The 144,179-nt window shown below is 40.1% G+C and overlaps 3 protein-coding genes across 3 annotated transcripts; all 3 read right to left on the bottom strand.

Moving 5' to 3' along the window:
• Positions 1-44,395: 44,395 nt before the first annotated feature.
• slc6a5 (solute carrier family 6 member 5) lies at positions 44,396-63,666 on the bottom strand. Its single transcript, XM_029425381.1, has 15 exons — positions 63,178-63,666; positions 61,171-61,321; positions 60,439-60,570; positions 60,139-60,312; positions 58,552-58,702; positions 57,840-57,972; positions 55,798-55,932; positions 55,600-55,703; positions 54,543-54,667; positions 54,215-54,327; positions 50,148-50,279; positions 49,655-49,754; positions 47,624-47,724; positions 46,016-46,183; positions 44,396-44,551 (listed from the first exon to the last, which is right to left on the bottom strand). Exons 1-15 carry the CDS (start codon positions 63,664-63,666, stop codon positions 44,396-44,398), a joined length of 2,364 nt encoding a protein of 787 aa, XP_029281241.1.
• A 5,001-nt stretch (positions 63,667-68,667) lies between these two features.
• prmt3 (protein arginine methyltransferase 3) lies at positions 68,668-129,477 on the bottom strand. The gene is given in 18 exon segments (XM_029428729.1): positions 68,668-68,887; positions 78,292-78,379; positions 78,999-79,049; positions 89,907-89,918; positions 89,920-89,994; positions 93,282-93,469; positions 102,174-102,252; positions 118,003-118,102; positions 120,488-120,609; positions 121,960-122,025; positions 123,761-123,902; positions 124,424-124,571; positions 125,314-125,419; positions 125,600-125,649; positions 125,740-125,822; positions 126,851-126,980; positions 127,242-129,319; positions 129,414-129,477. Coding segments are annotated over 17 exon segments (1,572 nt in total). The 5' UTR covers positions 127,264-129,319; positions 129,414-129,477; the 3' UTR covers positions 68,668-68,777.
• Positions 129,478-131,118: 1,641 nt separating this feature from the next.
• Positions 131,119-135,781, bottom strand: htatip2 (HIV-1 Tat interactive protein 2). Its single transcript, XM_029454642.1, has 8 exons — positions 135,719-135,781; positions 135,395-135,588; positions 134,482-134,671; positions 134,276-134,383; positions 133,226-133,363; positions 133,045-133,106; positions 132,015-132,254; positions 131,119-131,562 (listed from the first exon to the last, which is right to left on the bottom strand). Exons 2-7 carry the CDS (start codon positions 135,517-135,519, stop codon positions 132,038-132,040), a joined length of 840 nt encoding a protein of 279 aa, XP_029310502.1. The 5' UTR covers positions 135,520-135,588; positions 135,719-135,781; the 3' UTR covers positions 131,119-131,562; positions 132,015-132,037.
• Positions 135,782-144,179: the final 8,398 nt, after the last annotated feature.

The following is a 144,179-nucleotide window of genomic DNA, read 5'->3' as shown; positions in this document are numbered from 1 at the left end:
AGCTGTCCAAACTTTTAAAATTCTGTCTGATGATCATCAACAAAAAAAGAAATAGAGACAAAAGGTGAGAAGAGAGAAGCTGGAGAGAGATAAGGGTTGTAATGGCAGGTCGCCCAGCTTGGCATCCTTTCTGTGTCCTGTTCTGATCCTCAGTCAGTTTGGAGAGAGATGCTATATGTAACCAAACTACAATGTAATTTATTCTTCAAATATTAATTTGTTTCGTCCAAAAGATCTATCATGCAGTACCCACACATAATCTAAATTAGATTCCATCTTGGTAAGTCCTACAACTCTTAAGCGCTTTATACAGCATATTATTATTGATCTCCTTCAAGGATTTACACTTACCTAAATTAATTAATGGGGCAAATGAATTGCACAAATTAAGCAGATCACTCAGTAGTTGTACGTAGGCTTTTCGTATGAAAAAGTGCAAATGTTAAAAAATCAATGTTGAAGTGCAAGATCAAATGATACACTATATGGTTAAAAATATGTGGACACACATAGACTTAGTATTAAACAGCACATATGGGTTTCACTGTGGGACCCTAGAATAGTTTCCACCTTTTCAACCTGATGACAGTCCTCAATCCTCAAAGGTCACACAGTGTTATATAGTCTTGTCTTTGACAGTACATCTCAGAGGATTAAACACCTCCCAGCCGAGGCAGAGCGCTCATCTGCTTCTTTAAATCTCTCCCCAGAACAACCGCACACATTATTGATCACAGGAGCCTTGCAGCCGCGTTAAGAGCTTCTTCATTGTTCCAAAATACAAAACAGTCCACTGCGGATTGAAGTTTAAGCCAACTGCTTCTGTCACACTCACACATTTTCAAAGACTGTTAACACATTAAAACATTTGTGTCAGGAAAACACAAAAAATAATAACAACAAAGCACATTTGTCTCCATAGGGCCGGGATGACCTTAAGGAAATAACATTTGTGTCAACATTTTTGAAGAGATGCACTTTATCTTATCAGATTGCTCCTACTGAGGACAATAAAATGAAAAGATAAAGAGGGGAAAAGACATCAGATACAATCGCTGATATTATTGATGGTCTTCTCCTGTTTTGTCAGCATTTTGTGGGAGGTAGCTAAATGGGATTCAGGCTGTTTGCTAGAATACAGAGGACGCTGATTATCAACACATTTTCATCATCATAAAACAAACGTGTGGGTTGAAACTCAAAGTTTGTCCTCTTGTCTGCTAACATCGGCTGTGATTACATTTCAGTGCTGGGGTCAAGAATCAAAAACATTTCAGTTGGAGCTTATAATGGCTCAATGGTAGGAGAATGTAGGAGGATGTTGTCGGTGGGTTTGCCACCCAGGCGAGACAGAAATAGCTCCTTAAAAAGATATTTATGCTCACCAGATAATGTATCCTAAAACCTTTGGTGATCCTCTGATCAAAATGCACTTATGTCCTAAAGCTGAGTCATAGCAGCTGCCTGGGTTTGAATCCGACCCGCGGCCCTTTTGCTTCATGTCGTCCCCTCTCTCCATCCCCCTTTCCTGTCGTCTGTCATCAGCTGTACTAATAAAGGCAAAAAAGGCAAAAATAATTATCTTTCAAAAAAACTGCAAAACTAAGGACATTCCCATCAGCCTCAGCTGCTAACACACGACAGAAAATGCTGAACAGGCTAAACCTTATACCTGAATAAAAAACACCAACTTTCGAGCCTCTGTTGGATCACAGTTTTGGTTTTACAGCACATTTACTGTATGTTTCCGTCTCATTAACCTTGTTTTCAGCAGCAGTTTTTAGAAAACTATTGCCTAACATCAAACCACAGACCGCTAAGTTTGAAGCAACCTGGTGGAGAAATTTAAATATCCAGCAGATAAACAAGCAGATATTTTTTACCAGGAATTAATGGACACCAAAATTGGACCTTTTCATCAGGTGGACACAAACACAACTCCAAATGAATACTTGTATAGGCAAGTGGGACCCCAGGAGGAATAGCTGCTGCTTCGGCTACAGCTAATGGGATCCTAATAAATTAAATTAAATGAAAGACTTATGAGTGTGAATGTGAAAAATGTGAATACCGCTTCAACAATTATTTTTTTAAGGAGTTATGGTCAAAATTGAATTCATGCATAACTTCATACAGTAGAAGTTAATCTTAAACTAATCAAGTATATACAGTATTTCTCTCCGATACCCGTTGTTATATTGAAGTGTATTAACATTATGTCAGATCTTCCAGAGACAGCAGTAAGCAAAACTCAACACAACCTTCCTTTTGAATATTTCCTCTCTTTGCATAAGGAGGTGAGTAATTCACTGAAGTGGCCTCAGCACAGGGCGGTTAATAATCAACCATTATAAAAGAACATCTCTGATTCAGTCAGTCTGAATTGAATCACCTGCTTCTTCTATAGTTATTACCAAAACTAAAAAGAAAAAAAGCATGAACATGAATATTATGAGTTCACATGCACCATAGGTAAGGTGTGAGAATGATGGCAGTGTTTTTACAGGTGAATGTTATACTTGTTTGATTCTAGTGTGTGTCCTGCCTCTGGTTATAGAAGTTTGTTTGTCGACAAAGTCTGTTTTTAATGTCATAATAACGGTGAAGTGTCCTTTTAAGACTTGAGAAAGAAAAATGTAAGCTCACAGTCTTCCAATCGCTGAGTCAAAGCATTTCTTTCAGAAAGGAAAACGAACAAGATCACTTCGCCTTAGAGGAAGCGAGCTTTGATTCACTGGGATTGATCAAAAATCCTTTCAACTCCTGTTGATGTATTGTGGTCATTTTGTGGTATAGGGCTATAAAAACTCCTTTATCGCCCAGGGTTACATTGGGATTAGTGATTGGGGGAGCCCTGATTCACACAGGCTGGTGGGAGGGCAGATGCACGCGTGCAGAGGCAGCAGCTCTGTGGCTGGAAACTGAAAAAACTTTTTATGTCAATACTTGAAAAGCCAACGTGTATTTCATTGTTTCAGCGTCAAGTACCTTGACTCTGAAAGACCTCACTGTTTAAAAGGCCAAATAACTGACTCCCCCGCCAATCATTTGAAGTCGAGCATTTCAATTTCAGATGTCAGAAACCTTCTTCAAAACAGTATTGAAGAATATATCGGTCTGGTTAATGCTTTTGTGGTTTACTAAATAGAATTCACAGGCCAATATTTATATTGATCATTTTTTGCTCAGGTGGGTTTTGCTAAGATGTAATGTGAATTATTAGAGAATTATTTGAAGACTTTTTACTTGTATATAAACGACCAATGCCCAGTTTGGCATTCCCACTATAAAACATGTGAATATTAGAATTTAAAAAAGGTTTAATAGGAACTGGCTGTCTTTGTATGTTGGGGAACGTATCCATCAAGTGCTGGATGATGATGTTGAAGAGCAGCTTGTGAAAATGTTGATACTCTGTGTATGTTATATATTATATTATCTGTTCCAGCTCTGGGAAATCTGATTGAGATGAACCATGACACTCCCAACACACAAGAGGCTTGAAGTTTACATTGTGAGCCTAAATGTTTGCTCTCTGTTCCATTTCAGCTGGCTGTGTCATTGAGGCTTGAAGCATAACAAGCAGAGTGTATAATTATCCATACAGGGAGCGATGGATTTCAAACCCACCAGCCCCAAGGGTGCCCACTGAGCAGAGCCAGAAAACAGGCTGTCTGCAGTAACGATGAACAACACAACAAGCTTCAACACAATGCAACCATAGGGGCACAAAGTATGCTTATTACACTGTAATAAGCATACTTTGTGACATACCTGTGACAGTTTTGTAAAAAGAGCAATGGTTGTTTTGATACCGTTTACTCTTATTTCAATAGAAGTATATTGTACCCGTTCCACCATCAGTACATGCACAAGTGATCTATAGCACTGTTACATAAAAGTTTGAAATTATGTAATGTACGTATAGGAATAACAAGTGGCTTTTCTCCAGGTCAGAATGACCTGTCCAATGGAGCAACCTCTAGAAACAATTTGCTGAAGCACCTGATCTGAAAATATGCTGGTGTTAAGCCGGTGACAAGAAAACCTTGTAATGAGAATGTCTCAACCTCTCCGAAAGAGACTGCAGTAACACAAGATCCGGACACACCAAGCTGACCACATAGAACTAGCGCAGACGCAGGCTGACACTTTCAATTGCAGCACGTCTTCTGTTAGAAGTTGCACTTGAGCTGATTGCAAAGCCTACAGCAAATGCCTGCCGACTGCTGAAATGTTCGTACGTATGTTCTGCATTTGTGTGAGAAGTAATATCTAGTCTGCAGTCTGTTTTCATTAACATAAAAAGCATCACAGAGGGGCAAACAAAACAAACTAGCCAACCATTTTCTGTCAATATGTTTTAACTGTCTTGTTATATGCTTTGAATACAAATTGAGATTTTAAAAAGTTGCAGTTGGCACTGAAACGTTTTGTTTTGCTCATTAACTCTGGGCGTTTCTGGCTATTCAGCTTAACTTTCACCCAGAGTGTCAGGACCCTCACAGCCACTCTGATGTTTGTCTTTTGGTCTGCGTGTGCTTTTGTTAGTATATCTGTATCAGAAGCATTGATAAATATCACCAGTTTTTGGAAACGTGCACCTGACAACTGGTCACATCTGTAGCATTTAGCATTTAGTCTGACTGATTTAAAAGTGCATCAAATTACTTTTGTTTATGTTTTTGGGGGGGCAGCCCAACAAGCTGTAAATATAGTATTGTCCGACAAATGTCTAATATTCATTAGTTTTTTTGGTCTCAGCCAACTCCTAAACTCAACAAGTTAATAAATGCTTCACTATTTTCACTAGCTAGTCACTTACTTTGTCTGTCTGCGGTTTGCTGCTAGGACGGTTTCATACGATGGGTTTTCATCCGTCTGCTGCAACTATAAGTGACACTGATGAGAGCCATGAGAATTAATCAATACAATAAATTTATGGACCATAAAACTTAAAACAGCTCCATATAATTAACTTCAGAACTTCAGAGCCAGGTGATAATTCTCCATCATTACAAGCGTCCCCTTTCACATTGCAGTCATTTAAACTATTGTTGATTATTAGAGCAGCTTCAATGTACTACTCTTCTTTGATCTAGCGCCACCTACAGAAACTTCATCAATAGAAAATCCAAGGAAAAACAATACTGCTGTCCATGCCCACATTGTTTGACTGACAGGAAATCCCATCTTTCCAGCAGAAACACCATCCAAAGAGTTCTACACACCCAAGATTGACACACACTAAATAGAACAAGAACCTTTTGCATCTTGCAACCAAATTAGTATTGACACAATGACTTGTGAGATTTCATCAAAATGTCTTAAAACAGACAACATGTGGCATGTTCATATGATACTGTGCCAACATAAACTTCAATATTTTTGCAAGTGTTGCGAGTAATGAGAGCACAAGTTTATTATAAATGCAAGAAGTCAAGCCGGCAGACTCTTGAGACACTGACATTTTACAGCCCCAGGCAGCACAGTGACAGTGGTGCTGTGTGGAAATCAATACAAGTCATTACCATTACACTAAAGACGCCTCCAAATGATGCAGTGAGTTTGTATTTTAATACCCACGAACTGTGATAATGCATGTGCCATCTTGTCTGTAGTATTATATATCTTGGTACTAAATTAATGTTAGAGGGAAAAAAACACAAACGTTAACCGATATATCTGTAATTCAATTACACAACATCTATACCCTTATGAAGAAAAATTATGAAAATAAAAGGGTTTAAGCTGTTTTCATTCCAGCCCCTTGCTGATAAGAAGAAAAAAAAACACATTTGAAAAATACATCTATAGAATTGCATAAGATATTTTTTTCAAAGTGCAATGACCAAAACTGCAATGTGTTGAGGGGTTAATATGACAAAACAATTGCACGCCCACCAGGAGGTTTCTGAGATATTACCTCTCTCTCTTCAAATAGTAACTGAGGGACATTTTACATGCCAAACAATTGCCAGAAGCAAAGAACCAATGTCTTCTCAATACATTAAGCACACATCAATCCCACGCCACATGGCTGACAATTTCCAGTGCTGTGCACAGGGCATGTTGTTCTTGTTCAACCGTAAAAGAAAAATGGCAACATTCTGGCTTTGCAATCTAACTGCAGATGTTAGTTAGATCGACGGTCCATCTCTCCATTGTGATGAACACTGTCCATTTAGCACTGGCTCTTCATAAAAAATACATTTAGCCCTTTAACTGACCTTCAATATGTTTGAAAAGTCAGATCGAGGGCAGGGACAGATTTTAAATGAATGACATTTCTCATTGGCAGATGCAAAAGACGCATTAAGGACAGACTGAGGACAGCCAGTAATGGCCCTTAGGACCAGCCAGTTCCTCCAAATGGTCCCAGAAGAACATTTCTATACTTGGACCCCGTGCTGAAAAAGGCCACAGTCATAACCATTTCCTATTTTAGCCATCAGCAATGCTCTTGCAGATAAGCAGTGGTGATCCAGGTCGGATCTTGAGGTGGAATTCAATCAAATCTCAGTGGTAAACATCTTGCTACAATCCTACAGTTTGATATTAGCATTTGCATTGTGCAGCTCTGTTGTTGACCAAAGCTGCTGTGCCTTATCTGTCAATGCAGGCTTGTCAGGTCTGCACCTCGCAGCGGTGGCTGCTGGTGCTTCCCATTCAGGGCTGCAGCGCTGGGAGCACATACGGCCGGGTTGGGAGCTCAAATCTCAGAGCAAAAATTAATAAAAGCATCCGCTCTACTCTTCCATCACAGCACAAACAAACACAGAGTCACCTTCAACTGCTGCGAGAAATACACAAAGAAACACATTTCCCTCTAAGCTAGTGAAGCCAGCGAACATTGCTACACCCTTCGGCTACAGTAAGAGGAAGTTCAGCTCCTACACTACACAGTCCTGTACATTTCTTGGTTGTTCCTTGACTTAATGTTGTTTAATACACTGGATGTGGTAATGCTTTTAAATTATGATGGCATCAATTTTTGCTTGTAGAAAATAAGGCAGTCTCCACACACCAAGCTGGTCGGCCGTCGGTAAGCATCTGTCGGCCGTGTTTATACGGTGAGTCCCACATTGTTGGCAATAGTCTGCGTTTTTTCGATAGCTTTACGGCCGCCTTTTAAAATGTGCTAATGTCCATAGACTGAACAAAAGATGTCACACACATAAGACAGCAACCCCCCATGTCAATGTTAGGGCGGACCTAGATGTCAATATATACCCAGTAATAGAAATGTTGCTCCATTGAGTTGCCAGTCCAGTTAGAAAGACTGAGGGGAAATGACACAAAGTTTAATGTATTTTAAAAACCTGAAAGATTCAAGGCATTGGAGAAAACATTTGAGGTTGGAGGCCCCAGAAGCAAACCCCTATTATTTCTGTCCATAGGGTTATTGCAGAAAGAAAGTTTGTAAATACTGAAGATGAGCAAATCAATTATCTTTGGTGCAATTCAAACCCAAATACTGCAAGAGAGCTTTTGTAACTGGAAACTCTTATCAAGAAAGTGAAACAGCTGTTAAAATAATGAATCGCTTCAGATGAAACAGTGAGGAAATGTTTGTGGGAACTGTGACCCTAAGATTAGATTTCAACGCTACAGAACCTGCCTCCTTAAAGAATACATCGTACGGCTTTCACTATCACAAATGTAGATGGATATCTCAGGAATAATCTTCACCCAAGTTATTCTTTCAGGTTCTGTCCACGGGAGGGGAATTTAATAAAGCATGACAAAGGCCATGATTCAGACTGGGAATATTCGGAATGTCAACAAAACCTGTTTAATGACAGAACAAATCAGGCTCAGCACAACCTTGAATGACAGCACTATAAAACAAGCCATTGAGCAGGGCCGACGGAATAGGTAATAGCCCCATACGACCTGGCAGCTGGAGCTTCTGATTAAAAGCAACGTCCACAGATGATCTGCTGCAGTTTAGGATAGTGATGCGAGTGAAAGTCTACCTCTCCATACTTGTATTTAATTAAAAGCGGAACATAAAAGCTGCAGCGGGGAAAAAAAAACGTAAAGGCTGAATGCAAGAAGTTACCAGCATTTCAGATGAGAGTCTGCAAACTGATGCAAATTGAGCGTAATCTTCTGCCAAAAAATGTCTGCAATTGCCTCAATTTTACTTTACAGCATGACACTAATTAATCATCTGTGTTATTAATCAAGGTGTTCAAAATTAGGCCAAGAAAATACACAGAAGTTTATAAAAAAATAATAATACATTGTTAGCGCTGATGGCCCTCTCTCTGTGCACTGCTGCACACTGCAGAAATTACAGGCGGAATGATTACAAATTACAGTAATCAACCATCTAAATTAATAGTTGGATCCTTCTCAATCACTTAGAAGCCAAATGAACACACACAAACTTGAGGGCTCCCATACTGCGGTTGAACGAGGATGATAGCAGCTCCCCGACATGTATGAGCCATGGCAGGTAATTCCAAAGGGCCATTGTTTGTTTGACAGCAGCATGCTCCCTCCAACTGCTCCTCTGATAATGGTGTTTATGTACTTTGGCTCCACAAGGCGAGGCAAAATGGCCACACTAACAATAGAGGCAGTGGACAGAAGCAGCTAGCGAAAGGGCACTGAATCAAAGAAATCATTCACCACACTGCCAATCACTTATCTAAATTATGAGCAACCTAAAGACAGCCGCACAATTAGATACTGCTATAGATTATTAAACATGAGTAAGAGGTTTAATTAGGTTTTGTATCAATAACTTCACATCAATATATTATCAGTTTATCCGCAGAAAATGATTACAATTTAGTGCAATGATTTTGACATGTAATTAATAACTATGAGCAGCAGTTTATATAGACAGAAGCTGTAGACAGAGAGGACTCGGATAATTTAAACCCCATTTGAGGGCAGAACAACACCAATAACACCAATCTTTGGGTAGGTTATGAGTTTATGATGTTAAAATTAGCACTAAAAGCTTTTGGACCACAAATATAGGAGTTATAATAAATTATATAATACATTTCCTGACCGGGAGACTCAAATAAGACTAAACAGCACTGGTTCCCTCGAGACAATACATTGTTCACCACAAATCAAAGCTCTATACAAGATATTTTTTTCAAAAGTTAGGATTTTGTGGTTTACAGTTTCTTATTGTGATTACATGAGATCACCAAATGAGTCTAATAAGGATGATGAAAGTATACAGTTTAAACGGATATTGTCAAACCAAACATGAATAAGGGGGAGATGGTGATTCAACAGTCTTTCAAGATCCACAAAGTCCTGTGAAGTGGTCCAATCAGGCCAAAATAATGAATACATTTTTATGTAGGCACATTTTATTTGCCACATAAATGTCAAATTGCAGATTTGAGATATCATATCCTACCGTACATTCATGATTTTTGGCCATTGATATTGTATAAGATATGTTCAGGCCTAATTATCCGTTGCCATATTAATAGCCTAAATCAATCTGTCTGAAAACACTGTAAAGAGTATGTTTAGTGATGTTGTAACATGTTCCCCAAAAGACGTTTAACTGAGTGAGTATATTAGCACGGTTTATGGGGTTCGAAATGGATTCAGGTTTAATGTTCCTTTCACTCCATTAATCAGCAACTTTGTTCAACCTTGTAATCATTTTCTCTGTACAAGACGAGCTTGTGATGTTGCAAGAAAAGGTCTTACAATTGTGAAAAAGAATCTAACCCTTCATTTGATGAGTTTGTTCAAAACGAATGCACCCTTTGTGTCCAGAATGTGTTAGATTTCTAGTAAAGTTGCCACATAAAAGTAAAGTTATCAAAATGTTGTTGAAGCAAATTATGTAACCTGGTTTCATTCAGACATCAAAATCCCCCAAACAGTTTTAAAACTAATGAACTTTCTAATAAGACTATGAACTTTACTGAATAGATTGCCACAGCAAACCAAAGCTCTGTAGCTACTGTAGCTCTTTGTTATATGTTTAGACATGTTAATTAACAGGTAGGTAGTGAGGGAGCGTATCTTTGTTTCCAGGGCCCTATGTTCGCCAGCTTTATATCCTTGTAATTTGACACATTAACAAAACCTGTCAAAGGGTTTTATATTGTCAGCAATGTATGTTTCTCTGGGTCATTGCTTCTCTGGGTCAAAACGTTGAAATTACCCAACTGTTTATAACGTACTAATGTTATACTCATCAATATATATCAGTATCTCCACAGTGGCTGAATGGTTTACCATTCAAACTGCATTTTAACCCTGAGAACATAAGACACTGGGAACAAAGGGACGAGGCCCTTTAGGGGCTGTCCCACTGTGGTTGCTAAGAGGTTTGTAACACAGCTGTGAAGCTGCCTAACAGGAAGAGTTGAAAAGTCGGCATAGTAGATTTAGGGAAAATATTGGCCGATATGAGAAGTGCTGCTCGATACGCTGTCATGACTCTGGATTTGTGTTCCTGTTTTATTTTGTAGAGTTCACCTCCCTTGTGTCATGTCTTGTGTTTACGCCCTGTCTTTGTGTGGCCCCACCCCTGATTGTTTCCACCTGTTCCCACTCACCTCTTGTATAAATTGTCCTGTCTCCCCTTGTCGTGTGTCAGTTCGTCTGGTCATATCATGTACAGGTACCAGTGTTCCAAGAAGTGTGTTTTTCCAGTGAAGTTTGTATATCCTCCTAGTGAGTGCTTTGAGTTAATATTCTGTTTTACTGAAGTAAAGTATTGTGTTTACACTTTACATTTGTGTCCGGAGTCTTCCTTTAGTGAGTGGCCCTGTCCCATATTTAAGGGAGGCTGGAGGATAAGGAGCTCTCTCCCAGACAAAGCAGACCTTCAGTTTTTATAGTTTGGGGGGGGCTCTTGGTATGATAAGTGAAGCCATTACAGAAGTACCTTAAACTTGCATTCTCTCTAATAGCACTGGTTGCAAGGAGAAGTCCGATTGTATAAAAGTCTATGAAAATGACATTACTTCTCACTTGATTTATTACCTTAGCAAACATTTTCCTAATGAGTTTATGGTCTCAATCGCTGGTTTAAAGTCTTCTTCAATACAGCTTGATGTTCTTTTTGTAAATTATGGTCCCATTTAGAGCAAAATAGACAATAAACCAGCATATGCTTTATGGGGTGGCTACCTTGCGATTAACAGGTTGCCAAAATGCCAAAATGCCAAACTTGAGGCTACAAAACAGTAGTCCACAAACCAATGGATGTCTTCACTGCAACTACTTTTTTATTTCTTCAAATATACAGTCTATGGGTGTGGCTCGCCTAGGGTTTCTGGCCAGGCCTCTAGACTCACTTAATTTTGGTTAAACTCAATATATTGTAAATACAAAAGAAATGCCTTTAAAAACTGATCTTCAAGTATGGTGTCCTCGTTATATCTTACTGGTCACCAGGTTGAGGTAAATGTTTCTTTTGCTGTGGCCTGTAGCACCACTTTAATCAATGCATACAGTAACTTCACAAAAGCAGGACTTCTGGTCTTCATGTGTCCAGACTATTGCTGTTGCTGAACCAACAGGCGGGCAGTAGCTCTTGTCAGAGGCCTTTGAAGCCACTGCTTTCTACCAGTTTTCTTCCAAGATAACAAAGTTTTTCCACGCCAAGTGGAGCAGTTTCTTTCTCATCACCATACGTATGAGAGGATACAGTACACTGAGAGAGATCTTTTCTAAAAGGCACAATTTGCTTTGTACTTAAACAGAAAGGGTAGACAAAGCTCATCTAATTGATTAGCAGCGATGCCCAGGTGTTGGCATCAGTACTGAAGCATATTATTATATTGTATATGTTTATTGTATTTCACTAGTATTGAAATGTTTAAACAATGTCACACAAAACAACTGCATATGGCTTAGTTGCTGCAGCAAGGCAACAAGCAGGTTAACCATGGTGGACGGCAGAGCAGGTTACAGAGAACGCGTACTGTGTGATGGAGCTAGGAATTGAGCCAGCTGTACATTAGGTTCACCAAATTGATTCACTAACAACCTATTCAATGGCCTTTATTTCATTGTCTGTATGTTAACTGATGCCAACATGCTGTTTAACATTATACATCCACACAAAGCTATGCTATAAAAATAAAATACATCTAGTTGTTCAGTCCATTTCACAGTGACATATATTAGCACTGCCAGTTCACACTTCATTTAGAGAAACTCATCTGCACAAAGTGCCAACCATGGATCTGCCATATCACCTCCTGTAGCACTAGCTCTTGTTCAGGAAGCCCAATCGGTTTGATTCCGGGCTATAATACATAATTACGTTGTAAAAATAGGCTCTATGTAACGCTACAGGAGGTTGGCAAGTCGCCATTCTCTAAAATCTATCCAGCAAATGAATTACCCTGTCATTCACACACCAAAAGCAACTCACAGGAGCAGCAATGATTCATATGGAAATTGAACACTGATAAAAACAATTCTTAACCGTTTCCAGATTTGAATAGAACATTATAATGAAAGAACAGCAATGAACAGTTGTTGATGACATTTCTAAATGTTCATGGGAAGGCCACATCACAATTAATACCTATTTATATAAAAGAAATGTTTTAAAAGTCTTTCAAACAGCTCACACAGGATTTGTTGGTGCCACAATGTGTAATATATTAAAGGAAATCATCTATGAAAGTGCCTTGATGTCAAGCAGTACAAGGTCTGGACTAAATGAGGACAAGAGATTGTCTGAAAGTTCCAAATAAACTTTCATGTGAGAGTTAAATTAGAGGGATTACCGCCTGAGCTGTGGGCACTTTTAGTTTATTAAATTCAGTATTCTCATCCTTCTCCTCCATAAGGGTAAGTCTAAAATACAATCAAAACATTTTGTGACAGCTCGACTTTCAGAACACGCACTTAGAATGCTCTTAACATTCATAAATGTGCACTCACAGTGGACAATCCATCATAATCACAGGGGCTTACTGTACATAGCTCAGTGGGCACAGCAGTCTCTTTCTATCTCAGCTGCTGACATTCAAACAAAGCGCTGGCTCCTCCACTCCTCTGCAAGATCCCAATGAAAAACAACAACAAATGAATCACAGGCAACAGCAGCCCACTTTGCTCCCTTCACAGCATATAAAATGTCAATGCGCCCAACAATCCCTTACAGTGATGGATGGGCTGGAGTCACTGCTGTGTTCAGAACACAAAGCACCGACTCCACCTTACACTACCTACACATTTCACGCTTCTTTGTAAATGTCACACACAGGTTTCATAAACAGATGTCGTTTCATTGTTTGAAAGATGACCCAAGCTGAAAAGGTAACTGCACTGCAGTTTTCCAGCTAACGCGCACACAGAGAGCCCCTCTCTGAACGATGCTGAAAGTTCCCATGTAATTTTCTATACATGTACTTTTCTCAGCTTTTTAATTTTTTCTATACATTTAGAGTTTTACAAGTTGATGTAAGTTGCCTACGTTTTTAAAATGGGATATTTAGTTGTTGGTCATCAAAAGCCAGTTATAATGCCATGCTATGTTTCCCCATTTTCAAGAGGGATTTTACAAATAACATGGCCTTTCAATTTCGAATAAAGGGCCACTTTCACACAGAAATGTGAAAAAGCTCAACTTAATAGACTTTGAGTTATCCGAAAGAAAACTCAGCCTCAGTCAAACAGATAACCACACTTGTAGAAAAACAATTACAAGATGGGTCCCAATGTCCAAAAATGTGCCTTGTTGTTTTATGCAGTTCCATGTACACTTTGCTAACTGACCCGGTCACAAACACTAGAAAGTAGAGTCCTCTCAACTTAAACGGACAACATTACAAAGACACATACCAGGTTGTGCACTGAAAATCTACTTCTGCATCTGTCCGATTTACAGAATGTATGATACTTTGGTTGATATAGCCTATAGTCTAATGTATTATTATTATTATTATATGTTTCGCTATGACTCTGGTAAATTGTTAACTGCTTTGAACAAGCTATGATGCCTCATGTGACAGGATTCTACAGTTACAGTATCCTTTAATAAATCCACATAAATGTTTTTAAGAATTTCTTGAAGTGGTGTGTCAAATATGTCATGAATTTTCAATAGACATGATTACCAGAAATAGAAAATGAGGCAACCGGTAGAAAATCCTGATTTTCTTTTTCAAAGGGTGGATGATTGTGGAGATTGTAGTCATGGGTTTGGCATGTGACGCTCTCTTCTGCTTCAGGGATACGATGTTCACTTTGGGGGAGGAATAATTAGGGAGTGAAGGGACAGAGGAACATTCAAAATTCACTGGGAGAGAAGCTTGTTTGATTTTGATCCATGGTCATCAATCCCTTTCTCTCCCGTGCCAGTCCTGACTCTCTACACTACAACAGGTGCTCCAAACTGAAGGGTAAAATGGGTTGTTTGTCATTACTTTCCAAAGTGATCGATATGACCGTTTTCTGATCTGACGCCCCATTCAGCAGGACAACATCCTTTTCAAAGCCTTCCCAATCAGTCACAAATGAAAGTTACAAAAATCTTGAGGTTAAGGTCAATATTTGGTTAAGTCTATGCATAAAAACGATTTTGTTAATGTTAGGGAAGATTCAATTTCAGAAACAGTCAAAGCTGATTTATTTCACAAACAGACGTCTCCTGCGTGTTTTCTTATTCAGGGCAGTCTCTTAGTATTCTGTACTTCCTACTGTCCAATAATGGGATTCCGTTTATTAGTGAGTGAAAATTTGGGGAACTTTAACACATGGATTTGTTTACATCACGCAACAGAAAACACTCTTAACAGAGCTACTTTAAGGGGCCACAAAGTCACAAAGTCCAAAATCAATGGAGGTGTCATTTTACCCAGGTAGCTGTCCAACTCGGGCCGTCTGCAGCCGAGCGGTCCGCTCCATGAATGGAAAAGAGAACTGGATATCAAGCGCATTAGATTTTCCTCTGGCCTGAATGGCATGAAAATAGCTCTCCAGATCAAATTCAAATCATTTCAGGGTCTTTTTGAATGACTGTGGCCATGATGTCAAACCCTCTAGTGCTGTTCCTCAGGGCTTGGTCTGCAGGTAAAACTGTGTGCTGGTACCAGAAGACCAAGTGAACAGAGTTGTACACATATGTAATTTAAATATGTTGTGGACACGGGCTGATTTCAGCTCCGGTTAGCAGCCCTAAAGCTCGACCCTAAAAAAAATCCAGTTTTGCCAATTGTGCTCTTCACAAGTCTGGCATTACTCTAGGTTATGCCGGTTTAAGGCCAAGCAGGCCTTTAATAAATTGATTAGCAGGGTCCTAACCTGCAAATGGTCAGATGATGACGAGACTACAACTTGAAATTGTCTTGTGGCGTCTTGTTTTTTTAATCAGCAGGAAATTAGATGACATGTAGCGGGGCAGCAGGGCATCAGCCATCATTCTGTAGGAAATGAAAAAAGAATAAAGCACAAGCCCTTGAAAGCCGTTAAAACTAATTTACACAAAACAAGCATCGTCTGCGGGCATGTTACTGCCAAAATAAAAATTGAGGGTCTTGTATCAGTCACATATGGCCGGGAATGAATGATGACCCGAGGTTACTTTCACACATTGATAGTCTGAGCAGCGATACTTGTCTTCACTAGAGGCTATGGGGCTTTCTAAAGTCTAAAACATGCACACACACAAACATATTCAGGGCTACCCATTATGTTCAAGATGTAGGGGACCAAAAAGGCACACAAAAAGGTAAAAGTTGGAGGCAATACCTCCATGCAAGTCCTTTGCAAATGTGTGATGAATTAAAATGAGTAAAGACAAAAGGTGGACCCGACCTTTATAAAATGTATGGACACACTCCTAATGCATTTATCATTTTCTAATTAAGTTATGTGGCAAAGGCATATCTTGTGCACCCAAAGTGTGTGCCGAAATGGCTCTCTATCAGTATGAAATTATTACAAAGCCATGTTTAATTAATGAAAATATGACCCAGGTGTCAGAGCTAATATATCAAAAAGAACATGTCCCAGACTATTCTGTGGCAAAGGAGGACGCAGTAGCTTGGAAATAATATAAGGGAGAAAAAAAGCTACATTTTCTTCTGCCGTGTCTTTGCACTGATTCTAGAATCTGAAACACTCACTTAAAATTCAATTTAAAAGCTCTTGAGATTTTCCTTTGTTTAAAAAATAAAGATAGAGTGAAAATAGGAAGAGCAAAAATCCAGTGCACTCGACCATGTTAAACTGAAATAACTTAAATATTGCTCTCCAAGCCAATTCTACCCACATGGACTGTTTTTTTTTTGTTGTTTAGACAAAAATGAAAGAATCTGAAAAAAGATAAATGTTATTGACACAAGAACAGCTTCCTAAAAAAATCATTTTGAGTTTGTTTCGGCTTTGAGCATTTCTCTGCAAGACGTGTGGTGTCCACTGAGGGTGATGGAGAACGCAGTCACTGGATATATCAGAATTAATGATGACATTTATTTGTATGCTGTTGTTGAAGGTGTTGTGTCTGATCAGCCGTGTTGTCCACAACATCTTTTCAATTCAACAGCAATGCCTGCATGTAAATAACACCCACACCATGTATATACCCACTCCTGTCAAGAGACTCATGATGCCATTCTTCCCGAGTCTGAGCAATAAATCCCTCCTTTCAGTGGATTCGGAATCAAAGTACTGACTGTTGTTTGAACAAACAATTAACCTCCATGGCTTAGACACAACAAGATTATAATACTCATTACATGACAGACGTTTGAAAGCAGATTCTGTAAAAATGATGTTGCTGATGAGTGAACATGCAGAGACCGTAACAAAAAACATCTAGTAACTTTTCTGAGACAAATCCTCAATAACATAGTCAGCTTTCAACTATTGTTTTGATTCAACTATAGCTTCTTTTATTGATTGCAAGTGTGCTCATTTGTAGGGGTTGTTTCCATTTTATGATTTATTTCTAATGGTAGTTTGCTAAGAAACCCCAGAGAATGTCTGAGTTTTTTTTTGTGAATATACAAAACACGCAGGCCATACTGGCAGCACACACTGGCAGCTTCTATGTGAAAACACCTGCACAACATTATTATAATAATAAATAATAATAATACATTAGACTTGTATAGCGCTTGCTTGACAAAGTGAGTGACACAAAAATGTAGCCATCTGCAATCACTGTAAATCTAAAGCATGCAAAGAATTATTTAGCCATTAAAAAAAAAAAAAAAAAAAAAAAATGATAGATTCATACAGACAGAGGAGGTACAAAAGAAAACAAAATGTGAGAAGAATATCTGATCATCTAACAGGGTGTAATGCAGGTGATAAAAAGCAAAGGTCCGACTGGAAGTAATTTTGATTAAAGAACATGTCAAAGTGCAGACAGTTTTTTATATCCTTTTTTGTCGTTTTATGTAGTTTGAGTCCTGTTTTTTGTTCACTGTGCATGTGTTCCCATAGTGTGACAGCGTTAAGTACTACTACACACAATTCATTTCCAGCATGGAGCTTAATAGCAGGAAATGTAGCAAACTAATCATTTATTATTAACAATAGAGCAATGTTTATAGTACAGCCATTTCCCGCTGACTTTCAGCAATCAAATGGAAGAAAACCATTGTTGGGCTACTTTAAGTATAAGTGCCATGACTTTCATATTTGTAAAAGCTTGCTCTCTTGCTCTTACAACGCTATCGTCATTGCTCTTTCCAAATACACACAAAAACCATTGTCTAACGATGAATGGATTGCTCTTGAATTCTGTACAAATTACTGATGTTTTACTGGAGGACACTTTAAATTAGCGAGCACTAAATTTGTTTTCTAAGAAGAAAAAAAACAAAAAACATTGTTCCCCTAATGTGTTTGCCTTTTTGTCCCAAAGGTTTTCATACTTTCATACTACTTTTTACTTTCATTAGAATCTCTTAAAAACAATATTCTTAATAGATTCCATTTCAATGTGTAATTGAAGCCTAAAGTGTCACAAAGGAATGGAGTCATCTTACTCTCCTGAAGCTTATTCTGTTCAAAAGATATGGACTGTCAAATATATCTTGTGCACTCGGGACAACCGTCCTCATTATTGGGCTGGTAGTGACACACAATGGGGTTGGTTGTCCCCATGTCCTTTTAAATGGGGAAAAATTCATTTGTTTACTAGCAACTAAGCTAACAACCATATGTTGTAGCCAAGCTAAGAAAGTAACATCAAGCATTATCTTAAACAAGGGCATGCTCAGATCAATAAATCAGATCAATCAACTGGTGAGGTTATTTTTTATTCAATAACACATTTATCAACATTGATGTATGGAATGAGGATAACAAAGATATAGGTCAAACATTTTGTCCATAGCCTTTAAGTTTTCACCAGCGGGAAAATGTCAACTGTCGGCATTAGGGAACGTTGTTGTGTACAGAAGCAAACAAGAAAACAAACAAAAAAGTCTGGTTTTGGTGTCTAATAGGTCACTCAGGGTGAATAAATACAAAATAAATGAAATGTTAAATAAAATGTTTGCCTTGACAAAAAGAAGGTATCTTCAGTGGGTTGAAAATGCTTTTCATGCATTCTTTGCTAAGAAGAGAGGATGTTATATTTTGACATAAAAAACACTAAAAGTCCTCTCTTCTTTATGTTAGGCATCTCACTCCTGAAATGACCCTGTAGCTGATCTTTGACCCCAGCCTGATGTGAGTTTCGTATCCTGTGTGTGTTTTCGTGCGTCACTGTTTCTGCATGCATGGGCATACTAGCAGTGTGCATCCGTGTGTGGAGACTATGAACCTGAGAAGCTCTGCTGCTGGTTTCAATGTGGGTTCTGTGATTTACTTTCCTCACTGCTGCATTCCAGCTCACAGCCAGGCTTTCTGCCTTGGAAAGCAGGGCTAAAACCGTGCCAATTAGGCTGGTAATCTAGCTGATATTTGTGTTCACTGAAAAACAACAACACCATACAGAATGGATTTCTTGTTTTCCCCACTTGTTTTCTGCATAATGAGACAAACACCAAAGGTAGAAGAGTAAAAGCTTCAAGGAATATTCTGATATTTTGGGGAAATAAGCATGACATGAGACTTGGACGAGAAGATCAATATAAATTCTGTAATATCATCTCTGTCAAATAGATGTCAAATTAAGTACATTTTTATTTATATAGCACTAAATCATAACAGAAGTCATCTCAAGACTCTTTCCATTTAGAGCGCGTCTACATCGTACTCTATAATTTACAGAGACCAAACATGGCATTACCCCATGACCCCATGGCAAGAAACAAAAAACAGGAAGAAAGCTCGAGCAGAATGTGGCTCAGGGTGGACGGCCTCAAACAGTTGTGTATCTTAAGCTTCTATGATGGTGCCTCATTCATTCCTATAAAAGTTGGAAAAAACCTCTGTTGGACACAAATATACATTTAATTGATGAATAGGTTCAAAGGTTAATTGGTTGTCATTGTACAACACAAGGTTGTGCAATGAAATGCAGTTTTAGTCCCTTTGTGCTATATAAAGAAAATTATAAACAAAACTATTAAAGGGTGGAGTGTCAAGGATGAGAGGTTGAATGATTATCAATTGTGCGCTAGTCCTTGGTTTTTAAAAAAGTAAGTTTATTAAATAACTTACCCATATTATTACAGGTCATTTAGCAGACGCTCTTATCCAGAGTGACTTACAGTGAACGAACTACAGGGACAGTCTCCCTGGAGCAGCTCAGGGTTCAGTGCCTTGCTCAGGGTTACAATGGTGGAAGCCCTGGTATTGAACTCACAGCCTTCTGGTTTGGAAGGCCACTAGGCCATCACCATATGGCAGATAGAAAGTATTTAGTCTTTTCAGTTAATAATATAGGATGGAAAGGTTTTCATAAAGTCTTATCAGCGAGCAGAGCATCCTGGGAAATATGCAACTAGATGTATTTCAAGCTCTTGCATACTTACCAATGTTCTTGGAGCATCTCCAATGATGACTATTACATAGCTTACCAACTGGAAATCCAACATTTCTCATATTTTGATTACTGAAGTACTGCAGATCAGGAAATGTATCTTTGTAGCTAACTAGTGTGGTAGGTTGTGTTCCATAATTATGTATGGTTGAATTCTTAATTCTGAGTAGGGATGACATACCTCAATCACTGAGGGGGAAAACCCTTTTTCAGATGTGCAGAAGAAGAACAAAACACAGGAAATGTTTCTGAGATGTGTCCAAAAGTCAAAAGAGGAAACAAAAAGAGGCAAACAGAAGTAAAAAGTGATGAATATTTCAGAGCAATGAAGCGAAAACTCATCAAACAGGAGACAAGCATCAGAAACAAGTGATACAAGCGGAAAAGGAAATGAAGATCTTCGCTGAAGCAAAGCCACGACAGACACTTTGAAACATGACAATGGCCCACACGAGCAATGGCACTAATCAACCTTCAGAGGAAAAGACACCAAATGGATTCACATGTCTCCATCCAAGCCTGATAATGCATCAGCAGATCTCATGAATAAAATAATAAAGTCCTAGAATGGGATTCAGAGGATCATCTGCATCGGAATAAAGAGTGCTGCCCTGCACACTGAAAGTTCAAATGCACATAATACTGGATGATTTTGATCATAACGATAATTCATTATTTAATCTGACGGAATAATTTAGATAACAGGCGGGAGAGATAGGGATTTTATGTTTTGACGAAGCTGTGTGCATGCATGAGTAAATCAATTTTAGACGGCAACATGCTCTCCCTACCTGAAAAGTGGTGTCCTTTTTGATATATCTTATCTCATATCTTACACATTGCACCTTTAACCAAAACCACAATCATTCTCTAACATTTGCCAAAATGTATTTGGTTGCCCAAACCACCACCAAACTACACAAAAGGACTCACAGGATGGTGCCAACCCTCGTCTCTAGAGTCAAAGTCCTGTACTTTATACACCCAACCATACTCTGTAAAAGGTCAAAAAAGTACAATATTTCACTATTAGAAGTAGAAAGCATGAGCATTAAACGGAAATACTCAAATAAGGTATGAATAAAGAAACTTTGTACTTAAGTACAGTCTTTGTCAATGGTGGAATGTAACAAAGTACATTTACTCCCTTACGTTTATCAAATCCTATTCAATCTTGAATAGTAATCACGGATGAATCATAGTATTGTATGGACCACATATCTAGATATATGTTCAATTATTGGGGATGACGGGCGTTCACATTCTGTGGGACAGGGTCAGAGCTCCCTCAAAGGGAACTCCAGACCACCGTTTTGTGATGGACCCGAGACTGGACCACAACAGCTTTCACACACGCAAACGCAGTGCACCCTCAGGGAAAAGGGCCTGTGGATGCAGAAATACTCCGAGACAACATCCTTATACTCCAAAATTACTTAATTTATGTGAACAACGGGTATGAGGTAAAATCATCACTGCAAGACAAATCATTAGTGATGTTGAGATGAAGCGTCATCAAACATTGAAGCTTTCCAGCCAATTTGTTCGCATAAGGGTTCATTTCTCCAGGCTTCATGTGCACACAAAACCACCTGTTGGTGAAAGGATGTAAAACAGGCAGATATTGTCTCAACCATGTGATCTTTGATATCAGAATCAGAAATCCTTTATTCTGATATCAAAGATCACATGGTTGAGACAATATCTGATACTGTATTTTGAGCCAGTAAAGGTTTGGGAATAACTGTAAACTGAATATATTTCAATATCGTATCTATTTTCTAGTAAATATATTAGGATTGTATAACATACCTGTGTAATAAAACTAATTGTCTCATGAGTAATGTATCCAATATGTGTAAATCAATTATTTGAGCAATAATTGTATCATAATATAATAATACTGCCATTATTGTCATATAATAAATGGCAGCAGGGTAATATTAGTGTTGTAATACTGGTAAGTTGCAGTGGTTTAACCAAACTGAACCACCATCTGAAACACCCAGGTGGTATCGATCGGAAGGCGACGCTTCAGATGTCATCAATGACGTCATTTCTTCAAAAGCGATACAAGCGTCGATACGCGCTTCACAGAAAACTGCCTGGATCACCCGTCACGTGCTCCGAAGCCTCGGCACAGCACGTACCATCCCTACAAATCATCTATAGCTCCTTCAAAAGCTACAGCGTTACGTTTGAAAAGTTTTTCTTTTAGGTTCAGAATATGTACGGCATATTATCTGATTTAAATAATACTTTAAATTCAGCAATGAAAATCATTTTATTCTATAAACTACAGCAGAGATGAAAAGGTTAATCGAGTAGTTGTCAACTAAATGAATCATCGACTATTATAATACATCGCTAAATGATTTTGAAAGAAAAAGTAAAAAGTCTCTTTTTCCAGCTACTTAAACGTTAATATTTCTGGTTTCTTTACTCCTTTATGACAGTAAACTAAATCTTATTAACATTTTTGACATTTTATAGACCGAACGAATTGTCAGATTAATCGACAATGACAATCGTTAGTTGCAGCCCTAAACTAGAGAACACCTTCTGATTGGATCACACTAGCCGCGACACCAAATCATGCCAATGGCTTCTTCCCCACTTCCTACACCCCTACTTCCAGCACCCTTTTCCGCGACCACACCCATCTTCGAACTACACATCTTTACAGTTTTGAGACTGCATCTTGCAAAGTTGTGACGCTATCACTCGTAGGGACAAAATCTGTCCACAGCCATACGGACACCTGGAAACGTTCTGTGGTAGTTCCCGCTACAGTAGGTGTCTCCAGGTGCACATTTTGCCATGATGACACACACACACACACACACACACGCGCGCGCGCGCGCGTGCTGTCACAGCTTGTAATAATGATCGTTTAAAAAATAACTAGAACACTCAGTCTATCAATAACGGGCCTGCGCTTTAGTACTTTGTCATTACTCAGTACACGTTTCATTTTTTGACATTTAGAGCTTTCCTTCACCATGCTTCATAGGACAGGAGGGACAATCTAGTGCTGCAGTGACGCTGCAGCCACAGATGCCCATTCATCTGGCCTTTTGTTTGTCCTACTGAGAGTCCCCGTCATTGGATCACAGCCTGAGTCATTTGTTACTGTAGCGTTGGATGTGTGAAACCATGAAGCGTGACGGCCCATCTGGACCAGGCACAAATGAAAGAGCCCATAATGCAGCAGACAGATGTTGTCCTCTGTCCGCCCACACGCCTCTCTGTACTGATGCAGACAAATATTTGATTCAATTCACACATTTAGTCTGTGATGGCAAGAAATAATGTTCCAAGACAAGGTTACAAATTACAATGTAATTAGCACATTTCAAACAGTACACTGTGTACTCTGTGCAAAATGTTCACACACAATTTGCCTTTAGGGATACAGCAATCAAATTAAATTCATGCATATTTCAAACTCTATAGAGGGCTTTCAGGTGAAAACAAACTGCCGGGGACTTTCATTAGTGGTAAACTGCGTGTGAGCAGCAGATTCTATCTAACAGTAAAACTTGGACTAAAAATATATTATACCAGGAACTAACTACTTTTCAACTGTTGGATTGTTGTTTTGACAGATACTTTTAGAAGTTGTGCATCTCAAGCTGTACAGCGTGCTAGAGCGGAGACAAGGCAGGGACATGGTTTTCTTGTGTCACAACTTCTATCTCATTTCTGTTGTGTGCCCTCTGGCTGAAGGTACAGAGGGAAAATGTAAGAGCCACTTTTCTGTTTCCAGCAAGTGACAAAACTGTTTGAAAAGGACTGAAGTAAAACAAAGGAGACAAACAAGGAGTTGACATTTTAAACCAACTGCTATCACGGCTTTCCGCTTTAAATTCACGATAGTGTTTAAACCAGAGCAACGTGTCGGTTAAAGGCATTTCTTAACATGATGTGTATGGCTTCTGACTGATAGGGGACAGAGTTGGTCCTTGCAGTTGCTCTTTTTTTAAGCCCCGTTTTCTAGAACAGAATCAGCAGGTCCCCCCACCTCGGCTGGTGATTGGACAAAATGCTTGCCAACATATGCTGGATCATGCCACTTAAGAAACTAGTAAGTGGATTTAGACAATTACACCTCATCAGAATACTTGCCACTACTTAGAACAGTGATGCGCCGTACACTCACAACACAGTCTTATTCAGGTACAATTAGCAGTTACAACTGTACACAGTAGCTCTTTACTATAAACATTAATAAACTGATAGTCAAGTTATTTTTACTGATAACAAACAAAAGGAATAGTAATTAATGTTTAGTTTTTTAATGTCATTTATGTTTATCATCACTTGATCAGTTTGTGTAATATCAAATCATTTGTTTTTAAATTATAAATTGCATCAAAGCTGATAAGAGACGATAACATAAGTATATTACATTAGTAAACTATTTATTAACAATTTATTGTAGCACACGTTATACATTTTTATATAGGTCTACTATAAATGATTATTAAATTATTTGTAAACCTTCACGAAATCGTTTGGAAACCCATTGACCCGCGCCCCCAGAAATCCAAGTTTTTTGTTTTTTTCTTGCCTTGTGCATTCACCACTGTTTCGCTCCCGCACACACACCTAAAGTCAGAGACAGAGCGGAGAAAAGGAGAGGAGTGGAGTGAACCGCACTAGGAAGTTAAAGCCCCTTTGGCAGCCAGGAAACAAAGAATGAATAAATTGAAAGCAGCACATAAACTGACAAATGATTCATTCAGGATCGTCTCCTTTTTCTACAAACAAAAGCTCATGCCATCAGAATCATTGGAAAGATGCCATAATGATAATGCCTTTGCAGTTTAACATGTATTATTAGATTTGAATTGAAAAGTTTATAATCAAAGAAATCATGCGTGTCCATTTTTATTAAAATAAAATGTAAAAGAAACGACTATCACATAGATTGTGCGGTGATAATTACATTATCCGAGCTCTCACCGTAAAGCTCATGCTGTCTGAATAGAGTATCAGGGTGACACAAAAGGATACAGACTATGAGGTCCAAAGGTCTGCTGCGTCCTAACCACGCCTCATAGACGCCCCCAGGGTTTGGAGCCACAGCTGTAATTCCCCATGATCCACCTCTGTGATCCGATGAATGACCTCTCTCACCCACATCTTTCACGAGGGCATTGATTTCTCCTGCTCCGTTGTTGACGCTCAGTACCAGAGCGTAATATACGGCCGCTAATTCTAAGGAAAGGCATACACACTTCAGTAAAGCCCCTGGCCTGAGGGAATTGGATATTGGATGTTATCTCCCTCAGTCCTGGACCACACTGTGAGAAATGAAGGCTTTCACTCAGCTGTAACCTTAAAGCTGAGTGCTATGTAGCTTCAATCAACAAGTGTAAATCATATTGACTCAAACGTGCATCTGTAACCACTTCGCCAACAGACCCCTTTTCTGTTAGTGAACATAATGAGCTACTTTGCTGGAGACAGAATAATTATCTGAACACGTTAGCTAACGCTGACTAGTTTTGTTGTTTTTTGTAACAAAGGCTGAAGAAAATACGAGTATCTCTGAATATGTACAGTCACTCGTTCTCCGGGACCGTGAGTGTTACTTGAGAAAGGTAAAATAACCAACATGACCAGATATGCTGACCCCCAAATACACGCTAATGCGCTAACAGATTTACAAGAAATCACAGACACCTAATGTTATTACTCCCAGTTCCTCAATTTCTGATTAAGTGAGCATGGCAAAACTTTCACACACATGCATACCTACAGACAATACTTTATTTACCTTATCTGATATGAAGTGTGCGCTAAACATAAGCATTTTGGATGAACGCCTCAGTCCAATCCTTGCATCCTATTGTTGCATTTGACCATAGTTCTCTTGGATTTTAAAAGCTGGTATGCGGAAAACAAAATATTTGGAGCCATACTCCTTCAATTCTGGCAACCTACAAAACATTAAGATGACATTTTCGATGTCTACTACTCTGGGGTGGTTCGTGTTTGCCTCCAGTCTCTCTTTTGTTTTGCCTCCAGCTAACACCATGACATAATCATGACTTTGGCAGGGTCTATAATGAACTGGGGTAAACATAGTAACTCAACTGTATCTCTCAGCAAATAGCTATTAAGCATCAATTTCACAGGTTGGACACTTTATCCTGGTACATGTGAGGCTACAGGAAAATTGATTAAGAAGTCTAGTAAAAAAGAAGAAAAGCTGATACAAACAGAAAACAACTTTGTTTTCAAGTGATTTTGTGAGAGAGGTTAATGATGTAAAGCACAAAGTGAAGTGATGACCTAGTCTCGGCTAATTACTTTCCTACACGCCTTCCTAAGACTTATTCAGCTCATCTGTCACTGAAGCCTTTCATTGACTGCTGTAGAAACACTACAGTATCACGACAGATGCACACGCACGTACACGCACGGTCTGCACTATACATCTGTCAACACTTACATGGGATTACTTTTCTCACCTTCAGGTTATTATTAAACTGTGGTTTGCATACAGTGCACATAAGCACATGTTCATTTACTCAGATCAAATCTAGAATTGGTGTGTAAGGGTATTCACTTGATTCTTACATTTACATTACATTACATTACATGTTATTTATCAGACGCTCTTATCCAGAGCGACTTACAGTGAACTAACTACAGGGACAGTCTCCCTGGAGCAGCTCAGGGTTCAGTACCTTGCTCAGGGGCACAATGGTGGCCATACCACTAGACCATTAGGCCATCACCACCCCATTTGTTACGCATAGTTCTTGTTTACTTTCACTTTTGAGTGGTGCAACCTATGCATTACTTTGCTCACACTTAGTGAGGGGTAACCCCATTTTTGTCCCCCAATCATTTTTACACCTTTCAGTGCTGTCAAATTCCTGTCTGGTATATTGTCACCACTCCTCTACATCCTGGTCTAACAATCATTATCATCTCAAGTACATAATGTTGTGGTATGTCTGCACCATATTATTATAAATACCATATTATTTCTTTAAATTGCTTAAAAGGATATAAAGTGGCCCCCCTGGTACAAGTCTTATAAAACACACCAGCCACCATGTTTTCGAGACCAAAGCTCTCTCATTCCTAGTTTTACACAGTTGTTTCCTGTTTATACGCACAGCTTTATACTGCCAGATAAAGGAGGTTATAATCAAGTCTAATTTCTTTGAATAGCTTTGTGGTCTGCATTACCGGATGGACTGAAAGAGTAATAAAAGAATGTGGGAGAACCAGCATCTTAACAGCGGTTACTCTTCCTAGCCAGTGACAATCAGTGAGTGAAATCTAATCAAAACTGTTTTTTGGTGACAGCTACCCAGGAAATTAAACTTATCCATGTTAATTTTAAAGGGTACAGAGTTGAGTTATTTATGGTTCAAGTACAATGGCATTCATTTGCTTTTATCCCAATTATTTTGAAACACTAAAAAAGAGCCACAGTTGTTAAATAGCTTCATAATTGAGGGTAAGAAGTCCTATGGTGTAGATTAATCAAGCAAAACTTCATTATACACATTTTGAAATGCTGATTTGATTAAGGAAATGTCCTTATAATCAATACTGCTTTCCATTAGAAACAAAACGATAAAACTGTAAAGAAAAACAGTTGAAGAATATTAAATGGTGGTAAACAAACATAAGCAAGTAAACTAGTCTACAGGCTTTCAAATGTTTGATACGATACTGGCACTATAATACCAAAGGCTGAACGCAGAATCTTATCAAAGAATAATAATAATAATAATAATAATAAGCTTATTTGTATAGCACCTTTCATACCAGATTTGCAGCCCAAAGTGCTTGTTGTCTTGCTAGAATTGCCCTGTTGAGGCTCATTTGTTGAGGGTAAAAGGAAATTAATCTTTGATATGATTGTCAGAGCTTTTATCATTACCGTTATCATGGTTATTTTCAAAACAAAGCAACTGCCAATTAGATTTTTCCCTGTAAGTTAACTTTTGACCTGCAGTGTTAAAATGTTTGGATGACTTGTTTGCTTCAACCAATAACTCCTCCTGCAGGCTAAACATAATCAAGGCTCTGGTAACGTTGAGTCATTTCCTTCCAACGATGCAGACCATTGTGTATTAATTAACTGTTGTTTACTTTTAAATACAAGCACTCACTAGCACACTTCCCAGGCTTTTCAAGTACTGACAAAATTGCCATTTCCAGAGAGGGAACATTCTTGTTTTGCCAAGGCAATTTATTTTTGAAGGATAACATTGTTATTTTTGAGGGCATATTTATACCAAGCACCCCTGTACAACTATAAATCATAATTTGCTTGGAAGTGTGCATGGAAGAGCTTATGCATTTACAGCATACAACCTGTAATTTATCTGATCAACAAAAATTCAAGTATACAAATGATTGTGTTATTTTTTTTTGTTTTTGTTGTTTTATTCTACTTGTAGATTAAATAAATGCTTTTTAAAGGCTCAAAATCAAATGAGTTAATGATGCTTTACAATGGAATCACTCATGAAAGAAACCTTTATAAAACTTGTTTTTAAAGTGTGTCAAGCACTATTGTTGTATTTACTGGTTTCCAGCAAAGGACCTTAGGTGGTACATCTTCATTAATCTTCAGCAGCTTGTACTCTTTTACTGACAACATTTATTTATTATTAAATGTCCCATTTTGTCAGAAGCCACAGAATAAGTTCAAACTGAAACAAAATGAGACAATAAATATTGAGAGTGATCCTTTGAATGTGATGATGTAGAATTGTCCACTTTCACAGCTGCCTGTCCTCGACCTGTACCTACATACTCTATATATATCCATTATTAAAGGTAAACACACTGACAATTGTTTGGTTGTCTCTTTTCCTTAATCTTTCTATACACGATATTGTGCTACAGTCCAAATTATAGCACTAATACTTTAATCCCTCGACTCTAGTCTGGTTTCAGATGTCTCGATCACATCACATGTTTCAGCTTCTTTAATAGGTCTGGTGTTGTGCTCTGTGATGTCCAACCAAAAAACAACCAAGCAACCAAGCCACAAAAATACATTAAGTCGCCTTACAGAAATAACAACTCTTAAATGAACCTATTTCTTGGAGTGACATTATTAAATGTATTTCTCTTAGCAACCATAACCACAGCTTCTGTGTTGACTGACAATGATGCCAGTTACTACTTATTGTCTGGGGCAAAGTAACCCCCACTCCCAAACAAAATAGGGGCTGACATAAAGACAATGTCCTACTGAATAATTAAAGATCCCCTGCACTCACAAATGTGTTTTTCTTATGTTTATGTCCCTTAACCCTTTGATGCATAATATGGGTCCAAATAGACCCGAGTGAGTTTTCACTGTAAATATAATACAATAAATTACTTTAATCAAAACAAAACCTCTTAGTCTCTGGGGGACTTTACTCGAAAATACCAAAATATCTACAAACGACATACCCAAAGTATATTATAAGCTGCTCTTCAACCATTTGCACCAGATGCATGCTTTTGGTCTCATTCAAAACATAACTCTCTTATTGTTCTTGCAAAACAGTGAATAATCACTCCAAGTGCTTCTGACACTGAGTAATAGTGGTCTGAATATACTGAATTTGAAGAAAATGCACTCCGCCTGAAGTGTGTTGTTGAAAAAGATGCCTGAAGGATGGGTATAGCTGGTAGGTAAGAGCTGGAAAACACAATAAAAACATAGCACCAAGAGTTATAAAGTTCACATTCAAATTTCAGATAAAAGGGATAAAAACTTAACATATTAGACAGGTTTTTCTAAGAGAAACACCAGGCGTTCACAAGCTGTGCATTTGGAGATATTATAATATTTATTGATAAAAAGCCCATAAATAACTATTGGCCTTTACTATAAATAACTATTATATACCCTATATATTATCTCTGCCAGTAGTAATGACGCAAAGTAAGGGAAGTACAAACACATTTTTTGTAATAGTTTTGTGTTTTTTTTGTATTTTGTCATTAATAAATACAATTATGAAATAAATTATAACATTTGTAAAGATATAACTATGAGTGTCACATGTCTAATGGTCGAGCATTTCATTGGCTACACGACACGCAAGTCCCCGGGAGACTGGGCTGCTGCTGGCTCCTTCCGTAAACAAAAGAAGAGGGCTGGCACTTCCTTATCAAGTTGACACTGATTGGCTTTGATGGCTGTAGAAATCGCATGGAAGCTCCGATTGGCTCAAATGAACGCTCAATGTCTGCCCTCCACGCGGGAAGCAGCCGTTCGGCTGTGTGTGTAGCGGGAGTAACATTTTCTCCTTGTGAAAGAAAAATATCTCACAAATCGATCAGCTGATTTCAAAGATTGCAACAGCTGTTCATGGGCCTTTATCAATGTGACGATGTTCAAGATGGATATATTTTTACTGGAAACGATCGTGTGGACCTCTACAATGAACCAGGAAGTGTTTTTTTATTATTATTACTGATTACAGGACAATGATGAGACTTCATAGGTAAGTTGGCTCAAAGTTATGGGTTTGATTGTGAGTCTGCTTGCTTGTGTGAGATGCCTACTGTACTTGCTGTTGTGATTTTGATCTCAACAGTTTATCAGTTTATCTCACTAAATAGACGAGATTCGAAGCTTTCTAACGATATGCGGCATTGTGTGTCAAAGGGTTAAAATGTCTGACCTTGACTATATTAACTTGCATCTGTGCAAAGTGTGTCACTATAGGTGTTTTCACATTCCTCTAGCCATCTTGATGTGCACTGCTCTTTCACTGTTCAACCTAGTGCAAGCAGGGGGCGAGGCACAAGGCCAGTGATAATTGCATATTTTAATATACATAGATCCATAATTAATTTCATTGAAATAATTTCTCAATGAGAGAGAAAGAGTAGATGTGTTTCATTGAATACATTTAAAAAAAAAAATTAAGAAAAGATTACATTCTTCAATTATCAGGATATTGCTGGAAAATACTAATACCAAGAAGCCATGTTTCTGTAGCTGTCGCTGTCGCTTTGAGACACGGGAGACTGTCTTTATCTCTGCACAGTTAAGAAAACCAACAACAGCACGAAGCACAGCACTGACCTAATGGATCGAGTATAGCGTGAGATGGGCACATCTCCACCTCTGTCCTTGTTACTAAGGGAGATCTAATATACTATTGCCAGCAGAGCAGGTGCCGTGTGTTGAAGGGCTGTATTACGCTCAGCAGCAGACCTCGGATGTCTGTATGCTCTATAGTTGGATCAGTAGCAAACACATATTTTTAGATATCTGAGGCTTTCCTTAAGTCTCTTTAAGCAGCTCACAGGTGGAACAAAATATGAATGATGGAAGTCAGCCCTAAAGGTATTTGGAAATGTTGAACTGGCTGCCTGCATTAGTCGTCACACTATTTTTAATTCAACAGAACACAATGTAATGCGGCTTTAATACTCGTTTCAGTCTCTACAGCTCACTGTCTGCACAATTCTCCACTTCCACAACTGTCACATTGAGTGGATCTTTCAGACTCTGAAAATAAAATACATATTTCGGTTAAAACTGGAAGGTTAATCCTACAGTAGTCAGTTCCAAATGTCAGGATGCACAACAGAAGTACCAGAACGATCAAACAGGCACTACAAAACCATACTAAGTACGCTTCAAATAATTAAAAAGATTACGAAGAAAATTGTAATATCAAACTGAATCTCCAACAATGTTGGCTACCACAGAAAATGCATTACACAGTTAACGGTTCAATTTAACCAAATTACAAAAATATTCCAGGAGTATAGGATTGCCAAGCGGTAAATATACAACTCCTCTTTGTCCACTGGCCTCATCCCCTCCTCCCTCAAGCTCCAAGCTGTCACTCCCATACTGAAAAAACCTGGACTCAACCCTGATATTCCCAACAACTACCGGCCCATCTCCAAACTCTCCTTTCTGTCCAAAATCCTCGAGAATAGTCTCCCCCAGGGTTCAGTCCTTGGCCCTCTCCTCTTCATCCTGTACATCCTTCCCATGGGAAACATTCCTCACAACTGCTATGCTGACGACTCATCTTTATAGCTTGATATTAAAACATGGATGCAACAAAACTTTCTCTAACTCAACTGCAACAAATCAGAAATAATAATCATTGGTCCAATTTCCCTCACCCGCTCCATCCAGTCCTTCTCACTCATCCTTGACCCCACCCTCTCGTTTCTCCCACATGTCAACCACATCACCAAAACTGCTTTTTTCCACCTCAGGAACATTGCCCCCTCCGACCTTCCTCGTCTTTTACCGGTGCCGAAACACTCATTCATGACCTTATCACTTTCAAACTTGACTACTGCAATAGCATTCTCTACTGGCTCACCCAACAAAATCTCAAATAAACTTCAGTACATCCAAAACTAAGATGCCCGCCTACTCACCTCCACCCGCCGCCGAGACTACATCTCCCCGGTCCTCCACAACCTCCACTGGCCCCTGGTCGAACACAGGATTGACTTCAAATTACTACTCACTACCCACAAAGCCCTAAACAGCCTGGCCCCTCCCTACCTCTCTGAACTCCTCCTCTGCCACATCCCTACCAGTTGCCTCAGGTCCGGAGATGCAACCACCCTAAAGACCACCACAACCAAACTCTTGACCTGGGGTGACACGGCTTTCTCAGTTGATGCACCCTCTGGAATGCCCTCCCAAACCACATCAGACAGTCGAACATCCTCCCATTGTTCAAGCCAGCCCTTAAAATCTACCTCTTCAAGATTTATTTCCCCTGCTGAACTCCTTCCCCCCCTTCTCATGACTCAGCTAGTTTTAACTGCTCACTGTTCTGGTTTTGTCTTTTGTTCTGTTTTGTCTTTTGTTTGCATCTTGTGTGTATGAATTTATATTTATATATATATATACACCATGGTGTGGTGTGCTAACTAAAATAGCATATATATATATATGCTATTTTAGTGTGGTGTGCTAACTAAAATAGCATATATATATATATATATATATATATATATATATATATATATATATATATATATATATATATATATATATATATATATGCTATTTTAGTTAGCACACCACACTAAAATAGCATATATATATATATATATGCTATTTTAGTGTGGTGTGCTAACTAAAATAGCATATATATATATATATATATATATATATATATATATATATATATATATATATATATATATATATGCTATTTTAGTTAGCACACCACACCATGTCCAGTCTTCCCCCATAACCCACCTCACTTTGTCTGGACAAGACATACCCCTATCACCATCAGTTACTAACTTGGGTGTCAGATTTGACCCTCATCTGAAATTTGACACCCAGATCAAACATCTGTGCAAGACCTCCTTCTACCACCTCAGGAACATTGCAAAACTCCGCCCCACACTCTCCCTGTCAGATGCTGAACAACTCGTCCACGCCTTTGTCTCCTCAAGGTTGGACTACTGTAACGCTCTCCTCATCGGGATTCCAAGCGGGAGCCTTCAGAAGCTCCAATATATCCAGAACAGCGCCGCTAGGATCCTGATGAGGGTGCAAAAATATAACCACATCACACCCATTCTCCACTCCCTCCACTGGCTTCTTGTCTCATTCAAGATCAAATACAAAATCTCCCTACTCACTCATCAGTGCATACATGGAAATGCTCCTCCGTACCTCTAGGAACTCCTCCCTCAACAAACCTCCACACGCAACCTCCACTCCTCTTTGCTCCACCCCCCCAGGACCAAGCTCCGCACCATGGGCAATCGGGCCTTCTGCTCAGCCGCCCCTCACCTGTGGAATTCCCTCCCAGAACACCTGAGGGCTCCACAGGCCACCAACTCCTTCAAGAAGAACCTAAAAACCTTTCTTTTCAAAAAAGCATTTCCGTAAAATTACATGTCTGTTGTTGTTGTCCTGCATTGTAGCGCCTTGAGATTGCTTTGAGCTTGGAAAGGCGCTTTACAAATAAAATGTATTATTATTATTATTATTATTATTATTATTATTATTATTATTATTATTATTATTATTATTATTATTATTATATAGGTCTGTTTTTATGCTTGTGCAGAATGTTTCTAAATTGTAAAGTGTCTTTGTTTATCTAGAAAAGCCCTATATAAATTAAATGTGTTATTATTAAGAGTTGATTGCATTTGATTCTTATGTATGGCTTATGTACAGTTGAGTTTACAGCGAGATGATCTGGATACATTTTTGTAAAACCTCAAATAAAGATATAAATATATAATTATCAAATATGTAAAAATATGTACAGTTATCTTAAGAAATATCAAAAGGCAAAGAAGCATGGAGGAGGATCCCCACCAAGGCCAGACAGTACTGCCTAAGAAAGCCTCATGCACACATTTCCTTGCACTTAGTGTGTCACACCGTTCACTTAATTTGTCCAGATAGGGATGGATAAGTCTTGAAAAAAAAAAGTGTGAGTAAATTCTCGTCTGGTTTTAGTGACCTTTAACAACAATATTTCCCACAAGTGCAAGGCCAGCCCACCAGTTTGTCAGAATGAGGTCAGTCGAGTGGCTGTGGCAAAATATGGCTTTCACAATAATAGGGATGGCGAATAGCGACCACATTTTACAGACAGCGGAGATTATATCTACAAAGATCAAAGGACAACTTTATAAAAGACACCACAATGATGTAGTACGCATGTTTCTACACTGGACTTCATGGAGCTGTAATTTCTTTTGAATGCTCACAAAGTAATCATTGTGTAAAATCATGAAGGATTAAAATCCTGATATCAAATGCTGTAGAGACACTAATTTATCACCGAATATGTACATTTATCCCCATAAATATAACATTTCATCTTCCTGGGTACTTTCTTCTTCTGCAGCAGTAGCTCCACATGTTTTAGCTTCACAATACTGAAATATTTCATCCATAATTAGCGTAATGCACCTTCATAAACCCCACACAAACTTTAACAGTTTAATGTTGCGTTACCTCTGAATGGTGGAGATGACAACAGGTTGGATGAAGAAGATACCACGTGATTGTTTCAGATAGTTGTTCAGATCGGTTAAACCACTTCAACTTACCAGTATTACAACACTAACAAGAAAACCAAACATGGAAGAAAACTTGGCAACACTAACTGAATAACAGGAAAATTCTGCTGTTTGTTTGGTATAACACAAGATGGCTGACTCTTTACCAATTATCCAATGAGTGTTTAACATTAGTATGCTGTAATATGCTGTAATATGCTATACAGTGATTTCTATTTGCATTGTTCTGCAGCTTCTACACCTTATAAACACCGCCTCTGTCAATTCACAGATATTAGAAAACAAATCACCTGTCAGATCAAATCAAATCAAATCAAATTTATTTGTATAGCCCAATATCACAAATTATACATTTGTCTCAGTGTGCTTTACAGACTGTACATACCTTTGTCCTCAGACCCTCGCATCGCACAAGGAAAAACTTCCTAAAAGAAACCCCATAATTAAAGGAGGAAAAAGATGTTCTTACACTGTTCAGTGTGTGATGTTCACTGGATTCTAGGAGTTATTTTGTGAGTATTCTTATTTTCTGCTCTTATAACCACTTTCCCTCAATCTATTCCTACTTCAGCTGGTGATTTCTTACATGTTGCCACCAGAAACCCTGACAAACAAAAATGTATTTTTCTCATATTGTCTGCCTGAATATAGTTGTGTTCACGTTCTGTTTTGGTGCCTGTCTCTTTAAGCCCCCCTTCTGAAAAAGCCCAGTCTGTTCTGATTGGCTTGCGAGAAAAATATGATGCACCTTTGAAAAGATAGTTATCAAGCTGTGGGTGGAGATATTCAGATTGGGGAGAGGTATACCTCATATCCAGGCTCATTAGAATATATTATAATGAGCCTGGATATGACACAGGAAGAGGATCCAAATCTGATTGGTTTGTTGAATCCCATGTTTTCTGACCGAGGCAGCCCACAAAAAACTGACTGGATTGTCCACAATTTGTGGGTTAGTAGGCACACCATATACCCACAAGCACTGACAATGTGAGTTTTTTATAATGCGTGCCCTTTAACTGCAACTTTAGTTTAATTTTTGGTGTTTTTATCATGATTTAGGTTAGACTTCTTAGGTACAAAATGAAACGTTCAAGGCTACAGCAAACAATGACTTTTTGACAACAGTGTGGGGAAGGTCCATTTCTGAAGAGAAGGCTCTTAGAGTTTGGTTTTCGAAGAACTTGGCTGGCCCCGATCTCAACCCAGTCCAACAGCTTTTGCATGAGCTGCAATCAGTCCCCCGACCTCGGGACTTGTGGATAAAATCCCTGCTGCCAAATTCAAAAACCTTTTGTAAAAGCCTTCGCAGGAGGGTGGAGGGTGTTATAGGAGCATAAAGTGGGTGGTGGAGACAAAAAGGTGGGTTCAAACAGATGAGTATCTGAGAGCAACCTTACAGTGCATTCTCCCTGACATACATTTGTTCCTTTGAAAAGGCTATCGATGTTGGTCATCTCTTTTGCTTTGATTTTGCCTTTAGCCTCAAAAGTGCAAACTACCCTTTTTATCATTGTATCCAAATATCAGTAAAGCCTTGTACCCCACAGCAGGATTAACACAACTTAGGTTATCATACCTGCTTGGCTACATGTTAGATAATGTGATCATACAGTAGATTAGATGTAAACTGGAGGCTGCCATGAGAAGAAGTTAACCTTACCAAAACGATAACTATGTGTTAAGAGATAAGTGATATGTGCAGGGATAAACTCAGAGAGAATTATCGTCAACTCGTGTGAGAGGGAAAATATAAAAAATGATAATCACAAACTCATCATACAGTGTGTTTCTACACGTAGGGACTTTCATTTACATCTACACAGTATATCATGTAAATACCATGATTATTTTTAGAAAAGATGCCTGGATCTGTATGTGGTGAGGTTTTACAAGATGTCTGCTGTTCTCGGGTGTTACGTATCTAACTGAGAGTGGGACTGACTGTGTTTTGTCATTGCTTACACATTACCTCCACACCACGGAAAGTGTGAAACTCAAACAGCCAAACAAAAGAAACAAAGGGGACGAAATGTTTACGGACTGTTGAATCTGCTGAATCTGACAATAGTGCAAATGAAATCAATGTTTCTGGAGTGTCTCTTGGGAATGATGTGCTCAAGTCAAGGAGAAACAATTAACGCACCACTGGCTTTAAAGTGTGTTTAGATAAACAGGAAAGAATTCTCTAATGCATTGCTATTTAATTACTGAACTCATATGTTTCAGGAGCAGAGAGTCAAATAAATAGGCAAATAAATAAAAAGAACATGAACAGGCCTTTAATAATGAAACTTCCTCTTTTATGTTGGGTTTTGAAAATAAGCCAAAATGTTAACAATGACAGCAGGAAAACCGTTACTTTAATCATGTCATTACGTTGCATTCTTCTTCTTTGTCATCGTCACACAGTATGGGTGATTTAAAAGCGTGTAAGCATATTTTGCTGGTGTAGTCGTGATGTTTTCAGCGCCTCAAGGTCAGCTCACTCCCTGCCTTATCTCATCAGCTTTCATCAGCTGATGAGATAAATCATGAAAGATTTTCTTGTCAGCTGAATACAGGCAGGAAACTGTGAGCCGGGTCTTGTCTCTTCAAGCCGAGGGCCAGGCAACTTTTAACTGATGGTGAAGTAAACAAACAGGCTGTCGGTCAGAATGATAAATGTCTGAATGTCACCACCTGCAAAACGAGACAAAGTGTTCTTGAACACATCAAACTTTATTTTTCACTCTCGCAGAGATCTTTGATCGTGCATTAACAGGTTGAGAAAAGAAGGACAGAGCTGACAGTGCAGATGGCAGCACTTTACATCAACAAAACTTTCAGATCTAAGTGCTTGCAACAGACGGTAAATTATGCTATATCTAAAAACAAAGAGAATTTCCCCTCTGGTTTGTAATAATTGTACGGGTCTTTGGTTCTCTGAATCTGGTGTGAATATCCCCGTTAGAAAACTCCACTGCAAATTATCATCTGATAATTCTGGTCTCTTGTTTATCTGGGTAAATTTAATCATTTAGATTAATTGCGTAATTTAGGTAAATTTCTGTCATTTAGATTTGGAGCTTTTTTTTCTCACCCAAAATTCTTTCATACTCTAATTACTCATCCTTTGGATAGACTGTCACACAACTGCAGCTGAAGTTGAAGGAGCTGAAGGCATTTGGGTGTAAATTCAGAATACTAGAATGAATACTCCTTTGGAGAATAAGCAATAAATATCAACAAATAATGAGATAGATAATATACTCATACTCATTCTCAATATACTCAGTAAAAACAATAGTTCTGAGGTTCTCCTAGGGGTCTTAGAAAAGTCTCTTTTCTCCTCTAGGGGGACTGTTGGGGATTTATTAAACCAAGACAGGGAGGAGAAGGCCAAAGATAATGAGGTACATGTTCATTTTGTTCTGCTTGATGCTGGACTTATGACGCATGAAAGAACATTTGATGGATCTTAAAATTAAATGGTTGCGTGGTACGGAAACTTGAATGTCAAATGTACAGGGAAACTTTCAAGAGTGGTTAACACAGCCAGTAAAATTATAGGGAAACCACATATTCAACTAAGTCACAGGCATGTACTGCATACCAAAAAGAAAGGTATTAACATAACAAGTAATCTGTCCCATCCATTATACCCACAATTTGAATGGCTTGACTCAGTAAGGTGCTTTAGTCTGCCACAAGCCACCAAAAGTGTCTCCAAGAAATAATTTGTGTGCAGTTAAAATTATTAAATATATTGTCAATTGGCACAGGGCCTAATGTATTTTTTGCAATAGGTCTATTGAACTTCCCACACTACACCACTCCTCCGCTCCCTTCACTGGCTACCAGTGGCTGCCCAAATCTGCTTCAAGACTCTGGTGCTGGCCTACCGTGCTGTGAATGAATCAGCCCCTTCCTACATTAAGGCCATGGTCGAACCAGACACCCCAGCACGTTTACTTCGCTCTGCATCGGCCAAGCGGCTCGCTACTACCTCACTGCGAGTGGGATCCAGATACCCCTTAAATAAAACCCGCCTGTTTGCTATCCTGGCTCCAAAATGGTGGAACGACCTCCCCATTGATGTCAGGACAGCAGATAGTTTCTATTCAATCGTTTCTGAATGTAGCACTTACTTTGGTTCGGCTTATTGAAGTACTGCACTTAAAATGATTTCACTTATTTGAAGCTGTTCAGAGTTGTATCCTCATGATTGTATGCACTTATTCTAAGTCGCTTTGGTCAGCTAAATGAACTGTAATGTAAAACCTGTATTTGATTGCATTTTGAACTCAAAGCTCTCCCAATGGTTTTACTGTTTCTTACTTCTGTCTTGTTTGTCATTCATGTGGATTGTGTTGAATCCAAAGACCATTTTTTCACATTGTGGACAATAAAATTACTAAACTAACAGGGCAGTCACCCTGTTTACCATAACAGTTTGGGAGAAGGGTGAAGTGAAACTATAACTTTTAAGTGTGTTGAGTGTTGACTGGCATGTGTGTGAGGTGTGATCATTCTCTTTTTGCTGTGAATTATTCCTTTACACAGGCAGACGTTCCACAGTGGGATAAGGGTCTGCAGCTTTCTATATAAACCAAATATTAAAAGAACTATTGGATGGATTGACATGACTGTGTGTCATAGTCCCCAGAGGATGACACCTACTGGCTTTGGTGATCTTCAGATGTTTTATCTACCTTCCATCATCAGGTAAATTTGCCCAATACTTTTGTGTATCACCAGATACCCGCAAAACTAATGATGGCGAACCTGGTAAATGTACTATACTAAAACATTTACCAGCTAAACATTAGCATATTAGTATTAACCTCAAACCACCTCTCTGCCCAAGTACTGAATCACAGAGCTGATAGCGTCTTGTTTTGAATGACGCACTCTAATGTGTGTTTTGAATCAAACATTCAATTTAAAAACCTTTCTTTGCTACTAAATATCCAGTGTTTTTATTATATTGAATTATATTACCTTTACCATTATCCGTAGAATGTCTTTAGTTTTGAAATCAATTGCATTTACTTTATTTTCATCCCTTTTCACAACAAATAAATAAGCATCAATACTATTGACTTCGCAGCCTTGTTAAAATACTTTTTCTTTGTGTACATGATATACTGAACAACCGGTGCGCTCCATGCAAATAATTTAAATTGCAAATTAGTTTGACATGAAATATGCAAACTTGTCTGCCACGGTCAGTGGTGTTCAGCAGCACACAGTATGTACCAACAAACAACATGCCTGCAGGAGCGGTAAAATAGTAATTATTTTCAATCTCTTGCTCTCTGATCATGATTTTCCTCTAAACAACAAACAGTATGCAACATTTTCACACAGATGTGATTTAGTTGCATATAAATGTTGATTGACAGGTCACAGAGGGGATTTATTGTCTTAACCTAATGTCCTTGTCAATATCGATAATACTCTTTTCTAAAAGACAGTGACAACAAATAAAACAATAACATTTATTTATTGATTCATAGGTTATACATTTCATGATATAATAGCGATATATTATTATTGGTAAAGATACTATCATCCAATTGCATTTCTATACATAAATACAAAATCTGAGGTAGGGCCTCAAAAATTGATGACATTGAAAATAAATAAATGCATTTCACATATATGATATATTTCCTTTTTTCTTTCTTTTTAACATCTCACACTGATTTTAAAAGATAGTTTTTATATATCTACTCTCTATTTTCAAATCAAAAGGATGGAGGCACACATCTATATCCATAGGCAGCAGTACCTCACATAGAACATACAGAAATATATGACATTACTCAAGTAATTAGAAATTTAACCTATGCATTCATAGGTCAGACAATAAAGTGCCAAAAAGACACAACAGACATAACAATAGGAATACTTGTACCATATGAGACAGACAATAAGCTATTCTGTGGTGTTATTTTTGAAATACATACAATATTCTACCATTAGAGGACATCTATAAGGCCAATGGTTACCTGAAGATGTTTTGTAACGTATTGGCAAACATCGAGGAACACTACGTGGGATATAAATGGCAGTATCTTAACCTCCTATACGCAGATGACACATTCCTTTTTTCTTCTAAAGTTTGTTTTCTGTTTTCACTACAACCCCAGTTTAGGTATTCTTTCTTTGGTTACCTATACTGCACAAAGCGAATTGACAGTTACTTGTTCTGCTTTACTTATTCCTCCTCTGTAAGAAGGACAACCCTCTGTTTCTTAACATTATGTAGAACAAAAAGCTCCCTAACGTAAACATGCACGGACTTATACTATTGAGAGAGAAAGGAGAAGGATTAATATACATGGACATTGAGTTACAGCAACACAAACTGCACATGCAAGCTCTTCAGTGTAATATCTTATGAAGCAATGTGGTTTTAATTGAACCCTAAGCTGTTTTTTTTCTCAAACCAAAAGCAGAGAAGCTCAGTCGGAATGGAAACACATGGACACAAAACACATAATTTATAGCTTTTTAACAGCTGTGGCTCTGAAGGAAATCATTAAAATCTATCTCAGGGCATGAAAGGCTTTTAGAGCGTACTGTCCTCTAGATTCAACACATGATTTAAAATGCCAGCGTTCCTGCTCTTAAGCGAGGGTTGCCATAGGATTGATTTCTTTTTTTTAACATATCAGTGTTGACAGTTTTACCCAGCTCAAGTTCACAATTGTTGGACTAAGAAAGAAGAGCATCAGGCTGAGGCATTCTGGGAAAAGAAATCTCCTCTGGTTCTACTCTGAGACTGGTCATGCAAACATCTGATAGACAGTAAGGTGGAGTTCAGTAAAACTAATACAGGGACAAACACACACACACACACACACACACACGAGCATACACAGACATACATTATTATCACATTTGAACAAATAGAGCTTAATGCACTAAGTCTTAACAAAAGCAACACTGTGGAGCAAGCACGCTATTTAACAACAGGGTTTTTGTGCTCATTAATTGATTATGTTTTTGTATACAACCTCTTAAATCATATCTGTGCTATTTGCAGGTCAACATTATGAAAATACATGGCTTAGAGAAATGGTTAGGAAGCCCTTACACCTCTGAGTAAAGGTAACTGCCTCCATACCTGCAACTTCCACTCAACAAGTAAAAGCCTGCAGTGTTAAAAGCATAATAAAACCAATCAGGACTTGAAAATTATACCTAGTCAACGGGTGGAAAGGACTAATTGCTTCTGAGTGGATGGTGTTATAATGTGTAGGTAATTGGTTGGCAGCCCACAAATTAAAAGTTGACTGCCTGTCATGTCCTATTTAAAAAGGCTGCAATGCCAGCCGGACGCCTGCTGAAGGAGCTTTTCCTTCAGGCTGCCGTGGTGTTACATCTGGAGATGACATTTCCTCCGTCAGTTGAGTGATTCTGATGGACCACAGTGTGAGCAAGGTGACTGGAAAGTTGATAAAAGCCTTTAATTTTCTGCGTAGGTGAATGAAACTGGTCAGTGCAACGACGGTCAACAAAGTGCCAATTAAATTTCAAGTTGATTACAAGGCATTGGAAATGAGGATTTCTTATTATTATTTTTTTATTTTTTTCATCTAACTATGTTATAAAAAAGCAAGATACTTGATTCAGCACTGCACACAGTTGGTCAAAAAGTCACTTGTACATCCTGTATAATTATCAGCAAGGCGCGTTTAAGCAACAGCAAGCAAAAAAAGCGAAGTGATGCTGCATTGAGGTCATCAGGAAGTAGTATTCTGATCCTTCGCAACACACTTCCAAACTGCTTTCAACACAATTTAGCATTCGGATGGCTCTACACTCTGTTTCCTATGCACTGAATGCTATTATTCCTACAACTACCGGAGTAGTGTGATGGAATCGAGTATACCTGAGACCCTGTTTTTACAAGGACACACAGAGAAGCAAGAGGCATAAGTCTGAAAATGGCAAAGAGGTCTCCGTCAGGTTAAACACAAACAACAAGAGACAAAGTACTCTCCCAGAAAGAAGGAGGCCATTTTCTAGTCTAATCTTCATCTACTCACACTTAGCAGCTGCTCCTAACAATTGTGAGGACGCGACAACACACACGCTTACTACTTGAAGAGTTTTTTAAGGAGTGTGCACTTTGTACAAGATAGGACACAGCTAGCAAGAGAAACAGGGGTTTTTCAGAGAGACATGAACACACGCACACACTCACTTTCAATCTCTGCCTTGCTAGCTCTCTCCTCTGATGGAGGCTATACATATATTATATATATAATTATATATTGGATTTGATCTACTGATGTGATGCACATTGTAAAGATGGTTTTCACAGATGGCTTGACAAGTTTACAACACATACAGAGATAAATACACTGTCTAAAATATATGCTATCTTATATTACTATCAGGTGAGGTTTCGAGAGTTAAATTGTTAAATGGCCACGTTACTAAAGGAAGGAAAGATTACTCTAGTGGTTTCCTACGTTGGGAATGTGTTCTTTACACTCTAAGATAATACAATAGAGGAGAACAGGAATACATCTTAATAAATAGACTAAGGGAGGGGGTATCACAAATGGTCCCTTGGATTCAGTGAGAAAAAAAGACCCACGCTTCTATCATACTGCAGAGTCATCCAGGCCAAAGTGTATCTGCTGAAAGTGGTAATCCGGATGCATTCGCTACTCTACTGCGACGTAGGAGGCACAATTTTTCTTGTCATCTATTTCTGACAAAGCAAGAGCGAGTGAACAGTAGCTAGTGTGAATATACATATAATATACCGCTGGATAGAAACAAAATGTGATACCAGTGCAGTTATTATCATTTTTTTCTTCCCTAGGCTGATATTATTTGTATTGCCGTTGGAAACTTTGTACACAGATGGAATAAAACGCAGATCCCCGCCGAGCTTGTTGAACCGCTGCTTCCCTGTCGCACAATTTTATTTTTATTTTCCTGTGTCTGCTTGCACCAAGATGATTCATTATCTCTACACACACAAATGACAGCACACACACACACACACAAACCGACGTACACACACGACTCCATAGGGGGCAGCTATGGTGAGTTTAATATTGCAAGTGCAGTCTGAGTTGTGTCATTTTATGACACAATTTTCTCTTGGAATAAAGATCCCTGGGAAGGGTTCTGAAGTAATCAGTGGTCATGTGTGGGGGGGCAATGATTAACCGAGTACGAAGCAGCAGCGGAGGAGTAGACTCCACCTGGGCAGCCACTCCTCCATGAGAGAAGAGAGGAGGTGGTGATAAAGAAGAAAAGGGAGAGGAGAGGGAGCTTGTTTCAACATCCACGATACAGAGAGGAAGACAGGAAGCAAAGAGGGTGAAGTACGGGCAGGAGAAAGAGAGAGGAGGAGGAGGGAGAAGAAAAGGTGGAGGTTTCCAGGTGCCCCTGCAGGGGTTGGAGGTGGTGGGTGCGGTGCTGCCTGGGCGGCTGCTACTGGTAAGAGCCGAGCTGCAAGTCCTTGGGGGGCAGTTTGAGGCCCAGGGAGTTGGTTCCCAGAGGGTCGGTCATGTTTTTGTAGCGTTCTCCGCGGTGCTTCATCAGGAATGGACCCCAGTCGGGCTGAGGGGAGCAGACCAGCTTCAGACGCTGCAAGAGGAGAGGCAACACACAGAGGCTTTATACAGGTAGAGCAGATACATAAAAGGGATCGTTTGGATGGTTTATAGTGGGGTTTTACGATGTACTTCATGATGTACCCATAGTCAGTGTATTCCTCACAGGCGGTGCGCCTTCAGTTTGGAGAAACAGACAGGAAGCTCGGAAGTAAAGTAATCAACTGATGTGGACGGAGGCAGTAGCAACGCTCTTTTAGCCAGCTAAGAGAAAGGCCCATCTTAAAAATCAGTATCAGTTAAAGTATACGCTTTATTTAGGAATATTTTCACTGCTTTACCGTGAGACAGCCATTTCTGACAGGAAACTGAAGTCGCTATTTATGCTCTCTCCAAAGCCACCAGACTCCATTGACAAAAACTGTAATTTTACCTCATAACACGGGAGCTGCCGTTGCTTTGATCAATTAGTTTGTTTCCGTTATTGTGGGACTTTGGTCAATCCGAACTAAACCTTTAAAACACCAAAGTCACACAATAACACAAACTAACTAACCAATCGAGGCAGGGCTAGACCAGGAACTTACATGTTCTGTAAAGTAGCTCTGTGGCTTTGAAGAGAGCATATATAACAGCTTCAATTACCCGTCAGAAAGGGTTGCTTGACGACAAGGTAAAGCAGTTAAAATATTCTAAATATAGCAAACACTTAAACTGATATTGATTTTTTTAGGTGGCTAAAATCAGTTTTGCTGCTGCCCCTCCAGCACAGTATATTGTTTAGCTTTCGTGCTGTTTCTCCAAACTGAGGGCGTGCAAACTGTCATCTACTGTAGGTAATACACTGACGATGGATAAGTACTTCATATCAGGTATAGTTAAGTTGTATCAGAAGTGGGGGGTGGGGCACATCATTTTTTCCTCTAACAATAGCTTTGTTGTCACAGCTCCCGATGTAAAGACTGATTTGATGCCTTTTCTGAAAATCAATAATAACCTGAGATTAAAAAAGATAATGGAAACACGTGGGCCGTTCACCCTAATGTATGAGTAAAAACTATCATGATTATGCATTTATTACAGTCCAAGACAGAAAAGAGATTAAAATATAAAGATAGAGGATGATCTGTGATCGAAGCCGCTGTCAGAGCTGCGGAGGGAACAGAGACGTTAGGAGAGAAGGCCACGATCATCATCATTAATTAATCTGAGTATTTAAAAAGGACCTGCCGGACTCCCAGAAAAATTGGCAAATTAACAGTCAGCCAGCAGCGCGTCTCTCCCTGCTAATGAACGACAGATGAGACTATTGATTTCTCCGAGAGTGTGTGTGTGTGTGTGTGTGTGTGTGTGTGTGTGTGTGTGTGTGTGTGTGTGTGTGTGTGTGTGTGTGTGTGTGTGTGTGTGTGTGTGTGTGTGTGTGTGTGTGTGTGTGCGCGCAAAGGGGGGCAAACCAAAACAAAACATAACATGGTCACGGCTTTGTCGCAATAATTACCTCTCTGAAGGTGCCGGGTGCGAGGTACATCTTGATGAGGAACATGATGGGGATCCAGATGACGGAGCAGGTGACCATAAGCCAGCCCATAACCATAGACCAGTTGGGGTAGGTGTAGTCCTCGTACGTCATCACCTTCCACTGGTACAGACTCAGTCCCAGGATGCCCTGCACAGAATCCAGGAAATGTACGTTAAATGAAAATGCCTTCTTGGTTACCTTTAAGAACTAGTACCGCAGTGTCCTTGAGCAGCTGAGCAGTGATGCTGCTCAGTGGCCACAAGTATAAGGCTGTGGTTGTACTGCACAGGTATAAATACTGTCAAACGTAGCTGTGATTACAGATTTTCACTGAAAAATACCCACATTTCTAAATGTAATTTATCACTTGCAAAATGTGTTTCCTGTTGCAAGAGGACACTCATTTCTAGTGATAAGGTTTAGCTTCACTTATGTGTAAAACAATCTTTTTAGCTTTGAGCAAAGTCTGTGCATGTTATGCTGTAAGTTTGCAACACAACTTGAAAATGCATAATTGTATAGTTGTAGCCTTTTTTACACAAAATAGAGCCCAAGTTTACTTTTGTGAACGCCATTTAGACATCATTTGTTTCGTCCCACAGAAACAACTTGTTTTGTTTTGTGTCGGGAGGTCAAGCTGTAAAGAAGAACCAACAGCAGCCTGCAAGTTCACTCTCCTCACAACTACAAATACTATGAACTGGACACACAGTTAAATAATGGCAGAAAACACCCAGAATCCTTCGGGGAAACAAATCACAACAAACGCAACATTCATTGTTAAGAATAAAAACAACTGCAAATCTTTAAAAAATGGCCCAACTGTCCTGATGTAGTCTGCACTAAACGAGGACTGTGAGTAGATTTCTTCCCAATTAACTGTCTCAGGACACAGAGCTAACGCTGTGTGGGACTTTCCTTTTTACTATATGTGCGTATAAAAAATGGACAGAGATTTCTTTTAATCTACATCCTACCGCAAACAAATGTGGCTGAGATGGATAATAATAAGAGGAAGAAAGGGAAAACGAACAGAAAACAGGAAGGCAGACAGAAATAGATTAGCCTGGGGTTGTGCATCAATGAGTTTCCCGAAGAAATCAGATCTCCCTCGAGAGCAGCAAGATGACCAGCCGGCCCGACTGCTGCTCCATTTGTCATCGTCACCTCTGATTCAGAGCTACAATGGTTTCCACTACAATTAGTAACATGAAGGCTGGCCAGTGTCCAACACCCTCATGCTGCTGAACCCTGTGCATTAGAATTTACAGATTCTGCTACGGCAGCATGTGACACAGAAGTGGCCATTTTACAGAAAATGTGTTGTCTGCTGATAAATGTATGTGTGTGTTTGCAGCAGCTGAACTGATATCACACTAATTATTTGGCAGTTACTATTTTGAAAAGCACACAAACAACTTGAGAGTTGGTAATATGACAGGAATTGGAAGGAAGAAATACATTTCTGTTCCCTTCCAATTGTAAATCAATGAACTTGAAAGGCGGCAGTGAGCACATTTTAAGACGCACATGTGTGTCTGTGTGAGAGAGAGAATAAGAGAGAGATGAGCGAAAACAAAAACACACCGTCAGAATGGTTGGAGTCACAAAGCCCCAGCAGATTCTCCAGAATCGATTTGGCTGGAAACCAATCATCATTTCAATGTCCTCGCAAAATCTCTGCAGACCTGCAAAGACAAAAAGAAAAGAGAAATGAAATAAAAGAAGAGAGACATGGGAGCATGTCAGAGAGAGAAGACACAGAGAGTGACCTGGGTTTAATGAGGTCCCTTAAAAGTTGGGCTAGCAAATTCAATCCAACCTTGAATGAATGTGTGTGTGTGTGTGTGTGTGTGTGTGTGTGTGTGTGTGTGTGTGTGTGTGTGTGTGATGTGTGTGTGTGTGTGTGTGTGTGTGTGTGTGTGTGTGTGTGTGTGTGTGTGTGTGTGTGTGTGGTGTGTGTGTGTGTGTGTGTGTGTGTGTGTGTGCCTGCGCGCGTGCGTGCCTGCGTGCGTGTGCATGTGTGTGTGTGTGTATAAGAGAGAGAGCATTAGTTTTTGTGGTCCCTGAGAAAAAGTGCAGGAGCAGATGGCTTCATTCCTTTGGCTTTATTGACAGATAACAGTGAGTGACATGAAGAGGCAGAGTCACACAATCATTTCAATATGTCACCTGTACTGATGCTCTGACAAACTGGTGGAGAGCTTGCTCTGCTCCTTGGTAACAGCCCTCTGACACACACATGAGCTCTCTGCCTGTGTGTGTGACTTAGACATCACAACAGAGACCCCTAGTGGTCACGGCTGGAATAACATGTTGTACACCACAGACACCAACACCTTGTCGTTTTAAAGTTACGTTACAAAGTTACAAACAATTATATTCTATTACTCAACGCTTAGACTGTTTTAAATATTTTCTATGAGAAAACTACAGCAGAGACTTACCTCAAACAAAAACAGTGGCTCACATTACCCCACTGCTTAAGACACTGCTCTGGCTACCTGTATCTTTGAGAATTGAAGTCATTTGACTTGTTTATAAAGATCTAAATGAACTTGTTCCTTCATACATCAGAGATCTCCACAGATTTTCTTTTAAATGTTCCTTATGTGTCCCATAAAAGTACCGATGAGAGCGCCTTCTGTTTTCATTCCCCTAAACTGTGGATCACACTTCCTCTGGACATTAGAGCAGCAAGCTCTCTCAGCATTTTTTAAAAGGAAATTAAACACCTATCTTTTTAATCTGACTTTTAATTTGAGTAATGTTATAGCCATAAGTTATAGTCATTGGTATTCATATTATTTCTTATCCCGGGTGTTTATTTTATTTTATTGATTTATTTATTGTTTTATTGTTGGAAATGTAAGTCTTGCCAATTTATATCTATATATGTCAAGTTGAGTTGAGTTGATGAGCTGAAATTCAATTGAAAGATTTTTAGATTTTAAAAATGTTACACCGCAAAAGATAAGAATTCAGAATTTTGTCCATTTATTTTTTGTTCAGAATAGAAAAGCCTCTGAAAAAACCTCAAGGGACTTTAAAGGGACTCTCCGCTAAAACCTTGACTATTGAACTATGAAATGATTTTAGGTTTAGCAAATTGTCAAAGGGTCATTCACGTTGTACTGATGTCATGTTGAAGGCAGTTCACGAGTCATAAGAAGTCTGTGTAAACAGTTATAATATAATGTCTTCTGTGTCTCTGGAGGAGCTTTGTTAAGTCTGAGAAAACACATCAAGTGGCATCTTTAACAGAAAGCCTGCATCACAAATTGGGGATGTGGAGTTTGAAGACACAAAGATGCTATTGCGCTGCAAACAGGAAGTGTGGCTTCTAGTGTAAATGAATTCCTCTTCAAAACAGAAATGTGTTCCTTTAGCTGTGTTCAGGGAGGTTAGGATATCTGATATTTGATGAAAGAGCTGGTCTGAGGTACATTCTCTTTTCTTTTTTTGTAGACCTGCAAACAATAACGTCTGAGGATGGAGATGGAGATCAGTGGAGATATTTTGAAAAGAATTCATGTTGTAGGATGTAACATTCACATTTCAGCCTCAGCCTCCAGCTGGTGAAAGGTCATAAGATAAAACAGGATCAGCTGTACTCACCATAGAGGTAGGAAATCCCCAACAGCTCGAAGATCGCAATGATGACCAAGGAGTATGAGGCTGCGAACGTGTCCACCAACTGCAGCATGAACATCCCACTCTGTCACAAACACACAAACACACAAACTAAATATTACAACAGTTCAAGGCTTCATCTTACAATGACACCCCTCCTCCCTCTCTTCCAGCTCTGACTTGTCCATGGTCATAACTTTCACACTGACTTGTACCAGATCAAAAGGATGACATGTATGAATCCTACTTCAGGCTGGATTCTGCCTTCTGAAGCTGTCTGGGGAGATTATAGTAAGGCTCAGCCTCTCTTGTTCCACTCAGCGAGCCTGTCCTCTGAAGGCTGCGACTCCGCTTTACATGCAGAAATCTGTCAGCTTATTCAAAGAAAGAGTCTTGCAGGGCGTGGGGAGAATGCTCAAATGTCCCTTGGGGCGTTGCTGCATCAGTGTGTATATAGATGTGCGTTTTTGTGTCGTACCTCTGTGATCATGGGAAACCCCATGAAGAAGAAGAAGAAGCAGCAGACCAGGGTGAAGAACGGTTTGTTTTTCCTCAAGTATTTGGGGAACTCGTCTGAGACGGAGGTTATGATGGTCTCAATGGTGGCAAACTGGGATGGATATGAGAGGGAGGAAGAAGGGAGAGTTTAATCCATGATGATGTTTTAAGGCTAAATCTGGGAAACACATCAGATCAGAGATCCCGACTACAAAATTACTGAAAAAAATCAGCCCAATTGCAGCAGCGTTTCAACTGAAAAGCCTCCAGTCAGCACGCTTGCCTCATTTGAATTGGAGCAGCTGCTGCTGTCGGAATTCAGTAACCGGTTCGTTTTCAATTCCCCCAATAAACACATTTTTACCGTCATTTCATTTATTACCAAAACAAATAAAGAACATCATCTTAAACCTGAGGAAGAGCAGGTTTCATTAGCCAATGTAACTTGATGGTAAAATGGGCTCAGAACCCAGAGGACACCAGTGGAGGAATATGCAAACAGGCAAATTGAGAGAGGTTGGTATAGTTTGTGTATGTGTGTGTGTACTGTAGAAACCCATTGGCACCGAGCTATCTGCCTCCTCTCCGCTCCTCTACTTCCTTCTGAGCTCCCAAAACTAATTTCCCATCAACGTCCCAAGCTTATTACCGCCGAGTTGCTTTCTACAACAAAGCCACCAGCCCTCTCCTCGGAGCCGCCGCTTCCAAGGCAAAGTAACATCATCATTTACTGTTAATGTTGACTTGTGTCTTAATGCGCTGCTGTGCCCCCTGCTCCTCCGCTCGGCTCAGGAGCATCACGGTGCATTTAGAGGAGTTGGTGTTTTGTCTATAATTGTTTGCCCAGGATTGTTTCTGGGGTTCCTCTGGACTTTGAAAACATCCCGGCGACTGAAATGTTTGTTCACTGAAGTTACATCAGGAATAAATAAGTGCAGTGACTGACACAATTATTGTTTTGTAACTTAGAAGTGTAGTGGCACATGGGTAGTACTGAAAAGGAGTCCATTTAAAAGTGTATTATTAGTAGATTTGCTTGGCTACTGAAACTAAAACCACAATATTGACATGTTATAAAGTCATTATGGCAAACTAATAGCAAAAAAATGCTTTTTTACAAATCCAGCAGACAGAAAAGGAAAATGATCAATCATTTAGAGTCGCGTTTGCATCAACTCGATGAATGTAAGCAATATTATATATTCTATATATCTTTATAGTTATGTATTATGTTATTAGCTCCAATTTGGCTTTTTAGCTGCTAGATGCTCCATGTTGTTCCTTAGCTAATTGCTAACTTTGTCTGTTATATGTTGGTCCCGGTCATGTGGTGTACATTAGGTTTATTAAAGCTTTTTTGCTCATAAACCAAAACAACTGAAAGACACTAAAACGTTCCGTAGAGCCGAAGAGAACAGCACAGCTGGGTGATCATTGTCTGTGGGTTTGTCACTATGAGGGAAAACGTTCACATCAAAGGCATGTGATTTATTGTTAATATAAACATCTTGATCCATTGTTAATATATGAATCTTAAAAAGTGCATCTTATAATTTGAATAATATTTCAATATTTTTTCCATAAACAAAATAATTTAAAGAGTAAACAGTTAGCCTTTAGAATTCTTTTTATTTTGTGATAGGAAATAGAATTATTGATTGGTACATTTATTCTTATTAATGCATTAATTGATTATAATTAAATACTACTTTTCTACTTCTACATTTAAAATGTTTACCAAGCTCCACATTATTATTTGGGATTGTTCAGTCTACAAAATGTAAGAAAAATAGTGATAAAATGCTCACCTAATGTGTGTACTTTAATTTATCATAAACTTAGATTTACATCAGTGTTGTTGTTGCAAATCTTTAAGGTCAACTTAATTTCACTCAATCCAATCACACAGACCCCCCTCAGCTCAAGTACCTGTAGAGCTGGAGCACTTGAGCTGAAATCAGCCACAGTGGGTGGTGTGTATGGGTAATTATGTTAATTAGGTCAATGGGTGCAGCGTTTATACCTAGCTGGATGCCGCTACCGAAGTTGAGTGTTTATTTTGAGACTCTACTTACCAACATAAAGGTTGCTGATGTTATGAAACTTAGAGATCTTCACTAATAAAATGTTTGGTGTTGCAGCTGAAACTGAAACTATGTTTTCTCACAAACCACCACATAAAAAATTGATTTACAAATTATTTTAGAAATACAAAAAAACACTGCTTCTGATTTCTATGAATTCACTGACTATATTCATTCCCTTACTCTGATCTCAAATGTATCTTAACCCTTTAACAAAAAACCCTGTTCTTAGAGCTCCACCTTATGAATATTTGTATATTAAATCAAACACCAATGTGTCACCTGAATTTACAGTGACACCCAAAAGACAAAGACAATTAGCACCAACTGCCGCTGTAGTGAAGCTTTTAGCCTCTGTTAGAACATTGTCTTTGGTTTTAGTGAATATTTACACGTCTGGTTCAGTCTCAGCCCTATTTTTAGCTGTTTTTAGTAAAAAAAAATGTCCTGATAGACCCACTGTACAATACTTTCCCAGCAACAAACAACAAAACAAAAATAGCTGGTGAGGAAAGTGGAACACGAGCAGCTAAAGAGCCGGATATTGTTCTCAGGAGTGAGTGGAGACCAAACCACAAATAAAAAATAATAAAAAAGTGAATGCTGCACTTAAATTCCTCAGAAACTCGACTCCAACGCAATAATAGTGTCGCATCTGTGTCTGCTGGAAGTGTAAATGTGGGTTGTTGTAGGTTTGACAGTATGGTGTACTTTGAGCCCTGAAGTGGCCGATAAATGTTACTATATTAAGAAGCAGGTTTGTTTTCTTGTCTTGCACCAGATTCAGATGAGAGGAGTGATATGACTTTCATCTCTGTGTGTCCACTACAGAGGGAGGTCCAGCTGGTGTTTAGCCTAGCTTAGAACAAAGACTGAATATAAGTAATAAATACATTTGACCACATTTAAAAATATATATATATACAACTTCCAACCACTCCAATAAAGTCTTGCATTTTGTTTATTGTTTTTTTCACGTGTTAGTAGAAGACTGTGGACTTATGAACAGTTAGCGTTAGCCCAGAAGCTATTTCTTGACAAACAACCACTGGACACAGTAACTATACTGTATGCAGCATCAGTCCTGTCCTTAGACTGAGCTTCCAAGCTACCCCTAACCCAGCTGACTCTCATTTGAAAGTTGTTGAAATTAGTTTTTATTGACACAGCTAGGCTAACAGTTTCCCTCTGCTTCCAGTCTTTGTGCTAAATTAGGCTAATCATATCCTGGATTTATGTTATTTTCTTATCTTAATTTGGCTAAAATGACAAACAGGTGTATTTACAGCGGTGTTGAGTTTTTCTATGTCCTGTGTAACGACCTGGCTCGACTGGTTATAAAAGAAAAGAGAGACACACCATATGAACATAAATAAGATTCATTTAGCAACTCAGAACAAATGTCATCAATTAAATCAAATTAAATCTGAGTAAAAGTGCCAGTTGAACCTAATTAAAGAAGTGATAAATAATTAAAGTGTGAATGTTAGTGAAACTAGTGGTGTGTGTCAGGGGTTAAGTGATGGGTGTGTGTAAATGTGTGTGTGTTGGAAGCTTTGTAAAAGCAAAAGTAACTAACCAAGGCAGCTAGCAAAACTGAACTAAAGTCATCATGAAGTCATCACACCATACACACGCTTTTCATTCCTAAATGTCAGATTGTGTCGTTAAAGCTGGAACTTATAGAAGTGAAGAACCGTCAAATATCTTTACTCTGGAAGATTTGCCTCATCGCTATTATGAGGACGTATGAGCCACAGAAGTATAGACATAAGACAATGCAATGCACTCACACACACACACACTCTCTCACACACACACACACACACACACACACACACACACACACACACACACACACACACACACTCTCACACACACACACACACACACACACACACACACACACACACACACACACACACACACACACACACACATATATTGAGAGAGCAGTGGTTACCATGGTATCCAGACCAAGAGTCAGGAGCATGAGGAAGAAAATGATTGCCCAGAAAGGAGACAAGGGAAGTCTGGTCAGAGCCTCTGGATACACCACGAACGCTATGCCTGGACCTGACACCCACACCCACACCCACACACACAAACACACAAACACACACAAACAAACACACACACACACACACACAAACACACACACACACACACACACACACATGTAAACGAGGATGCACACGCACCATATCCACAGGAGATACAGTTATCAGGTGTGTTTGAGTGAGCAGCGCCGGGCCGGCCTACAGCTGCTGCCTGCTGCTTTGGTATCTTACCTTCATCTGCCACCTTCTCTATCGGCACTTTCAACTCATGTGCCATGAAACCAATGACCGAGAAGATGACAAACCCAGCAAATATACTGGTGGCACTGTTTGTACATGTCACAATAATAGTATCCCTGCAGGGGGAAAGACGAAAGAGAGAAAAAGAAGCTAAATATTTGCTTTAGTGATTGAAATAGTGCAACAATATTTAAAATATACTACCTATAACAAGTAATATAATGATAAAGCTCTTTTATTTGATACAGGACATCACTGTCTCGTGTTAACGTAGATAAGAGATACAATGGCGCCATCAGGTGGCAGGAACAAATACTGTCAGAAAGATTCATCGAGGGCTTTAAAAAGTGTACCAGAAGGTGGACAGGGAGGGTGTAGTGCTATATATTGTAAAATGTTTTGTAATGCAACCAAATGTACAGTATCTTCTTTCATATTTATGGAGGGCCTTTGCATGTATGATATTTTAATAGGTGCTTTATTGAAGGTATTTTTGTACTTTCATAATGGAATGTGTATTATATTGAATTATATAAGAAAATATTTATATATATATATATATATATATATATATATATATATATATATATATATATATATATATATATATAAATAAATAAATAAAAATTAAGTTTAGAAACAACTCAACAACAAGCGCTTGAGTTGTGTTCACGAGAAAATAAATATTTCTACAAACCACAACAAATGACACTTTTCTTTCAATGTGTTGGTTTAAGGCAATAACAAGAATCTGATTTCATCACACAAGAAATCACATTTTTTGTAGGTGTTTACAATAAAAATTACCTTTATATGTTTAGAACTGAGTGGGAGTGTGATAAATAAAATACAACAATATTTGACTTATTTCAAACACAGAGGGGGGGGGCTTCAGGTGAGAGGAAATGAAAGAAACACTGAACTACTGGCTGCACAGAGTGATGTTTATTATTGACGTTTCTATCAGACATACAGATACAGTGTTGGTGTCTACGGTGACAGTTTGAATGTGTGTGCCAGAAGCATGGTTTACCTTTTGTGTGTTTACCTGTAGCAGTTATTGTGGAACTTATTGTAGGAAGAGAGTGTGATGAGGCCTCCCCAAGCAGCCGACAGAGAGAAGAAGATCTGAGTGGCTGCGTCTTTCCACACCTGACAGAGGAGGAGAGGAAGAGCTGCAGGTAAAGAGCAGAAAAAGATGGTGCAAAACACGTCATGCTTGAATCAAACCACAGGCATCAGGCACCTTCGCATCACACAGCTTCTCCCACTTTGGTGTTATAAAGTAGAGGATGCCGTCGAAAGCACCGGGGAGGGTCACTCCTCTGATGAGCAGGATGACCAGCACCACGTAGGGAAATGTGGCTGTGAAATACACCACCTGAGGAAACAAGATGAGGCAAAGTGAGAGCGAGAAGGAGAGGGAAATGGGACAAACATTTCATAATTAAAGATAAAATTGCTTTAGAAAGCAATACTACGAAACAATCCTGTGTTTATGAGTAGAGAACAGATTATTTTTCTTTTCTCTTTAAATATTGCTGGGGACCCAAAGAAGTGCAGTGACGAATCTGGTGCTATATGTTGTTTTTGTCTGTTTTATTTCTCCCTTTCTGCAATGTACGCCATATTCATTTAACCTTTTTGTCAACTTTGGTACAGTCATAATAGCGTGACACCCAAACTTAACCTAGCTTCTACAAAATACTCTATATAAATCAAAAGTTACGTATCTTACAGCACGTGTTTGATCAGAACAAGTATAGATATAGATCATCATGATTACAAAGTAAATGTGAGATTCCCGAGCAAGTAAGAGTTATGAAAGCATTTCTGCAGCTGCCTTACAATGTAATAGGTAGCCAGATGTTTTCTATGACGAAATATGCAAATATATCGGCGCAGTCTAAATAGGTTTACGACAACTGTCGTGCCACAGTGTGTGTTGCATCTATGTCCAGTAGAGGGCAACATTACACAAGAATTCCACCTGAATAACCTCTAAAGGTGCAATCAGTAGGCTGTAAAACGTTTCCTTCTGCCGGTTGTCTCTCCTCAAACAAGGGAGGGAAACAGATCCACAAAACTAATGAGTGATGCAGGGAGAATATTGAATCCTGAATTCCCCTTTTCTCTTCCCTTCCAACTAAAGTATAAAGTTATTGTCAGGAGTGTAACTCACAATCCGCTGCAATTAAAGATATTAAAAGAATACTTCACCCGTAGAATGATCATTTGTATATCTATTACTCACCTTGTATTACCTTGAATTCTTGAAGAATTGTTTTTGTTATTTGAGGTAAATGGGGTCACATTTGACAACTATCAAAACATCCGTTTACAAACTTGTGCAGTGTAATCCAAAGCTCATTTATCCAGATGTATGCTCACTACTTTCCAAACCCATGCATTTTCTCTGAAACCTTACTGTTTAAAACACAGATGAGTAGCGCCTGCATGTCTATTCTGAAGTGTTTTAAATTGTAAGGTTTAAGCAAAGATGCATGTGTTTGGAAAATAGAGAGCATATACTGTAACTGGATAAATGTAAACCTGGATCTACATGAGTTGTGTGAGAGTTTGTAAACAGATGTTTCCTGTAGTTAAAAAGAGCCCCAATTTTACTTCAATTCATCAAGAATCTTTCTTCGCTTACTGTGAAGTCATGCGAGAAAAACGTGGTGAGTATACAAGTGGGGATTCTGTGGACAGGTTGCAGTCAGAAAGGCCTAAAGCTTTTTGAATTGTGGCTACAATAGTGTTGGGGTTTGTTTTCAATTTATTGAATCTGAATCTTCTCAAATGAACTATCAAAAATAATTAGGTGTTTGTTTGTTTTTTGAGCTTCTTAGTTTAAAAATAATTATTTTCACTCCCTTTATAATTTAATTTATATATTATTATATATTATATTATATAATTATATATTAATTTACGTAACAGAAGTTACAAACCAAAACTCAAAGCCTGATAAGTTTCTCCACATTTATTACATATAAAAGATCCAAATGAAAGATGAATGAATCCTGACGTTTTAATATCTGATTAGTAGATCCAAAACGGAAAAGGCAGTGAGAACTCGGCCCTTGGTAACAGCTCGGGCTCTTCAGTTTGAACATGAGCGCTTCCCTTGCTGAGGACCTGCAGGGCTCACTCCTTGGACAGCATGTGCCACGTTTCATCACTAGGGGGCACTTTCGTGTTTCTCCTCTACAGCTAAAACAAAAAGGCTGCAAACAGCAAAAGGAGATCAGAGGAACAGTTTGAGCAGTTTGTGTGTTCTGTTACCTTTCCTGATGACTTGATTCCTTTGGCTAAAGAAGCATAGACGATAAACCAGGCCAGAAGCAGACAGCCTGCCAGAGGCCAGCGGATGTCTCCTGGAAATTCGATTCCTTTAGAGATGTGCAACACATTGTACCTGCAGGTGTGATTCAAACAGCACAACTCAGCCTGAAATCACATCTCAAGAAACTAAAACATAATGCAATATAGATACAATAGAAATCTGTACACTGAAAATGCTTCATTGCATCAAGTCATTTATGTATAGTCCTACAAGTCTGCCAGTGTAGTTAGATTATTTCAATCTGTTGCCAAAACAAATGAACTTGATTCAAGAATTGATATTTCATGTTCTTCATTCTTTTGCAGAAGGTCGGCTTATTCTGTCTCGTTTCAAGAGACTGCTACACATTCATTACACATTCATTACATGTAACTGAAACAGATCGTATTAGTTTGGTATTGTGTTGAGTTGTAGTTGTAATGCTTGTGCTTTCAAAAGCAGCTGGGCAAGTTAAAACAGTATTATGTATTATCATTATGATCAAGCCTGGTCTGAGTGTCTGTAAACCAGATAAACATCCTAGAAAGCCAAATATCTGCATAAGAAGAGTAACTGAAAAAATATCTGATTGAATCTCTCATCTGTGAAACTATGGAAATAACACCAAACTATTACATTTATATTCTACTTGAAATGGCTGACTGCACTCACTTGAAGTACTCCTCGCTGGGGCTGACGTAGGTCTTGTTGCTGTCTATAGTCATGTTCAACAGTTTGGTCAGGTTTCCCACAGTGTTGGGGGACAGACAGAAGGTGGAGTTCTTGATGGAGGTGATGTTTCTGTCCCGCAGGATGCACGTGTCTGTTCCAATCAGAAACCAACACACGTCAACTGGGAGAGACTGGCAGAAAGCTGCTGTGGGACAGAGCTGACTGTCCGCTCAGGTTTACCCACTGAGAGCAAAGCGGGAGCGAACAGATGGATCTGATGTGTGGAGAGGAGGGCTGACAGCAAACGGCAGTGTGGATCCTCAGTGAGAGAACTGGACCCAACCGTGTTAGATTGCTTTGTTCTTTTTGATATATAGCCAGGTGTGAATAACAGAAAGGATTATACAGAATATGTGCCTCATTTCAGATACTCCAGGAAAGATAAGATAAGAAAACCTGCTTTTCTTTTGACTGCACATTTCTTCATGCAGACACATCGGAGAAAGTGAGAAGACAAAATTGCTTTTTATGGCTTACGTTATTTTTATCCTGCTTTTAATGCAGAAAACAAGCTTTGCACTCCGAGTTTTTTCAAAATTCAGGACAAAAATAAAACTGACAACTGACAAAACAATGACCCAACCACTCCAATGTTTGTGTAACTAAATGGGGTTAGAAACAATATTACAAACCCCTGGATCTAATGCTACAGCACAGCAGAATATGGCATCAGACTAGTTTCACCACAATCTTTCTTGACAGGAAAATATGAAACATTTAAATCATAGTAGAAATAGTATTTATATTTAAAAGAATGTTTGCAGGGCTATTGTATCAGATGGTTAAGATTCTCATATACGTGTGTCTACCCCAGTACATGCGATGTGAACGTATTCAGTTTTGACAGGTTGCATGATTTTCTCATATAGCAAATATTCTGTTATTTCCCTCCTTTAGCAGGTGGAGAGGCTACAGTGGTGAACATGCCTGCAACTCGTGTAGCAGCCAGCAGGGGTCAGTCTCGGGCTCACTGCAGCACTGCAGCAGCTCAGCTGTACAGTAAATTTGTCAAGCAAGCAGTTTTTTGTGCTGAATTCACAGAATAGCTAAAGGCGAATATTACACGAAATTAATGGAATTTCGATATTTATTCGACGCAGATCGACGTCAAACACCTTCGGGGCCCTGCCCGTGCATTTACTCATAGTGAAACCACGATTTCGTCTACAGTTTCATTTTAAAAAAAAAGTCTGCCCTACTAAATCTAAAATATCTGACATTATCTCACAAAAGAAGAATCAAAACTATATCAGATATTTGTTTCTAAGTTTAATCTGTCACATTGAGGCCCGGCATTACTTGTCATTAGCCTGTATTATTCAGAATAATTGGATTTAAAGTGTTTTTGAGAGTGAAAACACCGCAGAGATCACAGGTCAGGATTCATTATACTGCAGGACACCTCAGCTGAGGGAGTCGTGACGCATTGCGCATTGTGGGGAGAGAGAGGGGTGCTTTTGGTGTGTGTGGGTGTGTGTGTGTGTGTGTGTGTGTGTGTGTGTGTGTGTGTGTGTGTGTGTGTCTTACCTAACAGCAGCATGTCTTTGTCCTTACATTCCCCCGTGTTCCACTCATTCCTACAGTTAGCCCATGGCAGTGAGCCCTTCAACGAAGCGAACAGGTAGTACAGTGTCCAGCACATTATAATATTATAGTATATGGCTATCAAGACAGATATTATCAACATGGCAATCCCGCAACCTAAAATAAATAAATGAGACGAAATATATAAATTACACTTAAGAAAAGTAGAGAACTCGTGATGATAATAACAAATGAGTTTTTATTTTTGAATTGTCTTTGGGTTGGTTATTTGTGGCAGTTTACCTTGCAGAGCTGGGATACATTTCCACACTGACACGGGCCCCTGGCTGGCAAACTGGCCCAGGGACACCTCCAGCAAAAAGATTGGGATGCCGGCAATGCCCAACATTGTCAGGTAGGGGATCAAAAAAGCTCCTACAAGGAAATAAAACAGCAGGCTATACAGAGCGCAGTAGAAGAGTCAGAAAAGCATGAAACTAACATGAGCACTTTATCAGAATAAAATGGGAATTAAGGTGCTCGTGCCTGCGTCTCATCTGCTGATATTTAAACAACCCACAGTGTGAATCATTAAATTGATTGATGGATAAAAAACATAAATGATCTGTAAATGGCTTCGAGCATAGCTAAACAAATGAATAATAATAACAATGATAATAACATCATAATAACAGATATAATGGACTGGTATTGATGTTACTATTAATAATATTATTATCAACTGTGACAGTTTTCTGTCTTAACAGCGTAAATACATTATTTTTAGTGCATTATCTTTTTTTCTTTTTTTATATATATGAAAAATAATCACTGAACAAAATATCGCTTGTATAAGCAATTTTCTTTTGTATTTTTAGTGTAGTATTTTCCCCCTGGTTAAGGCCTACAATTGGAAGAAACATTTCAAAAGAAGCAATAGGAAATAATTCAAACCCTGACAAAATTGCATTTTCTGAACTGATTTTTTCGTTTGTGCCTGTCAGGAAATATAAAGCATTGACCCAGAACTCTTACCGCCACCATTTTGGAAGGCAAGATAAGGGAACCTCCACACGTTGCCCAGTCCCACCGCATAGCCAACCATGGACAGAATAAAATCCAATTTATTGGTCCAGTTTCCTCTGACCTTATTCTCATCTCCCTCCTCGTCGTCATCATCGTCAGCCTAAGAGGAAAAACACAATCATTTATTTTCCAAAGTAAAACCCCAGCCTTGTTACACTAGACTCCAAGTTAAACCATCAGAAAAATAATACTTATAAAAGCTTGGGCCTGAATTAAATAACCAAAAATATATATAAAACAACCACCAACGAAATACAATTTTTATTTACCTCTAAAAAGATATAACATCTTTTTATTTTACTAACATAAATAATCCTTGAACTATGTTCTTCATTTAAAAATACACAGGAATCCTGTCAGAGAATATAAATGTTTTTGAGTGCAGCTAGCATTTTTCTCACTAAATATTACTGGAATTTTGTTTCATGTTAATTTCGTTCACAGATGCGTTTGACTATCAGAGATCAGCACCAGCTTTCCAATGACAAGCCTGTATATAAAACTCCTCTTCAAATGCACTTATAGTCCCATTATTTCTACCAAACCGCTTGAAAGCACCTCCTAAATCTCAGATGCAAAGATGAGAGAAACTGCTAATGGTCCACTAATATAATGAGTGCAAATGGGCTACTAACAAAAATGCATAATTACAACTGCACGGCAGGATCTGAGTAGATTCATAAAAGAAATGGCATGACTATTCAGATAATAAACAACACCATGCATGGGAATGTGTGTGTGTGTGTGTGTGTGTGTGTGTGTGTGTGTGTGTGTGTGTGTGTGTGTGTGTGTGTGTGTGTGTGTGTGTGCGTGTGCGTGTGTGCGTGTGTGTGTGTGTCTGTACGTGTGTGTGTCTGTACGTGTGTGTCTGTACGTGTGAGTGTGTGTGAGGGGTGGGGGTGCCCTCGCGGGGATTGGAAACAATCCGCAGTCTCATGTAATACAGTGCTGTCTATCAACCGGATAACACCTGGGCTTCTGGGCCATACCAAGTGTGTCTGCCGGGAGCAGGGAACACCGAAAATACCGCGAGAGTATAATTGAATCCCACTTATCGGTAATCGTGTTACCATTGTAACTGTGAGCAAAAAAATGAAGCAGAACAAATCATTGGAAATCGGTTTATCCAAAAACAAATAGTCTCGCTCAGGACTAATGTTCCCTCTGCACTGACTGCTGATCTGATCATCAATCACACTTATTCATAAATAATACCTTCGTTTTCTTCCCGGATATTTAGCTGACATAAGCAGGTTTTGAAAGTTTTGATCAGATTGGTGCAGAGGGATCAGGACATGACGCTGCACAGAGCAGGGACGCCAAATAGCTCAGGGTTCACCCAAAGTAGGCTACTACTGTTCGTTACATTCAATAATTCAGCCTTAGCTTCTACTTATGTTAGTCCACTGCACCATGTATAGCCACATTATATCAGCAGGATGAACCTCTGCCTTGGGCTTTGTGGAAATCTTCATACAGCCTGAGTTACAATAAGGAAGAAAAACACTTAGGTCAATGTCTTTTCGGATTGTTAAATAACTACTATTTTCCCATCACATGGCCTCATAATGATTGCTCCTTTTTAGGCTATGGTCTGATTGCTAAACCACAATCATCCACTGATTCAGCTCGAAAGTTTTCTGCAAATTCACACTTTTTAAGCACATCTGTGCAGAGACAAAACCACAAACCACAACCTGCTGTTGTTAAGGGATACACGTTACAGCTCAGCACAGACTCTCCGTCTTTCTCTCCATCACACATCAGCAGCACTGATCTACTAAAGCTCTGCATGGCGGTAAGAGCTCCCAGGGGTTTGCACCTCCCCTGTTTGGAGGCAGCAGGTTAAATCCACTCAGCGACACACGGAAACATCCACACCGCACCTGCTTCCCGCCGCTCTGCTGTCAGACCAGCCGCTCTTCGTTAAGCAAAGGCTTCATTTAGCTGACTTACCCCCGCCACGGTGCCGGGATGAACAGACGTGTTCCCATCTGTTCCCAGTATGATGGTGGTCTGGCTCATTGCCGTCCAGTTGCCCGTGGTGTTGTTCTGCTCTGCAGTGGCCCGGAGCGGGTCGCCGTACAGGGCGGCCCCCCCGCGGGCCGAACCGGTGGAATCCTTTCTGAAGGCCGAGTTGACGGCCACGGATCCAGGGGCCGCAGGCGCGGTGTTTTTAAACGTCCCATATGCTTTATTGCTGTCCAGTTCTCCCGGATTATTTTCCGTGGTACAAAAAGTTTTGCCCTCGTTGCACGGAGGTGGCGGCTGAGGCGCCGGGTGATGGTGAGGGGCGGGCGGCTGGCACGCAGTCGTGTTGTCCGGTTTGTTTGTTGTAAGTCCCGCAGCTCCATCGGGCTGCTGCGCCGGGATGTAGCCGGTGGAAGCGCTGGAGCTGGCCGGTTGTTTGGCCATTTCTCTCTGGTCAGAGAAATCCTGGAACATGGGAGTGAGAGATCAGCGAGACAAAAGGCAGCAGAATGGCAGAAAGCATGAAGCTGTGAGGCTGCTGCAGCTCAGCTGTGCTTTGGCACTGAAAATGCTCAATTCTCAGTTCTGCAACGTTTTTCTGCAGCATGTTCTCTGGCTGCTCTATAGTTTCAGCTCACAGTCTACCGGGTGTGTTGGTGTGTGTCTATGAGTGTGTGTAAGTGTGTGTTGGAGGGAGGGGGGTTGCCTTGCTTCTCCAGTTCTCGCTTTCTGCAAGATTCTTTAATTTTACGCCCCATTTCCCCCTCATGTCATTCAGCCACACACATCCACTGATTTTTATGGGCAATAGACAAGCTGCTGTGGGTCTCTCGGTGGCTCCACTCTCCCCGGCAGGCATGCAAGATCACCGGTGTTACAGCAGTGAGCGGACCCGGGGCGGAGGAATTACAAATGACTCCCTGAAATTTAGCTTTGAGGGATAGCAACCAGAAAAGCCTCCAGTTTGTAAAAAAGAAAAAAAAAAGGTGGTGTTTCTAGTAAAAAACAACAACAACTGTTCATTGATTAATGCTTGGTTGTGTTTTAATTAGTGAGAAAAAATAACTGCACCTGGTTGTAATTGCTTAATCTTTCAAAAATTCAAAAAGATGTGGTGAAGAAAATTGTAACTAAAATGTTTCTAACATTTAAACTTTAACAATGCCACACTTCGGGATTTTACGAAAAGAAAAAAATGACTGTTGTGTGGCGATTGAATGAAGTGGAAAAAAAGTTTTTAATGTGGAGCCGCAGCTGCATTTCAGCACCATGGACAGCACAAGAACACTGCTTTAAAAAAAACATGTGTCAAATTAACACGAAAACAGCTCAGAACAAGTTCAGAAAACAGATCAAACAGCAGGTGGAAAAGTTAAACAAGTGTTTTCGAACACTTACCATGTTTGCAGATTGGGTCTGCTGGCAGGCTGGAATCAGCTGTAAAAGGACAAAGAGAGGACAGGAAGCGGACTGCTTGTAGCCGCGCCAAGCCGCGAGTGCAAAGCTTTTCTATAGCTCCGTGGGAAAGAACTGAGTTTGCGTCAGTGCAGAGCAAGGTGCCCTTCGCGTGACATTTTCTTGATAATAGGAGTTTGATAAATCATTGGCCTTGATTCGGATTTTTAAAGGGACAACCGGAGCCAATACGACAGGGGCGCGTGTGTGCGTGCGTGAATTGTGTGCGTTCTGGTTACGCACGGCATGCGTGAGCACTGGACAGACTCTTCCCAAAGCTGATTAATACACTTGTCTCTAGGGATGTGTAGGATGCTTACACACATACACGGACGCATCTCACACGAGCTCACACACACACACACACACACACACACACACACACACACACACACACACACACACACAGCTCGTTTGGGATAAAGATTTCCAGGTTCAGGCTTTTAATGGAGAAGATCTAATGCATCAGAGTGCATGCATGGCTAAATAATGTTTGTACTGTGCTGAGTCGGGTTTCTCTGGTACAGTTACAATTACAGTAGCCACTCCTGTGAAAGAGGCATTTGCAGTGCACAAGAGTCTTGGTTTTACAGGAAAACGTTGTTCTTTTTCTTCTTTTCTGTCATCAACATTTAGGCCTGCAACATGCAGAAGCTAGACCATATACGCATTCGTTATAGACGTGTTTATTGAAGTTGTGATATATCAAAGGCGAGGCTGGTATTCTTTAGAAATGTTATTATACATAGACAAACCATAAATATAGATACATCAATTTAGTTTGTAGTAAAATAGACGGTTAAAGACTATGTGCTATAAATGGTCTGAACTATAAACAGTTTTTCCACTTGGCAGGTTTTACGCACTACAGGCTCTATACGTTCTTTCGTGCGTCAGCGATATGAGCATTGATCAAGTAAAAAAAAGTGGGCGAGGTTTTTATAAAGCTACTCATTTGTTAAAGTCTTACGCAAGAAGGAGGCCTCTTTTTTTTCTTAAATCACGTGTGTCAGGAGGAACCGGAGCCAACCACTGGAGCCTGGACTGGAAGCAGTGACAGTGGAGAGAAAAAAAAGGTGCCATTGAGATTCTAAAACACTGCATTGCGCATACCATCCTCCAAGTATCCCTTGAAACGTATAATGTATATGCAAGTCCTGTGTCTGGTGATTCATCTACAAACTAAAAAGACACAAGCGACCTCGTTTGTCTCATTAATTAAGGATAACTTTAAAAACGTTCATTATAAACAGTTTAGGCCCCCATACAGACCCATAACTCATCACACGGGGACAGAACACACACTGACACACACACAGGCCAACAAAAGGGAGGGAAATTGATTTCGTATAAACATTTTAAGTTATGACACTTTGCTGCAACACTGAAATGTTTTTGCTGAATAAAGCAAAATAGCCCCGGCCCTCTGATTGGCTGAGTCAAACTGGTTGTCGCCTACATTGGACGCTAATCTAAAACCTGACAGTCCAATTATAAATGGGTAACGAAAATTAACCAGTTAGTTGCTTAGCAACCACGTTGTTTAGCTAGCTATTGTTACAGGCGATAAAGCAAGGCGAAACATGGGACAGATAGGCCTATAATAATAATAATGAAAATAATAATAATAATAATAATAATAATAATAATAAATTGCCAGGCAGAATTTTCCACATTTTCACAATAATATATAATCCTTAGCCAAATTTTAATTGGTGTTTTCATAATAATTAGCTAAAAATAATTAGGCTACTTTTACGCCGTGCAACTGTTAATCCATAAACTATAACAATGCAGGATGAATACCTAACATAAAACAATTACACTATCATTCTAAAAAAAAAGAAGGTCTTTTTTCTTTTAAATCATTTTGTTATATTGTAATGCACTCACCCAAAACCCACCGGCCTGCGTTAAAATGAACAAAGATAAAACCTAAACAAAATTTAAACAATTTAAAATCTTATCAAAAATAAATGGGCCAATGATCTGTTTTTAACCCGCGCTGTTTTCACGACAGCTGCGCATGTTTGAGGCAGTCTCCCTGCTGGGATCCCTGTGGCTACACAAGGACCCGCTCGTCCCACTCGGGGCCGTTCACTCATTTTGCACGCTGCGCTCCCTCCGCTTGTAAATCTCCGTCCGCTCCAGATAAGAGGCTGAAGCGGGTGTATTAGCCGCCGCCTTGAGTTTAATTACATTGTCTACAGAGAATAATTGTAATTGATTTCTGCTCGTCTTCCAGAGTCCGCTGAACACACGGACTGCTGCACAGACCCACAAACACACACTTACTCTACTTTTGATTCCCATGAGGATTTTAGATGTTTGATTCAAAGAAGTAGCAGAGCATGTCGGGCTTTGCACACGTCAGCAACATAAAGAGTATCGCAGGGACCTTTAGATCCGTTTGACAAAGGCTCTCTACACGGTATACAACAGTATACGTTTATTATATTTACTGATTTGTTTTTGATTCCCCACATCTCATTATTATAAAAAAAAAAGATGTGTCGACTAAGTCCTGATCGAGGAGCTGAACTAACCGCTACACTGAGGGGTTTCTTGGTGTGTCCTCGCGCTCGTTAATTACACGAGCTCGAGTAATTAATTGATCACTCCCACTGTCGCCTGACTGATAAGAAGTCGCATCCATCTGAAGCGCCTGGGAAGCAGTGATTCAGCGGAGGAGGTCACCCAGGGGCCCGCAGCTCCCATCATCATCATCAGTCCTGGCTGACGGACCCTCACACTTTACAACTTAAACTCGAGCAATTTGTGCCTCAGAACCAAACAGTATTGTATATATAAACGTCTCCGAACTGGTGTTTTTTAAAGTTTTTAATTTAGGCGACAGTTTAGTTTCAAAAGGTAAGGAAGGAAGTAAAAAGGAAGTAGTCCAACATGTTCCAACCCCTCCACCAAAAGAAATGCACTAAATAGATGTTAGTCATCTAAAAACAAAATAATCTGAGTCCGTTTGGGAAACTACAAGCAAAGTGAAACAAAACGCTGCAAATATTTTGACTTTATATAAGATAATTAAAGTTTAGTAAGCTACAAGGCACAATTTGTTTATGAACTTCACAGACAGCATTTTAATGTTACATTTTTCACTATGCCTCAGAAAATGAATGGCTGCATAAGAGCCAATAAATAACATCTGAATTCTAAACAAAGACAGCTTATTAATGCTTAATTCTTTCAAGCACCACACAATCAACAGCTTCAACATGTCCTTCCCCTCCACAGAAAAGCCTTTTCTTGTGAGCTATTTGATGTCAGCGCGCAGGCTAGACTGTATTCATATAATGGCAGGGAGGACACAGAAGCAGTAGAAATACATCAGAAGAGGTGACTGTCACCAGGCAGTCAGCCCCACAGTCTCCTCCTCCTCCTCCTCCTCACAGACCACTACATTTTCCCAGAGTCCAGGATTCATCATCTCGGGCCGGGAAGAAAGGACAAAATCTTTAATTGTAAGCAGAGCTTGCTCAATGAAGTATGTAAAGAGGCTTCAGTCAGCCTTTTTAAAGCTGAAATTCATTTTGCGTTGTCCCAGTAAACTCATGGAAGATGGATGATGCAGCCGATGAGATCTCCCACAGCTCAAAGTAGGACAATAAGGAGGAAAACGTGGAGGGGAAATTAAGTGAAATACTTTGCAAAATGTCTTTAACGAAGAGCTGGCGGCCAGTTCCTTTTAGTGTTTTTTTCACACATGCATGATGAAAGTGGTCTGAACCACTACCTGTGTGTGGTTTTGGTTATTTGCAGGTCAAAAGACAATTAAGGTTAAAACTGGATTTAGGAGTTGAGGATTTTCAGACATGTAGATTACATATACAGTAACTGTTGTTTCAACAGCATTCACATGACTGCATTTCAATGTGCAGTGTACATTGAAATAGAGTAATTCTAACACCCTTAAAACAAGGTTGACATGTAACCTAGGCATCTAAAAACCTTCCTCTAGTTATATTCCCATATGCTTAATAAAACACTTGCAAGGAGAAAATCTCATAGGTTATGGTTTTTATTACAAGGCACAGAAACAATCCTGATTACATGAATGGTCAGTTAAAAATTGGGCTACATTTGTTGGATGTTGTACCATGCGATGGCTGACGTTATTGCAGGTTGTAAGTCAGCTTCCTGTCTCGGAGTTCAAAGGTGACAAACAGGGAGCGAGGGTCCTTCTTGTTTTTACGCACGGTGATCTTTCCCTGGAGCTCCTCTCCTGAAGAAAAGAGAGAAATAACAATCAGTGCACAGTTTGTTTTACATCGGAGACAGGACACATCTCCACTGGAGAGGGTTTGAAGGCGTGAGAATCACAGGAGAAGCTGCTGTGGTCTTTAGTTGGAAAGAAAATGGCACAAGGTCGAACAAAAAGCAGGACTTCAATTCAGCTACAACGAAACTTCAGAAACAATAACTTGTAAAAGACCTTTAAAGTCAAAGTTGTTCAAAGTTTGCTATCAAACCAGAGTTTCTCAAAACACTTCACAATAAAACAAACGGAGCGTTTGTGACGCATTGAGAGAATAAATAAGTCATCACAGATAAACACAAAAGCGTTGCCAGCAAAAAGGCTTGAGGAGAAGAGTTGGTTTTTACCTCAAGTTTTGTTTTTGAAGGGTTTTCCAGTCATGTAGCATTTCTAATAATGGTGAGAAGCCCCACAGCACTGGACCATAGCTCTAAACTAACTGATCTTTTTCTTTGACAAGTGGAGGTTGTCCAGGTTCAGGGTATGAGACCAAATGACAGAAAATGACAATGAAATTGAAAATACTGTACAGAGTAAAGCCAAATAAAGACATACAGTAGCTGTTTTCATGTCTCAGACTACTATATGATTGTATGCACTGCAAATGGTTCATTCATGGAAAGGAATGATTAATAATATTACTTGTCTTCTGTGCAGTACATATCATAACACCATCTGCTGGAGGCGAAACAATCTGTAGAAAAAGTCGCAGCAAGCCTGTTGATTCCTATTGAAATCCAGTCACCAAAAGTTAAAAAGAGGCTCAGTATTTCCTTAAACAGCTGGCCACTGCAAAAGTTTGTATCAGACTATAGAGACTTAATAAAAAACAAAACATGAAAAGGCAGTCAACATCCATCAGTGTTTTCAGAATAACTGGCAATAAAAAGGATGTTTCCCCGACGCAGTCCAGTGCTGCGGAGCTCAGGACTCTGCAGTATGAGCAGAGACACAGTGACGCTTATAGAAAAGATGTGTGTAAAGGAAATATGGTTTATTGTATGTTAATAAGCAACATTGTGTGCAAGTGTGTATGCAGGCGTGCTGAAATCTCCAGATGGCAGCGAGAAGGAAGTGCATTTACAGTACGACGCATGAGCGATCGGGATGCCGGGAGAAGACGCCGATGATTATGACACATAATCACTCTGATTAACTTCACGTTTGACTGCTGGAGGTAAATGAATGTTTATCCACACGGCAAGCAAGCATCCTCTCACCCCCTCCCTCCTCTCTGTGCTACACGCTCTTCAGCGTTGGAGGTTACAGGAGGACGAGTAGAGGAAAGAAATGCTGACTGTGGCACTTTCTCCGTTCGCCATCACTGCTGTCACGTCTCACTCGTTACCATGCCAACGTCGCTGTCACTGAGTCTTTGCTGCTGGCGCCGCTCTCTGGGTCGGTCGGTCCACTGCAGAGACGACAGACGGACGCCGCGTTTACACTGTGCGGGTGCTTTAGCAAGAACCAGAGTGTGAGAGATAAACTCTCCTATTCTGAAAGGACCATCGGCATATTTCAGATTTGGGTGCTGAATATAAAGTCCTCCTGCTATGCTCCCTCGAAACTTTGCCAACAGTATAACCCACATTTATTACTACATCACTTTTCTAAATAATGTTACAAAGTGCTGTTTAGCATCTAAAGCGAACAAGTAACCCAACCAAACACGTGCAAGCCGCACAGCCGCACTCTCTCCGATCCTACCGGGACTCGGGTAAAACATTAAGGAGGACGGCCGTATCAGGTCGTTCCCCTTTATTCCTCATTCTGGACATTGGAGCTGTTAAGGGATCTGCTCAAGGATCTCGGGCTGTGAGCCAAGGCACGACTTGCTTTGAGGGTAATTAGAAAAATATCACAATTGATCTTAAAACACACTATTAAGTGTAAAGATGATACTGGTACCTCTCTCATAGTTCCAATCAGGAGCCTTGCAGCAGCATTAACTAACTTAAAGCAAGGACAGAGATTGATATTGGCTATGTGATAGATTTAATGACTGTGTGAAAGACTTTTTTAAGTAGTACTGGCTGTTTTCTGGCATGATTGGATGACAAAACATAATAATAAGTCCTGATAAAACTTAACGGTTAGATTTATGGATTTTTTGTATGACTAGCCTAACACCGTGTGAGCCTCGACCAGCAGCTTGTAACTGTATCCAGCGGATAGAAATGTTGCAAGGCTGGTAGTTGTAGCCCGTAATGAGAATGTGAAAGATGCTGTCTGTCCTCCGCTCCATTACCAACTTATTGAACTGGGTCAGTGGTCGACACTCTGGACCAGGGGTGTCAAACTCAATTTAGTTCAGGGGCCACATGCAGCGCAATTTGATCTCAAGTGGGCCGGACCAGTACAATCATATCATAATACTCTGTAAATAACGACAACTCCAAATGTTCCCCTTTGTTTTAGTGCAAAAAAGTACATTCTGAAAATATTCACATTTATTTAACTATATTTTTACATTATTTATACATTATGAACAACCTGAAAATTCTTAAGAAAAATAAGTGCAAATTCAACAATATTATGCCTCAGTTTATCATTTACACATGTGTACAACATACACATCACAGTGTGTCTACAAAGGCACAACACATTTAGTCACAGGTATCTGGAACTGAACAATACAGTATTTTACTTTATGATTAAAACAATTCGTCAAACTATAGAAATTATTTTTAAATGTACATTAATTTCCACATCTGTTTAGTAATCCTGATCACCTGAACTGACACCACACCACACAAACTAAAGTGGGAACTATTCAGGAAGAAGGTTAAGTTATCACGCTGCCTTGTAAATGTATAAAATGTATACATAAAAAATACATAAAAGTTGTGGCTCTTTGTACTGAAGCTGCTGACTGACATTATATGTCATAAGATCTGAAATCCTATCTGCCTCAGTGTTTCTCGTCAGGCTAATGTTGGCAAAAGCCTGTCGCTTCTCAGGGCACACGAGTCCTGCAGCCTTCAGTATGCATGCTTTCACGAACTCACCCTCACAATCTGGCTTTGATGCTAATGCAATTTCACTAGCAATAAAGTAGCTTTCACTGCTGCATCGCCGATATCTCGGCTACGGGTAACAACAGACTAATGTTTCTTCAGACCCGCTAACAATTCCGTATGTTTGACACCCCTGCTCTGGATGCAAGACAACCCACAGAATCTGTAGGCAACGGGACATGATGACGATTCCGCTCATTTATTAGCTAAAAACTAAACAATTGGCAATTTGTGAAACGTCTGAAGTCTGAACTCCATTCTCGCTTGTAATCAATGCACAGAAAAGGAAGTATTGCGCTAGCTACACTGGAACCCCCGGCTAAACATATGATATAGGCTAATGTCAAGGATGCCCCAAAAAAAAACAAAAAACTCTTTTTGCTTTCCTTTATTTTAGAGAAAATGGCACAAGGAGACTGAATATCGCCCTAACTATAATCTAGTAATGGCAACAGAGACTGGTGCTCAAGGGAGGCAGTGGACAGCTGCCGTCAAACTCAAGTTGGCAATAAAGCCAATAAAGGTTAAAGAAATAATTGCTTGACCTTTGGTGGAGATGTGGAACCAAAGACATTTGCCCTCAAAATAACTCTGCAGAAAAGTGTCCAACTAACTCTTCATGTTTCTCTTTAAAGTATTGTAACATACAAACAGAACCGCCAACCGGATGTCTGTAGAGCCGCGGTGCGACTACAGCAGCTCTGCTGTAATCAGTCAGACCAAACTCCCCCTGGAAGAGGCTTCAGTAAACTGGCCGCTCAGATGCTGGGAGAGTTAACCATGTGTGGAAATGAGTTGGGGAATGGAGGCGGCCTTTCACTGCAATGTCGTACATCAACATGCCAGTGTCATTAAGCACAACCAGGCCCACAGAAACAGCCCACCGCAGCCTTTCTCCATGAAATTACACTGGAAATACACGGCTCGCATTACTGATTCATTTAAACTGTAGTCATTTACATTTTAACCATTTAACTCACACTCCTAAAGTATCTGCAGTGCCGCACAGTGAGGGTAGGAGTGCGACTGAGCTGAAGTACTTCAGTTCCAAGGCTGATTTCTTTTAGTTTTTCAATGAAAAAATACCCTGATATGCTGGGAAATACAGAAGTTCATTTAACCAAGTATTAAATATAATAGGAATTTAACATAGACATATGAAATTTTCCATTACAATGTTCTTCAACGGAGCAGAGTGGTTTAATCTGAGTTTCACCTGAACATTATGTCCTGATAAATGCTAATGGTATTCTGTTGCTTTCATGTGAAGTTAATTTACTGTGGGTGAGCACTACTCAGTATCGCTCTAAGGACAGCGATAGGAGTGTAGGACACAGAGTTGCATTAGCCTGATGGTGCATTTCACAAATTATTTCAGTGTCTCTAAAAGTGTAAGGAAAATAAATGCTTTTCCTGTCAATTAGCAATATGAAAGAGCTAAGGGGTGTTAAGTTCAGCTACAATGCTCTTGGGGATCCAATTTGTTGTCGAAATACAACAAGCATTTGGATGAGACACAGGGAAGCACTGACTTCCACTTCAGCCCTGACACTGCACTGATGCTCATGGCCACACTTCAGCCACATCCCTTTGACTTCCTCCCGCCTGCTCCAGTCTACCATCGTTTAATCCAATTTTACTTCTCATGCCTTTCCTGTTCGGTGCAGAGCTAAGAAGCAGAGCTGATGGGCGGTTAACCCCAAGCACCAGTGTGTAGACACAAAACCAGTGTGTTGAATTACAGCGCTCAAGAAGCTGAAGGTTGGCTTGGCCGCTGCCGTTCTACAGCTCAAGGACCTTCAGAGTTCAAACGGGGGGACAGGGCGAGTTAGTGAGTCTGGACAGTTGAGGGCGGGGAAAGAGGAGAATTGGAGATACAACACCACTCGGGACAGAGGAGGTGACTCATGAAAGTGGACTGTCCAATGAAAGTCCTGACCAGAACACACGCCCATGGCGCAAGTAACCAGGCCACCGCCTCACCTCGAGGATCATGGGACTTTCTTGCAAAAAATAATCGTGACCTCCTTTTCTCTGGTTACATTAAGTAAGGTAATGCTGTGAAAAAATGGACCCTCCTCTTCAATACTCTAGCAACACAAACACACCAGAGCATGACAAATGATTCGCTGTTTAATTTATTACGCTGCCAGCCGGGAGGATTTGCAGGAATGTTTTGTTCCAGCCTGCTGCGTGCCTTCTCTCTCTTCTGCCGGCACCTCCCACAGAAGCGCAGGCTTGGAGTTAATTACTGCTGCACTCGTACAAACATCAAATAGGATTCGGTCTCCGCCATTCCGCCATGATAAATCACCACAGACAGAGTCGGAATTAAAACAAACCACAGGATGTTTATGCCCGGCCCCTCACTACAGCCGATCAGAGCTGAAGGTGCTTCTCAGTCAACACTGTGGAGGAGAGGCCACGGTGTGTGTGTGTGTCTGTGTGTGTGTGTGTGTGTCTCTGTGTCTGTGTGTGTGTGTGTGTGTGTAAAATAGTTTTGTCATCTTCAAGGTGACTTTAGGAAGTTTTCTCTTACAGCCAGAGGGAGTTAAGTATAGCAGTGTGCAAGTACTCTTGTGAATTTAAGTGTGTAAGCAGTGTGTGTGCGTGTGTGTGTGTGTTGTAAAGTACACCATAGGAGCTTAGCAGGCAGCCGGTGAATGCTGTTAAAAACTCAATTTCTGCTTTACGGCCCCTGGAGGAGGCTGGGGACCGTCAGGGTGTCGGTTGGATCGAGCACATCAATAACCTGCCGCTCACTCCCTCACTCCCGCCTTCATTTTATTTTTTCTTTAAAACTTGTCCTCCTCATACACTTGGTTAATGGTTCACATATAGTCCGTTTAAGATGGATTTAGGTAGATTGAAACTGGCTTCTTCTGAGCTCAGGCTGTGAACATGCGTGTTTACATGTGGGTCTTTGTTAATGCTGTAACATGTCACTATGCCCCAAAGTAACCCCAAGAGCTCAGACCCTATGCACGCTGTAATATAAGCACAAAGATTAATAGTGTGTAAGGGAGTGAAAGAAAAACTTGTGTGTTGCATTAACAATTTTGTAAGACAGCAATTGATATACTTCAACAGGCTTACATCTGCATCCGTAAAAGTATGAAATGAAAACGAGAATCTTTATGTACTAAAGTTTATAGACTAAAATTTCGTGACCCCAAGAAGCAGCAATGTTTGTTACACTTCACAAACCGCAAACTAATGATTTTGCTATCATTATTCCTTTCCAGTAATGGGGCTTGAAATGTAAAGTTTGTTCTAAGGGTCATTGGGTCGTTTAAATCAGAATATAAATCATGATTAATATGCCATAATTCATCGATCTATTCATTATCTATACCCACTTAACCTATGCATAGTTGCTCGTGGAGGAGTGATCACTATCACAATTACACCTAATGGCAGTTAGGTGTTTCCAATTCACCTAACCTGAATATCTTTGGAGAGTGGGAGGGAACTGAGGATAACCATACAGATATACATACATTCCGCCAGCTGGTGGATTTAAACCTTTGACATTTTGGCTTGAAAGTGGCACTAATGAGATATCCAAAATAGAAAGGGTTCATCTTGTAGGGAGCATTAATGTGCTCAGTAGCGCTAGCTAGCTAGCTAGCTAGCTAGGTGCATCCGTAATTCACGTTAACTGTGCTATTAATTGGGATTCTAATCTTGGCCAGCAAAAAACGTCTTGTTTGTAATGTACTTGTTTGAAAATAATTAACAGCCTAAGTGTCTTTAAATACAACGAGCAAAGCTAACACGCCAGGAGTGCGAACACAGATACCTGCTCATTAGTGCTAACTTACAAATAAAATACAAGAATTTCCCTCACCAAAAAGCTTATAGCACAGAGTAGGCTACGTATTATTTGTCTGATATATGCATGAAAAATTCCCCAAACACAGCAGAGAGGTCAAGTCAACACTTAAAGTTATGCATATCTTTGAGCCAGCCTCAAATGGTCATTTGCAAGATTGGATTCATTTTTCAACCCCGGCTGTTGCCGCTAAGAAAAAATGGACGCTAGAACAGATTAAGGGGGCAAATAAGGGCTTCCAGATTTACTTCTGTGATGTGTATGTTGGTGACAAATTAAAGAAAAAAACCAACACTAAATGTCTTATTTGTTATTGGTGGTATTGACCACCACAAGCTGCTAGGACAGCATCAATGCTCCTTGTCATAGATTCGCTAAGTCTCAAACTCTACTGGAGGGATGAATTCTTCTCATTCTTCATTCTTCTAAAATATATTCCCTCATTTGGTGTTACAGTATGGTGGTAGGAAGGGCTGTCTAACACATTGGTGTTCAATTGTGTTCTACTTCTTTGAGAAGTAACTTTGAAGGCCATAGCATATAACTCACATCATGTTCATCACACCACCGTTCAGTGCGCCCTCGAGTCCTGTATGGAAGCATCTCCATTCATTATGTTTCTCCGCTCTGTGAAACAGGGAACCGAGCCCGACATTCTGCACCGGATAATCAAATGAAATCTGTCTCTGTTTCGCCCAGCAGTTTCCCACGTCTGTACTGTGTTAGCATACTGTCATGCTCAGCTCTCAGAGTCAGCTGCGTTTATCTGACCCAGCGGAGCGCGAATCCTGCGATAGCGTTCGAGCAGCGTCAGATGTTTTGATGTTCTTATCGTCGTGGCTGAGCGTGGCTAAGGGCCTTCGGACATCAAGCTCCTCCGTCCTTCCGCAGGACATTTATTACAGTAGACTCTAATCAAATATCTGGTCAGCGAGTGGACAGCCAGCCCCGAGGCTCATCCATCCCCACATCAGCAGACAGATCTGCGATTCCCATTATGATAACGTGCACAGAGGGCCAGAGCGTATAGCCGTAACAAACACAGGATCTACACACTCAACATGTATGATGACGGAGCATGTGGGTAATCATTATAGATTTTTGCTATGACAACCAATAACAATAGTGATGTGTCCTGTATTTAGTTAATTAAAGGTCCATCCATGGGATTAATGCCCAGGTACACATGTAGTAGTGCATTTCCAATGTCTTTGTAATAAACAGAAGGACTGAATAGTGAGTATGATTAGCAACATTATGCTGGAACAGAAGAAGAAAACTTCTTGAAATCTCAAAGTTCTTTTATGCGAGTGTCGCCTTTCTGAGATAAAAAGGTCTCCAAGACGAAAAGCCAGGAACAGATGCTGATGTGACTTTTTATTTTGCCTCCTAGTTTTTGCTTTTGTCTGTTTGACTTCCCCTTAAAGCGAGACTTTGTCACTTTTGGTAAACAGCGGGTCAACGGTAAATGCTAAAACATAGTGTAACAGTAGCACAAGTTGAGAAGACCCAGTAATGTAATTTACACAATCGTATCCATCTAAAGTTTGCTAACATTAGCCACTAGTGGTCATACCACTGAGCAAGGGGGATTTTTATTGCTAATGATCAATGGCGTGCACTTTTTATTTGTAAGAGGAAAAGCATGACATGACATTTCTTCTTTTGAAGTAGCATAGTCTCACTTTAACATGAAGTCCAATGTGTTGGACATTGACTACAGAATGCATTGGTTATTTTACATACTATACTTCAACAGATACAGAAAAGTATATCAATATCAGACAAATGTTTTCTGGTTATTGTGATATTTAGTTGTATTCTTTTTTTCAAAAGTTGGTTGCATTTGCTGGGTTGTTCCAGTCCAGTTTGCAATGCCACACTGTCATCACTACGATAAAATATATTTGTGATGAAGTTACCACGTCAATGGCCAGTCAACGACATTTTCACAATAGACCAACAACAAAAATAATAAAAGATGCTCTGTCATGTTTACTGGAGTTTAAACCCGCTGTTATTTCAGCCTCACAGCAAGCTCCACCAGTTGGAAACGCTTTAATCTGCTGACCCACTGATTCTATAAATATTTCACTGGTCAGTTGCAAAGCGCTCCTTGTGTACGTGTCATGATTCAGAGGCCTGCCACCGGCTATCAGATGAAGTTTTACATGCTGTCTCTGATGGCTGAATGTGATTTGTTTTGATCCCTCGCTGTCTCTGTGGGTGACAAATAACGGGTGTCAACCAGCCTGACTACATCTCTACCAGAGACAGATTACCTGCCGCAGCTGAGTATGACGCACCACCGAGGTCCACGAGAGGAAAATAAAATCATGTAAGAAAATAAACCTATAGCACACAAATCTAAATGCATCACAAAACGGAACTAACCGCACATGTAAACTCTTTTTTGGCCAAAGAATATGTACATGAGTTGAAAAAAGTACAAAATACTACATAAACATATAAGACTACAGAGTGTTTCCTACCCTGGAGTAGGGCTGTGTGTTACTGACCTGCTTGGACAGAGAAAGGCTTCTCAAGTAGGAAAACCGTCTGTTTCCAGTGCGTGTTTGTGACCTGAGGACCCGTGGAGAACATCACCTGGCGGGATAATACCGGACATGACATCTGTTTATAAATATGCTAAAACCAATTTCTTTACATTTTAAACAGCTTTTTTTATTTTTTTGAGAACAAAAGGAAAGAGAACCCCGCTTTCAAAAATACCAATGTACGTGTGGAAAAAGGCCTAATAAACATGAACAGGACTCAAACATAAGTGTCACATTCTCAAAAGACTGGAAATCTTCCTGGAGGTCCTGAAGGAGTCTTTAAAAAATGCTTCACAAAAGCTTAAAATCGATTAGTCTGTTTTATAAATGGAACCTAGCTGTATTGTATTTTTGGAGCAAACATAATCAAATGATACATTTTTCCAGCCTTAGCTGCCATGAAGATGGACATTTTCTGGATCAGCCATAGCATGCAGTTTGAGTCTCAGGTAGAATAGGAAGTGCAATCAAAGGCATATCTGTATTGCTCACAGAGCTTGGCATCGGCTATTCCAACTGGCCAGCTCTGCTGGGTAAGTGCTTATATCAGCAGTCGGCTAGGACGCCCGTCGATTGCCAGCAAACGCCTCAGGGAGGAGGAAACACGCTAAAGCGTGAACATAATTGAGTTTCCGTTAAATGGCTTGGCTGTTGCTGCTGCTGCTTACCTTGTTGCTGCAGCCTTTGTCAAAGAAAATGTCAAAGTAGCCGACAATTGCCTGCAATGAAATATGAGGGGCATGTTAGAATGTGACAGAATAATAAACCCCTGGAATTGTTTGACTACACAGCAACTCTGACATGCAGAGCTGAGAGAGGGAGGAGGCAGAACAAGTCTCGGGTTTTAATGAGCAATGTAAAATAAGTTTAGGAATAAGGCAGTAAAACAAAACTGGGAATACAATTTACAGTTCAAATATTTATAATTATCGTTACAGCATTTACCTTAAAAGGAGACACAAGAATTTAGATTAGTTTGCTTGCCATGCCATTGCGGGGGGTGTGTGTATGTGTGTGTGCGCATGTGTGGTCTGGAGAACTGTATTGGCTACTCGGTTACAGAGACGGCGGGTATTGATATGACTCTTCAACCCTCCTTCCTCTCAAAACAAATTTGGTTTCTCCTTTAGGCTGAGTCAACAACAGCTCCCATGTGCTCCCTCTCGCTTCACCTGAGAGACTTGTCACTGGACAAAAGAAATAAATTATGAGGCAGCCGGCAACGACATCGAATACATTTTGCTGACAATTTAAGAAAAAAAATCCAGCTTGGTACATGAAATTAGCGAAGGTGGCAACTTTGGTGACAGTGTTGCAGCAATGTGGAAAAACTCAGCACAGAGGAGGAATCGGTTCAGGAAAATAAAATCTAATTTGGTTCTGGTCCTTGACTTAATATAAATGTGTGTTCATCTGAATAATGCCCACTAGGCGTATTGGCTCTCAGGGTGTCACTTGTTATATTGATAAGAGTTTTGCAAACCAAAGAAGAAGAAACTATCCAGTCTGAAGCCTCATTAAAGCTTTTTTTGGTCTTAGATTGTGAAAATAAACGACTTATTTTCCTTCATATTCAATTGAATAAATGCCTGCATAGAAATGTAGTCTCTTTTAAAATATACTGTCTGCTGATGTTGATTTACAAAGCTATAAACACAACTGAGTGAAAACCAATTTAAACATCCAAAACAAACTGAGGGAAAGTCCAGGGCCAGAGTGCCTGTAGGTGACCGTTGTCAGATATGCGAGGTAAAAACTACCCCCCAGGATCGTTGTCCTCCCATTTCTCCCCCCACTGGAGAAATAGAGGCACTCTATCAATCTCAGGAGCGCACTTGTAGTGGCAATGATGCAGAACTAATAGCTTTTAATCCTGACGCAGCTGACAACTTGGAGGCCAGCTCTCTGAGACAAAGAAGAGCCGAATCAATGCAAGAGAGGGAAAGAGAGGAAAAGAGAGGGACAGACGAGAGGAAAACACAAAAGGTGGACATGGATAAAGTTGAAAAGCAGGGAAGGTGCAGGATAGGGGAAGTGGCTGTAACATAATGTAAAAGCTGGGGAGGTGTATTCCTTTTTAAGGGTTTATTTTTTTGTATCTCTTGACAGAGCAAAACACAGAACCATCTGTTCTGTTCACAGCTTTTGGAAAAGTCTCCCAAATTCTATTAAAATAATTTCTGAAAGTAAAGAGATATTAAATAATGCTTCTACATACAGCACACACATAAAGGTACACACATGCAGACTCGATAATCATGATTTCATCAGAAGCCGTGTTCGACACACTCCCCGCACAGAGGCTTCAATCAACCTTTATCGACTCAGACAGGCGGGGGCGGCACGCTAGCTCACAACTAAACCGGCAGAAAAGAACCCAAAGTGGATAAAAGAGCATGTCAAGCCAATGCAATTATGGCTTTTAATGAACGCTACAGAGACGCTCGGTACTGAGGTAATTAGGAAATTAGCCGTAATTACTCGTCAGGCAGAGCGGATTCACCTCTCTCAGCCGGAGAGGCAGAGATCATCCTCATCGCGCCTCGCTGATGACAATAGCCTCGTAAGCGAGATTGATTGTCACTTCTGCGTTGTGCAACTTTCCCAGCAGCAGCGAGACGGGCGATTGAAATTTAGGCCACAGAGTGAAACTTGCAAATACAGAAGTGGAGAAGCTTTGCACTGTGCAGCTCCATTAAAATCACATTTGAAAGAAAAAAAAAAGGAAAGTGACCCCCTTAATGCATGAAACACAAAAGACGTGAAAGTGTAAAGATAAGCAATAAAGGCCTTGATGACTCACCGCTGATATGGACTGGACCATACAGGAGATGATATCAGGCTCTTAATGCTTTGTGAATAAAACTGGTCTGAGAGAGAAACTTTTTGGGGCCCTTTGAAAGGACTTGATAGCTTTTATAACACCCAGTAAAACGGTATAACTTTAACTCCTGGTGGGAAATGAAAACTATCACTCAGCTGCAGCTATCTCTTGATAAGAATTAAAAATACTGTAGAGCAGATCAGAGCTTTGCTGAAAACAGCCACACAGTTTGCCTTAAATGAGGATGATGTGTGCGCTGAAACTGGAAAAAAATGTGCTGTATAACCAAAACAATGAGCTAAAAGAGGCAAACAAATAATAATAATTCTGCACAGTATGAAAAAATGGCAGAAAAAATGTGCACCCTCACAGACCTATGTCCAAAATATATATTCCATTAGGTTATGATCATTTTACCAACCCCGTTATTATCTGAGAATTGTTGTAATCCCTGACAGATTGAGGCCTTCGTATCCCAGTACAGAAAGAAAGGAGGGAGAACAACATACGGAAAGGGCAGACATAAAACATAGAGACACATACACACACCAAAAACAGGACAAATCAGAATGAGAGCTTTTCATTCTCATCAGCGCTTAGCCTTGGCCGGGCTCTGTCTGTGATAAGTGATGACAGTGGGCTTCCTGACGGCCCACAGAGGAGGCTCTGCAACACTGCAGCTCTCCGGCCCCCATTCTCTGGGAAGAGCGGGGGGAAAATTAATAATTATCATCATGGATAACACCAACAGGGAGCAATTCATCATCGCTCCCCTTTCGCCCGGCTGTGTGTCAGCGAGCTGCGTGGCCCGGCCAGATACTATTATACGACATAGGGAGGGGGAGTTAGGGGGAGGGAAACGAAGGGGCCATGAGGGAGAGGGAGGGGGTGGGCGGGAGAAGAGAGGGCTAATGCGCTTTTGATGGGGTTTATCCAGGCGTGGAGGCTTCAAGCACGACCACCTCACGGGCTGGTTGGTGTGAATTCCCCCCCCCCCACACACATACACACACTCCACCATCTCCCCCTGTCTGCCTCTCAGCCAGTGACTACTGCCACTCCAGTGAGGTGGCACACGACTCAGCCTCAGCTGCAGCACACCTCCGGTCGGTCTTTGGCGACGCCTCTTAGACAAACAATTGTATTGTAACAGTTAGAGAAGGCCGAGAGTTAGAGAAGAGAGTACTGCTTTGCTCAGGTAATCTCAAGGAATTAAAACACTGAACACAGTTAAGGTCAAGGTGGGAGAATGAAGAGAACACGCAATCTCAGTTTGTCAAGCCGGGTGTTATTCTCATTTTTTCCCTATCGTATTAGTCATAATAACGTTTTAGTCACCTCCTACAGCAGGGGTGGCCAACCCACGGCTCTTTGCCCAGTTTCATGCAGCTCTTCAGAATTCTTTTTGTGTGAGTGTGTACGTGTGGTGTCAGTATGAGAGCATGACAGCGCTTCTAATTTTGATGTGGCCCAAGAGCCAAATCACAAAAATGCCTGTTCGATCCTAAAATAAAATAACGAAGCACTCGGAGACCGTAACGCTTGCATCATATCAAGTTATTAGCGCATTTTCCCTCTCTGCTTAAAGCAAGCGGACAAGCCACCGGTGCAACCCTGAAAAAGCAAACAGCCCGATATGCAACATTGGTTGAAACCCTGCATGAAACCCGTTTGTAACCTAAATCTGTTGAAAAGATAATGTACATCCAACGTGTACATTACACATCCCTAGTGGCGCAGCTCGTAGAGCAGGCGACCCACATTCAAATGCTTGCCGCAGCGGCCTCATTCCCCTTCTCTCTGTCCAATCTTAAACTGCACTATCATTTAAGGCGTAAAAAGTCCTACTTTTTTTCCAGGCACTCTCTTCTCAATAACACGTAATAATCAATCTTTATTTTTAAATAGAACATTATATTCAGTCTTATATGTGTGCGTCAAAGAATCTTTAGGGCAAAGATACTTTAAATCCACTTCAGCCTTGCACTTTGCCGGTTTTACATTTATTGTCCACTTGATGGTGCAGTAGAGCAAATGAAGCACCATGAAGCTTCAGCACATGTGCAAACCAATTGGATGGAAAGATTCAATGCTTCATGAAGCTTCATCTCGCCATCACTACTGAAAAGGTCACAGATTACGTTCCTCGTTGACCCTTTTAATGCAGAGACGGACTGTTTGAAAGCCCCGCTAGTCACGGACGAGGCGGTGGCCGAGTTGGAGATGATTGAACTTTCTGAGTTTCCGACTGAAACCTGTTCTGAGGGAAGGGACCCTTGAGTTCTGGAAAACTGTGCCAATGGAAAAATATCCCAATGTCAAACGGGCTGCGCTCAAGCTACTATCAATGTTTGGGTCAACATACGTCTGAGTCGGTGTTTTCTACCCTGAAACATGTGAAATCAAAGTACCGATCTGTTCTGACTGACACACATGTGAAAGAATTGCTTCGAGTGACCACAACGGAATACAAGACAGATTTGAGAAGGATTCAAGGTTCAAGGCAAGGAATGTTAGAAGTCCTACTAATTTAAAGAAGCAACATGCATAGAAAGATAAAAAACGTTTTCACATTTTTTTACTGACAGTTTGTGTGTGAGAGTGCACACAATGTTCATTATTGATAATAACTGGCCTCTGAATACTGGTAGGAGAGGTTTAATTCAATTTCTCTCAATATTATGGTGTGTGACATTTACAATAAATCTGTCTGAGCAGAGCTATGTGTGTCTGTCTGTCTGAGGGGGTGTGTGTCTTTGGGAGGGAGGGTCTTTGAGTGTGTGTAAAGTTTTAGATTTTCATTTTGTCTGTGTGAGGAAGAGAGTGAGAGAGCACAGAGAAAGGCTGAGAACAAAAGAGAGAAGGAGAGGGGGGGTGCGCATCTGTGACTGTGTGTATGATGTGGCTCTTTGCAGTAACATAGTAACATTTCTGGCTCTTAACCTCTGACTGGTTGGCCACTGCTGTCCTACAGCTTCTACAAAAAAAAAAATCAATCATCTTAAAACACTTGCTTGGATAAATCTAAACAAGCAGAAGGAAACGCAAGAAGATGATTTGTGTCTGAGTTTCCAAATTGCAAAAATTAAATGACAAGGTCTTCAGCGACTGCCACTGTTGCTAAAGGGAAAGAGGCTAATTGCCCTGCAGCTTCTAGACACGTTGCTCCCACAGCTATAGAGATCTCCAGATGACTACTATCTAGGTTTAGTTTTGTTTAGACTAATAAATATAAAAGTGTGTGGAATTTCAGTTTTTTGGAAAGTTGTTGGTGACCCATGCTCCTTTCCACGCTGTTCCCGAGGACTAGTTTTGTTTAAATAATATGGTTACCGGTACTTTGATTTCTAAATGCTTTTCTGAGGCCGTTTTTGTAATTGGAAATGGTGCTCTCATTTACGCGCACACTTGAATGCCCCCTACTTCACATTCCTGGGGGGTAACTTTGATAAAGTTAAGGAAATTAATGTAGTCTAACTTCTATCTCTCTAACGCCTTTTGACAACCTATGTCTCTTCTGTGATTTCTCTGTGCAAGTCAGGCATAGAGAACAAACTGGCCCAAATGCTAAAGTCTCTCAAGCTGCACTTCATCATGTTGCCACTAGATGCTGGATCCAAAAACAAATGACAAAAATATATTTAGACTAGATTTAGATATAAGGCTATGAAATCTTCCGACTTAAGAAGCCCAGGTGTCTGGTGCTCAACATCCAGCAGTAGCAGATCCTTGGTTGTGGGTTCATGCAGGTCTCTGGTGTGATGGGCAGCAACGTTACAAGTGTCGACCGTGTGCCACACAACGCATCATCCTAACATCGGCCTCCAGCCCAATCCACTTCTTTTATGAAGCTGGACTCGATGAATCCAAAACCAAATCCGTTTGTTGAAAGACATTTAGAAGACTGGATTTGACAGTTTGAAGAGTACTCCACCTATTTAGCAATTAATTTATATAAGATTGACGTACTCATGGTGCACAGTTTAAAAAAATGACCAAGATCGATGCAGCAGAACCAGAGATATCGTCTTTTTTAATTCATGCTTTCTTCTTCTTCCTCGTCAAAACCTGGCACCCACATTACCGAAAACGCAATAAGACCGCTGACAGTTTGGTAGCGCCTATTGCACCTTTAAATGCTTTACAAAAGGAATAATGACTAGAAAACAAATCTATACCACCCTGAAATATACTCCAGCGATTAAAAGTACATATGCAGTATGCAAATGGTAGACCTGTAAACAGACTGATGTGCAAAATCAGCACTTTTCCCCTTTAACTTCTAGGATGTTGATATAAATCAGTATGGTTTTTTGTTGATGTTGTTGAAATAGCCAGTAGAAACAACAGTCAGATGAAACCCCAACTCTGAATGCTATACTGTTGAGAGTTAAAGAGTGGATTTTTCCATCAACAATTCCCTTCTTAATGTGCGGAAAATCGACCTTGAAGTAGACGAGTGCCTGCCCCGTCAGTCCAGAAGGCCGCCAGCCCCCCCCCCCCCACACACAATTTAAATTTGATGGAAAGCAGGTTAGAGATGGATTGCAGAGACATTTTCCTCTGTAGCGCGACAGTAGCTACATCAGCAGAAGTGAGACAGCAGTGTTAAAATTAATTACAGACAGAAACTTATTCTCTCCTGCGACACCATCAGCATACATCATTTTCAGCCTCCAGGAGGGGATGAAGCATTTTTGCTACCTGTTATACAGTTCAGGTAAATGGATCATGGAGCTGTGGGGGCTAAAACAGAAAAAAGGCAAGAGTATACTGTAGATGCCCTGGGAGAATTTCTGATCCAAGTTTTAATGAAAGTTTCAGCACATATACAGTATATGCTGTATTAGGCTTCACGGTTTGCAAAGGCAGACACGATGTGTACAAGACAAGGAGCATGTACGATGTAAAAGGGAGGAAAGAAAAAGGAAGGATTAAAAACAAAAAAAACAAATGAGAGGATTTGTCTTGTGCGTGAATGGCGCAGACGCAGGGGTTGTGCTGTTCATTTAATGCAAGGTTAGGCAGGCTGAGCTGATGAATGGACTGTCGACAGGAGTACAAAAGCAGCCACTCCATCATACAGGAGCAGCAGCTCTCCCTCACCGATCCCCGAGCACTGGTCCAGGAGCGGTTTACCCTTCACACAGCCTAACCTTAACTACTAGTGAGGAGCTGCAGACGATACTGACTACAGATCAGTATCTTTATGGTAGCATCACCCTACTCCTGCAGGTCAATAATCCTTCTGTAAATCCTGGGACAAGCAGGCTGGATGCAGCAGGCGAGTATCTACCATGTGTACAAGTGATACCTCTTACACAGAATACCTACATTAGAAAAGGTGCGGTAAAACGAGTTTGATAGCACAACCAAACGATAAATCACACACATGAGATACAAATACAGTATATGCTCTTCTAACGGAGGATGATCAGAAGCGTGAAATTGCAGGAAGAATGCAGGGAAAGTGGTTGTGCACCTTAAAAACCTAAAAAAAAGAAGAAGAAAAACTACACTTGTGTACGGTGCAATCCCATCATCTGTTTTGCTGCAGGACGTCTAACATGACTGGACTTAAATCCTAGATATAGAAACGGTATGTTTTCAATTACAGAGCCGAAAAGACAGGAAAAATGAGAGGATGTTTACAAATCCCATTAAATTCACCGGCCTTATCCGGGGAGCACAGGCCAGATAATAACCCCCTATTGATTATCCATTAAACCAATACACCAGACATTGCAGTAACACTGCAGCACAACACAGAGCCGCTCCAACACAACAGGCTTTTCTACCGACAGATCACTTCTCACAGTGAGGAGTGTCAGAGGCTGCAGCAGTGAGGCTGCTCTGTAGTCTGCTGTTGCTCCCACGGAGAGAAATGTGGCCCATAAGCTAGAGGAAGTTCAGGGGGAGTGGGTAGGGATGCCTGGGGGGGGGGGGGGGGGGGGAGGGGGGGGTTTATGGTGGCTGCCAGCACCTCACCAAATAGACTCATAAACCATTCTCCATGCTTTGGTGCCTGCAGCTGACCCTCACTAAGGACGCCCACTTCCAGTGGAGCAGTCGTTGGTTACGCTGACCTACACACTACACCACACCTCAAAGGTTCAGCCAGGGTTCAGATGAGTCATGTAATGTCTTACACAGGGCTCCTTATTCTGTCCTTGGGTTAATTAACTGCATTTATTACATATATTTACAGTGATGGAAATAGGTCAAATGGTTAAATAGAGCTTGATTTTATATGTGGACAGAGATACATAATGTGTTGGGGCTCTTGTCGGTTAGCAGGGTTGAGTTATCCCCTAAACCAGGGGTCGGGAACCTATGGCTCGCGAGCCATATATGGCTCTTTCGATAACGCGATATGGCTCGCAGACAATTTTGAGCTGACATTTTTTAACTTAACAAGTAATAAACAATTATACTGTGTCATTTTAAAGTAAAACATTTAGCAGCAGATTTGTTTTTAGTTCTCCCCTCTCCTTTCCTCCGCTGTGTGTGTGTGTGTGTGTGTGTGTGTGTGTGTGTGTGTGTGTGCGTGTGCGTGTGTGTGTGTAGGGGGCGGAGCCCCGCCCGCCGCGAGACTGCACAAAACAAGCAGGAGACCGGGGGGGGGGTCAAACTCATTCACAGAGGGCCAACATTAAAAACTGGGACTACGTCGAGGGCCAAACACGGTCCACATGTATTGAACAGGGTACACATAAAGTGAAAAAGATATGGAACATATTTAAGTCAACTGCAGACGGATTGCTGAGCAGTTCAATCTTAATATCTGAGCTGTAAAGTCGGCAAATGCGCTCAGTTTATGAGCAGAATGCTGTCGGGAACACAGCGGTGGAGATGTTTGTCAGTGTTTGGAAACACGTAGTGACCAAAGTTTCCTTCTGCATCCGAGTCTCCCACAGGCAGCTCGGCTTGGAACGCTCTCACTGCATCATACATGTCCGTGATCACACGGCCCTGTAGCTGCAGGTTTAACAGTGAGATGCTTCGTTATGTCGCACAAACAGTCCAGCTCACATCGTCCCAGAGATCTGTGGTGTGTTTCCCTTTGCTTTCCAAAAACTTTCATTTCATTCACACATTTAGATACTTCCTCAAATATGTCTTTTCCATGTGGTTGTGCCATGCATTGATTTAATTACCAAAACCTGACAGGTCAGTTATGATAGACATGATATTTTCTCGCGGGCCGGATATAATTGCCTTGAGTTTGACCCCCGTGCAGTAAACACTGAAACATGCACTAAAATGAGATTTATTTCATAAAAGAGCTCCTGTTCAATGAAACACTGATACCGCTATTAGTACTCGGAGACGTGTTATTCTTAAAAAATGCACACGTAAAGTTGCATTCAAATTTATATGGCTCTCAAGGAAATACATAAAAAAAATATTTGGCTTTTATGGCTCTCCCAGCCAAAAAGGTTCCCGACCCCTGCCCTAAACACATGTCAAGAGGATGTTTTAACGTTTTACTCTGTTAATTTGTGACCACAAGTTATTCATTTGAGAAAACAAATGAGTTAATTAAAGAGTACTAATTAGTGTTTTCCCCCCAAGACTTTCAGTATAAACTGATCCAATATATACTGTTGCAGCACCATCACAACACTAGATGGATATGTTGTACATCATCAGGTCATTGATTCATCATAAACACAGCAATCATGTTTATTTCACTTTGTGATATTGAGCTCTGCTACAATACATAGCACACACGTGTCTAGCTTTACAACAAATGGGGAAATTAATGAGCTTGTTTTTAACTTCCTACATGTTGTCCTCACAATCTACAACCAGAATCACTGTCATGTCGGCTCAAGTGGCGATTTATGTGTTATGCTCAATGTCACACGTGCTCCCAAACTGTTTCAAGTGTTGTACCAGGTGGTCACAAACAATCTGTGGACTAGAGGATCAGGGCTACCCATCAATTTACAGTATGTTGGACTGTGAGGCAAGTATGTCTCACAGTCAAAGTGGTCAAAGCTGAAGCATAAAGAATAACTCTGCTTTGGTTCAGTGGCTATATGACCAGAAAAGGAATCTACAAGCAAGGCAGATGCACATTTTAACACACTGCAGCTTTTTCAGGCTCCAGTGTGAGAGGAGAGTTGTGATTGTGTAAACGAGTGTGTTTTGGCGTTTGAGAGAAATGACAGGGCAAGCAGGCTGTGAACATTCACCATGTTGTCTGACATGTAATTCAAAGTCACATTAGCCTCACTGCTCTGATTCGATTTGAAACTCTATTAAATATCCAACTGACAGACATCCTCTTAAATACAGAAACATGATCCATCAACGTGAGCTGATTGTACTGCCTTGTTGCTTTCACACAATATATCTGATAAATGACAGGTGATAACAGGGGGGGGGTGTGCAAACTTTTGTTTTAGGTCATTTTTGTGTGAAGCCCTTGATGTTTAACATTTAAACTGAATCAGAATTGGTGGAAAAACCTCACCGGGGGAAAAGAAAGCAATTCCAGTTGAAGACAAATAAAAAAAAATTGGCAACATAAAGTCTGATATGTCGATCAAAAGTTATTGTTTACATAATTAAGCTTTGGTGTCACAAGAGAAGTGATTGATAACTGCAGAGGCACTGCATGTTATCAGACAAAATACTTCAAATCATTTTATTTTAAGAGTGAGGATAAAACTCAAACTTTACAACAATGTTATCAATAGCATTGAGCTGCCTCAGTGTGCGAGTGTCTCACGTGCGTACTCACCGTGCAGTCTGATGGTTTTTGTTATCTTCAAGCAGAAATCTGATGCAAACTCCAGCTCAGACAGACACACGTTGTTACAGTCAATCGTCTGTGGAAAAAAAGAGCATATAACTTAAAAATAAATAAATACGGATGACAATATGAACAGGCAAAACAAAAACAATAAAAACAAACACGAGTTGGTACAGAAGGAATCTGATAAGCAAGCTGCTCTTTGTTTTGCCATCTGACTCGCAGAGGATCTGCAGTGCAGGCTCGGAATTAGTTTTTAATGCATTTTAATTGTATAAGCTCCTTATTGTTCAGTTGTGAAAAACTACAGATTTAGTTGTTTTCAGATTTTCAGTCTATAACAGGGATTATAACAATTTATCTCGTTTCAGATGGACTTCAGTCAATTTGGATAGAAAGTCTCAAAGCTGACAATAATAGTCGTTCCTTTCAGGCTGCTGAACAGTTGCCACAGTGTCATTTTCTTAAAGGAAACTGTAGGTTTATTATAACTAAATCAATCAAACTTTATTTATATAGTCCAATTTCACAAATTACACATTTGTCTCAGGGGGCTTTACAGACTGTACAGCATACGACACCCTCTGTCCTCAGACCCTCGCAGCCGCACAATGGAAGACTCCCCAAAAGAAACACCACATTTAAAAAAATGAAAGAAACCTCTGTGAGAGACTGAGGAGGGATCCCTCTCCCAGGACCGACAGATGGGCAATAGATGTCGTGTGTACAGGATAAACAACATAGTACAAATACAACATAGACGATCCATATGACAAAAATGATGATGTGATCATATATGAAAAAGATGCAACTCAGGCTTTATTTTGTGTTATAACATTGTTAAAATAGGTCTTACGAGGATATACACATGGCAAGGGAATTATGCAGGTTGAAGTCCATAAGACAACATTGGGTGTGCAAAAGTGCAGTCTGTGAACGTTGAGCCTGGAAGTCGGTCTGCAAACTGCAATGGATGCTAACAACGGTACATAGAAATCCAAATGTGCTAAATTCAACTCTAAGATTCCATAAAAGATCCTCATAGAAAGGACAGCGCAGTAATTAATCTAGCAAACAGGACAATAAACATGCTTATACCATGGTCTGGTTGAATACTTGAGTGTGATTGGCTGCAGGGTGAAGAGACAGTTTAATTGGAACTACTTACAGTAGTAGGTGTCAATCATCAGGATTAATGGACACCTACTAAGTAGTTCCAGTGAAACTGTCTGTTCAGCGTGCTAAATTAATGTGCTAGCTGTATTTAAAATGAGCGAAGTCGAAGCCCCGCTTTACAATTCATGCAACACCTTAACTATAAGCTAAATGCAATTACAGCAATTAGTGACTTCAACATTTATTTGAACCTATTTGGAGAATATGACAACTTTGATGACTGATGCAGCTGATCGGAGTCAGCATCGGGAGAATTACATCAAATGAAAAAGGATTGTAACTGTAACACACAAGTTGCAAGAAATGAACTTTGTATCACATAAGCGATCATCTCACATACCATTTGGTATTCAACTCACTACTTCAGGATGCGGCCGACAGCACACATTTGTTCGTGAACATCTTGATTTGGTGTCAATGAAATCGCTGAATAGCTAGCTAGTCTTAGAGTTACAGTATGTCGACAGTACGCTATGTTATTTTCAATCTTGATAGCTGAACCCGTTGCCAATATGCATCCGATTGCTTTCTAAACGGTAGAAATTATGAATCTGGACATGAAACACATTATATAAGGCAGGTTTAAAACTGCTCCAAATGGTTGCAAGTTAAACATTCCTCAAATTGAACATTACCTGTTGTCACGGAGAAATAAAACCTCATCTGTTTTGCAGGAATTTATAATTCCACGAAAGGGCTCTCAATTTTACGGAATAGCAGCCAGCCTTAATGGAATGTTATTGGATCGTATCAACGGGAGGCAATAGATGAGAGTCCATGTAGTTTGGGCAGACGGGCTGTCTATTTGTCACTGGAGGGGAGAAACTATCGATTAGAGGATTCAGATTCCATTATATCAAGTTCTCCCCTCATTCATCACATCCACAGCGGAGGACATGCTGCTTAGCAAACGGGCCAACTGGCGTAGAAAGACACGATGGTATGAGAGACAAGAGGGAAGAGCATTCCTACACAGAAAGATTCCTGTGAGGTATCTGTGCTCTTATATGTTGGACTGCTTGTGTGTTTGTTTTATCTGTTACATGTGTGTGTTCTCCCATCAGTTAAAACCGCTCTATCCACAGGGGAGTAATGAAGTTTCCTTAAGAGGAACTTAAACAAGGATTAGACAAATCAATAACCCAGCGCTACAGCATCGCATAACACACACACACACACACACACCAGTCCTATCTCTCTCCACAGCTAACTCCTGCTCTCACTCCCTGTCTATAGCCTAACAGCTTGTGCCCCACAAACTCTATTTGTCCTAATTGTAGCTTCCACAATCCCTGTACATTATGATCATCAGACTGACATATTGGTTTGCCAATATGTGTAGCCGATACAGGTGTTAACTATCAGGTGTTGGGTACAGAAAAATAGAATTTTTGACTTGCGGTTGAATGCCCCCCCCACCAACCAGTCAAGTTGCACTTTACATCCAAGTCTGTCCAAGATGTAAGTCCTTTATTATTTCATCCCATTAGACATTTCTGTGAAATTGTCATAATTATCATATCAATTCTCCAGTTATGGCCAAAAATGTATTGTGTCAGTTCATCGTCGAGTCCAAGTGGACGTTTGTCCCAAATTTGAAGAAATTCCCTCAAATTCCATATATCCTATATGCATCATTTACATATCAATATTTACTTTTTTAAATATCTCAGTTATAGTCAATACCAGTATATCGCAACACCACTATTCTACGCTGAAGGTTTAGACTCAGGTAAACCTCTGGCAGAAACATTTGATAATTTTTTAAAATAATATTGTGTTTATTGAAAAACGAAAGCCCAGGTGAATTGTGGACGGGTCAAAATCACCCTATAAAGGAAGGATGGATCCCTCAGCACAGGTTGCATGTCTATGCTTTGCAAGGAATTCAATGGAAGAGTGTTTCTTCCTGGTCAGGTTGTTTGATTTTAATTACATTTAGATACCTGAAGATGGAACACTATACAGTATTTCTTAGGAAAGAAACCAAAGATAAGATAAAAGTCTGAAAAAATAAATAAATTCAAATCATGAAGACAAGTCTATTGAATGTTATTGGTGTCTTTACAAATATTGAATATTGACTGGCTACTTACAGTTTAATATTAGATGTATTATTGGACCTCCAAAGCCACTACACTGTGGCTTGAATGATGCAGTACATAATCTCCATGTAAGCATGTGTACCTGTATAACGGTAGGTTCGCAGATGAGTGTGTCTTCGTTCACCACTTCCACCGAAGCCTCGGGCACCACAGCCTTCTTCATGCATGCCATGTTGAAGCCATACACGTCATCCCAGAATGCAATGCGTTCTTGGTGCTTCTGTGTGTCTCCAACTACTGCCAGGCTGATGTTACAAAGGTCTGGATAGACTGTTGAGAAAAGAGGAGCAAAGAGAGTCCAGGACTGATCATGACATGCTACATAATAAGTAGAAAGTCTTTGTTTTACAAGTCATGAGTTAGCCTCAAGTATTGACATTCAAGTCCAAAGGTGAAAATATTCTCATATATTACCATAACAACCTTCTCTGCACTGCGAGCACCTGGGCGACTTCATAGTTATAAAAAACTATTCGATTTCACGTCACTGACATATATTCACTAGAGCAGGGGTCCGGAGCATCATAATGTCTAACTTGCGTTATGAATTAGTGTGAGATATTGAAGTAGTCTAGTAGCTGTATCAACGTCTGCACGTCATCAACAACTGACTGTCAAATATAATAAAGAAAGTAAAATTTAAAAACATTTAGAGAACATTTATTGTCACTTAACATTGAACTATACAGATATATATAATACTGTAGTTATGTATAATGTTCTTCTCGGGCTGCATTTAAAAATAAAATTGAGAAAATAAATAAAATAGCTTTTGAAAAATTGTGCATCTTAAAATAAAGTGCTTAATCTTAGAAAAATAAAATAAAGTGTAGCAGCAGCTTGAGTTTCCCTTTTTCTTTAACTGTTTCACATCTTGATTTAACTCTCAACCAATGTTAGAATAAATCTCAACACATCTTAACAATTGAACAGTTTAACCCAGGCTAGCACATCCTGGGTTAAACTGTTCTCTGTGGCTGATGATGCTGACAGGTGGCTTATTTGCTTTATTTTGTCACAAATCAAAATCACATTGGGCTCTGAGTGCTTATTTTCTGTGCCCTCAGTTCTGACTTGAGTGGGTTTGTTTGGTCAAAAACATTGTGCTTTGTCTCATAGTGGCGTTTCACATCACCACTGTTAATGAGCACCACGGTCTCTGAGCATATGAGACGCTGGTGTTGTGCTCCCAGTGGGAAGGATGAACATGAATGAGTCCATTCTGGGTTGAAAGCTGTTGACTTCTCTCTTCTTGGAGAGCGCCATGAGTAGTTATTTTTCTCTCCCCATCTGCCGCTCACTCGTCTCTTCGTCTGTGTTTCTCTCCCTTTCTCCGTCTTCTCTCTCTGTATCGCTAACTCGTCTTCCCGCCTGTCTGTATTCAGAGTCGCAATGTTTGCCACCTGGAATGCACAGATTTGATTGGCTGCGTAGCATCACGTGGAATGGCTTAACTCGCATGTAATTGGTCTGTGAGTTTCCTGAACGGGCTGAATCAGTGCCTTAAATACGAGAAAAGCTGCACCGGTTAAAATTGAAAATCCCTTAATAATTTATTGATTATAGGTCCGGGTAGGTCGGCGTCTGGGTCCGGACTTGGACCGCCAGTTAGTGACCCCTGATCTAGTGTTTGGTTTGATATGCAGTTCATTTCACTATTAACTCATCAAGAGAAGAGAGACAGAGACAGAGAGAGACAGAGACAGAGACAGAGACAGAGACAGAGACAGAGACAGAGACAGAGAGAGACAGAGAGAGAGAGAGAGAGAGAGAGAGAGAGAGAGAGAGAGAGAGAGAGTTAGAACAGCAGGGGGAGACCACTTGTGACATGCTACAGTAGTTCCTCTGGGGCTGTTCACTCCTGGCAGTGCCGTTAGCCGGCATGCGGCCAGAGGAAGGACCCCGGCAACCGGCCAGTACCTCTGCAAAAATCTCCATCTACCAGCCTTATCAGGTTAAAAACTGTCATTGTTAGTCCTCTTATGCCCCATAAACACAGAGTGCTTTTTAGCAGCCAGGGGCGGCTTTTTGTAACCGTTTCCAACGAGAGTTTAGCGTTTTGCTCGCTGCTTTCGCGATGCTGAGTGCCTCGCATTTTTTCACTCTATGCCCATCGCGTTTTTAAACGCCTTTAGGCTCTAATCACAACATTGCAAACTTTAGAATGTTATAAGCATGCAGGCTGGTTCTCCTTAACTAGAAAATACCTGATGGTTAAGAGATGTCATACAGCACTTAAAACCAAAATACGTCAGGTTTATACAAATTTGAGAAAATGTAGCGTTCCTTCCAGGATTAGGCTGAACCTAAACTTGAAATCTCTTCATACTGTATGTAATTTGCAGACCTAAAGTCATTGTCATTATTTTTGGGTGCACCGCATTAATTAATCTTTTCATAATGAATTCTGAAGAAACTTGAACCTTGACCTGAATGTAACTTAAACCTCCTAAAAATGCACTACACATCCAACAGAAACAAGCGCACCAAACAAATGTACTCGGACCATATTTTTGTAGGTCACTGCATCTCAAAATGCAATTTCAGTGGGCTCAACTATTGTCAGGCCGAATGGTCAGCGATGAGTGAATCCCTTCTGGGATTTGTTTTCTTCTAAACTAAAGATCATTAATCATAACTACACAAAAGGGTGGACAAATTATGATCCCATAAACTTGTACTCTCAGTACTGAGACATGCTTAATATCAACAAATGTAAAAGCTTGAAAACCATTTACCAAATTTAATCAGAGAGCGCCTAAACATCTTGTGGGTGTGGAGCGTTGCATCAATTTCATGAGGCTGCTGTAATGACTGTATCCATCACATGTGCACAAACATAACCCTAACCCTAACCCTGATGACCATTTTGTCCTACTTTAATGCTTCATTCTTTCCACTCTGTACACTAGATGGCTCAAATGTGGACCTTCAAATGTTAACATATGTGAGAGATCTCATTGTCCCATTATATGCTAAAATACCAACAGCCTCCACTCTTAAAAGGCTTTCCACAACATTTTGGAATCTGGCTGCAAGGCTTTGCTCCCTTCGAGCAAATACAAAGACAAAGCAACCACCAACTTCCTTTTGTCCATTATCCCCTTCATTACTTCAGGCAGGTGTGATAATGAAAGTTGCACAGCAATGATGTTACTCTGCCGGCGCTTGCTTGAGCTCTCTGTCTCTTATTTACCAGCAACACTGATAACTATGCTGTGTGATAAACAATGAGGGCACACAAATGATGTGATCCTGGCCTAACACTGATTGATTACTTGGGTTGGAATAGATTCTGAGTTGTTGGGGAAACGTGTAATTTGAAAATCATTTTGAAGGTTGTGAAGCCTGTGCCAGTGGCCAGAAAGGTTAGACACATGGTTTTACAGATGACAGTGTCTCCATCACCTTAGAGAAATGATTGCTGCTGAAAATCACCCTCGCTGTATTTTGGTAAAACAAGCTTCTGAACCTGCAGCCTCAGAAAAACTATTTTTCTTAAAAGATGAAAGATGTCAGTCAGTCACTGAGGAACTGAGTTTCTAGTTTCATTTTTTAAAGCTTTGAAGACACACTGTCTATTAGATGAACATCATCCATGTCTTAAATGAGCATTAAACGTGAGCCTTAATGTCCTTTTCATCGTGTTTTCACATCTGAATAGATTCCTTTGGGTAATCTGCTTGGTGATTAAGCCAGAGCTGAGATCCTTGAAGCCATATGTATCCCTACTGTGAAGTAACATTAGCCAACACAGAGGCCTGCGGCCTAAACTAGAGGTTAGAATACACTCATGAGGATATATCAAACTTAATATTTTAACATAAAACTTACTGCTACCATTAGTAATGTAAGAATATGTCCCAATTACAGATGTTCATAAAAGGAAAGTCACAAAGAAAAATCTGCATAGCTTATGGCGAATATATATCAATGTATAGGGCTGGGCAAAATTATATAGGTTATAATTATATATACAAAATTATATAGGTCATTTCATATATATCTCTATATCTCTATATAGATATATCTAGATATGCATATACTGTATATATGTAGCACTGGAAATGATGTAAAATAATGTTCGGAGTAGTATCCTTATGATTGTTTGCACTTATTGTAAGTCGCTTTGGACAAAAGCGTCAGCTAAATAAATAACGTAAAAATAGTAAACAGTTAGCAGTAGCAATGACACTTAGAAGCAAGCTTCAAGAAACAGCCGTTAGCTTAATAGCAGTTAGGGATTTAAGAGACATCTGTCATTTGAACAGGTGCTTAGTTGGAGTGCAAAGACCCCATAATCCTGCCTAAGGCAACCCTATGAGCTCCATTTATTAGCATAGCAGATGCTAAGTCTAGCTATAGCTAACAAGCTAATCAGCTAATTTCTCTGAAAGGCAGCCCAGATATTAACGTGATCTTTATTTTAGTCAACCGTATTTTGTCCATCTTAAATCTCTTATCTTTCAGAAAAACGGACTCAAACATTATGGTGCATGAATGGTTAGAGAAGCTTCTCTGAATGTTTTCATACTTTTTCCGCCGTAAAAACGTAGGGTTAGCAAACTTCATTTATACAGCCGTTTTCAAAACAAAAGCTACAAAGTGTTACACAGGAAGTTGAAAAGGAGAAAGAGGGGGGGAAAGAGGAGACCAAGAAAGAATCATCCAGAGAAGTGGAATCCATTGTAACTGCTGTGAAACCAAAGGTGGCCTCAACCTCAATAAAAGGAGAAAATTACAAACTTTTTATAGCCAATAAGCACTTTTTATTTATTTTACCTGGCATGTGTGTTAGTACTCTGTCCAACATAACCTTCGACACATCGGACCATAAACTGTGTGAATGGATGGCGACAGCTCACTGATGGGCAACTCATGGCCTCTCATTATTAGCTGAAGCCTGCTTGTGACCCTGTGAGTGTCACCGTACCTAATGACTGTGCACACACATATTCTTTACACACATGCGCACGCAAACAGCACATTTGTCACTTCATTTTACTCTGATTACTGAACCGAGTGAGTAATTACGAGGGCCAGGTGAGAGGAGGTGGGAGAGCTGCTGATTGAGCAGAATCGGGACAGGCCCGTCTGAGACACACACAGAAAAGACAGAGAGACGAATAGGCGATGGATGGGGTGCTGTGGTGTGGATGGAGAGGGAGAAAGACGAGAAGAAGAAGGGGGGGGAGGGGGGGGGGTAACATGGGTGTACCCAGATTCATGGCTTTGACATCTGCGTCCTTCTCGACTCGCTGCTCACAGCCCGTTTGTCATGTCCCCCCCCACCCCCTTTCACTTGCTCTCTCCATCTCCCCCATTGGTTGGCTCTGAAAAGAAGGAAAGACGGTGTAGGAGGGGGGCATGGGACAGATCTCTTTTCCCTGGACGCTGTGCTGTGCCAGGCATGCAGGGACACATTTAAGGATGAAGGGGAGGTTAATGTAGTGGGGAGAATGAGCGAGCCGCTGTAACTCTCTCCTAATGTAGCTTAAACACACATACAGCAGCAGTGCTACAGGGACGGCCATGAGCACACACTCAACATCTTAAAATATCCCAAGGAATCGAAGTTGATGAATCTAATGTGACACGATAACTGTATTAGGATCAACATTCAATACATTAAAAAGTCATGTAATGCTGTTGTATTAAGCTGCAGTCTGGCTGTACTGAAATTCAGGAACATTTCTCGCAGATTTAAACATTCATACTGCCTTGGGTATGTTTACTTCTGAACAAAAACAACATTGAGCAGCCTCCAGTCATAGTCGAAAGAAGTTACTAACCTTTTTTATATGTCTGGCACAATGCATGCTGAATAAGGCATGGGAAATAAACAGAATTGATCAGATTTGTAAAATTGTTAATCTTTCTGACCTACATCTGGAATACAATTGTATCAATTTCATAGAATTTCCCGGAGAGCAGCTGCAGCAACCAATGAGGTGAAACCAGCACTCCAACCAATCAGCACACAGTCCAGTCTAGAAGTCCAGAATCTTTAACTGGTCAGACTGTAGCTGAGCAGGACCCGAGAAGAGCTGCTGATCATGCTTAATACAAAAAGACTGCTGCCTCAGAGGCGAGTGGTTAACTGAAGATATGCATATTAAACTACTCAATATTCTCTTTGGACGTGGTTTAACATGATATAAACCAAAATAAAAGCCATCCTGGAGGGACTGGGGATTTGTCCTGGGAATATGTACTGAGTGTTTTAGGCTGTTGAGCTTAAAAAACGGTCCCATTTTGATTTCATGCTCCCATATCAAAGCAGCTCCTTTGCGTGAAGTTAATGCTGCTACCAGACAAATGTTCCTGGTTCTGAGTGGCAGTAGATCCACAGAGATCAGGGAGCGTCGGGGTTAAAGGCTCATGACGGACCATACGGTATCCTCTGACCTGTCACTTTCTGCCTCATTCTGGTTCACATGGCCAATCTCCCTCACTAATAGATATGTCTCTACAGCTGGAGTCATTCTGGCTGTCAATCTGTGTGTGTGTGTGTGTGTGTGTGTGTCTCTGACCTCGGTGTGTGTGTCTCTGACCTCTGGGTGTGTGTGTGTATTTGACCTCTGTGTGTGTGTGTGTGTGTTTGTGTGTGTCTCTGACCTCGGTGTGTGTGTCTCTGACCTCTGGGTGTGTGTGTGTGTGTGTTTGTGTGTGTCTCTGACCTCGGTGTGTGTGTCTGACCTCTGGGTGTGTGTGTGTGTGTGTGCGCGTGTGTCTCTGACCTCTGTGTGTGTGTCTCTCTGACCTCTGGGTGTGTGTGTGTCTCTGACCTCTGGGTGTGTGTGTGTGTGTGTCTGACCTCTGGGTGTGTGTGTGTATGTGTGTGTATGCGTGTGTGTGCGTCTGACCTCTCCCTAGTGTCCCAAGGAGCTACTAAAGGCATGGTGGTGGAACCGTTCCGTAGTTGGGTCACATTTGGCACAAGCCATTAAATCTGGTCAGTGGCAGGGATGGGATGACCCAGGAGACTGACACACACACACAACACAACCACACATACTCACACACAAAAAGGCATATCTCTACACAAAAAGGTCTTTGCATATGTTTTAATCTATTGTCTATATATGGTCTTATTCTGTTTACTCCAAAGCATTAAAATCCCATTTGAAACATCCATCTTGTTTTGTCTTTTGACCTCCGTCCAGGACGTAATGTTTCTGGCTTGGTTTGTCTGTCAACAGTATTACGGAAAAATGACTGGCCCCATATTCATGAAACTTGTTAGAAGGATGTAGCATGGGCCAAGGAAGAACCCATTATGTTAGTGTGGATCCGAATTACAAGTGGATACACAAATGATGTTTCACTTTGGTTAAACTTGCGAGACAGGCATACGTACTACCTGTGGCTTCAGAAAACTCACGCGAAAGCCGGAAACATATCAACTTCTTGTTATATGCAATAAAATACAACATATCCTCTTTGTAGTGTATGTTACGACATAAAGCTCATGAACACAACAAATTTGGAAGTGGGACCATCCGAGGAGCATGTGAGGTTTTGAAATAATTGACTGTACAGCCCAAAATGTAATTTCCATTGTCAAACAGGTTCACAACAGCATATTAGGTCAAACAGACATCACCATGCTTATGCCAAGCTGCTAGTGAGGCAAAAAGTGCAGGTAGCCATCTTTCAGGCCAGCGATACATGAGACATGTTGTCTTTAAAAACAGCTGTGCCGGGTTGAGGCGAGTTGCTGAGCCTCCCCCTCAGCTGTTTGTGACCCCACGTCTGAATATTGCTCTGATTAGAAGGCTGAATCCTCTTTTTCATGAAAAATCTTCTATTCTGCATCATAAGTTTCTGTTGTTTTCATGTACATTTGATTGTAAAAATGTGATTGTTTATATTGCTGCTTGTATTGACGTGTGTACACACCCAGTGGGTAATACAGGAACATCTCCAATATTTCCCACGTGTCACTTGTAATAACCACAAGGGCCTGGCATGAGCAGTTTCTGACCTCAGTACAACCACCATAAGGCAGGAGGAACAGCCTAATAAAACACACATCATATACATATACACTGTACTGTATGTGGATAGTTTTATTAATAGTATATATGTTTTAAGATTTGAGAAGAACTCTAAATGCCATTTTTATGGAGTTTAAAACTAGAGTTAGATATATTTCCTAAATGTAGCCACTGCTGAAAAGCTGACCTGCCAAAAATGTGATCATACCAAAGATTGATCAAGGCTTGTGCTCCATTTGGTTGTGCCAGCCTGCCACTTGTTACATAGTGACAAAGACAGGGAAGCAGAATGCAGGAGGTATATGAGGCGGCAGGTCTGACATCGAATCCCGGCCAGCTAATAATTCAACCGAAGCAGCTACTGTAGTCAAGATGTTGTGGTAAACCTTCATTTAGCCTTTTCACTTGTTTAGTGTTGGCAGAGACAGTACAGTACTGTTTCCATTCGATTGCAGCTATTGCAAGTTACGTGAAACACAGTACGTGTATTATTCTGTATTGGTAACGATGCTGTTACTTCACATAATGTGATGTCTACTTGGTGCACTGACCTCTGATTCAGGTTGGCGTGAGTGGGTTTTGAGGCGTTCCCAAAATAGTCTGACCTACTGTGCAGAAAAATGTTCACGCCCCCAAACGGGTGAAGGTGGGTTTGGCTGTCTGTGTCACTATAGTGTTAACAAAGCAAAGCAACGCCCCCCGCCGACACTCCTCCCACTTCCCCATGCCACTTTGGTTGATTTTTCAAATATGTGTAGGACACAGAAACAGCCTGGATGGCAGTGTTTCATCACTCAAAAATCAAGCATTAATTCTCAAACTACATTATGGGGGAATTAAATGACAACAGCTGAAGAAAACTCGTTTACATTTTACGTGGCATATGTCATACAGCCGAGAGACAAATCGCCAACTCCGATATAACAATCCTTTGTGGAACATTAATTTTGTGCTGGGGAAAAGATTTGACCTACCTGATCCACCGTCAGCCAGGTAGAGATCTCTGGCATACAGGATAGAGTCCAGCATGGACTCAAACAGCAAGAAGTAACCCTGGAAAGTGAGGAAATACACATTATTACCAAGGTATCTTCTGGGACAAGTTTACTGAGAAGGACAAAAGCAGCTGTCCATTCAGCATTATCTGGTATCTTTGGCAGATAATAAATGCATGAAAGGAGAAAACTAGAGAACTGCTGGACAATTCACGTAATTCATGATCACTATGGTGGAAATCTGAATGAGCTGTTACTGTGAATTGAGCGATGTCCCCACGTGGTTTGCCACTCAACATCCAAAGGTTTGACCCTGGGTTGACCTCCTGTTCTGCTCCAGTAGACGGCACATTAACCGTGGTATTATTCCATTAATGCTGAAATTGAATTTCGTCCACATCTTGTTGGCTTCGACCTGAGAGGCAGGTACTGCTGACAAATGGCTTTTGCAACCTCCTACCCCTCCAAGCAGCAGATAAACCAATCGGCTAGGCTGCAACCCCTTCAATATGGTATTTATGTGCACAACATTTGGGCGGGTTCAAACATATGGGAGGGCATATCTCCATCTGGGACAAGGAGGTGGAGCAAAATCCCTACATGTGCATTTGTACTGTAACTGATGACCCACATCTTCAAAGTTGTGACAACACTGACTGGCCCCTTCCGGAACAAAAAACACCCATTGATACTTTCAGATCTGTGTTTTACGAATAAAACGAGAACACGAGGAAAATAACGTTGAAAGTACAACAACCTTCAATTTCCAATCTGGAAAATTCCCCATCATTTTCCATCACAATGATGAATTTGTTCTCATGTTCATTGTAGATCTATAAAGCCTTACATGCCTTGATATGGATTTGTGGTTCAGTTCTGATGGGCTATCTGATACTGACATTCATTCTGGAATAAATCATATTAGTGCTTGATCACCAGTTCACCGACGACCTGACAATGTTCATTATTCTGTATTTTGTACAGCTTTACAGGTCCAGCATAGAGGAAAGAGGAGGTGCTTAAGGGAAACTAATTATTACAAGCTGGATTTTAGACGAGCCTACTGTCTATAAAAAAATGTATCTACAACTTTTTAAGCAAAATGTTTCATTAAAGAGCAATCAATCTACAGGATAACAAAGTGCTTTACTGGTGCTATTGTGGTGTATTTTAATTTCTGAGAAGTGTGTTTGAGAAATGGCTCGCAACCACTATATTGGCACGCTGGACCCATCCAAGCAAGATGTAAGCAACTCTACAGGGACACAATTGTAGCCTAAACAAAAGGCCTGAGTTATGTTTAGGATTACAATATCTTCACTTCTCGTCAGTGTGGGGAAAGAGGGACAAGGAGAGGTGAGGGGCAGGACACAAGATAAAGACCGAGTGAGGGGACGTGTGTGTTTGTGTGTGTGTGGGGGGGGGAGAGAAGAGAGGAAGAGCAAGACAAGTGATGTAGAGAAGATGCAGTGGCCAGCAGAATAGTAATTCACTGAGATAAGAAGCTTATTATTCAAATAAAGACAACCTTTTATTGGAGAAAGGAGAGGCGAGCAAACGGGGAAACAGCCATGATTTATAACTAACTCCAAAATCATCACCATCTCTGTCATGGGCCTGAGCTGATAATGATGACAGCGTTGAAGCTGATATAACCGACTCATCCTCCGTGAGGCGATAAAGGGAAACATTCTCTCGGTTTATCGACAGAGGATTGGTCTCGAACCAAAGTCAGGCCTGCGAATCGTGTGCTGCTGACTTTTGTGTTCGATGTCCTTAGCAGCCGAGCGGGTCGTTTTTTAAAACCCTCACAGAGAGAACACCAGCCTCGTAATTTAGATCCCAATTTCACGGGACACTGCTTCTCTTGAAGGGAAGAGGATATGAGAGAGAGAGAGAGAGATGCCCGAAAGCAGAGTCGCACCTTACTTTTATCGTCAACAATGCTTCGGGATTACCCCCCCCCCCCCCTGCTACCTTCAATATCCTCCCAGCAGCATGTAACTCACACCCCTAATTTATACAGCTACAATGTTAATTACCAAAAACACAGAAACATAGAGCCACTTCTGTGCCATTAGCATGGGATGTGAGGGGGGCTGGAACTAATGCAGAAGTACTGAGTCGGATTAGATCTCATTTGAATAATCTGCAGTAACAATCCATCAGTTAACACGTCACCCCCGAACGATGCAGGTAATCATGTGTCCTCACTAAAAGTTGAATCAAAACTGAGTGATGAAGCAGTTTCGGTGTCGACGATCAGTGCACAGGCAGCTAGATGTATATGCTGCGTCAGTCACACCTACTGTACGGTATAACAAGTAAGGTGTTACAAAGTTGTACTTTTAATGATGCACAGGCATCCTTCAGGCCAGGCAGTGCCGAGGTTTTAATTACGAGAACACAGCGCGCAAATGTAATATCCCTCAGTTTCATCAAACTCACACCAACAGTGTCTCAGCACTATTAATTAAAAGTTCAATGCTTTAAAATATATTTCTACCATTACAAAGTGCTGCAGGACAGTTGGAAGATGAGTCATCCAGTCTTGTTTAATCAGTTTGACCAGTGAAGTTTGTGATTTACGTTAATTTTATTCAACATTTTGGACTCTGGTGCGGCACCCACATTGGCTCAGTCTGGAGAATAAGTTAAATGTTAAAGTGACTGAGAAGATCCATCACCACCACCATGGACACACTCCATTACATGGAGTATGTCCAATCTGTTTGGAGGACAGTACAATCTTCCATCACAAACTATATATTTTAAGGTTGCATTGAGTCCCATAAGACTACTCTGACATTCAGTAAAATAGAAAATAAGCAATGTCAAACATGTCAGATGAGAAGGTACATTTAAGCTAGATTTCATAATCGATTATTTAGCCAATTATTTTCTAGATTAATCGTTTGTTCTACAAAATGTCCGAAAGTACAAAAAAATGTCCATCCCAGCTTCTGGAAGTCTAACATGATGTCCTTAAATGTCTTGATTTGTCAGTCCAAAACCCAAAGATATTCAGTTTTTAATATGATATGAAACAAAGAAAAAGCAAGAAACCTCCATATTTGAGCGGCTAAAGATCTAAAGAAAGGAGCATTGTCTGTCATTTTTGCATGAAAAATGACTAACGATTGATTATCAAAATATTTGGCGAAAGTTTTTTCTGTCAATCAACTAATAGATTAGTTGGATAATTGTTGCAGCTCTAATTGAATCTGTGTTCAGAACAGAGATAGCAACATGTTTTACAAAGAGTGGAAGCAGTGGTAACTCACTAGCCTTTGTCAAAGAGAAAAATGACACCTATAATCAACTTCAAAACTTCATGATGTGTTCGCTAACACAGTTGGTTGCAAACTGCAACCTCACCGCTAGATGCCACTGAATCCTACACAAGGCCTGCGCCGTTGTTCTGCTCGGTATCACAAAAGGATCTTTATGTATCTGCTGTTAACATTTTTGGCTGATCAATAGCAGCAAATCAAAGAGATCCATCTCGTCTAAAAGTGTGTATATTGTTGAAAACTTTACTTAAAAAAAAGACTTCAACCGCCTAACTTTCTCTTTTATCTCATTTCACTTTATCTTAATTCATTTGTGTTAAAAACAAACAGATTAAATCTCAACAGCAGATTAACGTTTTTGATACCATTTCCCCCCAATCGATTTGTCTGCCTATGGGCTCAGTGACACAGACGGGCCGAGGTGTTAGTGAGTAAGCAGCTCAGCTGTACCGTCAGGCAGCCCGGCTGGTGCAGCCGATGCTCTGCAGTATAGTCACTATGCATTTCCATAAAAGAGACTAATGAAAACCTAATGAGAATGGGCTGGAGCAGCTTATACACATTAACAAAATTAGCATATAAAACACATTCCCTTGGGTGGGCTACCACACACACACACACACTCACATACACATCTATATATACGCACAGCAATACACACACATACACACAAAAAGAAAAATTGCAAATGCAGTTTTACAGCTGTGTTATGTGTAGAATTTTAGCTTTTTCAAAAGAGTTGTCAGTGCCCTTAACTTTATTAAATGCTATTAAGCTTGTTTTCTTTATAAACTCTGCAGAGATAACTTTTAGAATTACTCATGCAAGGTTTCCCTGTAGCTGGGTGTGCTACAATTGACAGATTTTTGTGTCCATCAACCCATGGGAGACTGAGTGGCTGTCAATTATAGGTACCAAGAGGCATTTTGGTACAAAATCTACATCAGCAGTTTACACTTTCCTCCGCCCTCCAGTAGCTCCTCTCTCCTACCGCATTAAACATACGTCTTCCTCAATTACTGCGGATCATCACTTCCAGTCCCAGGAGGGCCGAGGCAAAAATAAAGGTGATGATGTGCATGCATGAACGTGTGTGTTTCTGGGAGTACTGCCATGCTTCACTGAATACTGAAGGAAGCAACTCTTTGTCAACAAGCCACTTCTATTCTAGTCTCTGGTCAGGTGACATCAAATTAGCATAAACATGTCCCATACATCCGAGTAATAGATTTTGGAGCGTGAATGCTTGCAGAGTGTACACGGTGCACGTTCCAATATCAGCCTAATTTCCATTTAAAGGCATGCAAATGAGAGATACAGAGGAAAGATTGTGTAACAGCAAAGTAATTTGCAGTATCGTTACAAGGTTGTAGCAGTGGAGCTTCTGAAATCAATGGTAAGAACATCACATGTTTTAAAAGATGGTACGATAATTTCCATGGTCAGTAAAAGATTTCAATAAAGTATGGAATTAGTTTAAGACATAAATGAGAAAATTTTCACTAGGAGGTGTATCCATTATCTTTAGTCCAATTTCATGCTACCAAATTTTTTATTTCTTTGACTTATCTCATCAGACAAACATCCACTGTGTGGCTTATGCAGTTGTGTGTTCGTCTCAATGTGTAGACCGGTACCTTTCACATAGTGTGAAGTTACCATTTAAGCTTAGCAGCTGTTCAAAAATCTTTGTTTATTTCCTGTTCGAGAAAGTCTTTATCTAATTACGAATGAACAAATAAATGAATAAAGAGAGCACAACATGATTTAATGTCTTGTTAGGTTTTACAGGCTGTTGGTGTCTGTAATGAGGAGAGAAACTATCATGTCAGCAGTAGATGTAAGAACCAGATAATCTGATGTTTAATACAGGCACACATCATTTCCCAACGCATGGATTTACTGTTTGGATTTTGGGAATGGCAACTTAACAGAACTCATTTGTTTTGAAGGTCAAAGTCCTAGTCAGCAGCATACAAATACGACAATGTCTGCCTTTGTGTGCCTTTGTGAAATAAAACATTATAGCTGTGAATTGACGCATACACTATAAAAATCCTAATATACTTGTATTCGGCTGTGTACCTTTCCAAGCAGTTATTAAATGTATCATTCTTAGGGAACAGAGAGGCCATTTCTTTCCACAAAAACAATGTCAACTGAGCGCTACAGAATTATGGGTTTGGGTTTATGAGAAATGTCTGTTTGAGGGATATTTCAGGTCGTCATGTTCATGTTCTGCATGTAGCAGCGGCATTCAACCCAGAGAGCAGTTACTCTCCGTCGGATGTTTTGACCAGATGAGTGAAAGGCAACATTGCATTTTAGATACATACAATAGATATTATTGTGTTGTAGTGCGGGTCTTCATATACCACCCTGCTCGTAGTAAATGGCTGCCTATGTGGCCATATGCCTCTGCTTCACTAGGCATGAAGGTAGAACTATAGAGTTGGATACAAACAGAGGGGTGGTGTACTAAAAGAAAATGACATGCGTCTAGAATGGTTTTGGATTGACACATTTTTGAAAATACAAGCCTGTGTGATCCGAGAGGTGGATGACTGATGATTACTTTGTTTTTAGAAATTGGATTTCAGCAATATCGGCAGCAAAGCTGGGACTCTGCTTTACCAATTTCCTGTGTATTTAATTACTAAAAACAATAATTAGCATCTCATTTGTATTTTCTCCCTTATCTAACAACATGGCTGCTCTGTTTCCCCTAACTGGAAGATGTTCTCAGCTAAGTTTTCTGCATGAGGACATCATTTACCATTAACAACAGTAGTCAGTAAGTTTTTTTTCAGGAGGAAACAATAACTTTGTGTGTATTGGACATCTGCACTCACCAAAAATACCCAGGATATATGAACTGTTTGACTTGGTCGGAAGCCAACATGATGGCAACACAAGATAAATCATTATGTCATGCAGTGTTTCTCATGTGAAAAGTAAAATAGCTCATTTTTATATTATTATACTTTACACATATCAAATTAACTGATCTACACCACAACAACAAAGATCCTGCCAAATAACAGTAAATGGGATGAATTACATGCATCAGAGGTTTTGTTACACAGGCAGCTGGCTGAAAACCACTATGTCTCCGACTATGCGCGTGTGTGCGTTTGTGGTTTTGTGCGTGTGTGTGACTGACAGTCAGTCAGACTGAAGGACAGGATGACTGATGACTACCACCCTCTTTCTGGGCAGGTGAGTCTCCCAGCACTGATAATGAGGCTAAAGAGAAAGAGCTGCCATTAATTTGACTTCACACCTCAACCGCACACAATGATTTGGACTTTGTGTGTATGTTTGTGTTCTAGTGATACTTGTTCTGTAGTCAAACTATGTCCCCCTCAAGGTAACATATCAGAAATGTGGGCACAAATAAATCCTCCACAGCAGAGAAGTTGAACAGGGCTTTTTGACACTTGTTCAGGGTTTCTTCCACATTTTAATGCAACACTGTTGCTGAAGACCAATTTGACATTCTGGGAGAGTTTCTCCAAGGCGAGTTACCACAAACCTCAAGAAGCTCAGGGACACTGGCCTTCACCGCTGTACACAAACTGTTATCTAGAAGACGACACACGATGCAGGTTTAGCATCCACAGTAAAATACTTTGTATTTTATCAATTCAAATTCAGTTAGTTTTTCTATCATAGTTTTCTGTAACATCAGTTTGTGTTCAATGTAGTGAAGAAACGTTAAGACAATTTCATACTCGGACCAAATACTTATGTCCAGATCCAGGTTTGTTTCTTCAGTTGTTTAGCAGGGGGACTTAAAAAGGGCCAGAGCTCCAGGCTAACTTGTCCACTAGTAGCACTGGTGATACCATCTTTCTCGGTTGGTCGCACCAGCACATGATATGGTTGCAACCTTTTTCTGGCCGTCTCTCCCTCCTCACAGGCTACTCCTCTGGCTCGTAATTTTTTTTAATCAGCTATTGTACCGCTTCATTTTTGGAATAAAGTAGTAACAAAATTGACACGTGTAAAACCTGCACACACAAAAAACAGGCACGTGCAAGTGATACCAGCGCACAGAACAGCAGCCGCAGGTGTGAAACAATCCTCGCGAGGGAGCATTTCTGCTCCACAGGCACAAATGCAGCCCTTGCCTGAACCCTCACTGCACGCTTGCAAATGCTCGACACTTGACAACTGGACTTTTTAGACTTTAGAGGTGGGGATGGAATAAACAGTGGCTTAAGTCTCCACTCTGGCAGGGGCACCAATGATAATGATCATTATACACTCGTGACCAATGATCACATGCGTGACCATTTTGGTCGCAGTCTTGAGCCCTGTATACCTACCGTAATATTTTCTACAGACATTTATCAATTCAAGACGGGAAACGGCGACTAAGAAGAGACAACGACCTGGTACTACTCGCAGGTCTGATGGACAGCAGAAATGGAGAAAACATTCAAATCAAATTTATTTGTATAGCCCAATATCACAAATTATACATTTGTCTCAGTGTGCTTTACAGACTGTACAGGTTACGACACCCTCTGTCCTTAGACCCTCGCATCGCACAAGGAAAAACTTCCTAAAAGAAACCCCATAATTAAAGGGGGTTTGGCCACGACTGTTCAAGCCGAATAAAAAAAAGTTGCCCGAGACATTTCGCAATTTGGACAAAAGAGAAAAGTTTCCTTCTTATGCAAGATATATTAACTTAATTTCAAGACTGATCAGGTTTTAACATTCAGATGTCAGCATTTACAACTTTTTGAATTTCTACTTAAATGATTGTTGACCTTGTGAAGAGGAAGGGACTAGTAGTCTGTGAAACCGGAATGAAATTTGCCCATTGTACACAGGATCCTATAGACAGAAGAAGTAGTCAAGGCATAATGCAGGGGTCGGGAACCTTTTTGACTGGGAGAGCCATAAAAGCCAAACGTGAAAAAAGCAGATTAGTGGGCAGGATGCGGGAGAAAATGCAGCAGGAGACCTGTGCAGGTGAGCTGACAGTGTATCACTGCATCATACACCAGGAAGCGCTGTGTTGTAAAGCTATGGAAATTGAACATGTAATAAGCACCGTAACACAGGTAACTTTATAAGAGCCAATTTAAGTCTTTTCCTGAGGAGATACATTTTTCGAGTTGCGTGAGGAAATCTGCCAGTTTTTGGAAAGCAAAGGGAAACACACCACAGATCTCTGGGATGAAAAGTGGCGAAGTGAGCTGGCCTTTTAGTGCAACATAACCAAGCATCTCACTGTTAAACCTCCAGCTTCAGGACCGTGTGATCACGGACATGTATGATGCAGTGAGAGTGTTCCAAGCCAAGCTGCCTGTGGGAGACTGATGCAGCAAGAAAACTTTGGTCACTACGTGTTTCCAAACACTGACAAACCATGACCACTGCTGTGTTCCAGACATTTTGCTGATAAACTGAGCGCATTTGCCAATTTTACAGCTCAGAAACGATGCCACAACCCGCCTTCATGCCACTCAGATGCTTTGCATGTTGTTTATCCTGTACATACGACATCTATTGCATGTCTGTCCGTCCTGGGAGAGGGATCCCTCCTCAGTTGCTCTCCCTGAGGTTTCTTCCATTGTTCCCCTTTAATTGTGGGGTTTCTTTTAGGAAGTTTTTCCTTGTAGCGATGCGAGGGTCTAAGGACAGAGGGTGTCGTAACCTGTACAGTCTGTAAAGCACACTGAGACAAATGTATAATTTGTGATATTGGGCTATATAAATACATTTGATTTGATTTGATGTGTGAGCAGCTTGATGTGATGAAGATTAACAAAAACCCACACAGGAGTCGTCTCACTGATGCACACCTTCACTCACTGAGGGTTTCCACAGAACCCCAACAGTCAGAGACAGAGCGGAGGAGAGAACTAAAAAATAAGATCCGCTGCTAAATGTTTTACTTTAAAATGACAGAATATAATTATATGTTATCTAACAAAAGTTTGCTAAAGCCAACTATCCACTGATGGTCTAATCTCATGTCCATATTTGTGCGTCCATGCCATTAAACACTATCAAGCTAGCAGGCCCATCACCGGTGATTGATCTTGGAGTGACAATCTTTATTTAGCCTTTGGGAGACTGGGCTCTCCTCCTCCCCCCTCAGCCCCCCACTCTCTTATCTGCTCTGGACTGTTTGTTTTTTCGGTGTGCTAAGAAAAAGAACCGATCAATGTTGTGAGTTATGAAATGACAGTAGTGCTGCTAAAGGCAGTCTCTCAAACACTGCCACAGCAGACAGACACTCATTTGCCCCCTTCTCCTCCACCACCACAGAAACACCACATTCATCACACATCTCTGTCTATTAGCCCTGTAACCACGATCTGTCCACTCAGTCCAACAACTCTGACAGTTGGACTTCACTAAAGTAATCCCTCGTTTCCCTTCCTAAAAGCAGGGATCCAACTTATTTTTTATCATGATAAAAACTTCCATAAAGCTACAATTTGTTGATGGTTTCAGTTGTATATGAAAACATACATAGGTTTAACCGCTTTAACCGACAATTTAACGAGATAATATTATAAAGAGGTACATTGTGGAGTTTTTGGCCACTATTAGCGCAATATATAATGTAATGTTGGTCAATAGTTTGTAAATCCCTAATGCAAACCATTTTAAGTTATACCAACAACTGTTCTTCCATTATTTGTCATTTTTGAAATTGTGTACTGCATTTGTTCAGTCTCTCTGAATTAATACATTTTTAAAGTCCCGAAGATTTTTCACTGAATGCCTTCCACTCAATATAGACTACTTTCCAGGCCAGAGAACAACATTTTCAATCACAACACACGTGATGATAGATGCATGTAGTTTTTATTTTGCTTTTTTTAAGGAGTGATGCTTTTCTTTGCCAGAGTAAGCCCAAGGCTCTCTCTCTTGATCAACAGAGCATGGATTTGTAGATAAATTACATTACAGGAACAACAAACTCACCAGACTGTTATAATATACTTTCTAGGCCAACTAGCAAAAGGTTCTTAGTTTTCCCTTCCTTATTTCATTTCATCAACCCTATATCCCTTCAAAGCAGATGAAGGAATACAAAGAATGTAACTTCTCTGAAATGCTGGATGCTAATCTATTCTTAGTAACATTATTCCCTCTTGTGCATCCTGCCATTGCTTTGACCCAATTTGGCCATTGTAGGTTACACCAGAGGCATGCATTGAAGCCGTGTTAGGCCAAGGTATTAACCCCTGATCAAAGTCACAGCATTTTAATCTTGTTTTTCTTCCATGATTGGCCATATGCACAATGGAAACAGGATGTTTGGGTGTAATGCCGAGTGAAACAAGAAGTAATTTTAAGTTATTATCCATACGTTTTAGTTCTGATTGAATTGGCAGTACAGTTTAATACTACAGGTCCTAGAAATTTGGGGGAAGTAAACACTTAGTTATTTCATAAAAACAGAAGAGAAATGGGTGCATCTATTTACAGAGCAGGCAAACAAACTCACTTTTTATACATTTTATCGACTAATAATATTCTATTTGACCTTCTGGACAATCTGGTTTTACGAAAAAACACAACACGACAACAGCCGCCTTAAAAGTAGTAAAACATTTTATAAATTTCTTAGAAAATAGAGAACATTGTGCAGCACTTTTCATTGACTTATCCAAGGCTTTTGATACAGTGGATCATACCTTATTGTCACAAAGACTCTATAGTATAGGTCTCTCAGATCAAGCTGTCTGTTGGTTTGAGAACTATCTATCAGGCAGATCACAGTGTGTGAGGGCAGAAGGTATAACTTCTAGATCTATTTATGTATCCAAGGGTGTACCACAGGGATCTGTTGTAGGACAATTGTTATTTATTTATATAAATATTGTTAATCACAATTTGTTTAAATGCAAATTTTCATTTTTATGCTGATGACAGTAATTTACTGCTCTGCGTCCTCCCCAAATCAGGCTCTTTGTCAGCTCCAGAATGCTTTTAACATTGTAACTTACGTGATTTGAAACTTATTTTAAATGCTGGAAAGACGAAGCTCATGTGTTCTCGAAAGCTAAAAACCAAGCACTTGAACCTCCCTCCTATCACCACTTCACAGGGTTCTGAGAATAAATCTGTGTCTCAGTTCAAATATCTTGGCATTATCATTAACGATTCTTTCTTTTAAACCTCACATTTTAGAACTTTTGAAAATAGATACATTACAAATCAACTGAAATATTGCAAGCCTTTTATTATTTTAATATTGCTGATTATGGCTTACAGCTTAAGAAAACTCAAAAATCCTATCTCAAAAAATTTGAATAGTTCCTCAGACCAAGTAAAAAAAAAAGATTTATAACAGCAAAACAAAATCAAACATTTGAAAATGTCCATTAATGCACTCAGTACTTGGTTGGGAATCCTTTTGCACGGATTACTGCATCAATGCGGCGTGGCATGGAGGCAATCAGCCTGTGGCATTGCTGAGGTGTTATGGATGCCCAGGATGCTTCAATAGCAGCCTTTAGCTCATTAGCATTGTTGGGTCTGGTGTCTTTCAGCTTCTTCTTCACAATACCCCACATATTCTCTATGGGGTTCAGGTCAGGGGAATTGGCAGGCCAATCGAGGACAGTAATGCCATGGTCAGTACACCAGTTACTGGTGGTTTTGGCACTGTGGGCAGGTGCCAGATCATGCTGGAAAATGAATTCCTCATCTCCATAGAGCTTTTCAGCAGACGGAAGCATGTAGTGCTCTAAAATCTCTTGGTACACAGCTGCATTTACTCTGGGCTTGATGAAACACAGTGGACCAACACCAGCAGCTGACATGGCTCCCCAAACCATCGCTGACTGTGGGAACTTCACACTGGATTTCAAGCAACTTGGATTTTGCTCCTCTCCAGCCTTTCTCCAGACTCTGGCGCCTTGACTTCCAAATGAAATACAAAACTTGCTTTCGTCTGAAAAGAGGACTTTGGACCACTCTGCAACTGTCCAGTGCTTCTTTTCCATAGCCCAAGTCAGACGCTTCTTCCGTTGTCTTGAGTTCAGAAGTGGCTTGACCATGGGAATACGGCTATTGTAGCCCATTTCCCGGACACGTCTGTGAACAGTGGCTTTTGATACCTGGACTCCAGCTTCAGTCCACTGTCTTTGAAGCTCCCCCAAATTCTGGAAGCGACTCTTCTTCACAATGCTGTTAAGGCTGCGGTCATCTCTCTTGGTTGTGCAGCGTTTCCTGCCACATTTCCCCCTTCCAACAGACTTTTTGTGGATGTGCTTTGAAACTGCACTCTGTGAACAGCTTGCTCTTTGAGACATTTCTTTTTGTGTCTTACCCTCCTGATGGAGGGTGTCAATGATGGTCCTCTGGACAGCAGTCAGATCAGCAGTCTTCCCCATACTTGTGATTTAGTTTACTGAACCAAGCTGAGTGTTTTTCAAGGCTCAGGAAACCCTTGCAGGTGTTTCGAGTTAATTAGACGATTCAAGTGATTCGTTGAACACCCTACTAGTATACTTTTTCATGATATTCTAATATTTATAGATAGGATATTTGAGTTTTCTTAAGCTGTATGCCATAATCAGCAATATTAAAATAATAAAAGGCTTGCAATATTTCAGTTGATTTGTAATGAATCCAGAATGCATGACATTTTTGTTTTTTTAATTGCATTACAGAAAATAAAGAACTTTATCACAATATTCTAATTTTCTGAGACAGTCCTGTATGCTCGTGTTGGATGGTCTTCCCTGACCACCTGTAGACGGATACAATGGCACATCCTTATTTATAAGGCTATTCTTGGTGCTCTTCCTTCTTACTTAAGGATCTACATTAGTAGGAAATGTAGTGGACCATATCAGCTTTGCGCCGAGGACTGTTTCTTTTAACTGTCCCAAAAGGCCGTACTGAACTTGGGAAAAGGGCTTTTAGTTACGCTGCTCCGGCTGCCTGGAACCAGCTGCAGAATGAGCTGAAACTCAAAGAGCTGGTCTCTCTGAACAGACTTAAAGCGACTCTTAAAGATATTGAAGCAGACCGCTGTGTCTGTAAATGTTTTGATTAATGTTATGATTGTGATTGTGTTGTGACTGTTTTGATTTGTCTGTAACTGTGCTGCTGCCTATCTTGGCCAGGACTCTCTTGAAAAAGAGATTTTTAATCTCAATGAAACATATCCTGGTAAAATAAGGTTAGAAAATACTGTTCTACTAAAAAAGTTACTCAAGAATTGGCATTATGATTGTATTCCATGCTGCAGCTCACGGTGGCTAAGAAGAAAAGTAATCCAATTCCATGTCAAAGAAAGTGCTGAAAATTACCTTTGTCTTGTTTGCACATTATTGATGAGTTGACCTCTATACATTTGCATTTCCTATGAGTAAAAGCCAGTTGAGTGCTTTTATTGTGAGCAGTCGGAAATCTTCAATTTGTATCAGCAGTAACGACTGTAAGATTTACCAGTAAACAGCGAGTTATCAAACATAATATTACAAACAGTAACACAGGATTAAAAGCAAGCATTGTTTCCTGTGAATCCAGCATGTGGCCATTGACAATGAAAACTACTAAAGATAATTCCTGAATCTATATACATTGAATGGCTACAACTGAAACAAATTATGTTTTTCACTGTTTTTCATAAAGCAATTGCATTATGCTGAGGGAAACATAAAAATGGCTTCTCTGAGAACAAACAAGGGAGGTTCAATTATATTTTGTAATACATTTCAAATGGAATTTTGTAATAAAAGGTTATTTTAGAGTCAGTGGGTGATCAATCTTGAACCCAATTTCTATACTTGCTGTATTTTGAGAAAATTAACATTTGATCAAAAATATTCAGAATTTATTTTAAAAAGAATTCAATGATAGGGGAAATTCACAAAGAATTGTGATAAGAAAAGTGATTTATATGACACTCTGAAGAACAAGTCATTTGAAGCAAAAAAAAAAAAAAGAATTACATACTAGAGCGATGACATCTCCAGAATATCCCTGCAGTAATAAGACACTACCTGGCTATAAAACAAAGTCATTCAAGTTTAATACAGCCTAAAGCCATTTACACCGGCCAGAAAGTCTACTCCAGGGACAACTGTCATTTTTCCATTTAATACAGGCAGTTTGGGAAGCAGCTTTGAAGTTCTAGTCTCTCTGAGAAATGTCTGCCTTTGCCGCCATGATGAGAAGTGACTGGAGGATTCTTAGATATATTAGCGCTCTGCGAGCCGGTGTCATCTGAGATTACGCCCCCTATCCTTCACCGTTCCTCCGGCATGTCAACCACCGAATTTCAATTTCCCTGGTGAGAGGATGGGAAGGCTCTGGCTGGCGACCCCTGCTCGTGACCCTGGGGTTTCACGATGGATGGGGGAGGTGGAGGGGGGACAGATACGGGATGCTCATGAATTAGGGATGACTTCAGCGGTGCGTTCAACTTTGGCCGTCCCGCCTGTATCGCCACAGAGAATCTCCCTGATAAATGGGCATCAAGGGGAAAGAAGACTGCTCTTCCTGGTTTGGTATTCAGAGGAGCTCATGGTCGAGTTTAGCCCCGTTTAAGCCATGTTTAAAACGTCCGTCACTGCTGCTGGCACCTTGGATTATGCACGCTCATTGGCTGGTAAAGGACCAATTTGACCAATCTGAGTTCAAAGAGTTTGAAGACTGTTGGATGGAGAATAAGCTCCCAAGATCATTTCACACCACACATGTAAGCAAACTTATTGGGCTCAGCAAAGGCCAAAAAGGTAGATGCATCTCTAAATATATTGGTGGCACGAAAATAAATTTGAAGAATGACTTTGTTATTACACTAGTGCTGTACCTGCTACGACAAGTCAAATGTCTTCAGTGGATTTTGATGAAATTGACAGGCTTTAGCCATTTATCATTATTACCAATTTACCACTATGTACATCTTAATTCACACCTTTCATACACACCTCGTCTTCCAAACATTCATCCACCTGTGTTGTTTTAAGTCTACCCACATAATACTCCAACTATGTAATAAAAAATCCATGAGGTTATAAACGACAGGGAGGTGGTTTGAGTCCGAGCCGAGCGGTCCACACCACTCACGTCAGAAATGTGTTCAATCAAGTGACTCTACAGGGTCTCGGAACATAAACACATTCAGGCCATGGAGCTAGTTGAACCCTCATGTACATGTACAGGAGATTCAATGTATTAACTCATCTTCCATCAAAACAACAGAAGATTACAAGTGGATGACAACTTCTGACTGAACTGATGTTCTTTTCTTGAATTTGTGGAAATCCCAAAAGAGTATTTTGGTAGCGTGACAGACTCTTATAATGCTCCTATAATTTAGTCAGCTGACACTCGCATTCACTGATTCACATCCTCAGGTATCAATATGAATTAACATATTTTTGAGTACGAATTGATCTTAAAACGCTTTTTTGATTTACTGATTTTATGAGGCTTTAGGAGTAAAAGGCTTCGAACACTGCCGTCAAACAATCAAACTGCTACAGTAGGTATACGCGTGTAAATAATTTACTGACCATCCATTCTGAGATGATGATGTCCACCTTCTCCACAGGGAGCTTGATGTCTTCTATGCGCCCTTTGATCAGAGTGATCTTGTCCTCCAGCTGGTTGGACCTGTGGGAAGCATACAATTGTCAGATAACTTAGAAAATTGTACTCATGTACAAATTGTAACATGACTCGTAACAATTTTACATCACCGAGCATCCAACAGACCAATGGTGCTAGAGTGGGCTTTATAGTTGTCCACACTGTGCAGCAATCCATTTTCATACATTTTTTAAACATTGTCAAGCACATTATATTTATTTTCTTCGCTGAGCCATGTAGGGAGTGCGAAAGGGGGGAAACTGTAACTGTGGGCCTGCAGAGGTGTCAGCCTCAGGTAGGGACTGTACGATCAGTGCTGCCGTTTAAATGATCCTTCCTTTCAGACCGGCCAGTCTGGGTATCAATCTCTGTGAATATTCCATTATCATGACAGCTAATGTTACCGAGGACAGAACAATTACTCACTAGCGGCCCAGAGTGCATTTCTGTGGCAGCGATCCTTATCTTGAACTGTCTCTCCCCTCTCTGCTGCTCTGCTACTGCTGCTATCACCTCCTCCCAGGATCCAACAGCCCCCACACCCCTCACCCACAATCCCCCACCTCCTACACCTTTCACAAGAGGGAAACACTGTAATCTCATTATTGGGGTAATTTAGAGGACAATGTCAGGACTCTGGGGAGAGTCAGTATCTGTGTGGCTTTGTAAGGGTGTGTGTGTGTGTGTGCGTGTGTGGAGAGAGGGGTAAAAAGAGATTGTACATTTCATCAGGAAACCAGTGTCTGCGAATAATTGCTGTCTTGATGGTAAATCTATCCTTTGTCATACAAGTTTGTGTTTCTCATAATTCAGATTTTTTTTATTATTAAAAGATACACAATTTCCAATATCGTTAGCATTTTCAATAACCCACATGTGGCAAAATATTTTTTTATAATATTTTTTTATAATATTATATATATATATATTTTATATAATATATATATATATATATATATTAATTTTGTTGCTTCTTTCAGGAGTCGTACATTAATGAAAAAGCAAAGAAGATAATATTTAATGTACTGAATTACATGCATTGATACGTGTTACTGGCTGATCAGAATTCTCCGACCAAACTCAAACGTCGGCTGATAAACATCCACAAACTGATAATCTGTCCCTCTATCTTTAGTTCATATCACCATTAAAAGTTGAATTTCATTCATCCAAGTAAAATATTGTGTCATTTTGGTCCACTTTGTTGTCACAATTGAAAGCATTCTATTGGATAATCCATCAATTCCAGCCATTAAAAAAAAAAACTATTTAGACATTATCCATTAAGGAAGTGACTGTGAAGGAAGGAAGTCACATCTAGCTTTTCATTTAAACTTTGCCGACGGAGTGGAGACAGGAGATGGATGCTCCTGCCCAACCAACAGGAGCCACTTTAATTACAATCCTGATATTAACATCAAGAGGAAGTGGCTGACACACACACACACACACTAAAACCACAACCCAAGCGAACCCATAGATTTAAAGGTAGCCAAAGGCAAGAGTCTGTGTGTGTTTCTGTTTGCATGTGTATGTACATGTGAGTGTGTGTGCAGGGGGGTTGGGGGGTTACACATCTTTCTTTATCTGAATCTTCACCGCTGGCGAACCTGTGATGCAGCCCGCATGCCAACACACACTCCCACAGCAAGTCAGTGGGCTGTAAAATTAAAACGTCCTTTTCCTTCAGCAAACCCCGTTGTTTTGCTTATACGACACTATCTTACATAACGGTAATAATAGCAGTCATAATGGCCCCTTACTCAAAAATGCATTTTAGAGGCAGGGGTGTGATGGAGGAAGTGGTTGCAGGTAGACATAGGGACAGGCTCTGGTGGCGGTAAATGACTCCACTGTGGAGAGCCAGCTGCTAGAAAACTGGAAAAACGCAGCACCTGAAATTGGACTGAGGACTGTATTAAAAGGTACCAACAGGGGGTCATCTACATGTGTGCTTACTTGTGTGCGTGTGCGTGTGTCTGTAGATACTGCAGGGGAGAAGAGGAGAGGAGTGAATGAGTCAGACCGCAGGTGTAAATAATGTGCATTATGACCACGCGACTGACAGCAGCTCTATTGAAGTCAGCCAGCTACAACAAATAAAAAAGGTGGCTGGAGGTCACACAGACATTCCCACAATCATCTGCTGCAGACAACAGGAACAAGACCCGTCCCCTCTCTGAACTCACGAAGGACCGCTATGACGTGCAAGGCGAGGTTCACATGACTGACCGAGCTAGCACTACAGCTAACTATGCTAATCTGCTAGCATTTTTATTGCTTTTCTTTGCTGTGAGCACCATAAATGAAATTCCATCAACCTCCAGTGCATTTGGTTGGAGGCAAACATAAATATATACATACGGGTTTAAAAAAAATGTTTTACTGACAGTGTATTGTGTGTCTCACCTGACTATGTCCATGGCCTGATAGATGATTTCTGATTGGTCGACTGCTATGACCTTCTTGGCTCCAGCTCTGGCAGCGAACATGGACAGTATGCCAGTCCCACAGCCCACATCGAGCACCACCTGCGGGGAGGGGAGGGGAAGGAGGTGGGACAGGGGTAAGAATATGACTGTGCTCAAAGTCATTTGTAAATTAATTCAGGCAGCTTCGTGAGGATGAAATGAAACCGTTGGCTTTGGATGTTGAAGTGTGAACACGTCTGCTGGTCAGACACTCCACATACTGTATCTCTGTATATCATTTTTTTTATTTTGACCGAAGGACACGTTTTTAAGATTTAAGAGGTGATCTGCAGTTTTTATATTTTTGGGAAGAGGCACAACCATTGCTATGCAGAAAATAAATAAATATGTTATACATACTGTATATGTTTTATAAATCAAAGCATGATAAACATTTAAACTGCATTTTTCTTGCATTACAAAATCAAAACAAGAAGATAACAAAAAAGAAAATGAAGCAGCAGCAACTCTGAAGGATTGTAGGAACTTCCACAACCGAGTGACCTCGAGCTGCTTTGGCTTCCACGTTTGTGCTCACATCTGGAGGTCAAGTCATCCAAATTAATGTTTTGTATGTCTGGCATGCTGTCCTCAATACCTTCACTGATCAAACTGCTCCTCAAAGTAACTTTTTCTGCCCTCGTTGTTGTGTCACTTCTATTTCAGAAGGTCTCAGTTAATTTGTTCATCTTCGCCCCCGACTGGTGTTAATGACCGAGGCACAGCTCAATGACTATACACGCCTCTATATGTAGCACTGTGTTTATATGAGTCTCTATTTAAGGCGGCTTTAACTTCCGCTGTAAGCATCCCGCTGCCTTTATAGGTTCACAGAGGGTCGCCAACACACTGCTGACACAACTTCTTTCTCCATCTTACTGTACTGCTCAGCCGCCGCCCACTAAAAAGTACTGAAACGAAAATGTCCTGCTTTGTTCTCCTTCTAGCGCTTGCTGTAGAAGGTGACACTTCGCTCTCTGCGGAGTGTTTCTCTGTGACAGGGATAATGTACGTTCCCATCAACAAAACCTGCCTCCCTCCTCTACAGCCTCATCCAGGCACTAACCAGCAGCCGCCCATATAATGGATGGTAATGATACAGGCCACTGCTTCCTGCGACTAAAGGCAATGGAAAAGAGAGGGGGGGGGGGGGGGGGGTGTAAGGTTTTTTTTTTGGGGGGGGGTTGTTGTGGGTTATGTGGTGGATTGCATGCGTCTGTTATCAGCACTCTGCAGTCGACATTCAAGGCGCTAATAAAGTCACACTGTTTTAAATCAGACACCATCACCTTATTAATGTCTTGCCTGAAAAATACACAAGCCTATTTCTGTTAATAGGCTTGGCTGTACATTAAATCCGCTCCCCTGAATACTGTATACACACATTCATACACACATCTGTTTGCTCACCTTGTCTCTGAACACTTCAGGGTTGCGGTACATGAAGTCGCGGTAACTCTCCGTGCGCACTTTATCCTGTGGAGGGAATATTGAAAAATGAAGAACAGTGCACATGGACAAAGAGAGACTAAAACCATTTTTACTGCGGGGTCTCTAAGGGTTAAAGGGATAGGTCACATTGTTTTTAAAGTGGGGCTGTATGAGTTACTTTTTCCAGTCAGTGTCTAGAAGTCGTATATCCATCTACGCTCTCGCCAAAGCCTCCATTGTATTACTCCTGTTTCTCTGCCATCTACCATAAGTATTACACGGACTATAAATAGTACCTCATTCAACCCCACTTTGAATAATCCGAACTATCCCTGCAAGAGAAGGGTCATAATAAATCTAACGTTTTGCAAATAATTTACATTCTTCAAGTTGTACAGTCGTTGCTATAATGTTGCGATATGAAGTTGAATTTAACACTAGCCTCATCAGACCCTATGGAAAAATATATTCTCAGAGCATGGCATGTAACATGTTTTTCTACACAGGTGCAGATAACAGCAGACCAAATAGATAGATAGATAAAACTGGGAGGAACCCTGAAACTTTGGAGTGGAGGTCAGGAATGGCTAATGAACCTGCCGAACTAATCTGCCCACAATCCCAGCAACTGCCCTCTGGAGGAAAAGCTACAGAATCTATTGAAATGAGGGGAACATGCCTTAAGAGCAAGATGCGGTGGAACTCAGGAAGTTCTATTCAATACTTAGTTCTTGAAAGATAATTTTACTATAATTATTACATGCCCATATGTACATTGAAAGTTATTGGTTGCTCTAATTTGTTTTCACTGTCCATTCCCTCTGTGTTTCAGACAGTGTATCCTTGCTGAGCAGCAGCAGAGGGACAGTGACACAAACAGGGAATTTCAAACTAAAAGACCCTAACTTTAGAAGACATTTGCCTGGCTATACTTGAATGCATTTTTGCAAAATAAATGACTTTGTTGTCCATAAAGAATGTTGTGTAAAATGAATGCTATTATTAAGACTTTAGAGTCTTGCAGTTTGAAAAAATGCTTTTATAAAATCTGAATTTTGGTATAATGCTAAAACTCTCAGGCTGATGAGTATCCGGGGTAAATTGGGAATAAATTAAGTTAATTTATTTTAAAACGCAAGTGACGTAGGTCTAACTCACGTCATATCAAGACATGCCTTCCTCTCACACACAAAGAGTGCGTCATAGGTGATGCACTTCATGACGACCTGTGAAAGATTTGACCACATTCTACCGCAAAGCCCCCCCGTCACTTCTTCTCTGCCCCTCCTGAGGCTGTGATGGCGTTTACAGCCTGACGCACACACACACGACGCAAAACTTAACAGTGCTTAGCACCAATCAGGATGGGCAACTGGAATATTTCTAAGCACTGCAGTAAGTAGAACATGAAGAGAGGAGAACGAGCTCACACACACACACTCTAAGGTTTCAGCGCTTGAGCAGTGTAAAAATGTATTTCCGCGTTTCAAACATCCGCCATGCAGCAGCACTGCTGGTGTTTCACATGAGAGCTCAGCACTTATTGTTGATTTATCACTTTTGGGAAAATGACTTGTCCTCAGTACCAATGTGTGCATAAAGATGATCATTTTCATTTACGTGCTACATGGAAATCTTTCAGCCAAGACGTACGCTGATGAGCCCACTTTTGCTCTGCAGAGACTGCTGCGCTCAGGGGGGGAAGTGACTCACAAGACTGTGATGAGACCTGGTCAGTGTGTGTGTGTGTGTGTGTGTTTGTTTTTTGCACAACTCAGACCTTCAGCATCTCCTCGTGGATACTATAATGGCCGTAGGAGCTGAAGTAGGCCTCGTCCTCGTCCTCTTTGAGCTCGGCCACAGTGCCCAGGTTTCCAGATCTGCTGGTTTCTGCGTTCATCACCAAACCCTGAACCAGCAGCCTGAAAGAACACGGGACAGATCTGCATTTAACTTCTCATATATTAGGACATGGGACAAAAGCAGTGACCAGAAAGCAGAAAGCACACACAACCTTCATGCAGGACGTAGCAGTAAATGGAGGAGATGGGAGGCATTAATCTTTCTTACGTTCTTCCAACCCCCCCAACCTCACTCTTTCTGTAATTTTCCCTTATTGCCCCCCTCCTTCCTACCTCCCCTCCTCACTTTAACCTCCATGCTGCAGTGGAATTTTCCCTTCTTTTTTTTTTTATAAATCTTTTCCCTTGCTCCAAACTTCTTCCACAGGGTATTCTAGTTGATGTGTCTGCAATACTGGGTTCACTGTGTCCCCCTGCTGGCCTCATGAGGGAAGTGCAGAAGTAAAGCTACCCGCTGAATACACTGAAAGCTCTCAAGAACACGGAAAGAAAAATATCTAGATTGACATAAAATAAACTAATAGGTCAACCTTATCACAACTAGAGGTGTGAAAAAGTGAAAATGCAGAAACGTCACTGACTGGAGTTTGTGCAGGTCATCCACGGATCTGGCAAGCGCCTCCTCTGACCTACGGACTCTCTCCTCAACGGCCTGTTCCCTCCGCTGCACTGCATCATGGGACTCGGCCCCAGACGGCAGGCACGAACCCTCACAGAGCTCCTCAGGGTCTGCCAGAAACAAAGGGGGACACAAATGTAAAACATAGTCTGAACACAGTGACTAACACAAGTTGAAATACTAAATATGTGCAGCATGTTTTCTGTTGTAATTTACATTTCTGTTGCAGGAAATGTTTTCCTTGAAGGATCAATGATCAACACAGAATAGTTTGAGACGCACACGGATCAAGGTTAATTAATGATAACTATCAGACTTTACAGAAGCTCACAGACCAGCATCAAAAAGAGAGGCTTGAATGTGAAAACACTTAAGACACTCAAGTGTGCTGCGTTACACGAAGGAAACGTTATTTCTAAGTAAAGAAAATGTCATCTAATATTTCTAGTCGGGCACTTTCAAATGACCCATGTCTATTTTTGTCTATTAAAACTTTCAAGGCCTTTTCTTTCTTCAAATTCAGCAACTTGTAAGGATTTCAAGGACCTGTGGGAACCATGTAATCTGCCTCAATACAGATCTTCACACCTGCCGGTGGTGCTTTTAGAAGACCTCTTCTGCAAACAATAACTCTATACAGGAAATGACCATTTATTTTGTTTGGTGTGTTTGTTTCATTCCTGCCAAGATTTAGCAAACCATGAATGGATTTTAGAGCTACACATTTTCAACGGATTCAAATAAAATGTTTTTAAAAAATTGTCCGACATATCTGTTGAGATCGCTACTCAAACTGCAGTCAGTTAATCAAAACCTTAAACGCTCGAATAAAACGTGAAGGTGGTGCTGTACCTATCTGCAGCAGGGGGTCGTCCTGTAGGACAGGTCGCAGGAAGTCTTCGCTCTCCCAGGGTAAGGGAGTGTCTGGCAGCCCCGTCAGGCAGGATGCGTCACTTTTCTATAAACAGATTGGTTTATAAAAACATCCATCTATACTATTACACTTCTTTCTTTCTTTTTAGGTGAACTGAATTGACTGGACTATCTTTCAGTGGATGTTTTTTTGGGTTAAATATTAAATGCACCATGAACACAATGTGGCAAACTTAAATCAAATCTCAGTACAGATAATACTTACTGTTGACCGTATGTAGTTGATCATCTTTATGTAACCGTAGTCATCTAAACCTAATGAGGGGGGAAAGAGTGAGCTATTTCCACAAAACTGAATAATCCTCTGACTCTTCATTGACGCAGAGAGCATCAGTGTCTACTTACTGTGTTTTCTTATCACGTCGACAAGATTGACCTGGTGCTCAGCTGTGCAGTGCTGCAGGGTGGCAGTCACAGAGCTCAGCAACCTGAAACACACAATGACATATTAGGTAGGAAAATAAAGATTCGACTTGCACATATTAAACTTTCTAAATGATGTATTGCTTCGTTGCAGAGAAAGTCCATTGGATCATAACGTACAGTAGAGTGATAACAAACAGTATTAAACCTGTCATTTTATGAATGGAAAACACTTGGTGCGGATCATCTGTGGTGTGAAAGCAAACAAACCCAACCGCAGGATTTTATGGAAGCAGGTGTGAGATTTTTGCATGAACTATTAATAAATCCATCTGCTGAAATCAGTTCGGGAGGCGATCTTATAATTGATCTCTATAAAAAGGCCATGGATATACATTATTTATGCTAATCAACAATTATGCTAGTCAGCGCGGGTATTTCCCCTGATTAATAGGTCAAAAAGCTGGTAAAACCGCTGTGCTTGTATCTGACTGTGTACTTTGTCAGTTCATTAACTCCATTAAAAAGTGTGTGACAGCGAGCCCACAGTAATAAGCCCGGAATCATAACCTGTCATTATTCATAACATTGGGTCAATTTGACGTCTAATAATACCGATAATGCTTATAATCCACGCCAAAGAACATAATTATACACATCACAAGCATTCAAGTGCTGCATTAACTCAGAAATTATTTCCCCACATGTGTCCTGATGATGCAGGATGCAGAACTTCATGTTCACCCCTCTTGGTTTGTTTGTAAAATGTCAGTGTGAACAGGAACCAGACCAGAACTAAAATGCAACAATGCATCTTATTTTCCTCTTGAAATAAACCGAACTGCAGGTGTAAAAACAAAGGTGTTTTTTTGCTGTAACAATGTAAATGTCCCCGTTGTGGGACAAATAATGGATTCTGATCTGATTGTGAAAGCAAGCTACTTATGTCACAGTCCTGTTTGTGAAGCAGGGAGGAAACAGTCATTAGATGTGCCTGTGCAGGCTGTTTGAGCTTTGAGTAAATAGAAATAACTAGTAAAAGTGAGAACGGACAGTCGGGATTTACTATCAGAGAAGGTGAAAGTGATCTCACATGTCACAGAACAGACAGGTAACTTTAACTGGCTGACTGTCCTCCTCCTCCTCCATCCACTGCTCTCCATCATCCTCAATGTCCTCATCGTCAGAGAGCTCGGGCATCTCGTCAGCAGCTCCATCACAGTCTGTCAAAATAAAACCTCATTACAGCCGCATGCACAGACTTATTTTGGCAGTGTTGAATTAAGCTCATGACCTCATACATTAGCATTAACATTACAATTGCTACAGCTGGGCAAAAGGATAAAAACGCATCGTGTGACGCAACTTCAGAAACAATGAATTCGCTATATACGCAATAGAAGTGACCACTAGGCAAAATAAGCGCTTACATTTTCAAAAAGTACCGTTTTGGGGGGTTTAAATTTGCTATTTACAAAACTCACGTGGGTCTCTGTATTCTGCCATGTCGCCGCCTTGGTTTCTGTGGACTTCCTGGTGACGTTAGGTGACGTAAAGAAGGGGCCGGGCAGAGTCAGAAGCACATGCACTTCCAGGTGAAAACCACAAGATGTCCTCAAAGTTTAATTTATGACTATTCATTTAGAATTATCAATACTTATGATTATACTAATGGCAATAATAGGAACGTCCTCTGTGTAATAGGACTGCTGGTAAAGGAATAGTTTGATAAAGAAAATGTACGGTTTCTTAAGAGAATGCTGGTTATACATTTAGCTAGCTTCAGGTACTTTGTAGTTTTGATGGAAGATCTTAATAACTTATAAACCTTTTACAACAGTTTAACACTTAGACAACGGTTTAACCTTCTTAACCCCGCTGGCCCACGGTGGTTAAGTCACCACCAATCAAAGTGATGTGCAGCCAAACATACAGTATTAAAAAAATCTTATTTAAAATGTTTAGTAAAGATTACAAAGTTTCCAAATAATGTCAGCCTGATTCTGGGGGGAAACGTAGATACAGTTATGCACAATTTGATGACAATAGTGCAGACAGAAAAACTGTTCAAATATTTCACACTACTTCATATTGGCTAAGTTATAAATAGGCAGCTTTACTACAATAATATGAAAAATATGACTTTACAGTAAATCTTTTTGCATGTTAATAAGTTTGTTAGATCATAAATAAAATGTCATAACTATAAGTTACTCAAATTGTTTAGCTTACCGCCAAACTGATCAATTATGATTGATGGTGTACTATAGCAAAGTCATTATGTAAAGAAAAGACAAAAAACAGAAATAAAGCAAAAAAGTTATTAATTTTATATTCAATTTAAATGAGACTTTTCCATCTAGAAGACTATGAGAAAACACTGGGCTCTTTTCTTCGTCTGCTGGTTGCTGCTCTAGAGGAGAGACTGTCAACGTATTGTTCCAAGGAAGATCCAACTTCTGCTTTAATTTCAGACTGGCCGTCACCGTTGCCTGAGGTGTACACTCTGCATCTCGGCCCTCTGTCGGCATGGGTGAAGCAGACTTGGTGCTCCACTCTCCAGTAACTGGAGGAACAACTGTTGAAGTAATACCTGTGGAGTTCAAACTAGGGGGGAGGGTCATCTCTGCAAATGTCTGAATGGGAGCAGTTTCATTGTCTGATGACGGGGTGGGAGCAGGGAGATCATATCTAGGATGTGTTTGGAAAGATTTAAATTTGCCTCCATGAGCAGCGATTTGTGCTTCATCTGTTGGTGGAGGACGCCGGCTGCCAGGATTCCTTTTCACAGAGGTTCTTTCCAAGACATTTCTACCTGCATTAGAACTGGTTTGGGACAGTGTTTTGGGAACACTAGGCTTGAGGTGGCGCACATGGGTATATCCTCTTGCTTCAGATATCCCCTCACTGCTAGAGACCCTGGGACTCCATGATGGAAAAGACATCCATGTTTCAACCTTTCCTGCTGAATTGCTGCCAGGAGAGTGTCCTGTATCGATGGGTCTGAAAACACTTTGCAACAAGGTTGTCCTGCCAGGATTCAAGCTTTTGGGGAAAATGTGTCTGGAGGGGTTTATATGAATCTTTTTTGACTCGGGTTTAAGACTAGACTTAAAGGCTTGTATCCTTGGACTCACGTTACTGCTATGAGAATAGAGGGAGGCCCTCGACTTAAATCTGGGTTGAGAGATACGGGGTGGAACCTGAAATCCACCTGCAGGTAATGCAGTATCAGAGTTTGCTTGATGAATGTTCTTGCCATTAGGGAAAGGGAATGCTTTGTTTCCAAAGCGGTTGTACACCACAGTACTTCGTTCTTGAGTAACTGAGGCTGAGCCAGGTTTTAAGTGGCTGAATTGGCTCTTAGCATTTTGTATTTCAGAAATACTGGGATATTGGCTTTGGAATTGTGGTAATTTATGGTCCATGGTGTGATCTTCCTGTGCATGGTAAAAGTTGCCATTGTGACCAGGGATTCTTAGAAAAGGTGTTTCACTCCATCTTTTATATTTTCTGTTGTCATTGTGGACTCTCGTTGGGGCCTGTTCTTTCTCGACATAACCTATCAAATCAAAACACATGGAGATATTGTACACATTGTTCTGTATTAAAAGTTCATGGGTGTTAAAATTGCATATTGACATATCGTACAATACCTCTCTGAGCTTTCTCACAATTTACATCCCCAAGCAGAAGCTACAAACAAAGAACAAACAGCCTGCAGAGTAAAGTGCAACACGGGTTAAGATCATAAGCTTACAAAGTATATTTACATGAACATAAGTATTCAAATAGCTGCAATCAAAAATGACATTCAACAGGAAAACTTGCCTTGAACAGACTGAAGGGCTCATTGTTAATCTGCACCATACCCAATAGTAAAGTACAAAGCCAGAGCCCTATTTATAAACTCCAAGCAGTGAGCGGCATCAGCTCAGCTGTGCCTCGTTTTGGACTAATGTCTGCATGGCCACAACACTTAAAGCTGCAGGACGAAGAGGAAACTGTTTTTCTATCAAACAATTCTCTCGTGTGTTGATGAACTGTGCAGTACAGAAGCCATAATATTCGTTTAGGATTAAGTATGCTGAAGGAAGATGCTGTGGATATGTCGAAGCAAACATTTGTATATCTTGGATCAGAATATTGAGCCACAGACTGTCAGATGTTAATTCTGAATATTTTTATATTTTTATTTTATTGAATAGAAAAACAACTGAATTCTGAAGGATTGACTCTTAGTTGCAAATAAATCACAATGTCATGAGTTATGAACTTATTGTCAGCTACTAAGGGGTGATTTTGTGTTATTCAGCTGGTGTTTTGTGCTTGACTGAAAATAAATCAAGCTTTCACTTGTCAAGTAAAGGAATAGATTACACCCCTAGTTTTCTTATTGTATAATGGTTTTCATGTATTACTCCATTTTCTCTGAATATCTGTCTACAATGCCTTTTTCACAGCAGACATTTTGACTTGTTTGACATTGATGGCTCCATGATTTAAATTCTAGTGTCACAGTAAGCTGTGGCAATGAGGCATCGAGTGCAAAAACCAAGACCATGAAACCAGAAACTGTGTCTATCAGAGCAAACATCTGTTTGAAATGTGAAATATCACTCCAGAAAGCATGATGATTTCATGGTGCCACCATGTATTTTTAATATTTATTCAGAAAACCCAGCAGGTTTATCAACACTATTTGCTATTTTTGTCTTTGAGCAGCATAGATTTTGAAATTCTATCACTTGGTCTCTAGGAAACCCTCTTGAGATCCTACAGAAAAATGTGGCTATTTAGGTCACCGGCTGTAAGGTGGCATGTTGACAGCTAAAGGCTCAATTGGCTATTGTGGTGCGATAAAAACTAAAAGCTTTAATATATGGAGTCGTCCATATAATAGAAGTATTTAGAGCCCAATGAGTGAAACAACATTCAGTCACAAGAGGGCGCTGCTAGATCAAGGAGAGTAAAGGCAAGTTTATTTAACTGTGATCTCTAAAACACAGGCAATTTGTAATAAAAACATCAGAACACAGGAATAGGAAAAAGAAAATGCTAAAGATTTAGCAGGAAGACAAGTTGATAGTATTAAGTTATTCTGGTCTGTATGCCTTCCCTTAACATTTATATGAACACACACGGCGGCGTTCACGTGTGTGCAGCATATTCTGAATATTTGACATTGCTAGCACACGAGTGAACCAGAGTAACTTGGTTCCAAAATGATTTTTGTCAACAACAAAAAACATTAGCTAATAAGAAAACACATAATTTATCATTAAAATCAAACTGGCTGTATATTAGTTAAGATCTTAAGTTAGTAACTTGTATGACCACCATTTTGAAACACAGACACAATTAATCATCAACAAAGTTTATTCAAAAACATTTTGCTAAATCAAAACAGTTAAATATTTATAATAATTTAATGGAAACATGTTAAGGGCATCCAATATTAGACGTAGTGTCGAATACATTTAAGCATTTATTGTAAGGCAGTTAAGAAGCACATCAAAAAGCCTGGCAATAGTTCCCCGATGAAAATATAACAATATAATTCAAGACCAAAGAAATTAAACCCAAACACAATTTCAAGCTTTAATATTTTGCTATCTTCTCAAGTAGTTTTCTCCACTAAGATCACAGCAGACATACACATACTTTAATACAAACACCCTTTGGTTTTCTGACAATTGTAAAATACATGGAGAAATTCATGTTCAATTGAGCTCAATGTTCAAGTATCCTCTGGCACAACGATGAGGTGAATAGTGTTTGCAGTATGTAGTCTGTTGAAATGACCTGAAAAGAGAAAATCTAAAAATCAGCCGTTTGGAGACACAGGTCACACAGAAAGTCACAGCGAAAGATAAATATTACTTTATAATTGTAACGTTTTGTTTTAGGAGTTCTTCTACAAATCTCCACCACAGCTACAAGAGGGCTGTGCCAAAACATCAGATCTTTAATCTAAACGCCAATATTTACCAACCAGCAATTTAAGAAGAGCTTTGTTATGGAAACTAAGTAAATGTACTTATTGGTTATTAATGATACTTAATAAAGTATCTTAATAAACCAAATGATTCACTTGCATAGACAACGACCGCCAATTTGTGTAATGTGCTGCGTCTAATGTAAAGCGTTTGACATCCATACAGTCATCAGATATAGCCCGACATGGGTCCCTCCCCAGGAAACATTGCTTGAACCTATATAATATTAATAATTTTTTATAATAATATCTTTCTCACCTCAATGTACGTCCTGCTCTGTCTTATTTCCCGACACTCTTTCCCAGAGCGGTGATGGCTTTGTTCTCCAGGATCTCCGTCTTCTGCTCAGGTTGAAGCAGAGTGTTTGACACCATCGCTGTTGCCACCACTTGGATTGGGACGGACATGGACGTAGACCAAACGGCAGAAACGGCACCGAAGAATTTCCTGGCCATCCACTCACTAGGCCGACTCTCCTGCCTGTCTACTAACAAAACCCTGTTGGAGGAAAATCACAACGCTATTGATTTAGAGATTGTATTGGCCTGGATCAGATTAACGATCGATTCTTAATAATATGCTTTGGGAAAAGTAAGACAATCAATCATTTGTATCGTGTGAAACCAAATGTGTTTCATGGTCTGTGCCACAGTGAAAAATGTTGTTAGAATTTTGTATTTGATACATTAAAATTACACACCCACACTATTATGATCCACCCATGACTCAAAACAAAAAGGCACATGGTGTCACAATGGCCTCAAACTGCCAAATTAGCAGCAGGGGACTCAAAACCACCTGGATCACAGTCCCTGAAACATTAGTAAAGCAGAATGTTTGCGCTCTTCTTCTCTAGTGTTTACCAATGAAGAACTCACAAAGACATGGATGATTAGATTTGGTTTTGTTCTGCTCAGCGTCCTTTATATCCTGCATTATAAACTACCAGCAGCTATCAGATGTCATAATCCATCCCCAAATTCCCACAATCCAATGCGTTTGTGTCATTTCCTGTAGCAGATTTAGATAATGTTCACTTGCATAACAAAAGGTTCCGTTGCAAGAGGATGAATATTTTCAGGCATGTCAGTGCAAATCTTTGGTATTGGCCCAGTTGACAGGACGTGATCCTCAACTGTTTCACTATACTTCTGTTGTACAGAATGTATTCATGTATGTTTCTTTTTCTTTAGTTTGGGGAGAATTATGTTCTCGTCTTACTTCTATGAGACTGACTTTTGAAGTCACTCTCATAGAATTATTGAATTAAGTAAATGAGATTGCTCACCCTGGTCTGTAAATGGCATATCTGTCAAAAGCCAGCGCCTCAATTTCTGCTTCCACTTGTCCCTGGAAGAAAATCAATTTCATGTTGACTTTCCAGTGATTGTCCAATGTAATAATTTTTCCTTGAGAAAAAGAAGAATACTTCAGTATGTGGCATGCAGTAGAGGAAGGACATAAAATACCTTGACTTTGAGGTAGAGGAAGTTGCTGTTTTTATCGGCTCCTCTGGAGGACTCCAGGTGGAACTGTGCGCAGCCTCCTGCCTTGGCGAGCTCGGCTGATTTTAGAACATAGTCATGATCAACGCGGATGAATCCTTCCTGAAATAAACAGAAGAGTAGTAACAGATAGAAAATGATTGACAGCAGTTTGACATGGACAGGTGTCTACCACAGCTTACCTGTAGCTGACAATTACACATTTAAATGTTCACATTAGAACAAAGAATCAACCAAATAAAATGTTGTGAATAAATACATATATAATATAAATCATTATTAAGGCTGATTTAGAAATATTGTTGATCATCTTTCCATATAATGTGACAAAATTATCATATTTTGTTAAATAGTAAAAAGTACAAATTTGCCAGAATCAAATCATGGCGACCGATCTTAATACCTAAGAATATGTAAACAATAAAAAAAAAATAGATTTAAATAAATGGGACAAACATGAGTTCAACATTTTTACTTTGTTATTGTTGAATACCTTAAATACCATATCAATATTGAGGTAATGCTTTTATTATTATTGCAGTATTATGTTTTCCCCCATACTGTTCATCCATAAGTGTTATGCCAAACACTTGAATAACACTGCCCCTTTAAAATGTAATGTATGACTTGAGAATAAAATATGCTCCCGTATTAACTGCTCCTTCAAAGTACAGGACTTTTCCCCAAGAAATAAATGTGCCTGAGCATGACACAAAGTCGGTCGCTTAAGTTGGAAAAAGCAGCCAGCTCTGTCCTGCAATTTCTTGCTACTTACTAGCCAACATCTATGGCGATACCAAAATATTAGTGATAAGCTAATATTGGCAGAGAGATTGTCGAAGCCAGTTCATCAGTCCTGGACGACATGGAATGCTTGCACATGGCAAAGAGTCATCTCGACTGAGCAACAACCCCATCAAATCCTAACAGATGCTGGCGCTACATTACAACTGTAAATACTTAATTGATTCACCAGTAAAGTACTTGTGTTGGATTTATTAAAGTTGAACTTACAGTCCCTGCTTTTGCTCTGGTTGTTCCCAGGCAGCAGTAGCCAACATCATGGCCCTGGAAGGATGCAGCATAAGCGTCAAGCTTCTCAAAGTCCACCACCTCTTGTACCTGGAGGCATAGAAAACAGTGTAAAACTAATTGTTAATCTCAACATGATGAATCTCAGGTAATGGGGAAACAATTGACGAGATAATCAACCCACTAACCAAGTTTTCATATGCTTTGTCCTCAAAGGTGAGCTGTCTCCTTCCAATGAGGGTAATCTTGGAGAAGATGTTTCGCCCCAGCAGGTCTTGAAGCAACATCCTGCCCGTTTCCCCAGAGGCGCCAAGGATGAAACAGCTTTTATTTTGCTGCCTGAAGTTTTCCCCCAGAGTCTTCATGTCCTCAGCCATGCTGTGTGCCAAAACAGACATCTCTCTTAGCAGCATGTATGAGTGCAGGAAATGCTCAACTCAAACATATGCAGACAATGTGTACAAATGTGAAACATGCTGTGCAAACATTATTTACTATCTTGGCATCAGGCATATTTTCACATACTAATTTGGCCAATTATTAGGAAATTCATTGTGCAGTTAGATGAACTGACTTACATTGTATAGTTTCATGAAAATAAATGCTATCTTCAGAAGGAAGCTAGTGTGTGTTGGGAAAGGAAATAGGTTAGACTCTCGTTAACCTTCGAGATGACAGTAACATATTAAAAATGGGTATTTAGTGGATACAATTAATGACGAATGTATGAGATGGTGTATATAATTCAATATCCAGTCCTATTTTTTTATTTTTTAAACTTGAGCATACATGTACAAGAAAACGAACTTTTAATTGACGGATTTGTGAACGGGGTTTGGCTTGACGTTCGCTCTCGCCGATTACCCATTTGGGACCCAGGGAAGAACGTTCCTAGGCTAAATAAAATCTTTACTTCCCTCTGAAGTTTACACTGGGGGTCCACAGGTCTGGGACCATTTTAGCTTACATTAAACATGACTTACATTCACATTTAGCTTACGTCACGTTAAATGTAGCTGGTGTTAGATAGCAGCTAAAGTAAAGCTCATGTGCTGAGTTCAGCTTGCGGAGAAGTTCACACAGACCTCCACTGTTCTTTACCTGATGTATTTAACCGGATCAGGGTCGTCGAAATAATTAAAAAGCGCTGCAATGACAACAATTATGACAGTTAAGAGCCCGGTCGCTTTTCCTAGGGTGGTGTCCAGTAGTTTCATAACAGACATTGCTAGAAGCGACGGCTAAATAGCTGGAACACTTCCTGGTTGCCTCATCTTTACAGACGGTGCTCTCTTCTGTAGGGAAAAACAAAAAAGACCGTCAACGATTGACGGCACAAATTCACAGAAATACTGTTCATTTTTTGTATGTTTTATTTATTTGATATGATAGTAAGTTCAACAGAAACGAAATACACGCTAGAACCTCAAGAAGCCTCGGTCTCTTCCCGATTTTTCACCATAGACAATACATTAGGGACAGCGCATGCGCACAACCCTGCTATCTTCCGTATTCATTTTTCTCCCTCTTTCGTTTCTATAGCATGGCCCATTGCAACATTGTTTAACTGTTGTTCTTAATTACTTACTTGGTGTTACGCATAGTAAACAAAAATTGTAATCTAATTCATTAGAGGCTTCATACTCACCACCATTATCTCCCAACATTAAATTAATATTGCAAGTATAGTAAGGCGATTCTGGTACAAGCATTTGTTTAAAGTGGGGTTCAATGTGTGTATGAGCATAATAGGACACTTTTCAACTTTGTGTATGCGTAAACATCATTTAGTAGTCTTTTAAATTTAAAATTACCACGTTCTTAATTGAGGATAAAAAAAGACAGATAGCTTCATGTCTTTTTTGTCCTCATGACAATCTGTTTTATTGCAGAAAGGTATGGAATTAAATCCCAAACACCTTCTTACACATGTCAAATTTATTCAACACCATTGGTTCTTCTTCCATTTTTCCCAAAGTCATTGGAGTTGAAACCATGAAGTATATCATGAAGACAGTTTTTGCGTCTTGCGCTTTCGGTTATAGATGTATGTAGCCCAGTCGTGGAAGAAATACTCTGATAGTTACAACGCTTCCATTGCCCTTGCATACGACACTCTGATCTGCATTCCTTAACTGCTGCCGAGAGTGTATAGCTTTTCTAGTTGGAGGGAACTAACTTACTAAAGTGGTAAGTTGAGGGATTTCCTGTGCTAACATCAAACCCTAGACCCTAGCTGTCAAGAGTTTGTCTTCGTCTTTTGAAGTTGCAGCATTTGTAATGCACATGAGACTGAACCAACCTCAATAGACCAGAGACTGGAACAAAAACTGAGGTTAAAATACAAATATTTGACGTGCAGTTCTTTCAAAGCAGCTGAATGATGTTAAAGAAAAGCATCTGATATTAAATATGGCACAGTTACAGTAGTTGTACAGAAAACAGGTTCTTGCAGCAATGAGGAGAAAAATATCTTTTCTTTCCAAATAAGTTGAAAAGTCGTCCGGGATGGCCGCACCTGTGTGTAATTTGTTCAGGAAATCCAGGCTGGACCCGTAGAGCGAACCGAACCTTGAAAAATGTCTTTGCCTTTTGTCAGACCTTCAGGGGGTTTCATTAGCCAAAACCTCCAAACAAAGAAAGCAAGTGCAGTCACATGCAATGAATTCATCAACACCCCATGTTTTCAACACCCCTGCCACTTGGAACACAAGGCATCGACCCAATCTAATAGAATATGATGGAGCCAGGGATGATCCTTTAAAGATGTCAGCAGTAAGAGACAGAAAGAAAAGAGGCTGAGGTTGAGAGAAGAGGTCTTAAACTGCCACTCTGCTGAAATGAAATGTCGCCTCTTTGTTCCTTAGCCGCGGGTGCTAATTGGGCCTAGCGGCAGGGAGGAAAGCTGCCGCTGGGCTCCTGTCTGTCACACCTGTTGAGTCATTGTCTCTCACATTGATCAGACAGGAAGTTGGAGTAAGAAGGCTTATGCCTCAGTGGGTGCGTGGCAGAAACGTGGTTCAATTTCCTTTTAGAGCGTCGCTGCTGGAGGTGGAAATACCAATGGTGGTCAGTGGTCAATTGCTTTTGACCATTGATTAGTTTGCACTAAAGGACATATGGATCATTAAGAGTTGGTTTTCATTGGCTTTTTCACATTCTTTTTTACCTCAATCAGAATCCCTCCTGTATTTCCTCAGCATTGCATAATATATTTGATGTCTATGTCACTGCTGTTCTGCCACACTTCACCTGAAGTCCTATTCAGACAGGATTAGCTTTAAGAAAAGTGGATGTGGAATGATGGGTCACGCAGTAAATATTGCTAGTGTAAATAATATGAAATAGTGATGCATCGAAGTAGTTCTTTGAAGTTGATGCACCTGCACTGTCAAATATAGAGATGTGTTTTTAAGACTTATATAAAGACTTTAACTAAAGATGCAAGTGAAAAGAAGTAGACCAAAACTGATAATGCTCTTCTACTGGCAAATGCCAATCGTATGCATATATTAAGGTATTTGCTAATAATTTGCACCTGATTAGAGATCTTGGGATTCAGGACAAAAACACAGATATGGTGCTGCTTCTTCACATGCAATTTCTGCAGTTGAAGCTAAACTGCACTACAATACAACTCCAACCTGGAAGTTACATGAAAGAAAAGTCTCACCTGAACCAGGGTTGCCATGTTTAGTTTAATCTAAACTGTACAGTGTCTTTTTATTGTTTTTAGGCATAAACAAATTACCAAACTTTTTACTATGATAATAGGTCCATCTATGATGTGTAATGATTGTCATTGGAATTAAATCCAACTATGTCTGCACAAAAGTCCTTATGTAGCCATCCCTAAAATACAGTTTACAGCTGTTTCCAAGTTGTTTTTAATTGATTTTGAAGCTGATATATTGAATTCTATTTTCTTCTCCTTAAAGCAGATGCGGAACTTCTGTAAAACCAACTGATTTTAGGAATATTTCCAAATGAAACCTGTAAATACATGCATGCCTACATTGACACACACACACACACACACACACACACACACACACACACACACACACACACACACACACAAACACACAAATACACACACACATACACACTCACACAAACACGCACACAAACACACACACATACACACACATACATACACACACACACACACACAAACACACACACATACACACGCACACACATACATACAGACAAACACACACACTGTACACAAACATGGCTTAAGGCTTAGACCCCGATTCCACAGACTCTGAAGTGTGATGCTAATGATGGATATTAATGGAGCCTGACAGCACAATCTGCTGCCCATTGTCTCCCAATAAACAGCTTTGCAGTCCACATGAGCCACAGAGGGGACGGGAGGTTTAAGCTGAGACAGTGAGAGCAGGAGACAGGCAGGATGGAGGGTCGGACCTCAGGGGACAGCGCTGATCCTGAAGTGGGGATTAGCTCAATTAGAGGGGCACTGTCTGATCAAGAAGCGGGGTTCGATGATATGTGTGTGTGTGTGTGTGTGTGTGTGTGTGTGTGTGTGTGTGTGTGTGTGTGTGTGTGTGTGTGTGTGTGTGTGTGTGTTATGAGAGGAGTCTCCATCATTAGAGCCGACTGTTGCCATTATTTGTTGCTGTGTCTACTGATGCAGCTGGTGTGAACAATAGTCAAGACGATGCCTTTTGCTTTTCTGTGACCTTCTGCTGAGATATCCATTTATTGTCATACATTTCAATGGTAATTAACCTCCAATGTGTTTTATCGTCCAAATTGTAACAGAACCATGAATATTTCAGTGTGCTTCTAGACAGCTTGTTAAGGGTCAGTTTTATCAGTAAAGCAACATGAAGTTTTTCTTTTTTGAATTTCTTTTCTAAGTGTGTTTCATATTTCGTCACTAATAAGATTCTTATCTACAAGTTTTGTGATTTTAGGACGTTAAAGACGATCACTATTCTTTTAGATTTATAGTTTGGCTGTGTTATGGTGTAAGATTGATTTAGCTTCAATATGTTTTGGAAAAAGTATCTACAGAATATACACAAAAAGCTCATTATCTTTTTGAATTTTATGAAAATACACATGTTTTATTAAAGGAGTAGATCAGTCCGGGCACATTTTCACACACATACTGTATCATGTCCACATGCACCGAAAAATGCATTTGTTCCTCCTTCTAAAAAGTGATTGATTGCTGTAGCCTTTCATTAACATGAAATCTTCTAATGAAAAAGTGTTCTGCTATTAGAAAGTAGAGTCCCTATAAATAAACATTTCAAAAGTTTAAAAAAGTTAAACTAGAGGGGTGACGTTGCACATTTTAAAATATTTGTATCATTTTGTATAAGGGTTTCAAGCTGATTTTCATCCATTTTTTATATTTTTGTTATACAGTAACATACATACATACAGTTGTGTCTCAATTCAAAGGAACCTCAGGGGAAACATAAAAGAATAATCAAAGTTTGAGGGGTTGAAAAGGCCATAGCAGCTGCCAGATCCTCTGATCAGCGGTGAAAAAAGCGGTACAATAAAGTAAGTCCACAGTAGGACAGAAGCTCAGAGTCTTCCACAGGCTTGGCTTTGTTGCAGGCTCAGACTTGAGGCTCAGACCTTCACAATATGTTCGAGGCGAAGTATCAGTGCTGCTCAGAGGAGCTTTCCTGCTCAAAGAGCCGCAGCTAAGCAGCAATGAGACCTTCTCTCCCTCCTCTGAGGAACAATGGGCTCATTAAAGGAGCAAACAGATTATCACTGTTTTTCAATAGAGGGTGCTAAAAAGAGTCTGGGGGACCGGCAACCCCCAGCAGGTAGAGATAAGACTACACTTGCACATCTGGCAAACCTGCTGCTAACTACTACGTCTGTCAGTCTATCTGCCTATAATTATGTCAATGACTCGTGTGCATTAAAAAATATATGCTATAAATAAGAAGTCCTGGATGTAACAGAAGTTCATGAGGTGACATGTTTTTTGAAAGATAATTTTATTGCGGATACTTACATTGCTCAATCAAATGAAAGCTTTATGTTATCTGTAAGTTGTTTATGAGGTACAGCAACAAATGACAACACATTTTAAAAACATTTTTTATTTTATATATATATAGGAAACATCAGAGCCTTTACACATCATCTTCAACAATGCTGACTGTCCAGATTATGTGAAGTGTAACGAGTGAAGAGTGGAAAGCAGAAAAAAACGATAGTTGGCCAACGAAAGGCTTATTGCAACGGTTCAAGTCGGACCCTCATCAAAGTGCAAGTTACCTGAATAAGAAACAAAATTGTCGCCCTGTCACCCGACAGCAGCTTTATATGTCTTGTTAACTTCTTATGTTGTATGAAGATTAAAGAGGAAAACCTAAAAGAAGTTGTAAATTGTTTCCAAAACAGCGAGAAAAACCTTTAGAAATGTCAACAATGGCCAAAGAAGTCTGAGTCTGTATAACTATAATTCATATTGGTCGACAATAAACAAAAATCCTCAAACAAGCTCAGCAAAAAAGAGCTTCCAAACCATTCACATAAAAGAGTTGACCACCACATGCACGCATCAAATCTAATTTATTTTTGTAGCCCAATATCACAAATTATACATTTGTCTCATTGTGCTTTACAGACTGTACAGGTTACAACACCCTCTGTCCTTAGACCCTCGCAACGCACAAGGAAAAACTTCCTAAAAGAAACTCCACAATTAAAGGGGGAAAACATTTAAGAAACCTCAGGGAGAGACTGAGGAGGGATCCCTCTCCCAGGACAGACAGACGTGCAATAGATGAGGTGTGTACAGGATAAACAACATAGTACAACTACAACATCCATGGAGCCTGACACAAAGAAACCAGAAAAAGGAGATTCTGTGTGGACAGTCCCGTGAAAAGTCTGACAAACTGCAGACCATCACACCATCAGGTACTTTGAGCAGCCCATGCTTTGTTTTCCATATGTCCTTGTGTCTTTAAGCATCTGCTGAAACTTATTACAGACCACACTATCATGTACATTGATGAGCAACTCTGAAACCAGACTCATGCTTTCCTCACAAATATGTGTCACATCGACTGGAAGTTGTTTCCTCAAGTGTACCTCAGACTTCGTTCTTCTCCTGAGCTGCAAACCCATGTCTGAATGGATGTGTATTGCTCCCCCCCTCCTTTTCATCAGCACGGCTTTGTTAATGTCAGTCAACTAATTGACAGGAGATTCCTTTTTCTCTGTTGTTGGAAGTTATGCTAACATTAGTCGGGGTTTACTAGACCTTCATCAATATCAGATATATTTCAGAAGTATAGTTAATGGATATGTTCTTGGAATTCAGTCAAGTATGATTTTACCACAGAGTTTAGGACCATCAAGGCCTCATGAAATGTCAATATCTATGATCGTTTGTTATCAGCATTTCGTTTTCGCTCATCATTTATCTCAATGGGAAACATGAAAAGGAGAGATTATCAGTTATGATGAGTTTCCCAGGAGAAAATTAAACTTGAAACAGTTAAATCTGTATGGTCTTGTATGGAGTAATAATAGCATAATACACCAAAGCCTCTTAGTGGATATTTGAGTTTTCACTATCAGATCTATTTGCTGTCTTAAATCTCCCCTTTGTGGCAGGACGGGTGAAACTTAATGACTCCTTTGAACTGCCGACATCCCCGGCGGAATGGCTTCGGGAATGTCAACCAACTAACCTTTAGTCTCTTTCCCACATCCAGCAACAGTGTAGGCCACGTAATACCCATCTTTCAACTCCTGTCCACCACCTATATCCATTTTGTCCATCACCAATGCAAACATGGAGCAATTATCGTAATAAACAGCAACGGCATAATATTCATGGAACAGAGAGCTACCACAGTTTACTTACAGAAGTCCAATTCTTTGTTTCCCTGGAAGACAACATGCACTTATGATGTTTTTCAATGTGCATGGTTTAAGAACAGTTTCTGACCTTGTAGGTTTTTAATTGCTTTTGAAATGATTAGAAATGCATGGTGATTATGTTTAAAACCTGCCTTTCCCCCCCCCCCAAAATAATGACATTTTGGGGACATGACTGAAACGGTGATGGTTGATCTTCACAAGCCACAAAATGTGCCTACAAATCAGAAAATTATCATTTGCTACAAATTTGCTGTCCATGATGACATGCTGATAATGGAAACTCTATTTAAACACATCTGGTAAAGACTTTGGCAGCAATTCAATATTATCGTTTGTTATTTTGGTGGTGATATTATTGTGTCTACATTTAACAGATTTGTCATCCAAGTTAATATTTCCAGTAATTAGTTACTAAGGTTTTTATTTGACATGTTTGTAGAGTAATGTCCGATGTAAGATTGGAAAGCAGTTGCTCATCAATTTAATCATATAGATCTTTTATTGTCATTTTTTATTTCAATGTCATTTTGCATACATTTGCCATACTTATATCTTTATCAAAGGCTTTACTATGTTTCATCTTATCAGGGTACAGCTCTAACATGTCTAGCTTTCTTTTTGGTCCCTTTTTGTCCTTCAATATTGTTATTGACTTGTCTTCCTGCTTTGTTGTCAAATGACTGAACGAGATTTGATTAAGGATTTAAACATAAATTCTACCAGCTTACCAAAACTATTAATAATTCCTGGGCTGCTACATTGAGACAGCCAATCAAATCACAGTTTTATATTTGTGTTGTCCAACAGGAGCAGAAAAGTAAATGAAAGAATATTTATAAAACCTTGGATATTTTTCATAGTTTTGGTCCTCTATGCTTATCAGTAATAATAACATTGTGCTCACTATACTTTTTTAAGAAAAAAAGAGGTCAGTCCTGACAAGAAACGTGCAGTGAGACGATCAAACCTTTAACAAAACCTCCAGGCAAACTGATTTGGAAGAGAAAACAGATAAACGCTGTAAACATCCATCAGTTTACAGAGAAGCTCCCTGGTTCTCACACACACACACACACACACACACACACACACACACACACACACACACACACACACACACACACAGTTTCGATCACTTTCGGCTTTACTTTCAAGTCCAGATGACAGAAATTTGGCTTCTGAAAGTTTTATCACGCATTAATCGGTTACAGGACTGTTGTGGGTGGCGATAAATGATGATTAGTGTGGAGGGAAGGCCAAAACAAAGCTACACTCATATTTCCATACTTAATGATGGCCACCGTCTCAATGTGATGATGCTGGCTCTCCTCTGTTCCTCTGTCTACAGGGAGAGTGAAAGAAGGAAGAAGGGAGATCATGTCGGATCATAACGGACCCACCACAGCACAGAGACCTCCCTGCCGATGAGCAAACACCACTACAAATGGCAGAGCTGGCTGGACAATCACTTTGTGAATGGAAGCTAATTAGCTGGAGTCTAATGCCAGTTTACTAACACCTGTATTAGCGTGCTCGCTCAGCAGGGAGTCAGGGCTGGCCAACAAGCGCTAATCCCTCATAAGCCTAAAGTACTCCTCCCAAGAACTGGCATTAGCATATTCTGCTTTAGCCAGCTGTTGCCGACCTAAACCTGGAGGAGACAGGATTCCACAGTGACGCGTTGATGGAGAGGGGGATCTGAATGAGTTTGTATTGGGTTACCTGTATGTTCCCATGTGTGTCAGGTTCCACTTTAAGAGTCCAAATACTTTTTTGTATTACTTCGATGCTCTTATTTTGTGAAATTCAAGTAAAGTCAAAGTAAAGAAAAGAAAATCCCACACCATTCAGAGTTCAAAAACTTCTTCTCATGAGGACAATCATGTCAAATCGAAACGTCTGTGATCAAATGTTCAAGTTGCATGCTCCTGGATCCTGGATCCTGTCCTTCTTCGTCATGTCTTTCACATTTCAAAAGCTACAT

The sequence above is a fragment of the Cottoperca gobio genome, chromosome 3 (assembly GCF_900634415.1).
Source record: "Cottoperca gobio chromosome 3, fCotGob3.1, whole genome shotgun sequence".
Lineage (NCBI taxonomy): Eukaryota > Metazoa > Chordata > Actinopteri > Perciformes > Bovichtidae > Cottoperca > Cottoperca gobio.
The sequence above is the reverse complement of the archived record's forward strand: the minus strand, read 5'-3'. Positions and strand labels throughout refer to the sequence as shown.

What these genes read in the sequence shown, in the direction of transcription:
- slc6a5 (XM_029425381.1), bottom strand. Translation starts at nt 63,666, where the DNA reads ATGTTCCAGGATTTCTCTGACCAGAGAGAAATGGCCAAACAACCGGCC. An exon ending in TGCCTTCCAAAATGGTGGCG is followed by an intron (nt 60,571 to 61,170) that starts GTAAGAGTTCTG and finishes ATTTCCTTGTAG; the next exon opens with GAGCTTTTTTGATCCCCTAC. An exon ending in CACCCGGCACCTTCAGAGAG is followed by an intron (nt 44,552 to 46,015) that starts GTAATTATTGCG and finishes CTCCTCTTGCAG; the next exon opens with CGTCTGAAGCTGGTCTGCTC.
- htatip2 (XM_029454642.1), bottom strand. Translation starts at nt 135,519, where the DNA reads ATGTCTGTTATGAAACTACTGGACACCACCCTAGGAAAAGCGACCGGG. An exon ending in ACAAAGCATATGAAAACTTG is followed by an intron (nt 134,384 to 134,481) that starts GTTAGTGGGTTG and finishes CTATGCCTCCAG; the next exon opens with GTACAAGAGGTGGTGGACTT. An exon ending in CCAGAGCAAAAGCAGGGACT is followed by an intron (nt 133,364 to 134,275) that starts GTAAGTTCAACT and finishes TGTTTATTTCAG; the next exon opens with GAAGGATTCATCCGCGTTGA.